General features: G+C 61.8%; 5 protein-coding genes across 6 annotated transcripts in view; 3 read left to right on the plus strand and 2 right to left on the minus strand.

The window, feature by feature from the left end:
• The window catches only part of CFAP410 (cilia and flagella associated protein 410), a 9,070-nt gene extending 7,965 nt beyond the window's left edge, over positions 1 to 1,105 (plus strand). The window contains exon 7 of one of the 2 annotated variants that reach the window (XM_032865240.1): positions 453 to 1,104. In XM_032865240.1, the coding sequence (XP_032721131.1) occupies positions 453 to 584 (132 nt within the window). In that variant the 3' untranslated portion in view covers positions 585 to 1,104. Of the gene's footprint in view, positions 1 to 452 lie in introns of both variants that reach the window. The other variant, XM_032865241.1, reaches the window with a different exon arrangement.
• A 4,696-nt stretch (positions 1,106 to 5,801) lies between these two features.
• Positions 5,802 to 28,819, minus strand: PFKL (phosphofructokinase, liver type). Its single transcript, XM_032865215.1, has 22 exons — positions 28,675 to 28,819; positions 24,959 to 25,032; positions 22,237 to 22,314; positions 19,744 to 19,933; positions 18,986 to 19,151; positions 18,444 to 18,488; positions 18,084 to 18,192; positions 16,090 to 16,185; positions 15,139 to 15,231; positions 13,778 to 13,903; positions 12,955 to 13,019; positions 12,416 to 12,479; positions 11,185 to 11,331; positions 10,789 to 10,859; positions 10,219 to 10,306; positions 9,333 to 9,485; positions 7,862 to 8,026; positions 7,540 to 7,601; positions 7,207 to 7,318; positions 6,636 to 6,735; positions 6,436 to 6,541; positions 5,802 to 6,218 (listed from the first exon to the last, which is right to left on the minus strand). The coding sequence occupies exons 1-22, from the start codon at positions 28,757 to 28,759 to the stop codon at positions 6,071 to 6,073; spliced, it is 2,343 nt and encodes a 780-aa protein (XP_032721106.1). The 5' UTR covers positions 28,760 to 28,819; the 3' UTR covers positions 5,802 to 6,070.
• A 9,557-nt stretch (positions 28,820 to 38,376) lies between these two features.
• AIRE (autoimmune regulator) lies at positions 38,377 to 67,999 on the minus strand. The gene is made up of 16 exons (XM_032865513.1): positions 67,925 to 67,999; positions 67,714 to 67,782; positions 47,791 to 48,060; positions 47,188 to 47,362; positions 46,792 to 46,947; positions 46,428 to 46,502; positions 45,755 to 45,868; positions 44,794 to 44,936; positions 44,622 to 44,702; positions 43,776 to 43,891; positions 42,616 to 42,715; positions 41,911 to 42,093; positions 41,253 to 41,371; positions 41,065 to 41,167; positions 39,330 to 39,398; positions 38,377 to 38,499 (listed from the first exon to the last, which is right to left on the minus strand). The coding sequence occupies exons 1-16, from the start codon at positions 67,997 to 67,999 to the stop codon at positions 38,419 to 38,421; spliced, it is 1,929 nt and encodes a 642-aa protein (XP_032721404.1). The 3' UTR covers positions 38,377 to 38,418.
• A 1,795-nt stretch (positions 68,000 to 69,794) lies between these two features.
• Positions 69,795 to 84,293, plus strand: DNMT3L (DNA methyltransferase 3 like). Its single transcript, XM_032865514.1, is given in 11 exon segments — positions 69,795 to 70,134; positions 70,934 to 71,013; positions 71,092 to 71,204; positions 72,125 to 72,296; positions 74,762 to 74,846; positions 75,880 to 75,968; positions 78,280 to 78,355; positions 78,985 to 79,124; positions 81,696 to 81,781; positions 83,830 to 83,966; positions 83,969 to 84,293. Coding segments are annotated over 11 exon segments (1,344 nt in total). The 3' UTR covers positions 83,995 to 84,293.
• A 4,866-nt stretch (positions 84,294 to 89,159) lies between these two features.
• ICOSLG (inducible T cell costimulator ligand) lies at positions 89,160 to 98,149 on the plus strand. Its single transcript, XM_032865234.1, has 7 exons — positions 89,160 to 89,329; positions 91,459 to 91,499; positions 92,405 to 92,764; positions 93,223 to 93,516; positions 94,756 to 94,927; positions 95,508 to 95,542; positions 96,466 to 98,149. Exons 1-7 carry the CDS (start codon positions 89,316 to 89,318, stop codon positions 96,474 to 96,476), a joined length of 927 nt encoding a protein of 308 aa, XP_032721125.1. The 5' UTR covers positions 89,160 to 89,315; the 3' UTR covers positions 96,477 to 98,149.
• Positions 98,150 to 137,504: the final 39,355 nt, after the last annotated feature.

Genomic DNA, 137,504 nt, shown 5'->3' on the forward strand with positions numbered 1-137,504 from the left:
GGGTGCGGGGGGAATAGGACCCTCGAGGGTTGCTGAGGCCAGGGGTTCGCACCGTGGGGCGGGTGGGGCTCTGGTGCTGAGCCCCACTGTGACCCTCTGAGCCGACGTCACGCTGCTGCCGTGTGCTCCGGCTCACAGCCAGCTCTCCTCGCAGGACGGGCCAGCTCGAGAAGCCCGTGTGCAAAATCCCCTCTCGCTCAGGTGCAGATAGAAACCACATGCACACGCGTAACACACACGAGCACGCGCGCGCGTGTGTGTGTGATCACACGCTCCCGAGCAGTGATCCCTGCTGTGTGGCCGAGGGCCAGTGGCTTAACCTCTCTGGGCAGTCCCTACAGGCTCCGTCCACCTGAGTCTCTGTGCGTGTCTGTCCGGGTTGCCTGGAAGGTGACTTGTCCGCGGTGTCCATGTCAGGGTGGGGCTTTCAGCCGGTGACTCTGTGTCCCCAGAACAACGTGCTGAGCGCCGTCCTGCTGCTGCTGCGGGAGCTGGACGCCGAGGGGCTGGAGGCCGTGCGGCAGACCGTGGTCGGCCGGCTCCAGGCCCTGCACAAGCTGGAGCTGCAGGAGGACATGGAGTGACGGTCAGTCGGGAGCCCGAGCTGCCAAGCCTTCCTCCCATGACCCCGTGCCCAAGCGCCTGGGAGATGTGGAGTCCCTGCCACAGCCACGGCCTCCACGGGACCCCAGCTGAGTCCCAGCATGCGGGCCATGTCTCAGGAAGCTCTGGCCCGCCTGGGGGAGCCAAGCCCTCGGTGTGGATGGCACCCCAGCGAAAGCAGGCAGGGCATTGGGCACTGTGCTGGGTGACCTCCCTGCGCCGGGCCCAGGGCACACCGGCCTGCATGGGGGGCCCCCCTGGACTTGTCTCTTCCTGAGGTGGGCAGGGCCCCCACTGTCCCTAATAAATATCTTACCAAAGTCCAATCTGGAAGCAGGCGTTTCCTAGGGGACAGACGTGACCTTGACAGTGTTTCAAAGGTGAGGGCCATCGCTCACACGCGTTTCCCCTGTTGGTTCTCTGACCCAGTTGTGGGATAGGCTCTGTCCACTGCGGCCACCGAGGCATTGCGTGTGACTGGCAGGGCTGGGGAGCGCTGAAGAACTCGCCTTCCCTTTTTCTCTGCCTTCTTAAGAGCCCGCAGGGTGCAGAGGTTTGTGCGGGATGGGCAGGATCCAGGTACAGTCGTGGGAGAGGCAGCTGGTGGGGAGGACACCGTGGGGAGAGCCGCTAAGCGGTCATGCTGCAGGCCAGGGGCGGGTCCCTTCCTAGCCCCCCCTACCCCCAGCAGCTGAGGATGCCTCCCGGGGCTGGGCACAGGCATGCTTTCCGAGCTCGTAGCCAGCCTTACAGGTGCTGCCGCGGCCGGGCCGGGAGCAGGGGTGCCCTCCACCCCCACTCGGGTTGGGGGGACCCAGATCTCTGTAATGTGTCCGTCGCCATGCGAGCAGAGGGGTGACCTGTGTGCCATGTGCAAGAATCCCGATGGGGCGACTGTGCCCGGGAGATGGCGCTCCCTTAAAGGGAAGGCTGCTCTCAGGCCAGCGGGTTTCAAACTGCCCGGGGCCCAGGGCTGCCGCTGCGCACTGGGTGCCGGGCGGGGGGTTTCTCTCCGGGGCGTCCGTGGTTCTCCAGGAGCTGAGCAGCAGAAGCAAGGTGTCACTGCAGGGGGGTCTGGGGAGGTGGCTGCAGGGACACAAGTGTGCCCTCCACTGTACGTGTGGACGGTGGTCGGACTCTCAATAGAGCGTTGTCTCAGAGCAAGTCGGGGGTGTTTGTGTTAAATTGAGGACAGCCTCCCTTCCCCACCCACCTGGCCGGGCTCACACCAACCTCCCGCCCGCGCTGTTTGGTGCACCCCAGGTGGGGACCTAGGATTGGCCGCGGGGCTGCTCCTCTGCTCCCCCAGGGCGGCCGGGGAGGTCTGATTTCGGGGGAGGACGCCCTGTGAGGTGCCCTTTGATCTTGGCTGGGGGTGCTGTGCGGGAGGACCAGGCTGGGGAAGGGGTCCCCCACATGGCGGGGCACTTGCTCACCTTGTTTCCGAGCCCAGGGCTGCCCCGTGTGGAGGGAGGACACCGATGGTGCTCCGGTGGTTGTGCTCCCGGGAGGCCTCCATCCCCCCAGCAAAGGACTGAGAAATGCTCACGGGTCCCCCGTGTTGGTTCTGGAGTCAGATCAGTTGGGGAGATTCAAGAAGAACCCGGGAATCTTTGCGGCCGGTTCTCCGCAAACAGACACATGGGCTCCAGGGCTGCCCTGGGGGCCTGGAGTTCTGGGGGGACCCGCCAGGGCCTGGGGGCCACCCGGGCTCACCTAGTGGACTGCCAGCACACATTTGGGGAGTTCTGTCCAGCCAAGGGAGCGCTGGCCCCGCTGGGAGTGGACGCCCACAGTGGGCTCGTGGAGTGCGGGCGGAGCTGGGCATCCACGTCCCGTGATGGAGCTGGTTTGCTGGCCCGCGACGCCCACACCCCTGCATTCCTACTGTGCGTTCCGCCAGGCTGTGACCAGCATGGGCACATGGGACCCCACGCTTGCTGGGTGCTGTGCCCCCACATCCCGTAGCCGGATCTTAGACGCCCCCCGGGAATTGAGCCGTTGGAGTCCCGCAGGGCTGTCTGGTCTCACGTGAGGAGGAAATGCTGCTCGTGTGTAAAGGGCCAAGCTGCCCATCACGGTGCCATGCTGGGGAGGCTGGTGGCCACGGCCCTCGCCCGGGGAGTCCCACCTGCGCCCTCCCCTCCGCAGGGGCTGGCGGGGGATGTGGGGGTGGGGCGGGGTGGGAGAAACCTGGGAATGCGTCCACCTCACCCCTGCCTTCAAGACATCAGGCAGGAAAACCAGGACACCTGCCCCTGTGCCCAGCAGCTGGGGGTCCCCTTGGTGAGCATCCCCACTGTGCTCGCGGACCAAGCGTGCCAGGCAGGGGTCCTTGTTGGGGGGCTGGGAGGCACCCCGATGCCTGCTGCTGCGCGCCCCCGCCCCACATGCAGACCCTGGGGAGATGTTTCCCTGAGGTCGCGCCGTGAGCGTGAGCGTGAGCGCACCTGTGTGCACTGCGAGCTTCTGGGTGATTTCCCAGCAACGCCTCCAGTGCTCCCCCGAGCCCTGCCCACAGCAGAATTGTCAAAAAGTGTGCAAGCCACCGGACACGAGGCCTCCTGCTTCAGCAGATGCTTCTCAGGGTCTGGGAACCCCGGTAAGATTTACTCGTGGACTTGGTTCCCTGCAAAGCTCGCAGAAACACCCGTGTCCCCAGGGCCTGAGACAGTCTGCACAGAGCGGCAGGACATGCAGGGATGAAGGGACAGGATGACACACTGTGGCCACCTGTGTCCCAGAGCCTCTGGCAGCCAGCTTGCCCTGGGGACACAGCCTCCTCCACACAAGGGACAGTGGCTTCAGGGGAGCTGCCCTCCAGGGCTGCCCTGCGCTGTGGGGACAGCCCTCTCGGCAGAGAGCAGGCCAGCCTCAGACCGCGGGGCTGAACAGGGGCTGGGGGCTGGGGGGCGGGGCTGCCTCACGAGGCAGGTGGAGTGCCAGCTCTGTGCTCTGGACTGTGTATACACCTCCCCCGTGCCCCACCCTGCAGCATACCCCCCTCCCAGCCTCTCCTAGGACCCTGCCCCAGTCCCAGGCAACGAGCGGGCGATGGCTGCTACCTAGTTCACCACATTCCTGGGGCCTCCAGCACCCCTTCCCCAGCCACGCTCCCGAGGCCTGACTCTGGCCTCACACCCGCAGCTCAGCACATGCTTTCCTGCACGTGAGGGCGGGGCTTGCTGTCTGTGGGCTTCTCAGGTGGCCCCAAGGTCCCAGACCCCGTATGACCTCCACCCCCAAGTGGGGGGTTCTGTGAACATGATGGATACTCTGCACATATGGCCAAAGTGAAGGAGCTTCATGGATGTTCACAGATGTCACTCAAAGTCTCTAACCAGCTGCCTCAGTGAATCAGAGGGGAGATTCACCTGGGTGGGCCTGGTCTAATCAGGGAGCACCCTCAGCCCGCAGCCCCCTCCTGGCCCAGCCAGCTGCCTGCCCCACCTGCCCCCCCAATCTCCACACAGCAGGGACCCGCCGTGGGCGCCCTCCCTTCCACATTGTGTGTCTGGGTTCACAGGTGGACTCGTCAAGGCCTTGGCCGTGTCTTTGGGCCACTGGCCCCAGAGCAGACTCCGCACAGTGTCCATATGGTGGGACAGAGAAGTCTCCAGCATCTGTCCAGAGCCTCCCCGGGTCGTGTTCAGAGGCCCACGTGCGCACACACTCTGGGATCATGGAAGCCACTTCCTGGGATCTACCACCCACCAGAGCAGCTCTGCCCTGGGCTGAGGCCTCCCACGTGGCAAGCCCCTGACCCTTGGGTGCGGTGCAGAGGACATACTCGTGGGTGCTCTATGGCCAGGCGACTGGTGCCACCCCACCCTTTTGGCACCTTCAGGGGCCCCATACAGTGTCCTCGAAGACCAGCTGGAGGGCAGAGCCCACTGAGTCTGGGGTCCAGCGCCAGCTCTGCAATCTGGGATGGCCCCAGGACAGCCAGGCCTTCAGGGCCTCCTCCAGGACGGGGAGCCCCCCCTTTGCTTGGGGAGCAGGCCTGGCTGCAGGGAGGGGGACTCGGGACAGTGGGGGCCCAGCCCAGATGCACAGTTCTGAGCTGCAGCCTCCCCACGCACACGCGTAGGCACGCACGTGTGCACTCACCTGTATGGACACAGTCCACGTGCACACGTGCATCCAGACACGCACACATGCAGGCACACCTGTGCACACTCACATGCCTACGTATGCACACAGGCACACACATGCACACAGACTCACGTGCACATGTGTGCAGCCACAGAGGTACACACACGCACTCACGCAGGGGCACACTCAAGTTTCTGGGACCCAGGAACTGGCCCCTGGTCTCTCGAGGGTCAGACACTTGGGACCCTTCCTTGGGGAACTGGCCCCTCCTCGGCCTGCCCCAGGAGCGCCCACGCTCATCCGAGGCAGAGCAGACCTGAAGGCTTTTAGGCTCAGGGGCCTCCACAGTGAGGAGGGCGTGGTCCCCTGGCCTGGCCCCCACCAAGCCTGCTGCTCCCGGAGAGACCAAGGCACCCTGCCCAAGTCTTGGGGACGTGCAGACAGCCGGAGGGACAGAGGGCCCCAGTCTGGTCCCTAGGCTCAACCAGGAGACCCCCCCTGCCAGGAGCCCCCGATGTGGCCTGTGACCCCCTAAGGCCAAGGGCTCCCTCACAAACCTCATGGGTACCAGCACCCCCTCCCCAAGCCTCTGCAGGTGCTGAGGGCAGGAGTGCGGACCGGGAGCAGCCCGGCACTGAGTGTCCCCCTAACCGCGGTGGAACGGAAGTGGGTCGTGCGGCAAGCTCAGGAGGGACGGGAGTGCCCCCAAGAGAGCAGTGTTGGGGTTCAGCTCATCCTCCTGGGGACCCTGGTGCCGGCACCACATTGGACAGCAAGGCTCCGTGCTGTTCCCCGAGCTCATGGTGGATGGGCCCTTGGCTCCCCGTGGCATTTCTGACAGCCTCCCTGTCCCCCAGGCCCCAGGGTCTCCCTGTGGAACTCTCAGATCAGCCGCTCGCCCCAGGATCTTGGGCTGTTTCTGAGACCCCAGTCCAGGCAGTGGGGGCGACTGTCCCAGGTCAGACTCAGGGCCCGGACCCAGGCTCAGAAACCCTTCCAGGACTGGGGGAGGCCAGGCCTGTGTGCACAGGCTGGGGACTCCCACCAGACGCCCACCCTCCTGGAAGGCTCCACAGGGCCCGCTCCCCGGAGACCGGCCGCACTCCACAGTCGGGGGGATTTTATTTCTAGAAAAAGGGGCAAGCTCCGCGCTGCGCAGTGCCCAGCGCACACAGCTGGCCCAGCAAGGCCCACGGGCAGCGGTGACCCCGCATGGGTGCCCCCACGCCCCCCAGACCAGAAGGTGGGCATCCAGGGGCCTCAGTGCTGTCAGAGAGGCTGGCGGACAGCGGGGGCACAGCCAGGGCCAAGAAGGCCGCAGCCCCCGCCCGCCCGCCCGCCCGCGGGCTCCCAGGAGGGAGGACAGGCGGCCTCAGAAGCCCTTGTCGATGCTGAGGCTGCGGCGGGTGACGTGCTCCAGCTCCCCGGACACGTAGTCGGCCATGCTGATGCGGTAGTGGGCCAGCATCTTCAGCATCAGCCGCAGGTTCAGCCACCACTGCTCCCGGGGCATGCGGTGCCTGCGGGGAGTCGCGGGGGGCGGGGGCGGGGCTCAGGGGCCGCAGCTGGGACAGCAGCCCCCGCGGGACACGGCCCCAGAGCACGGCCGCCCCCATCCCTCCCACATCTGCTCCCGGGACAGGCCGGCTAGGCGAGGGGGGCAAAGGGGTGGCCCTGGGCACGGGAACGGGGCCGCCTGTGGGGTCAGGGCCGCCTCCCCGTCTCCGAGGCGCTCACTCAAAGTCCGTGTCCTTCTTGAGCTCGGTGACGGGGCTGAAGGCCACCGCCTTCTTCCGCAGGCCGATGACACAGGCCGAGTCCGGGGCATTGGCAAACACCCGCCCTGTGGACACAGGCTCTGGTTGGCGGCCCTGAACCCCGGGTCCTGGCAGAGGGCAAGGTCGGGCCCAGGGCCGCCACCCCGTCCTGCCACGCACCATTGCGATAGACAGCCCGCAGCTTCTCCGACATCCAGAGCACGGCCTTCACCCCGAGCTTGGTCCCATAGTTCCGGTCAAAGGGGGTCGGAGCTCCGCCCTGGAAACGCAGCGGGGACGAGGCAGATGACGCCAGGGGAGCCCCACCATGCCCCCTCCCCATTTCCCATCTGCTCCCTCGTTCTCCACCCCAAATCCGGTCTGAGAACCACCTCCAGGGGCTGGCGGGCTCCTCCAGCTGGGCGGCCTTCAGGGGCCCACCCCTGGCGAGTGCGTAGTCCCCCGGAGAGGGGAGCCCCCACGTGGGCTGGGAGCCCACAGCTCGGGCTGCTGGCAGGCCCCCAGGAGGCCTAGAAGGGAGGGGACCGGGCCTGCCCCTTCTTAGCACTAAGGACTCATGGGACGGGCGTCTCGCCCTCCTCACTACACTGAGGGATGCCGGGCATGAGCGGAAAGCAGCCGGTGGCCTGTGACCAGGGCGCCGCATGAGGCCGTGAACAAGGAAGGGCCCCATCCTGCCATGCCCTCCCTGGTGGAGGCCGAGCCCAGAGCCCACGCCCCCAGCCCCTACCTGCTGCAGGTGGCCCAGGACGTTGGTCCTACAGTCAAACACACCCTTGCCCTCCGAGGAGTACAGGTTGTACAGAAACTCCGTGGTGTAGTGTTCGTGGCACTTTTCGTTTCTGGAAGGAGGGGCCCGGCCCAGGTTACAAGGGAGGCGCCTGGGGTCTGGTCCCTGACACTGACGCCCTGCCGGGCCACAGACCAGTTCTGGGAGAGGGCATGGAGCCCCTGGCGAGGCCCGTCTGGCCCAGCTCTGCCCAGCAGCCCCTCCACAGCCCCGTCGTGAGGCCCACCGTGGCTCGGGCAGACCCCCTTCTGCCCGGACCCCCAGCAGCCTCACCGCAGCACGAGGCCCCGCTGGATATCTGTCTTCATCTTCTCCGTCATGTGCTCCACGTTGGCCTGAGGGGACGGGGGACGTGAAGGGTGAGTGGGGAGTCAGCCGCCATGTGGCCGGAGTCCCCCAGCCCGGCCCGCCCTGGAGCTTGTGTGACCGAGGGGAGGCCTGCAGCTGCTGGCAGGGCCCCAGGGCCAGGGCTGGGCCAGGAGGCCAGGGCGGCCACGAGTAGACACAGGGTGCGGGGGGCTGCGTGGGTCTGGGGAACCACACCCAGACCCACTGCGGGGTCCGCTGCGGGAGACGGGCTGGGGGCTCAGCTCACTTTCAAGTCTTGGATGTTGAAAGGGTCCTCGAAGACGTAGGCAGCGTCGGCGCCCACTGCGATGCCGGTCACCGTGGCCAGGTAGCCGCAGTAGCCACCCATGGTCTCCACGATGAACACGCGGCGCTTGGTCCCCGAGGCCGACTGCTTGATGCGGTCACAGCTCTGGGGGACGGGGGCGATCAGGGCCTTCCCCGGGGACCCAGGGCACTCCCCAGAGTGCACTGTGGAGGGCCGGAGGCCAGGATGGCCCCATGCCCCGCAATGCCCAGGGTGCCCTCCCACACACTCTCCACAGGGCCGTCTGAAGCAGGGTCCTCAGCCGGGGCCACTGTGCCCCCAGGAGACAGGATTGTCAGCAGCTCCTGCTGGGTGCAGGCCAGGGGTGTGGCTAAAAGGCTCTGACGTTGGGCCTGGGAAACACCCGGCCTTCGCTTTCTTAGTGGTCAGTGGAACCATGGGGTCATGGGAGCAGGGGACCCGCACCCCAGCCACCACAGGGTCATGGGAACAGGGGACCAGGTGACACGATGCCCACATTCTGTAGATGCCAACAACGATGTGACATAGGATAATTTTTACCCAAAAGTTTCAAAGTTTGAAAGGAAATTATAACATTAAAAAACTGAGAAAAGAGAAACGAGACCAGTAGGTGACTGAACCATGAGTTTAAACCCCAAGTAAGAGACAACCAGCAAAGTGGAGGAAAATGCTCTCATGTTTGCCAAAGGATCGATAGCCTACATATGTAAAGAGCATTTACAAATAAAAAACTCACCAAGAGAAAAACGGGCAAAAAACAGGAAAGCGTAATTTTTCCATAAAATCTTCAAATGGGTAATAAACAGAGAAAAAAGTTCACCTTCACCCGAAATCAGAGCTATAAATTAAATAGAATGCCATTCTTGCCGTCATAGAGGCAAAGAAAACAGGACCATGTCTGGTGCTGGTGAGGAGCCGCGGGCGGCCCACAGCGGTGAGATGGCAGGGCTTGACATTTAAGATCGTGCGGTCCCTGGGTCAGCGGACCCTGTAGTCTCGTTTGTTCTCTTTTCTCCTTTCTGTAGTATCACACAGGAGCTGCTCGGCTCAGCCCAAGATCCCCCCACATACAGGTGCTGACCCCAGCGGGCTCATGGGAGGGTCATGGATGGGGTGAGAGTCACGGGGAGGCCCCCATGGAGCTCCAGGCGGGCACCCACCCTCCCACATCCCAACCAGGGGCCTGGGCTCTCCCACATCCACGTGTGGCTGTTCACTGGACAGGACCACGGCCCCCTCCACACGGGCATTAGCCCCGCCCAGTGGGGTCTGGCCCTGACCCCCCAGGGCCTCATGCCACAGTGACCCCAGAGCCACAGACCTGCAGGCCACCCACGAGGCCTTACTTCCTGCCGCCACTCCCTCCCAGTACCAGCCGTGTCCTCCCGTGTCCCGCCCACGCGGGGGATGGGGGAAGGCAGCGTCCTACCTCCATGGCAGCATTGACCGCGGTGTCGGAGCCCAGGCTGAAGTCGGTGCCGGGGACGTTGTTGCTGATGGTGGCGGGAACCACACACATGACAAGGCACAGCTCCTCGTAGCGTCCACGGGCCTCCACCAGCTGTAGCACGCCCTCGTAGGCCTGGGGTGCACAGGCAGGCGCCAGGGGCTCAGGGATGCCTGCGAGGCTGGGCTGTGGCCGCGAGGGGCAGGCGGGCTCCCAGGCCAGGCGTTCCCGGCCCTCCCACCCAGCTGACCCACCGTGTGCCTGGGATGGGGGCGCGGGACCCACCTGCTCCTACCCCCAGGGCCGCGACCAGGGGCACCCCACCCAGCCGGCTGTGCAGCCGTCAGCCCGGGAAGCTGGATTCCAAGGACAGGAAGGAGGCCTGCCCGCCCTGCTGTGGTCCCATCCACCTGGTGCCGGTGACAGGGGACTGGGGCCACTCCGGGAAAGGGCAAGAATGGGCAGGCGTCATTTACGGGGCTGCCTGAGCACCGGGGTCCCCCCAGCAGGCAGCTGAGATGCTCAGAACCCCGCCCAGGAGCTGCACAAGGGACCCCAGCTCACAGGCGGGGGAAGGCCAGAGCGGGTAGGGGGACGGGCGAGGGGGCCATGGGGCTCGGCACCCCGGGCTGCCCCCCAACCAGGAGCTGCTGCGCCTCCCCCTGCCGCTCCCCTCCATACCCCGCCCACCCCCCCAACCAGCACCCGGGTGCCCGCATCAATCTGCACATCGTGAAGCCGACACTGAACCCCGTGTCCGTGGCCCCGTGAGTGCGGCTGGCCGTGGACTTCTCCGCACACGGGGCTTCCGGCAGGGACGACCCTCTGGCGTCCCCACCCCGAGCTGGTGCCCCGCCATGGCCCTCACCTCGAAGCCGCCGATGACCAGCAGGGCGTGGATGTTGTGGGCGCGGATGTTCTCCACGATCTTCTCCAGGTAGCTCTTGGGCAGCGTCCTGTGGCGCACGAAAACCAGATGAACATGGCACCGCACGCGGGCTACGAGGACCCGCCAGCGCGGCAGCCGACCGCAGGCGACCATGGGCCCTGGACGTGCTGTGTCCCCACTTGGAGGTGCAAGAGGCTCGGCGCTGGGGGACACGTGGGGCCCACAGTGGGACAAAGAGGCCTGAGCACCTGCTGGGGGGGAGGGGGTGGCCCTCGTCTCCTGACACCCGGGAGCCCACTTCCTGCCCGACAGGATGTCCTCCATGGGTGCAGGGCCACCCGGGCAGCTCTCCCTGCACAGGTGACCTCGGTCAGCTCTCAGCCACGAAGGGGCAGGTAGGTCCACCAGCCAGAAGTCAGGACTCAGTTCCCGGCCACGGGGCAAGTGTCCCCTTGCAGCCACCCCACTGCAACCGAGCCTGCTGTCTGCGTTTCCCTCTCCCACTGCCCACGGTGGCCAGGGAGCCCGGGCCCTCAGCCAGCAGCTCACCTCTTGGTCCCCAGCATGGAGCCGCCCCGGCCCAGCCAGCCGGCCACGTCGTGCCAACTCACTTCTTGCACCTGCGGGGAAGCGGGGGAGGTGCAGCCTCAGGGGAGAGGTCAGGGACACCCTTCCTCCTCCTCCCACGGGCCCATGCTCAGTGCGAGCCCAACCGCGCGGGACCAGTGGGCTGTGCCAGGCACTGAGTGGGGCACAGACATGGTCTGGGGCCCCCACCGGGGGAGCTAACCCTCTCCCAAGGGCCTTCCCACCGCCTTCTTCGGGGACCCGACCCGGGCCATCGCCCTTTGTACCGTGAGCCCCCAGTCCTTATTCGCTGTGAGCAAGCTGGGGGCGGTCACACGACTCACACACGTGCCACCGTGCCCGCACGGCCACACCCACCTGACCTTTGGCCAGTCCCTCGAAGCCATCGTGCACGACGTACACCGTGTGGCCCTGGGAGATGCCGGTCCGCACGGCCGAGCGCACCGCCGCGTTCATGCCGGCCGCCGGGGCGCCCACGTTCAGGATGGCCAGGGAGAAGTTGGTCTTCGAGAATGAGAGGGGACAGGAAGGTGAGCACAGGGTGGGGAGGAACCGGCGGAGCCAGACAGAGGTCAGCGAGAGCACGGCTCCCAGCACCGGCCCGGGTCCCACAAGCCTCAGGGCCAGACCCAGCATGGTGAGGGGACCCGCTGCACCGCAGCCACAGGCCTCCGTGGGACTGGGGGCTCCCAGCCAAGCATGGTGGTGGGGGACAGCGGTGCAGGCGCCGGCCAGTATCAGAGCCTATCTAGAAGCTTCCAGCCATCACCCCACACTCTGGCCTCAGGGCAGCCGGCGCCCCATGCGCTGGGCGAGCAGCACAGACGCACAGCAAAGGGGTCCGCGGGTGTCACGGAGGTTTTCCAGGAGCCATGTTAAAAAGTGCAAAGAAGCAGGTGACACTAGTTTTAGGAGCACAGTTGGCTTAACCTGACGAACCAATGTCACATCAAGCAACTCCCAGCGGCCAGCTTCCTGACCGTGTGCCCAGAGTCTGGTGCGTGCCGGGCACCGCATCCCGAGCGCTCCATGGCCACGTGTGGCCGGCCAGCGGCTCTCCAGGCAGCGTGGCTCTCGTGGGTCCTGGGAACACAGCCCTGCCGCCCCAGACTCAGTCGCCCTGTGGCAGTTCCAGGCGGGGAGACCACTTGGCTGGAGGGCAGGTGCAGCCGATCCCTCCCTGACCAGCCCCGGGACGAACTGGGGCTGGGATCCCATGGTCTAGGAGGGTCTCCACGGGACCCCTTCCTCGTCCCCAGGGCATCAGAACAAGTTTTGGAGAAAGCCCACGTCATGACGCTATTAGCTGTTTTAGAACGTAAGTGCTAGATCCCTTCTGTCCTGACTTAAACCCCTGGACCTGACTTGACTTCCTTCAGCTATTGGCTAAGCAAGCAGCCAAGGTCACCTCCAGGCCCAGACACCGGCTCTCTGGGACCTGCTGGTCAAGCCTCTTGGCTCAGAGATCAAAACCCAGACAGGAGTGGGTACACGGGCCCCCAGGGTGGACCCCGACCCACAGGCAGAGCCGGGGCAGACCCCAGCAGCGGGCCAGGCTCGAGGAAGCGGCGGCGGTGAGTGACCTCACCTTCTCTTTGGAGAGCTTCTGGTGCGCAAGCAGCTTGTAAATGTTCCAGTTGTTCTCAAAGCTCCTGCGAAGGAAGCCAGTCTGCGCCATGCAGCCCGCAGCCCTCGGCCACACCCCTCAGCCAAGCAAGCACCGTGCATCCAGCCGGGCGGGGTGGGCGGCTCCAAGCCGGCAGGAGGCACGGCCAGGGAAGTCAGAGCTGCAGGTCCGGTCCCCGGGGCCCCTCCAGACCTCCCCCAACTGCCTCCTTCTATGGACAGCCCCCGCCAGACCCCACCCGGGCCGCCCTCTCTCCTCCACCCTGCAAGCAGCTCCTCTCCACCCCACGGCCTCCCTGCTTCCCAGTCGCAGGGACCGCTGAGCCCCCGTTCCTGCTGTTCCACTCCACACTGCTTGGCCACACGCTCAGCAGGAAGAGTCTCAGGAGAGACGTGCAGCTTCACCTCTGCAGGCACAGCCATGTGCGAGCCATGCAGGGGTGTGCGGTGGGCCCGGCGACCAGACAGCCACTCCGGCTCCAGGCCCCGCAAGGGCCTCACCTGCCGCGGAGCTGGATGGCCTCGTCGAACCTCTTCTCGTCCATGGCCTTTTGCACCTCCTTTGTCTTAACGGAGATGAGAAACACAGGCTGGAGGAGGCTGGCGCACATGCACGCGTGCACACACACACACACGTGCACACGCACACACGTGCACACGCACAGTGCCCGCCCAACTCGGTGGGCCTGTCCTGCACCTGCCGGGCAGCGGTCACTGCCAAGGCCAGCAGTCTGGAGAGCCGGCTGAGACCAGGTAGTCCCCAGGTCTTTCCCATCCTCCTCAGCTCTGTGGGGCCCCGCCAGGCCCCCGGGACTCTCCTGCCACCTGCAGACCAGGGCCAGCGTCCCCACTCCCTCTGCCCCCCAGAGCCTTGCCAAGTGTCCCCCCAACATCTGCAGAGTTTACACAGTGGCTGTGGCCACCCACTGCCCTCACTGCCAGCCTACCCCAAACGCCCTCCCCTGCCCAGCCCAGGTCAGGCCAGGGGCGAAGGCTCCAGAAAACTCATGACCCCGGCTATCCCTGCTCTCTGCAGCTCCCATTCCTCTCTTGGGGCTCGTCCCACCTTGGGGACATGCTCCCGCCCCCCTCTCCGACCCGAGGACTGCGGCCAGGACAGGAGGGGGCCACAGGTAACAGAGAAGCAGCAGGACCCCGAGGGCAATAGGGTGGGGAAGGGCCTGGGCCTGGGACCGCTGGGTGGGGGCCCCTCAGAGGCCCCGGGGAGGGCTGGGGGGGCCGTAGGCAAGGGGGCCAGCATCGCAGAGCAGGGCATCTCCCTGGGTCCCCCCGCCTGGCCCGCCCCGGGCAGACCAGTACTTACCACCTGCACACACTCCATGAGGGGCAGCCGCACGGACTGGTTCCCCGACAGGCTGACCACACAGGCCTGCGTGTCCGGCGTGGCCTCCAGCAGCGCCATGACGGCCTCCATGCCCATCTTGCTGCTCTGAGCGGGGACAGGGGCGGGCGGCTCTCAAGCAGGGGCACCACTCCCCCACAAACCATGTGCACATGACCCTTCTCGGCTCTGGGCCCACACCATGCACCCCAGGTCTCTGCGCCCTCAGCCTCAGGGCCCTGCCCCCGACACACACATACACACACACACACCGGTCAAAGCTTCTAGAACAGGTGGTACTGGAACTGACCTCACGCAACCACCACTCACAAGAGCCCCTCCCCGGGCCCGGACAGCCCTGCGAGGAAGGCTCGGCCCCACCACAGGCACAGCCTGACGGGAGCTGGGGCAGCTCACTAGGGGGTATCGGCGTCCCCAAGCTGGGGCTCCTTGCGGCCGGTGCCACCCACTGAGTGCAGGGGTGGCCCTGGGGGCACGGGGCTCAGCAGCAGCACAAAATGCTGTTGCTCCACCCGTCCCCAATCTGACCCAGGAGCTCACGTCTTCCACCGGCCGCCCAGTCCGTTCTCTTGAGGGGTGGAAGGGAGACCCGGAGCCGTCCCCACATCTCTGCTCCCCAGGCTCAGGGGAAAGACAGCCCTGCTGCCCTGACACCCTCAGGAGGCTCTCCTGACCTCACCCCTGCAGTCTCATACGGTCGGGGGACTGAAAGCGTCCAGCCAGGTGGGTCAGTGTCCCTGCTGCTCCATGTGGGACTGACTGGGGGAGGCGGGGGAGGAGACACCACACCGGGGCCTCCCGGGGAAGGCAGGTGCAGCTCGCCGTGGGCCCTAGGCCCAGGGTGACCAGCCCCCGTAGGTGGGCACTTTACCATCCGTGGGGCCTTTCTGGGCCTCTGACCCTGTCCCCATTTGGTGGCACAGGATTCCCACTTGGCAGAGGACCAGGGGACCCAGCAGGGTCAGGACAGTGACGGCATTCAGGCCACAGTCCAGCCTCTGCACCCCCAGGGCCTCCCCCAGACCCTAGGAGCTATGGTGCCAGGCTTAGACCACCCGACATCAGACCCTAGCAGGGCTGAGCCGTGCGCCTTGCCCCTGTGCACCCCCTCCCTTCCTAGAGACCAGCCAAGTGCCAGCGCGGGGGGGTCTGGCACCAAGGTTGCTGAGGTGTGGGGTGGGGATGGGACCCCAGCCCCACACTGCTCACCACACAGAGAAACAGAGGGGCCACACCTCGGTCCCTGAGACCAGCAGTGGCAAGGACGGGCCCACCACACTCGCCCACGTGCACACCCAGGGCCAGAGCCCAGCCCCACCTACCAGGATGCGGTCGAACGCCGAAGGGGTCCCTCCCCTCTGCACGTGGCCCAGCACAGTCACACGCGTGTCAAAGCCCAGCCTCTGGACCACCAGCTGCTCATTCGGAGAGAGTAGGGGGTCCTTGGGGTCTGTGCCCATCCCACAGTCCCCCAGCCCCAGTCCTTGCCGCTCCCCATCCTCAGGGATGTCGGGGTGTCCGTGCCCCCATGTTGGGGTCCCCGCAGCCTGTGCTCCCTGCAGTGCCAGCTCCGTTCCCACAGTGTGAGTGTGTGTGTGCAGCTGCCGTGTGAGCGTCGGCGTTTCCCTTGTGGGTGTGCGTGGCCGTGTCCCCGCATCCTGTGGCCATGGTCTAGCCCCTCGGGTCAGGCTCCCCCAGGCCTGTGGCTCTAGGCCCTGAGCGCAGACTCGGTAGGGACACAGAAGCTGGACGGCCCATGAAGGGGGGCACAGAGGCCCCTGGGGGCTGTGCCCGCTCAGGAGGCCGGGGCCCAGGGCCCTGGGGCAAAGTGCAACAGGTGGCTGGAGGTCATACGAAGCCCCTCCCCCCTCCAGAGTCAGTTTTTTGGCTGTTGGTCCTGCACTCGGTGGGGGTCACAGTCACCAAAGGGCCAGCAGGGGCAAGGGCCCTGTCACAGGGATGTTGCTGGGGGCCTGGACTTGGCCTCCAGGATGGGGGTGGGCCTGCCCTGCAGGGAACACGTTCTGAATGGAGACGAGAAGCCGGGGGGGTGGGTGGCTCCCAGCAGATGTGGGGCCCCTCTCGGCCTCTGGGGCCAGCCGACTCGGGGAGCCCCAGGCACGCCCGCCCCACATCTGGCTATCTTCGGGAACGAGGAAGCACCCTCTGTCCGCGGGCCCCAGCTAGAGCCCTTGGGGACTGGAGATAAAGGGGGGGTCCGCCCCCACCGAGGCCCCACCCATCCCACGTCACCCAACCCCCTCAAAACTCACGTCCTTCACGTAGCGGGAGGAGATGGGCTTCCCGTGGCGGTCGATGGCACCCTCAGCGATGATGATGATGTTGAGTCGGGAACCCCGGCTCCGCGTCTGTGGCAGAGGCCCCGGGCCCGGCCGTCAGCCCGCAGACGCCAGCCCCCAACCCGCAGCAACCCACGCCTTCCCTGGGGTCCACGGCCCGGGGCCCGCAGTCCACACCAGCAGGGGTGGGGGGGGGCCTCCTGGGGGCGGAGAAAGGCTGGGGAGCGGGGGCTTGGGGACAGCAGAGGAGGGTGGCGCCCTCAGAGCCGGGAGCCAGGCAGACGGCGCGGCGGGGACTTGGTAACCAGCTCCTGTGAAAGGAGTCTCAACAGGAAGCCATGTGGCACAACAGCCTCCCCAGGACGCGGGGCTGCCGGCGGGGATGGAGGGCATCTCCCAGCCAACCCTGCCAGCGGCTAACTGGGACCCTGAGGTCACCTCTGAGCCTCAGTTTCCTTATCCTCAGAATGGGGGGACCTCATGGTGCGGGCCAGCAGCCAGGGTTTCCTGGAGCGAGAGCCCCTCCCCTCCCCAGGCCGTGGAGGGTCAACGGTGGCACCGAAGGGACCCACAGCAGCCTGCCCCAGCCCTGCGTGGGACTAAGCATCTCCGACCCAGAGGTCTCCGGGGAAGGCCCCTTCACAATCATTTATCTCTTCAACTACATTCCAAATGTTCACTCTCGCCCACGAGCCCCTGCTCGCCCCACAGCATCCGAAGAGACTCAGAGAGGAAGAGGACCAGAGCAGCTCCTACGAGCTCCAGTGCAGTGGGAGGGAGAGGTGGGCCTGGAGGACTGCCTGGAGGAGGTGACCCGGTGCAGGTGAGCTGAGACAGGCAGAGAAAGGGCTACAGGTGGAGCAGAAGAGCCGGGGGCTGGGCAGAGTGGGGGGGCACTTGCACCTCACAGGTGGGGAATCGGAGGCTCAGGGAAGCCAGGGAGGGCCCGAGGGTCTCCTGCTCCGCGGAGAGTGGAGGCCACTGAGTGCAGGCCACTCCGGAAAGGCCCAGCCCCGCGTTCGCGGTGAGGGAGCCGAGGCCAAGGTCAGCCAGGGACCATGCTACTGAGCCCCACTCCACAGGGGCAAGGCCACGGGCCCCGCTGAAGGAAAGGACTCCACGCACGGACAGAACATGGGCCTCTGGCCAGGCCCTGCCCTTGGCCTCACTGGGTCTGGGCAGAGATGCAGCACAGCGGCCGGCAGGCAGCGTGGGCAGTGGACGGGACTGACGCCGTCCCCATCCCGTGGGGAAGGGACACTGAGCGCCACCCTGGGCCCACCCACCTGTCTCTCCGAAGGCGTCGGAACTGAAGACAGGGCCACGCCCCCGGGCAGCCTCAGTGCTCACTCTGGGGCACAGCCCCAGCCTGAGTGTGAACTTCACGGCTCTACCTCAGGGGTCCCCCCGCCTCAAGTCCAGACCACAGCCCTTGATCTGAAGGCGCCCTCCCCACCTTAGGGCCCTCCTAGGCACCGCTGAGCCCCGGGCTGGTCGAGAGGCCAACCTATGTTCAACCCCTTGGGGGTCCCCAAGGCAAGTGTGCCCGCTCTGCATCGGCACCCCGGCTCCATCCCGAGGGGCCCAGATACTCCCAAATACTCCGCTTGTTCCCCGGACAAGGCCTCAGCCCCCAGCCGCCTCTCCGTCCTCTCCTGCCCCGACAGCCTGCTTGGGGCCTCACCCGCTGGGGTCATTGCCCATGTCCCGTCCACCCATCTTCAGAAGGCCACCTCCCCTGGCCCAGGCTCAGTGGCCACGGTCCCCAGGAAGCCAGCATGACCGTGACCCACTCCCGCCCCCTCCCCATGTCAGCACTGACCCCAAGGAGCTGAGCCTGGGGCAGCTCACAAGCTTTATCCTCCTCTGCTTTCTCTGCCCGGGGACGCGCCCTGGGGGACACCTGCCCCTGTGCCGACAGAGCGGCTCGTGGCAGGAACCTCTGGGACAAGACAGTCCCCGCTCACCTCACCCAGCCGCTCACACATGAAGTTCTCCCAGCCGTCCTCGGGCGGAGCCTCGGGGATGAACAGCCAGTCGGCCCCCGAGGCCAGGGCGGACACCAGGGCCAGGTACCTGGGAGAGCGGAAGGTTGGGCGCTACCGGGGGTGGCAGGGTGTAGCCCAGCACCACGGTCCAAACCCCGGGGCCCGGGGAGGTACAGCTCTGAGCCTCATCCAGCCCCCAGACCGGGACCCATCACGCCCCAAACTCTCATCCCTCGAGCAGGAAGCCAGCACCTGCTACGTTCCTCACCTGCTACGTTCCTCACCCCGACTCCTGCTCCCCAGCAGCCCACACCCCGCTAACCGCGGCAGCCCCCTTACCCGCAGTGCCGTCCCATCACCTCCAGCACAAAGGTCCTCTGGTGGCTGTGGACACGAACAGGGTGGAAGACGTCCGTACGTGCCACAGTGAGCTGTGTGCACGGCCCAGCCCCGCAGAAACAGCCACGGGGCACAGGAGCAGGGCCACACTGCCCACTGCCACACTGCCACTGCCCCAGCCCTCCCCTAGAAATGCCCCAGCAACCCAGCAGACTCAGAAGCAGCCCAAGGACAGATGGGCCCTCCCACACCCAGGGCGGCTGGGTCTCTACCTAAAGGCCACCCATGCCTGGGTTCACCCGCCTCTGGGCCGGTTTCCACAGATCTGCCCTCATCGTGCTGGGCCACTCACCTTCCCTGGGCCTGGCCGTCCCTGGCCAGGAGTCTGCATGCCCCCTGAGGGGTGCACCCCACCCCAGGGTCACCAGGCAGTCTAACGGAGACTGCGTGCAAAGCTGGGGCCCCCACGGACCCCAGAGAGCTGCGGCCTCAGCCCCGGGAGCCGCCTGCCCCCAGGGAAGGGTGTGCGCGGCCTCGCTCACCTCTGGGCCGTGGTGGTGATGGCGTCGATGACCTCCATGATGCGGTGCAGGGCCGAGTCTGTGCCGATGGTCATGTCGGTGCCACAGAAGTCATTGTCGATGGAGCCCACCAGGCCCGCGATGCTCAGGTGCGAATACGTTTGCGCTGTGCTCTCCGAGATCTTGCCTGTGCGAGCAGCCAGCATGAGGCCCTGGCCCTGGGGCACCCACACCCAGCCCCCCAGCCACAGGGCCCCCCATCCCACGCAGGTTCCCCGCCCAGTCCCCGGGTCCTGCAGCAGGGGTGTGGCGGTGAACGGCAGAGGCTGGGCCTGAGAGGCCTCCCGGGGAGGCTAGGAGACGGCACCCCTGCTCTCCAGGTCCTGGAAGGGCTGAACATGACCCCAGGGAGTCAACATTGGACTGCCAATCTTGGGGCTCCACGTCTTCAAGCTGACAAGGTCCAGAACCCACGTCCGGGCATCAGTTACGGACAGGCCGTGTACACACAGCCCAAGATGTCACCCGGGAACGGCTGTCCACACCCAGAAGCACGGGCGCTGCCTGCGGATCCCCAGCGCCGCGTCCCCAGAGGCCTTGGGCTCACACACGGACGTCCTCACCAGTGGCCAGAAGGCCCGCAACGCCCTGACCTTGGGCTGCGCCAGGCCCACGGCTCCCCGCCAGCAGCCAGATGCCTCCCGCATCTTCATGGCCCCACGGCCTCGTCCTGCCTCTTCCCACAACCCAGGCCGCTCCGTGCCGGGCCCCAGGCCCACCTGCGGCCACCAGCTCCTCCAGCAGGCTGCCCCACTCGTTGCGGAAGATGTTGGCGCCCGTGAGGCTGCCGTCGCCGCCGATGACGCACAGGTTGGTGATGCCACGCTGCACCAGGTTGTAAGCCGCCGCCCGCCGGCCCTCCCGAGTGGTGAAGGCTTTGCAGCGCGCGCTGCCGATGACGGTGCCGCCCTGCACAGACGACACGGCCTGGGGTGCGTGGGGGCACCGGGGGGCCCAGGACAGCAGCGAGGGGCTGCTGGATCTCGCAGAACCAGGACAGACGGACGAGTCCAAGGGCTTCTCTGGAAGCCAGGGCAAGGGCCCCACCTCCCAGGGTCCTCCCCACGTTCACGACCCGGAGAAGCAAGCTACGTGCCAGGCTCCGCACGTTCGAGGTGGTGGAGAGGGAAGGCTCCAAAGCCTGACACGTGCACGTGCACACACATGCACACAGACACACATGCACACAAACACACACACACAGATGCACAGAGACACACACAGATGTGCACACACAACCACACACACACGTGCACACACAGACACGCAGAGATGCAGATGTGTGCACACAGAGATGCAGACACAGAAACACACACCCGTGTGCAGACACGCAGAGATGCAGATGTGCGCACGCAGAGACGCAGACACAGAAACACACACCCATGTGCAGACACGCAGAGATGCGGATGTGCGCACACACGTGTGCACACAGAGACACAGACAAACAGACACGCATGCACGTGCAGACACGCAGAGATGCAGGTCTGCACACAGACACACGTGTGCAGAGATGCAGACACACAGATGCACACAACCACGCACACACATGCACACAGACATGCAGGTGTGCACACAGGCACACGCAGAGACGTAGACACACAGACACACACACGTGCACACGCAGACATGCAGAGATGCAGATATGCACAGACACATGCGTGCACACAGAGATGCAGACACACAGACACACACAACCACACACACACGTGCACAGAGACACGCAGAGATGCAGGGTGTGCACACAGACATGCACACGCAGAGATGCAGACACACAGACACGCACATGCGCGTGCACACACAGCAGCCACAAACGCTAGGAGCTCCGTCAGCTGCAAAAGCATGTCTTCGTCAGCGCAACCCCGGCTGGCTTGGGTCGGGGGCACCCCCGGGACGTGGCTCAGGGCACGCACCTGCGAGCCCACTGTGTTCCGGCCGGACCCGGACAGCAGGGTGCCCCGTGTCCTACCATGCGGCTTGTGAGACCCACCAGGCCGGCCTGGGGCCCCAGACTTACAGGGGCTGGCAGAGCGGCACTGCCCTGGAGGCAAAGACCAAATCCTTCCTCTGCCCCCTCGGTGACTCCGGCGGAGACAGGGATGGCAGAGCACCTCCCAGCAGCCCCTGCAAATGCTCAGCTTTCCTCCCAGGAGCTCCTCTGGCCCCCTCTGCCCATCTGTCCCCTCCTGTCCCTCCTTCTCTGTCCTGCCCCTCTGTCCCCTCCTCCCTCGACCCCTGTCCCCCCGCCTCTGTGCTCGGGGCTCCCCCCTCCCCCTGCCTACCTTCGACGCTGCTCCACAGCCCAGCTTAGTGCTCGGCCTAAAGCCCCATCCCCAGGGCCACTCGCTCAGAACAGAGGCCATGGGCGTCCTCACACCCAGGGTTAGGGCAGAGTAAAGGTCCCGATCGGTATCTATGGCCTAAGGGACACCCTCCCTAGACCCCTGGGGTGGAGAACAAGGTCTAGGACCAAGCCACAGCCCCACCCCAGGACACGGCCAGGTTGGCGGGGGCCGGGGGTGTCTGGTGAAGCCCAAGAAGGAGGCGCATCCACGTCCCCGCGGACCGACCACAACAGGGACGGCAACGTGTCCCCCACGGGTGCCTGGGGGAGCGGGCTCAATCGGGAACGCCTGCCCTGGACGGGAGGGGTGGGCCGTGCTCGGCACCAGGGTCTGGCTCTTGGCCCCCCACCGCCCTTGCTGACCCCCTGGTGGCTCACAGTGATGACCAGCCACCCGCCACCTGAGCACTGAGGCTGGCGGGATAAACAGGTAACAAGTGCCCACACAGCCCGGCTCTGGTCCCAAGACCACCTCCGCTCAGGACCCCCGGCCCAAGCAGGGCGCTCTGTCCATGTGATTGTAGACGCCGGCTTGCCCGCTGCCTCGGTGCCCGGGAAGCCTGGCATGACGACCAAGGGGAGGAGCCAGAGCTGAAGGGTGGCAGAGGCCGCTCGGGGGCCGTGGCACACCCTTCCCAGTGGGGCCTGTCCTCCCTACCCACCCTTCGCTGAAGACCGAGAGCCATCTCGGAGCAGGGACATTCCAGAGCCATCGTGTCCCCAGCACCTCAGAGCAGCCACCGGCCAGGTCAGCCTGGAGCCTGCCCGCTGCAGGACGGTGTTCATGTGCGTTTCTGCATGTGTGCACGTGTGTGGGTGTGCACACAGCACACGCCCTTGGGCACAACGGGGCCGCCCCGCGAAGCCTTACCAGCTGGATGATGTTGGAGACGCTGAGCCAGTTGGCCTGCTTGATGTTCTCACCGCCTTCCACGAGGCCCTCATAGCCCTGGAACCGGGGGACAGGCATGAGCCCAGCGCACATGGCACCGCCGGCGGGGAGCAGGACCCCGGAACATCCTCCCCAGACCCCATCTGACTGGACGGGTCCTGGCCGCCGAGGTTCCCCAAGCCCAGGGCCCCACTGGCCCTTCCAGAAGACCTTCTGCAGGGTTGGCGAGCCTATTTCCTACAGAGCAGACACGCGGCAGAGGCTGGCAGGTGGCCGGCTTGAGGAGCTCCGGAGCCACGTGTGCAGAGTCACCGAGACCAGAAATGTAACCGGCCCGACGCCCAGCGTCCCTCTGCCCAGGAGCCTCCCACCGAGGAAGCTGCTGCCCTGACTGCTAGGGGTACCGACGGGCCGCACAAAACACAGCCCGAGGGGCTGCTCCTTCTGTCTGGCTCAGCCCGGGGTCTGAGAGACCCACAAGCCACATCCAGGGGTGTGTGGCCGCTGCTGTGCCCTGGTCAGCCCACAGCCCCATGGGCTTGTGATCTGTCCACTGCGGGGGCCATCTGGGCAGTCTCCAGCTCGAGATTTACAAATGCTGCGGCTAGGGACACACACATGTCCTGGCTGTGTCCGAGTGACACTCCGCGGTCGCTGACACCACCCTGTGTGCTCGCGGCCACCGCCCCGCCAAGCGGCAAAGTGGCCGGGGGTCGGGCACTTGCCCCCGCAACACTGGGCCATGCCAGTCTCCATTTCGATGGTGTGGCAGTGCCTGCAGGTGGCTGTAACTGGGATTCCCTGGGACGTCAGCTACCTGGAGGGCCTCTGGGAGGAGGCGGGTTCCAGCTTCTTGCCCATTTCCCCGTCACATGGCCCAGCCCTTCCTGAACTGCAGGGTTTCTTCGCAGGGTCTGGACACAGGTTATGTGCGTTTATAAACACGGCACCACCACGCTGAGAGGAGCAGGACCACCTCCCTGCAGCCTCTGGGCCCCACCAGTGACACAGGGAATGAGCCACTGTCCTGCCTGGGGCGGGAGCCCAGCTTGGCTCTGCATATCTGCTCCCCCCTCTGCCTCCTCCCCTCGGGCCAGTTCACCCTTGCTGTCCATCGCCTGGGCCTGCAAGGGCCTCCCACTCCTGGCGCTGGGGGTGGGGTCAGGAGCCCACCGCCAAGAACCAGAACTGGACAAGGGCTCTCAGGGCCGCAGGAGGACCTGAGGGACCACCAGGCTGCTTTCTTCCACTTAGGTTAGGTCAGGACCCTCCTCCTTCCCCCTCCATCCCCTCCCCACATCTCCCTCAGGAATTTTCTGCCACTAGGACAGAAGCCAGCCCCTCCCCCCAAACCCAGGTACCACAAAACCCACAGCTAGCACTGCCCAGGGCAAGCAGCTGCAAACAGGCAGCTCTCCGCCCGCGGAAGCCCAGAACTGGGCGCAGAGCCCAAGCTCGGTGCCGCCCCCTGCCCCACTGTGCACCCTGCGTCCCCGGAGACACGGCTGTGGCCGGGCAGCTCAGCTGGAGTCAGTCTAGCCTTGGAAACTTCTAGAATGTCTCTGCATACCTCTACCCACTGTGTGTCACCATGCCCCTCTGCCCCCGACCCTCCACCCTCTCCAGCCCTCACACAGGCCCAGCCCTGCGCAGCTCCCTGCGTCACCTCTGAGACCTGAGGTCCGTTGGCTCCTGGGCCAATTCCAACCTTTCGGGTCTTGGGACCGTGAAACGTGCCATCACTCACCATGTTGCAAGAGCTTATGTGCCCTAACACCCCCGCTTAGCCAAAGAAACAGAGGTCACACTCACGGAAGGGAAGGACGTACCTGTCACATGTACACAGGCTCAGGGAGCCCGGGCAGGACCCAGCCCTCCCTGTCCATGGAACCTGCCAGTCCCTGGAGACTCTTCCCCGTCCCGTAGAAGGTTCTAGACCATTACCGGTGTGCCCCCCCCCCCCCAGCTCCTGAGACTCTGCCAGCCCGGTCTGCAAAGGGAGGCCTGCCCACCTGCTCGCTGGTTCTCGTACTTAGACACCCCCAGACATCTGCACCAGCAGCCCAAAGGCAGGGGAGGGAGGCTGGGAAACTCGTTACAGTTTATGTAAAAAGTGAAAACAAAGTAACACAACAGCCAAAAAACCACAAGGCAACATATTGCAAAGGTGTGCGAGCAGCGAGCCGGTGCCACGTGTGGCTGTGGGCACCCGCAGGCTGGAGGGTGAGCCTCAAACCGAAACAGGGATGGGGTGGGGGCAAGGCAAAGGGGCAGCGCTCAGCCAGAACAGGACAGAGCGAGAGCGCCGGTGTGCTCCTCGGTCATTACAGGTACTCAGGACACCGTTTGCCCCGTGCGTGCTGAAGGGGGCAGGAGGGCCGGGATCCGAGGACGGGGCTGGAAAGATGAGTGGGGATGAGGTCCCGGGCCTCCGAGGGCCACAGCCTCCCCCCAGCCTCCCCCCATCCTGCACCTCAAGGGCCATGGCCCTCCCCACAAGCACCCAGGGTGGGCCCGCCACCTGCACCCCAGAGCCGGGGCCCAGCCCCTCTCCACCCATCATGTCGTGACCGGCCTCCATGGCCCCATCCCTGTTCTCTGAACAGTGAGCCATGGTCAGGGGTCCGTCCTCCCCCCCACACGCTGGCCCCGGCGCACAGCTGGCCTAGACCCTCGTCCGATACCCCACCCCATGCCTTACCTCGTAGATGAGGAAGACTTTGGCTCCCACGTAAATGCCCATGCGCGTCACAGCTCTGACAGCCGCGTTCATACCTGCGAGGGGTCAGGGCAACACACCTGTCAGCAGAGGCACACACAGGTCAGGACCCGGGACGCCCCTGTGTCTCGGGGGGCACCAAGCTGGGAGTTCGAGGTCCCACCCTGAGGGGGCCGGCCAGGCACAGGTGAACCACCAGCGGGCTCTGAGCTCCCGAGCATTCAGAAAGAAGGGGCCCCTGGGTTAAAGCAGGAGAACCCAAGCCAGGGACCAGGTGAGTGTGAACGTTCTGGACCCTTCATGGCCGCATCCACTCCCACACAGGCCACTCGGCAGACCGCCCCCACCGACCCCTGAGCCCCTGCCCTCTGGTCCCCCTGAGCTGGGGTAGGCAGGCAGGGCCTCTCGGCTCTGATGTCCTGCAGGAACACGTGGCTTCCAGGGTCCCTCACCACATGTGCGCTCCACCTGGGGACGCTGACATGAGGACTCTAGGCCTCTGCCCTGGTTACACAAGTCTCTCAGGTCTGCAGCCTAGAAGGCAGGGCCCAGGGGGACAGGGCAGGTCACAGGGCTGCACGGAGCACCTGAGCAGGAGCCCAGCTCACAGCCCCGCCCATGTGCAGGCTCACGGCACGGGGCTCCCAGGAGAGCAGATGGTGCGATTCCCACTATCCCCGTTCTACAGATGAGAAGCCCGAGTCCCAGAGGGAGGGTAGGGGGCCTGCTGGAGGCCCTCGGATAAGGCAGTGGCAGATGGAGACCGACCCCTCCTCATCCCCACCCAGCAGCCGAGAGTCCTACATCTGAGGTCCAAAGCCAGGGGTTCCAGGGACGGGGCACCCAAGACATCACGGGGGACAGAGCACAGAGGCCACCCGGGACCTGAGCTGGCCACACTCGCTGCTTACGCTCTTGACTTTAGCAAGAAAATCTTATTTCTACAGGAATCATCATGTCCCACGATCCCCCAAGGGGGAGAAGCAGAGAATGACATTGAGGCAGGAGCCCAGCTCCCAGCCCGAGGTGGGGGTGGCAAGGGAGAGGAGATGGCAGGAAATCTCCCCCCTGCCCCACTGCAGCCCCCAGACCCACGCCAGCCCAGGCTTTCCACTCTCTCCTAACTCAGGGCGAGGTCCTTTTGGGCCCACTGTGAGCTCAAGGTCCAAGCCCCAGCTCTGGCCCGGGAGGTGAGGACAGAGGGCACAGGTGGGGACTATGGGGTGGGAGGGCAGTGGCTAGGGACCCAGGCCCACCGTGGGACTGGAGGTCTCTCTGGTGGCCCCCAGCTGTGTGTGACACCGGGCGGGCCACCCCTGGGGTCATGATCATCTCCCGAGCCTGCGGTGGGCTTGTCTGGGGCCTTGGAGAGTGGAGGCCCTGAGCTCCTGCTACCGGTTCAGACCATGTTACGGCCGGTGTGATTTTCAGAGTAGGACTGAACAGCACTGGGTCAGCTGCCGTGGGAACGCGGCCCAAGGCCTGGTTTCCCTTGTACACTTCACTGTAAGCTGCTTCTTAAAAGAGCCTTTTGACTTCCCTTTAATCTGCTTTTCTTTCTCAAAATAAACCCTAGGAGGCAGCCTCAGGCCCCAGGCCCCAGGCGGGGTCAGGAGAACGAGCGAGAAAGCCACAGCTGCCAGACCCCAGGACTCAGGACCCTCGACCCTCGACCCTGCAATGGGCGCAGAGACAGCAACCAGACCTCTGCCTGAAGTCCACGTCCTCACGTGCTCTTTCCTCCTCCGCTCCCAGAAAACGAATGTGTGAGAAAGTGGCGGCCACACGATGACACTGGGCTCAGGGAACAACTTTAATTGTGGGCTGGGAAGACGCGCGGTGGGGGGCAGTGGGGTGGGCAAGCAAGCTAAGTCCCGCCTGTGGAGACCTGGGGGAGAAGTGGGGGGCAGGTCCCACTCTTTCTTAGTCTTCTCGTTACTTTGGCACCAAGTCCTCCCCTGCCGCCTTCCCTCCACCGGCCAAGGATGCTCTCGCCCCCTCCCCATTTCCAGAAGGGGAAACCATGGCCCCAAGGGACACGCTTGGGTCAAGTCAGCACGCAGTTCACAGCCCAATCATGACCAGGCCTGGCCCTCCCTGCACGAGGTGGGTCCTTTTCCCGCACTCCAGCAAGTGCAGAATTTAGCATCCGGGGGAAGTGTACCCCCAAGTCCCCACTCCCCGTGGTGCTGTCAGCTGGGCACCCACACGGGCACGCGTCACCAGGTCCCTGTGAGCTCGGCCTTTGGGACCCCTAAACCGAGAACCCACCATCTGGGCCAGGTCGTGGGGGCGGACCTGGCAAGAGGGTGAGCCCGCCCAGGGCCTGCACCCACGGACTGGGTTCAGGAATTACACTCCGCAAGGCTCTGTTGTCCCCCAGGACACCAGCTGGCCCCTGAGCTTCCCTCCAAGGCCACAGGCTACCCTGGCCCCGCATCAGAGCACCCGCTGCTCACACAGGCTCTGCTCTCACGTGGCCCACCTGTCGGGCTGGCCGCACCCTCGGGGGCCAGAGCCCTTCCTCCAGGACCCTTCACCCACCGGCAGCCAGGCCAGGCCCGAGGCCTGGGGGCAAACTGCAAGAGGGCCCCTGTGCGGGGCAGCACCGGACAGCCGCTAACTCCACCCCTCCGGGCTCCTGAAGGCCTCCTCCTCCCACCTCTTCCCTGCTTCCCAAGGAGGAATGGGGAGCCGGGGCCTGAGAGAGAAGCAGAGAGACGTGTCTGCGCTTCCTGATCTGGAAGGAGGCAGGCCTGGCCCATCCCCGCAGGGGTCTCCCTTCTGGCCTACCTGAGGTCACCCTGGGGTGCAGGGTGCAGGGGTCAGGGTGTGCAGTGGGGCTGTGCAGGCGGAGCAAGTCAGGTGCCGCAGTAGCCCCCAGGCCAGAGGCACTGCAGAGCAGCACTCAGGACCAGACCAGGCCCCTGCGGTGGCAACCACCCGCCAACGGAGCAGGCCACCAGGCCCGCTGGCTTCCCCTGTACAAAGGGAGTGAGCACACGTCTGAGCACGGGAAAATTCCCCAAACCTCGCCCGATCCAGCTCGCGTCCCCACCGAGGCCCCAGACAGAAGGGCTGTTGCGGGTCGGCCTGCCAGCCCCAGCCCTGCCAGCCGGGGTGGAGGAGGAGAGGGAAGGGTGCATCGTCGGAGGTTCGGGGAAGCAGGACGGCCCCGGGTAGCGTAGCGTGTGCGAACCAGGAAGAGCGGGGCTCCCGGGCCTGCGGGCGGGGGACCTGGCGGGCGGGGGACCTGCCCGGTCCCGGGCACCTCCGCGCATCGTGAGCTCCAGGAAACGGAGTCCTGGCACGTGCGGCCGGGAAAGAGGGGCGAGGGGCGGGGGGCCCGAGGGCGCCGGTTTGACGCCGCCACCCGCGAGCGTCCCGGGCCACCGCGGCCGCGCAGACACACCCCCGGCGGCCGGGGGCGGGGCGCGGAGGTCGTGGCTGGCGGCACGTCCGCCGGCGGCTCGGGCGCGTCCGGCGAGGAGCGGGGAGGGCGCCGGCGCCGACAGGGAGACCCGCACGGGGCCGGAATGAGCGGCACCGGCGGCGCAGGCTGGAGCGCAGGGCCGGCCGGCCGGCCGCGCGCCCCCCGGATTGCGGCCGAGGGGGGCGGGGGCGCCTGGAGGGGTCGAGGGACAGGCAGACCCCCCGCAGTGTCCCCCGCCCGGCCAGGCGCCCGCGCCCCCGCTCACCTTGCGCATCCCCGCCGCTGGTCAGCACGCCGATGGCCTTGCCGGCCCCGGACATTCGCAGCTTCTCCAAGTCCACGGTGGCCATGGCGGCGCCGAGACGGGCCGCGCTCGCTCCTGCCGGGGCCGCGCGCTGTCGCCGGGCCCGCCCCGCGCCGCTGTCCCCGCCCCGCGCCACGTGTGAGGTCACCCGCCGGGGGCGCGGGCAGGGGTGGAGAGGGCGGCCGCGAGGCGGTTCCGGGCCCCGCTTGGACGACACGGGGCGGCACAGCCACCGCGAGGGGTTCTGCGACCTCGGACCAACCCGGCCGTGTTGTTTCAATTTAGCAAACGCGGCGCGTGGACGCACAGTCGCCGCCGAGAGTCCAGGGGCTAAACCCCACCTGCGGCGAAGCTTTCCGAGCGCGTTACAGACCATCCGTCCCCTGCCAAGTCCTGCGAAGTATTTGCAGGTCTAGGCCCGGTCTGTGTTAACTTGGCTTTTCAAGAAGTTGGTGGCAGGAGCCCAAGTTCCCCTCCCTCCTGTTCAGGCAGCCAGGAAGGGCCTTCAGGCTTCAACAGGGGCCACGGAGAGCGCGGTGCTCAGTTAGGGTGCCGGGAGGAAGCGCAAAACCAGGCTTCACGCGTTCATTCCTGCTTCGGTAAACATCCGTTGAGCCCTTGGAAAACTTGCACACCGTCCTGTGGGGTCGGGACAATGGTCTCTACCTTACGTGGTCCCTGGGTCGGTCAGGTGCCGTGGTGGAGCCTCTCTGGTGAGTAGGGACCCCCAAAGGGGGGACCCACCCTGCAGGAGCCCTGACTCAGGACTGGAGATTGGGAAGGCCCGGACAGCCACGAGGCATCTTGGGACACAGGGAACATTGCATTTCCTGAGCGGAGTGGTGACAAGGGGTGTCTGCTCTGTGCGTGTTCCTTATCTGTGTTTCGTTCTGATAAAAGGTTGGCCTGTAAAGATTACGTCGTTGCGGTAGGAGAAACCAGGAGGTATTGGTCAAAGGGCGGGCAGGGGTCCCATCCACAGGTTGAGTCCTGGAGCGCCGCGGTCGTATGGGCGCCTGCTCACAATTCTGCACCGCGCACTTGAAGCTCACACCTGGGTGCCTCGTGCACAGGGGGCCAGCGTCCAAGTCTTGGTTTTAGCTCAGGCAGGGATCTCAGCGGGGCAGGGCTGAGCCACAGCTGGCTCCCAGCTCAGCCTGGAGTCCGCTTGGGAGTCTTTCCCTCTACCTCCCCCTCTGCGTCTCTCCCCACCCCTGTGCCTGCTTCCTCCCAATAAACAAATAAATTCTTAAAAAAAAAAACTAATGCTAAAGCTTTTTATCACAAATGATAATGATAATAACGAATAAAGAAGGTAACTAACAACATTTAAAATGTTTTTTTACCCCAAAAACAAAACAAAACAAAAATCATTCCATTGTGTGGAATATTGAGAAAGAGCAGAGGTCTGGGGACTGGCAAGGGGCAGGGGGCCAGAGGAGTGGAGACCGTGGACAGACTGCACATCTCGTTTAACTGCAGAAAGTTCGAATGCAGCAGGCACGGTGTCCAGGGTAGAGAGTGTGAGCTGGACACCGATGTGCCCTCCAGGATAACAAATATGATGATGTTTTCTTTCACCATTTTCTTGCTTTTCTTCTAGTTTTATATATGTGTCTGTGGGCTTGTGTGTGCACTTGAAAATGCATGGTTTCGCGGTGCAAAGCTAAAAGTGGCAAACACAAAGGTCACTGGGCAAGGAAAGGCCACTGGAGCCACTATTGGATTGAGGCTCTTGCAGAGTTGGAATGGTCCCTGGGCCACAGTCTGCCTGTCCCCCTGACAGCTGCCAGCTCTCAGGGAGACCTTTGTAACCAAGTATCCTGAAACTTGGAGGACTGTAAAGCGATACCCCTTTGCGATCTCATGGTTTCCGAGACTCAGGGCTTGGCAAGCAGCTCCACGGGGTGGTTCTGGTTTAGGATCTCCCGTGAGGGTGGCTGCATCATCTGTGGGCCCGAACGGGGCGGGAGGGGCTGCTCCTGCGATGGCATGTGGCTGTGGCCACTTCCGTGTCCTCAAACATGGTGCTGGCTTCTCCCTGAGAATGCCATCCAAGGGGAAAGCCACAGTGCTTTTGATGTCCTAACCTCAGGAGTCACCCATGGCTCTTCTAGCACATTCTACCCACTAGAAACAAGAAGCTCGGTTCAGCCTGCACTCAAGGGGAGAGGAATGAAGCTCCCCTTCTTGAACAAATGGGTATCAAAGAATGTGCTGACATGTTTTAAAGCCACCACGGGTCCCTTCCCAGAAGGCAAGCCAGCCAGGCTATGGTGTGGGCGGGTCCTAAACATTAGGCACGCGTGTAATTGGGGCCTGGGCTGGTTTGTCCTGCTTCCAAGCAAACTGAGGGCCCCTCTGGCTCTCAGATGATCAAACTCACATCCCGACTACAGAGAAAACGTTGAATGTTTTCTGACATCAAGTGCCCGGATGTGTTTCCCACACCAACTGATTCTCCAACACCAACTGGGTGTGCAATGATTTAATTCAATTCTGACTCTAATTACCCAGTCAGGGTCAGACTCCACAGGTTAAGGGCTCGGCCCCACAGGACCGCCTCAACCTCAGCTGCCAGTCACAGTAGTGGGGCCGAAGGTCCCCCACACTTTTGTCCGACTTGGCCACATTTGGGGGCGTTCCCACCACTCCCCTTGCTCGGGACTGATAATGTGCTAGGACAGCTCACAGAACTCGGGGAAACACTTTCCTTACTGATTTTTATAAAGGGTATGATAAAGGCTGCGGATGGACAGCCAGGTGAAGAGGTGCAGAGGGCAAGGTCCGGAAGGGTCCCAAGTGCAGAAGCTTTCTGTCCTCATGGTGGCTGGCGGGTGTGTTCACCAACCCGGGAGCCCACCAAACCCCTGTTCTTAGGATTTTTATGGGGTTCTGTCCTGTTAGAACAATGGATTAAGTTGCCAGCCATTTGTAACTAGCTCAGCCTCAGTCCCTTGACTCTCTCTGAGGTTGGGGTGGCTCAGAGCTCCCACTCTCTGATCGCTGGTTGGTTCTGGTGACCAGTCCCCCGTCCTCCAAGAGTCATCTCGCTGACATACCCTCAGGTGTGGCTGAAAGGGCCTTGCTTTGAATAACACAAGGTGCTCCTCTCAGCCCTATACAGCAAGAAATCCCCAGAGTTTTAGAAGCTCTTAGGAGTCTGGGAGACACAGGATAAATATATACGTCCTGTTATCACAGAGGAGAAAAGGAGGCTCATTGGTCACAGTGAAGCCAATTCGGGCCAGATAACAATCGGGGCCAGTCACCTGGCTGTCTGCCCTCAGACTATGAAGACGGAATGATGGCAGGGACAACATCTTTCTGGGGACAGCCCTCAAACTGTGTCCTGAGCCCTGCTGCCCCAGTGTGGATACTGCCATCACCATCAGGTGTGCACCTGTCATCTTAGGACCTCTGTCCCCACCAGCGTCCTTTGAGCATCTCACGTCCACCAGTTCCCAAATCTGGGTGGGGCACGTGATCTAGAATGTTCCTGATGAAGCGCTCATGGAGCCATTTTGGGAGGCTCTGCATGTGTTTGAATTGGCATTGCTCTATCCTGATGCCCGCATGGACATCTGCTGCATATAGAATTTTAGTTAGAAAGCATCTTGCTCTAGAATCGCAGAGGTAGGTTCATTCCATTGTTCTATGGCTTCCAATGTTGCTATTGAAAAGTCAAAGTCACTCCCAATTCTTCACCATTTGCACACCACCCAATATCCTCTCTCCAGAAGCTTGTAGAATCTTCCTTTCCCAGCTGTTGCAGAATTCCACCAGGAGGTGCATCAGCTGGGCACACGTTGCACCCTCCCAGTGCTGTTGTGTGTGTTTTCCACCTGGGGCAAGTTTCCCCAAGGACTTCTTCCTCTCTGCTCTCCCCTTCCCTCTTCTGGGAGTGCCTGTCCATTACAGCTTGGATCCTGGGCTGACCACCTCTGTGTATTGTCTGTACTTTCCTATTTTCTAGCTCATTTCCGCTCTACTTTCAGAGAGATTTCCTTCCCCTGATACCCCAGCCTTGTGTGAAGTTCTCTCTGCGGACAAGGTTTTGATTCTCTGGATGTTTCTTTTGACAGAGTCCTATTCTTGTTTCCTGAATAGAGGACCTGTCTCCCTAAGGATCTCAATAGTTTCATTTAAGTCTCTTGACATGAAAGTCTCTTCTTTCATCCACTCATCTTTACTTCTTTCTGTTTGTCTGGCTCTTGATCATGTTGGAGGGATGTCTGGGGAATGTTGACTGTTGTGGTTAAGCAGTGAAACCTCTGTGACAGGTGACAGGTTATTAAGCCTTGCAGAGTGACCTTGCCGGGCCACTTGCTGGGGGAGTCCCCAGGACCATTGTCCTTTTAGGCTGGTCAGACTCAAGGGAAGAGTCTTCCCATCTTTTGTCTGGAGCTGAACAAAGAGGGGGTGCCTGTGGTGACCTGGACATGTGCATTCAGGGAGAAGCCCCTGTCTCAACTGTTGGTGGTGTTCTCAGGTCCAGACACACTGCTTGCCCCCTCCAGAGAACAGACCTCCTGACCTTTGCTGGGGTGGGGAAGGGACTGTGGGTCTCCACTGGCTTCTCAGCTGGCTTGTCCCCTCCCCTCCACCAAGGTCAGTTCCCCACCAGGTACATCTACCAAGGCCTCAGAACCACCCAACACTTGCCTGGGGGTCTTCTGGAAGGTTGTGGCATGGAGGTTCGCTTGCAGACATCTTGGGAGACCCCTGCCTGCTTTCCCTGGCCCAGAACTTGCCCAATCTGGTTGTCTGCACCAGCTGCAGAAACATCCCAAACGCCTGCACATCAACCCCAAGGAAGACCCCTTCCAGGCTCCCACCACAAGCCTCGTCTGCCTGTCCCCTGCTCATGGTCTGTGGGCCAGAGGGAGACACAGGTGCTACAAATGCAGTCCAGGGTCAGACAGAGGAGCAGGGCGGGGACCTGCCTGGGGAGGTGGCCCATGTCAACAGGGAGTGCTGGGATGTCCCCTCTGGGAAGGTGTGTGGCTGGCTTGGCAGCTGGCTGACTTAGGGACCGTAATCACCTTCTGGCAGCTTGGAAACGACCCAAGCATCTGTTGTGGGGGTTTTGTCTTTGCTCATGGGCCTGCTTTCCCATTTTGCTGCATTGGGTTTCAAGCACACAATCAAGCAGAGAGAGCAGTACAATGGTCCCGTATGCCACTGACCCCATCCCCTCCTCTGAAGGGTCTTCAGGAAGGCCTCTCTGGGTGGTGGACAGAGGGGACAGATGGTTCCGGGGCAGAGGCAGTGGGGGGCGGGTGGCTATCTCTGGGGTCCAAGCAGTGCCAGCTGGCTCTACAGTGGGACGACAGAGAAGGGGACAGATCTATGGGGTGTTTAAGACACCCAACCAGAAAGCCTGGGGACACAGGGTGGGACAGCATTTGTGCCAACCAGGGCTAGACACTGCTTTCATGGGGTCCACTTGGGAGGCCCCCATGCGGCCCTTTGGCTATGGCAGGGCAGCTGCTCAGACTTGGCCTGGGGCTGCCCCTCATCTCTGTGTAAGGGCAGCTCCTGGGGTCATCACAAGGGATGTTCAGAGAACAGGCAGCGAGAGCCCCACCTCCACGATAGGAAGCACCGTGCTGAAATGGAGGGCAAGGCAGTGCTCATTCATTCTCACTCACACTGGCACACAGGCTCTATCAAGATTGGCAGGTGCAGGCTCGGGGCAGCAGTGGGCAACCACCCACACACAGGGGCTCCCAGCTCTGGGCACGCATGTCCAGCATGAAGTACATGTGCCCTTCAGAAATCATACTCGTACAGTTATTTAAAAACAATCTGAATGACAACTTGCAAAGGAAAATCATGCATAATCCCTGCTGTAACAACCTGTACTCATTGTTCTGTATTTCCTCTTGGAACGTCCCTCTGCCCGTGCGTGAACACACACTATTACATACACATACACACACATGTATTCACATATGTATACTCTCTTTTTACATGTATCCTGTACATGTACACTCTATATACCTTCTTTCTTTATACATACGCATACTCTACATCCATGTGTACACATTGATATATGTAAATAGAAATACATAAATAGGTAAGTAAATACACATAATTTAAATTAATACTCATCTGTTTCCCCACCAGGCTTGTACTCAGCATTTCTATTGTCTGGATAATACCCCACTCTGGGCCTCTAACCCTGTTTATCAAGATATGCTCTGAACACAGAATGTTTGATGCATTTTCAAAGTCGTAGTCACTAGTTCTGCCAGTATTTGCCAACCAGCTCTGTGCTGGCCCCTTGTCAGCCTGGTCTCTTCGTGGTCTGTCATGCAGACTGCCCCCAGTGCACACCATCAGGAGGGGACAGGCAGCAAGTAACTAGACAAGAGACGGTCACAAAGGGAGTGGGGGTGGAGGGACAGAGACATGACACCAGGCTCTTTGCCTACTAGTGAGTGATGTCCCTGACCCTGCACCAGCCCAGCCCACTCAGTCCGCCAAACAGGACCGGGCACCTCAGGACAGGACTGGCCGCAGGGCCTGGCCTCAGATGAAATTCGGACCCCTTGCTCATAAACAGTGACAACAGAGCTTCCAAGCAAGTGCTGGCCTGTCCACAGGCCTTGGCTGCCTCTTTGGACTAGAAGAGCTGATACTAGGATTCTGGCCCAGTCACGGCCCCTCTAAAGAAAAAGATCTTCAGGGCGCTTACTGACAACGGCAAGGGACTTAGCAAGGGGACCACTGCCGCGGGGCAGAGAGCTCGGGCTCACGTCTGAACACAGCCCCCAGACGTAGGATCCACGGCCAAGGAGCTGGTGCGGCACCTGAGCAAGGACGGAGGACTGAGAAGAAACACCGAGGTGGGGACACCGGGGCTGAGCCCCCGCTGGGACTCTTACAGAGGGCAACCTGGGTGACCGGCCAGCACTGGCGGCCCTCAGCATCTCAGAATGTGACGGTGTTTGGACACGGGCTCTTCCTGAGGTGCTTCCGGTAAAAGGAGGTCACGAGCACAGGTCCTCACCCCGTCTGACCAGGGTCCCTCTGAGACGAGGCGACGAGGACACACGCCTCCGAGGGAGCGGCAGCTGAGGACGCGGAGTGCCAGGGAGGGGCCGGTCCTGCCCGCGCCCGCAGCCCCAGGACTGAGCGTCTGCGGCCCGAGCCGCTCTGCGGGAAGCCGGGTGTGAGGACCGGCTCGGCCCAGCGCGCACCCGCCACTCGGGCCGTTACGAAGGCAGACACTGTTCTCGTGCCAGACGAGCCAGACAAACTTCCACCCCACGGAAAGACAGACGAGAGCAAGCGGACGTGTGACAGCTGGCGGGGTGTCTGCTCTCGGTGCGCGGAGCTCGGTTGGGCCAGCTGTAGGGCCGCAGGGCCCTCCGGGAAGGCAGCCGCTCTGCTCATTTCTGTTGTCCGTCTGAGCTGCTGAGGCACCCGACGGCCACGGGAAGGCAGGCTCATGGCCAGCAGAGAGCGACTGAAAATGTGGGCACACAGGTCACCGCTGTCCCTGGCCTGGGGCTGGAGGCCGGGCCTGGGGGTCCTTCTACGCCTCCCGCCACGCACACCAGACAGTTCTCGCGGTTTCTCAAGGATGGAAGTGCCGCCTGATAGAGACGCCCACAAAGCCGTGTGGCCCATGGTGTGGCCGGATGAGGGGAGCTCAGGGCCTCAGACCCCCCCGGAGGAGAAGCCTGAGCTTAAGGAGATGAGCCAGCTGGGTCACCAGCGGGACCCCTGAGCCCCCGGGGAGCCTCCGTGGGCCGGTCTGTAGAGGGATTCAGATGGAGCTGGGGTACACAGGCCCTGGAACCCCCAGGGGGAGACCCAGTGGTGCCAGGGCTGCCCAGGGGGCAGGCCAGCCCACATCTGTGCACAGTGGCCGAGGGATTCCTGGTCAGGGTGCATTCCAGAAGGGGGGATGTGGGCGCCGATGGGCAGGAGGGTCCAGCATGTGGGTTCTCCCTGTCAGCTCCCCAACACAGCCCCTCCCTCACCACGGCCCCCCCCCAGCAGCTGCTCAAGGTCCAGCCCCACTCCACCCCATCAGTGAGGGGGTTGGGACAGGCTGGGCTCAGGGCCCGGCGGCACTCCTCCATCAGGGAAGTGGGGCGCTGTGAGCTGGGATGACCCACCCCCCGTGCCCCTACCCTGCTCTGGGCCACCGAGCCTGGGCCTACTTGTGGGCACTCCCTCCCCATGCCCATCTCTGTCTATCCCAGTCCAGATATGGGATCACCCGCCTACACATTGGGGACGCCCCTCCTAGCCTTGCTGTCCCACTGTCTGTCTGTCCCACCACTGCCCACATGGCCTGGCTGGGCCAGCTGCCTGTTTGCTCTCAGAACACCAATGTCCACCCAGGGGACGTCCTCGTTTGAACAAGCAGCTCAACTAAGGGTCACGGGGCGCTTACCCCGGCCGCTGGGGGTTGGTCTGGCCTCCCAGCCCTGACCCAACCCTAAAGCACAGCCCCTCCCGCCTGTTCCCAAGGTGCTGCCCAAGAAGGCCGTGTGTGGATCAGGGGGCCCTGGAGGTGCCCAGAGAAGTGGGGTGAGCCAGCCAAACCCCCGAGGCGCCAAGGGCCACGAGTCCTATCCCTGATGTCACTCCCTGGCTGGGCTGCCCTGGGAGGGACGCAAGCTGCTGTCCGAAGTCAGCACATGGGTCTCAGCTCAGCTGCCCACACAGGGCAAGGCCTGTGGCCACTCCCTCCCTCCCTGTCGGGGCGACCCACCACGGGGTCCCTGCGGGTGGGGAGCTCTAATGGCCCCGATGTCTTCTTCCACCACAACCGACCCAAGAGCTGTGTCCTACGCAGGGTCCTGGCCCGGACACTGGCCATGGGCCAGCATCTGACCACAGCATGCACCACAAGGAAAGTAAGGGGAGGTGCTGGCCCTGTGGCCCCCTTCACCCCGACCCGCTGGCCCGGTGTTTGTCCCCCCACCTGCCCCCTCAGCCTCCATCCCCAGCATCCTCCTGGCCCGGCCTGGGCCTGCTTCATGCTTCACGGAGGTCACCTGCCTCCTACACGCGATCTGTCCCTCCAGCCGGAATAGTCGCCTCAGACCAGCCTGCCTGGGCAGATACAGACCATCTGCCACCCAGGTCTCCCAGGTAAACGTTTGACGGAACAAGGAGGCGGACGGGGAGCCCCGAGCGAAGGAGGCTGTCAGTCCCCGAGGCTCTGAGGGGCGCAGGAGCTGGGGGCCCGTGGGGGCAGCAGACGATGGGGGGGCTGGACCTCACTGCAGGTGGACGGCGGGGACAGGAGCCAGCAGAAAGAGGAGCACATTGTCCGCTTCTCGGGCCTATCCCTTCCCACCAGCGCGGCCTACGCCTGGGGCACAGGAAAGGCAGGGGCCCACCCCCCATGGGAGAGCACGTCAAACCCCCGCGGAGTGGTTTTTATCTGAGTCTGTGCGACGCTGGTGTGTGCGCAAAGACAAGTCGTGGCTGCAAGCCGAGTGTAGACGACACCTGGACCTTTCCTTTTCTCTTGGTCCTAACCCGGCTCCCAGGGCTGGGGAGTGTGTCCTGCTGCCCGCTCAGGGGAGGCCGCCGTAAGCACGAGCGGGGACTCACAAGCATGTTGACTCGGAGTGGGGAGTGGGGAGCAGGGCTCCGTTCTCAGCTGAGGCTGCGTCGTCGGCGGGGGCCTCCCCTCCCCCAGGGCCGCCCCACAGACCCCGGCTTCCTGGATCAGGAGGGGAAGGTGGGCGCCTCGGCCAGCGGGCGGGCCATGCTCTGGATGGCCCACTGCAGGATTCCGTCGAAGGAGTGCTGCAAGACAGCAGAGTGGGGACTTGGGGACCGAGCACAGCCCGCAGACAGCTGTGCACAGCCTGGCCGCCAGGGTCACCAGGCATTCTGAGCACCCTGACCCTCCCATTCAGAGGTAGGGAAACTGAGGCCCAAGGCACCACAAGACGTGCCAGGCGGGGATGGACTCCTCATCCAGTGCTCCGTCATAGCATCCTGTAAGCACGGGGCGAGGCCACTGCGGCTGTTCTGCCCCTTCTTCTGGGGCTCTCTCCCTCCCTGCCCTCAGGGGCCTGGTCTCCGGCAGCTGCCCCTGCCAGAGCTACAGGGCCTGGGGTCCCCCCCAAAGACACCTGAACTGTGTGGGACCCCCCTGCGCCCAGCCCACCGCACAGGGCGGGGCCCCACGGCCCGAGGAGGACACATGTTGGCCCCCTGGCTCTGGGGATGGCTGGAGGAGTCTGACCCCTGTCAAAAGAAGGCGGAACCCCTAGAAGCCCCGTTTTCTTCCCAGTGACTGAAGCTTCTCGTCCTTGGGGGCAGAGGCCTGGGTTGATGGGGCCGTGAGAGGTCCACTGAGAGGCTCCAGCGCGCCCGACCCACCCCCGGAGTACGCCAGGATTCAGCAGTGCTGGTGTGAGGTTCTGCAGTCCCCGGACCCCAGGGTCTAGGACCCCCCGACAGGGCTGGAGGCGGGAAGGGCTCAGGGCCCCCTGTGGGCTCCTGCATGTGCGGGGAGGGGCCTTCATGGGCCTGTTGTGATGCTTGGGAGCCCCAGAGAAGGGGGCTGTCCCAGCCGCTGGGCAGGCTTGGGTGCCGGCTGCTTTAGGGACCAGTGGGTGACATGTTACCTCGCTTAGGAGGGATTCCAGGTCGTCCCTGTGCAGAACCGGCTCGTGACCAGCAGAACTGTCCCCTGCCTGCAGCCCAGGAAAGGAAGGTCAGCCCAGCTTCCGCACCCCTGCTAGGGACCGCCAAAAAGAAGCAGGACTCCCTGCTGAGGCCATGGGGCTGGGGGGGGCCCTAGGGGCAGAGGCTCATGCCAGAGCCGTGGGGCCGCTGCCCCAGGCAGGGCCCTGGGATCTGAATTCCAGCACTGGCTCCTCCCAGGCTGCTGGGCACGGGCAGGGTGGGCATGAGCGAGCTCCTGACTGCGAGCCAGCCCCGCTCCCCTGGAAGCTGGTTCCCCGAGGCTCCCGGGGCCTGCCTGCCTCCACCTGCGACGCGCAGCCTTCTGGGGAAAGCCAGGCAACTTAGAGAACCAGCTAGCAGGGAACCTGCCACGCATGGGGAAACTGAGGCCCAGAGAGGAAAGCGCCTGGTCCTATGCCAGCCATTCAACCATCCAACAAACACTGCCAGGGCCCATGGTGCCCCTGGCTATGGGGCCGGGCCAGGGAACGAACCACACAGGAGGCGGCCAGCTTCTGGCTCAAAATAGCCAAGTCCAAGCTCATCAACACGGGTCCTGGGAGGCAGCACCAGCCCGAGGGCGGGAAGGGGGAGCACAGCCTCCAGGGCTTGTCTGGGGGGGGCGGGGCTGGGGTAAAAAAAGGTCCGGGCCACACCCACATTCTTGGGACTGCGCCTGGGGAAGGTGGGGCCGGGGGAGGGGCTAAAGGGGCGGGGACGGCTACTCTCCAAGGTCATCGCAAGGACGAGCTCTTTTAAAAGCAAAGATCCCAGGTGTCCAAGAGGAAGCATCTTCTTTCGGGAAGGACCCCCTGGGGTGGGGCGGGCACGGTGCCCCCCCCACCCCCCTCCGCGTGCTTGAGGTGCGCGGTGCAGACGGGTGGGGACGAGCCTTCCAGGCCGACCCGCAAAGTGCGCGCGGGCAGGTGCGGGCCAGGCTGTGGGGCTGTGCGGGAGTCCCCTCGTGGGCACGGCCTTGGCCCCCCAGTTCCTGGGCTGGCCTGTTACCCACACTGCGTGTCGGGGAGTAGGTGGTACTGTTGGGAAGGAGGCTGGGCCACGGATGGGGGTGGGACATCTCGCCCCCCCCAGGGCCCTCAGAGGTTGTCCTGGGGTCAGGGACACGTCCGGAAGCCCTGCACACAGGACTCCCAGCCCTCCGGGCTCCCGGGACCAGTGCGGCTCAGCTGGAAGGCAGACTGACGACCACGGAGAACTCTCCCGGCTGGCGGCAGGAGGGGGCTGCAGGGGGGCCTGGGGCGGGGGCGCCCAGAGGGGCCAGAGGACTAGGAGCCCCGAGCAGCCCAGCCACACTGGGCAGCCCAGCGGGCTTGCTCTTCCCAGGTGTGGGGCCTCCATGCTGCTCCCGCCTCACCCCCACCCACCGGGGCTACGTGCGCCCCAGGGACTGGGAGAGGGGAACTTGGGGCTGGGCTCGGTCACCGTGAAACGGGAATCCAACCGCCAACTCATACCACTGTTGCTGAGTGGGTGTCCCTTTCAAACCGATGCTAAGTTACCCAAAAGGGGCCCGTTTGAACAACTGTACCGTGCGAAAACAACCAACGAGGGGTTCACTGGTGCACACCCGGGAAGCGGGCACCTGGGCAGTCCCTGGAGGTGTCCCGGCCACCCCAATCCCGCGGGGTCAGGGCCTCCCTGGGTAGCACTGACCTTGGCAGGCCCTAGCGCAGCGCGGGCGGGGTTCGGGGCGGTCGCCCCCTCCTCGGGGGCCGGGGCTGCGTCTCCGGAGCAGGATCGGCAGCGCGGGACGGTCCTGCGCACAGCGGACAGGGTGTCGGGGGCGGCGTGGCCAGCGGTGTCCCTCCCTGGCCCGGCGCCCCAGCCGTCGTCGCACTCACCCTGGCCGTGCGACAGCCCCAGGGAAGTGGCAGCGCCAGTGGAAGGCGGCGGCGCAGTGTGCGCACCGCAGCGCGTCCGTGCCGTCCCCGCACACGCTGCACCGCGCTCCCGCGGGACCCTGGAGGGGAGCAGCGCGGTGTCGGGAGGACAGGGGGACACGCACGGCCACGCCCTCTGCCCCGCCCCTGGGAGCTCAGGGACACCGGTACCCTCGGACTGCAGCCGGGAGAGACCTCCTCTGCCTTGGTGGGGCCAGAACCCCTTTTTAGGGCTAGTCAAGGGGACCCCAGGACTGCACCCCCAGAGGAGGGGGAGGGTGTGGGGGACTGGGACTCCCCAACAATGAGGGGCCACCCCCCTTATCGTGGTAGCTGGGGGTAGGGGTCTCAGGATCAGGGACAGAATCTCACTCCCGCTGGGGTCCCTCTGGAAGCTTCCTTCCCGGCCCAGCTCTGGGGGCGCTCCTCCATCACCCAGCCCCCGGGCCGCCCTCTCCATGGCCAGTCTGGTGGCTCTTGGCAAAGGCCTCCCTCAGCCCTGACCCTGACCCCCCATCTGACGACAACCCCCTCCCCCTCAGCGTGTCAGAGCTCCATGTGGGGGCCTGCAGGCCCTGAGCCCTCGGCAGACAGCCACCCGACCCCAGCACCCCCTCACCTGCTGCCCCTCGGGGCCCACACACAGTAGGGGACGCAGGGCTGAGGGGTCCAGCACCGGCAAGGGGGCTGCCGAAGGTGGGGCGGGCAGTTGCTTGTAGGGGGCAGCGGTGTCGATCCCGACCAGGGTCTCCCTGGACAGTCCCTTTGCCTCTTCTCCTGTCAGCCTCAGTCCCAGAAGGACCTGGAACCAGAGGGTCAGTGCTTGGAGAGGCCACAGGGGGACTGGCACAGGGCCACCCAGGGAGTCAGTGATCCCCGGACCCTGGGAGCCCAGGGGAGCTGGTGTCGGGGAACCCCACACTGGGTTGAAAAGGTTTGGGTCCAGTTGCTCAGCAAGGTCCTTGCGCCCCCATCTGAGGCGGGCTGTCTGTGGCCCTCGCGGGGTGTCTGTGGCCCTCACGGGCTGTCAGTGAGCTCAGTCTATACCGCGGTCTGTATTCTATCACCTGCGACTCGGCTCCAGCCGGATGCTCAAAACGTTCTGAGAGATGTTCTCAGTAGCCGAAGGGCATCCCTGTGCTGGACGGACAGAGCTGAGGCCAGAGAAATGGGGCCACTGGAAGGGCCACTTCCCAGTGCGGAAAGCTGAGCCAGTGAGGCCAGGCCAGGGCGGGGAGCGCACAGCTGCATGGCTGGGGCCGGCCTGACCAGCAGGAGCGGCCAGAAGGCTGGACAGAGGGTCCTGGAAGGGGCCTGCGTGTACCGGGGACTCCGCGGGCGGCTCCGGGGGCGGGGGCTCCTCGGCCCGGGGCAGGTCTGGCGGGGCTCTTGCTTGCAGGCATCTGGAACACCTCCACGTCCCGCTGCTCCCGTGGCCACCAGCCGGGGGCGTGCAAGGCGAGCAGAAGGGACAGTAGACTCCCAATGCGCAGGGCAGGGGAGGCCTGAAGTTCCCTCCAAGTCACCCCTTTCCCTTTTCAGGTGGGGAAATGGAGGCTCAGGCAGGCCAGTGGGCAAAGCCACGAGGGAGGCACTGGCCCGGCCAGTCTGCAGGAGAGCCCAGGACACTGGGGAGGTTACCCCTGGTGGGGTGGCCCTCGCTAGCCTTGTCGGTGTCCTGTCTGAGAGCGTCTCTGCCGAGCCCCGAGAATCCGGGACTCCTGCTAACCTAGAGAGCCTGGGCGTGGCTCTCATGGGCGCTGCGTCAGTGGGACCTCTCTGAACCGAGGTGTTTATACCCCCCGGACCCACGTTTCCACAAGCGGGTGGTGCCCAGCAGAAGGGGACATGGTCAAGGGCAGGAAGGAAGACGGCAGCCCCGCCCCAACCCTCTCATTCCAGTGACAAGCATCTGGGGCTCAGAAACAAGCCACCTGGTCAAGGTCACTCAGGGGGCTGGGCCAAGATAGAAGGGGGGTCACTTGTCCCACCCAGGCTCTTCCCCTCCTGCTGTGGGAGCTGGTGGGAGAGGCTAGGGCTGGGAGTATCGGGGGCAGGGAGAGCCAGGAGGCAGACTCCGGACAGGTACCCTGCCTGGGATGGGCACACTCGGCCTGACTTTGAAGACGACCTTGCTTGGAGGGGGGGGACCGGCGGCTTGGGGGAGTTTGGGCTGGTGGGTGTGCGGTGAGATGGGACAGGATAGCTGTTTGTCACCAGGAGCTTTCTTTCTTCTCTGCCCTCTGGGGCCCCCTCCTGGCCAGGCTTGGGGAATGATGGGGGAGCAGTGTGGGCACACGGGGAGGTGGGGAGGGAGGACCTAGGCCCCAGCCTCACGTCCAGTGATGTGAATGAAGTCCTCCCTCCCAGCCGCGGGACAGAGAAACTTCTGGGCAGCCTCCTGCCCGGGGTCAGGGTCCGCTGGGTAGAAGAGGCCATGGAGGCAGGCGGGGGCAGCCTGGGTGGCCAGCGTGCCGGGCTCACCTGGGAATATCCCGGAGCGGCGGGGACAGGCAGGCCAGGTGGAAGGCCCGGGGGCAGCCGTCGCAGCAGATGAGCTCCCCCCCATCCCGGCACACGGCACACTCGTCCTCGTTCTTCTGACGCGGGCAAGACACACGAAGCCTCTGGAAGATCCCGGGGTGGGGGACGCCCTCCCGAGGAGCCCCTCAGAGCAGCTCCACTGCCGCATCCCCTGCCTGCTCCCTGCTGGCCCCGTGCCCCGGATTCTGCCCCTGCTCCCTGCCCTCCCCCAATGTCCCCACCTCTGAGATGTCCCCACCTCGCGGCCCTGCCCAAATGGTGCCACAGTCCCCTCCGTGGAGTCACCTCCTCCAGAAGCCCACCAGACCAGGCAGCCTTGCACAGCGATGAGCACACTCGTTGTCATAACCAGCCCCCCTAACCCCGGCCACTGCCTTCCGGGGAGCCCTTGGAGGCAGGCAGGGATCCTGCCCTTCCTGAGTGCCTGGGGTCCAGCACCCCGCCCAGTATGGGAGGGGGGCTGTCAGAGCCGTGACCTTGCACTGGGAGCCCAAGGACAGGAACTGATGCTCCGCTTCATGACTCCCAGCAGGGGCCACCCCCCACCCACTGGCCCACTGGGAGACAAGGGACAGCGGGTGCCTAGAGCAGACAGTGGTGGTCAAAGTCTGGTAGGACTTGCTTTCCCTGACTTACTTGGAATTTTACGGTTGTGTGTTACCAGAAAGAGTAGCGCTAAAGGAAAGCCAGGCCTCTGTCCTCACCCCCACGGGAGCGCCCCGGGCTCGGGGCAGAAGGTGATGGAGGCGTGTCCCACCCCCTCCCCCCCCGTGGGCAGCGCATTACCTGGTGGGGCTGGGGCTCGTTGGGGAGGGCGGGAGCCGCCTGTGCTCTGCCCTGCTGGCCGGCTCTCAGCTCACCTCCGCCCTGCTGGGGGCAAGGGAGGGTCACCACCAGAGGATCCCAGTCCGGCAGGCCCCGCCCCAGCTGAGCTCCCGGTTCAGAGGGTGGTGCTTACGGGGGCAGAAGCCTGGGGCCCCTTGGCCCGGACCAGTGTCTTCAGGCCGCTGCCCCGCGTCTTGCTCTTCCCCCCGCTGGGGTCTTCGAACTTGCTGGGAGTGTAGAACTCCCCCCCGACCTGGATGCACTTCTTGGCTCCACCTGGGAGGAGAGGCCGGCTGGGCCCCGCTCAGCGGCCCCGGGACCGGGCGCCCTGGGCAGGCTTTCGGCCGCTGGCTCCTGCCACGCCCCCGCCCCGCTCAGCCCAGCTCTGCTTGGGACCAGGCTCCCGAGGGACGCTGGAGACACTGGGTCCGATGACGGGTGCCCCCAAGAAGAGCGGAGAGGACACAGACACGGGGAGGAGACCCTGTGGCTTGGTGGCAGACAGCAGGGTGGAGGCCTGTGGGCATCCCGGGGGAGGGAGCTGCAAGGCAGGAAAGTTTCCTCCAGAGCCTTCCTTCGGAGGTAGCAAGGCCCTGAGACACCTTGATCTGGGGAGTCCTGTTGTTCGAAGCTGCCCCTTTGTGGCCGTTGGTCATAACTGCCATGGGGAGCTCTTGCAAGGTCCTCGGGGCCCTCCCTGGGACCCTCCCTGGCTCCCAGGGGCCAGCTGGCCCTCACTGTCCTCAGCATCCCCAAGGACAGCTGCCCAGCTCAGAGGGAGGGAAGGGAGGTGGGGCGGGCGCGCAGGTGTTCAGGCTGTCCTGTGGGAGAACCTCCTGTTGGGGGGGTGAGTCCAAGACCCTGAGGGGCCCGTCTGAATGCGCAGAGTTGACCCAGGCTGTGGCCCTGGACCGCCGGCCCCCCAGAAGTCCAGGGCCCCATACCCCCGAGGGGAGCCCTCGGTGCCCATCCCCCCTCCAGAGGTAGCAGAGTCATGGTCCCACCAGCGCTGGGGCCGCCAGGTGCTCAGGGTGGTCGGGGGTCCGGGGGCCTACATCCCTCTGGCAGCTCCCCCCCACCCCAGAGCCGTCTACCTGACTCGAACACCTGCTGGATGAGGATCCCCTCCACCGCCCCACAGGCTCCTGGGACATCCCCCGACGACACCGTCACGGCCCTCTGGACCGAAGTGGACATGGTCTGAATTCCTGAGAAGAGGAGAGGCAGATGGGGGTCACCCATCGCAAGGAGAGCCCCTGGACACCGCCTTGCTGCAGGCGGCGGGGGGACGAGAGGTGCCTGGGCTGTGGAACCCTTCTTTCCTTCTGCCCAGGGCGGGCATTGGAGGGGGCCCAGCCCCTGGACGCAGACAGACAGACAGCCCATGAGTAACTGTAGAGAGAACCCGTGGGTGTGTGTGCGTGTGTGTGTGCGTGCTGGGTGTGTGTGGGAGCTCACTCCGCACAGAGGGCAGGGATGAACATGGACCCCAGCACCTGGCCCTGGGCTGCTGGGAGGGAGGCCAAGTTCGGGGGTGGCCTGCAGGCCAGGTGACCACAGGAGGTCTCTGAGGTCCCCCAGGCTGGGGCAAGGAGGGGACAGAGAGGGGCCAGGCTTCATCCAGCAGACAGACAAGCAGGACACTCTGGAGGAAGCGTGGTTTGCACTGACCCTGAAGGACGGGGACACGGGGCCAGCCACATGTGGGGTGATCTGAGACACCAGGACAGGCCCTCCGAGGGCAGCACCCCACCTCGCCTGGCTCACCGGTTCCCGGCGGGAGGCGCTGTGGCTCCACGCTGCTCTCGGGCTTCTTGGACGGCTTGGCCTTCGCCTGGGAGCCTGCAGGGGGAGCGCACCAGCCCTGCCCTCATCTCCCTGCTGGGGCCAAGGTGGGGCCTCCCCAACTCGCTTGGGTCCCCTTGCTTTACTGAGCTCTGGTGTCCACATCCTGCCCACTTCCCAGGGTCCCAGGACAAGGGACGGCTAGGCTCACCCTCTAGGTATCCAGAGGGGACCTCTGCAGCCCCTACTGGGCAGGCTCCTGGCCAGGCGGTGGGGAAGGGGGTGTGGTCGGGGGTGAGGCGCTCCCCAGGGCAGTCTGTGGCCGACTAGCTCCTCAACTAGGCACCTGGGCTGGAGGTCCCCCGTGGAGACGATGCCACAGGCAGAGCGACCCTTGGCTCCTCCGGGGCCTTCCTCTTGGTGGGGGGTCTGGGAAGCAGCACTGGGGCCTTGGGGCCCGTCGGGGGCTTCCTCCCCTTCCGGGGCTGGCTGAGGTCCACATCTGCAGGGTGCGAGGGGGGCCGAGCCTCAAGACCGGAGCCTCCACCTGGCAAGGAGGGCAAGACCCCGGCCCTTCGGCAACGCAGAGGCCAGGACGGTCCTGGGTGATGTCCAGGGGCTCCCTAACCACGCCCTGACCCTCCCTCCTCAGTCCAGCTGGAGTGACTCCAGCCGCCGCAGGCCCCCAGCGAGGGGAGCCGAGCCCCGTGGGACCCCCGCATCCCCACGGTGCCCTCCCCACCTTTGGGGAAGCCGTCTAAAATGGGCTGTAGCCGGGCGTATCTCTCCATGTTGTAGTCCTTAAAGAGAACCCTCCAGAAGTCCAGGATGGCAGCTGCGTCCTGGGTCAGGAGCCACGAGAGGAGCGCGTGGAAGGCCTGTGGGCAGCCTTCCTTCTCCTTCAGACGCAGAGTCTCCTGAAGCAAGGGTGGGGAGTGGGAGGCCCTGCCGCCTGCCTCCCCAGTACCCCCACTTCTTGCCACCCTCCCAGAGGGTGCTGCAGGAGACGTGGGCACTGTGTCCATGCCCCTGCGTTGAGGTGGGCGTAGGCATGCCCGAGGGTGCTGGGGGCGAGGGAGACCGGCCTGGGACTCGGGGACCACACCCCTGGCTTGGAGGGCAGCTTCAGGAGGGCTGGGAGGGGGCATCAGGAGGACAGGAACTTGTCCTGGAGGCCAGGCCCCTGACCTGTGATCACACCAGCAGCCCCCATCCCAATCTTCGGACACCCACTCGTGGGGGGCCAGTAAGGCCCATCTGAAGCTCGCCCTCCCAGACGTCGGCTCTGGCTGGACGGCAGGGCTTGGGGAGACTGGGGGGTGCCAGGAGTCCGGGTTGGGCCCACCTGGAACTTGTCCTCGGGGACCACGTCGTGGTCGGCCAGTGCGTGCAGTAGCGGGAAGGCGCTGTCCACGGCCACGGCGATTTCTGTGCGGTGCAGCCTCAGGAGACGGCGCAGCACAGCGTCCCCACCTGCCCGGGCCTCACCCACCGTCGTGGGTTCTGGGGGCATGGGACTCGGGGCCCCCTCTCCCCGCCTGGGGTCACGCGGCCTTGGGACGCCGCTGGACTTGGGGAGTGTCTGGGCCATCTCTGCCTCCTGGCCCGCGCGGCCCTGTCCGGGGGCACAGCGGGGCGGGCACCTGTGGAGGGCTGAGCGCAGCCAGCACCCCGTCCCTGTTATAGCAGACTCTCCCCGAAAAGAGCAAAGGCTGTTCCCCAGAACCAATCAGGGCCAGAGGGAGGGGCCAGCATGGAAAATTCCGTGTAATCCAGTGAGGACAAGGCCCCAGGCCCCCCCAGTTCCGCACCTGCCAGAAGGCTGTTGGCATCCCTCCCCTTTGTAAAGGAGGCTTCTGGACTGGGGCCGACCCCTTGGTGAGAGGGCTGGGAGGCAGCCAGCCCAGGCACCTTCCACCTCACCCAAGGCGCACGGGACACTCAGCCAGGGACCACGGGGCTGACTGGGGCAGGGTCCCCAGTGGGGAGTGGGCATTACCACCTCCATTGCTCAGGGCCCTGGGCCTGGGCTGTAGGAGGGTCAGATGGAGGAGTGCCTGTCTGATGGAGGACTGAGTGCATGCCAGTGGGCACAGCACTGGGCATTGCCTACAGGCTGTGTGATGCTGGCCCAGTCGCTTTACCTCTCTGAGACCAATCTTCAACAGGAGCACACGCCCCAGGGGACCAGCTGCAATCTACCTGCCCCTTCCTGCAGGTGTGTTCCGAAAAAGCTTGGAGAAAGCAGCTGGCTCGGTGGACGGATGCCCCTGAGCGTGGGCCCCTGTCCTTGTCCTGCTCATGGCCCAGTGGAGGGACGCCCCAGGAGCCTTTCCAGGGCTGACGACAGAGGCTGGAGGATGGTGCAGGGAATCGGGGAGGCCATCCTTGGGGGGCTGTAGCAGACAGGGGACCCGCATCCCAGGCTATGATGGGTGAGTGTGGGGGACCGGGTGCTGCCAGATCACAGGACCCAGCCTGGCCTAGGTCAGAGGCACAAGGGCCACAGACGAAAGGCACGTCCAGGAGGCCAGGCTTCAGAGCCACGGGAGGTCTTTGGAAGAATCTGGACAGTCTTGGATGGGCTAGTGGTGAGTGTGGGGTGGGAGGACCCAGGAAGCCCAGGGTCAGGGCAGTGCTGGGCTGGGAGGAGGGGTCACCAGGGCAAGGGGAGGGGCCCAGACAGATTCCGTGGGGGTGGGGGTGTCGCCAAGATCCCTCACGAGTTTAGGTTGCTATGTTCTCTACTGCGGTGGGAGTTATGGGGGCGCTGCTGAGGGCCCCCTCCTTCTGCCAAGGAAGGCCTGTGTGGGTTTGTCCCCCTCCCTAGGCCTGGGTCCCTCGGATTGCTGCCCAATGGGTGTTCTGGGGTGTTCAGGAACAAGCCTGGGCTCGGGCTGTGGGGGTCGTCACCCAGAGAGCTGGGACCTGTGTGTGGACCTCGAGAGCAATGAGGGTCAGAGCAGACGGGGCTGGCTGTGGAACGTTCTGGGGCCTCCGGCCTGGGAGCAGGGCCCTCCCGCGCTGCCATCCTCCAGGGCTCTGAGCCCAGAGGCTGCAGTGCTGTGGGTAGTAGCCGCAGAGGGGTGGGGCTTGGGGCGGTCCCAGCCTGTCCTGCCTTGTGCCATCACAGTTGCCCAGAGGGAACACCCCCGGGCTCCCACTGACGCAGGGCCAGCCGCCCTGTCAGAGAAGCACGTGCTCGCCCCACCCCTGGCCAGGCCGCTCTGCAAGCGGGATGCACTGTGGCCTCTGAAAGAAAGCAGAAGTCGCAGTCCCTGCTGACGGTAGCATCTGCTGGAGCAGCTGCATCCCTGCTCATGGGGGTCTGGTCTCAGGGAGCCGAGCACTTCGTGTCCCATCTGAGGGCACCTGCTGGGCCAGCAAGCTGCAGGGGTCCCACAGAGAGGCTCTAGGGGTGCTGAGGAGCCGTGCTGGTGGCTTTAGGGTGACCGCAGCCACCCCTCTGGCAGCTCGGTGTCCCCCTCCTTCGGGCCAAGCTGCCCTGCAGTGTCACTCCACAGCTGGCCGAGCTTTCCCCCAGCAGCCGACTCATCAAGGGACACTTTAACCACAAGACAACAGTCCAGGGGATAAAAATAGCCAAAAGGATTGAGTCTTCACTTTTCTCGAGCTGTGAAAGCCTTGTGGGTACACCTGGGTCAGCAGCCAGCCCGGCTTACAGGCGCCGCCCAGCTTCTCGCCAACAGATCTGCAAGGCTCCTTGGAGAATTTTGGACTTTCCACCCCGTGGGGATTTCCCTGGCAGCCCCCTCCTGCAGGGGCTGCTGGGGGCGGCCTATGAGACCCAGAGAGGAGCCAGGGCAAGGGGCCCACCCTGCCTTCAGCTGTCCCCGGCCGTCGGAGAGCTGGGCCTTACTCTGGTCCCCCTCGAGGCGCAGGGCACAGAGACCCGCCTGCCGCTCGGCTGGCCGTCTCCAAGCCTCTGTCCCCACCTGTGCGGGATCTCTTCCTCCAGCGTGGTCATTTTACGCACCAGACACGTCTCGCCCACCGCGCCCCAGGCCCTGTTCTGAGTACTTTGCAATTACACTCCATCTCGCAGCTGCCCAGCTAGGCCGGCGTTGATGATCCCATTCTACAGATGAGGAGACTGAGGCCCAAGGAGGCTGTGAGTAAATGGCCTTGGATGGACGGTGTCCGGGTCCATGCTCTCAGCACACAGGATATTGCTCACAGGCCCAGGCTGTGTCAGGTCAAAGAGGGGGAAATGCTTCCTATGTGATGTGCCCAGAGATCAGGGCAGGGTAGGGCAGAGACTGGAGGGGGCTCCTCCTCGGCTGCTCGGCTTGGCTCCCTCAAAGAAGCCTGGACTCGGTGACCTTCTGTGTTGCCGCAGATGGAGGCTTGAACGTGTGGCTCCCGGGAGGGGCTGGGCTCCCAGTGGTAAGGAGGTAGGGACCGCTTCAGGGCACTTGGGCCTCAGCTCGGGGAACAGGGCAGGAAGGGACTTCCCACCTGGGAAGGGCATCCAGGGAGGCTCTGTCTCCTGGTGACACTTTGCCAGGACCTTAATACCCTGTCAGCCACCAGTGAGCTGCATGACCCTGTCTGAGCCTCCGTTGGCCCATGAAAGATGCTCAACACTACTAACTCTTAGAGAAATGCAAAGGAAAACCAAATGAGAGGCCACCTCGCACCCACCAGGATGGTTATTATCCAAAACTAGAAAGTAGTATGTTGGCAGAAATATGGAGAAATTGGAACACTCATAAATTGTTGGGGGTATGCAAATGGTGCACCCAACTGAGAAAAATGGCGGCTCCCCAGTAATTTCCTTCGTAAGTTAAGGTCTTCTTTTTTTTAAGATTTTATTTTTCAGTCATCTCCACACCCAACGTGGGGCTCAAACCCACAAACCCAGGATCAAGAGTCACAAGCTCCCCCGACCGAGTCAGCCAGGTACCTCAATATGCTGAATTCTTTGATAAGAATTACCGTAGTAGCCATTCTACTCCCAGCTGCATCCCCAAAGGAACTGAAAGGAGGTGTGCAAACAAAAGCCTGTGCAAAAATGTCCACGGCAGCACTATTCAACAGTGGTTACGGGGCGGGAACGACCCAGGTGTTCATCTACGGAAGAATGGATACATCAAACGTAACCTAGCCACACGACGGAATTGTTCAGCCGTGAAAAAGATGGGATACAGAGCCTGCTGCAGTGCGGATACACCTCGAAAACGTGATGCTCACTGAAGTAAGCCAGACGTAAAAGGCCGCCCATTACACGGCTCCATTTATATGAAATTCCCAGAAGAGGCAAATCTGTAGAGACAGAAAACAGATCAGTGGCTTGCAGAGCTGGGAGAAGGGGAGTGGGGGTGACAGCAAATGGGTATGGAATGTCCATGTGGGGTGACCAAAAAGTTCTGGAAATAGACAGTGATGGTTGCACGCCATTACAGTGGACTAATTACTCCAGCATTTTGAACTTTCAAATGCTAAAACTTTTAAATCTTACGGTATGTTTATCTTACTATAAATAAAAACTCATTCTAAAAGTCAGGCAGATGTATTGGTGGGGATCTATCTGTGGGTTCTCTGTTCTGCTCCACTGATCTGTGTATCTGTCCATCCACCAGTACCACACAGTCTCAAAGACCACAGCCATATAATGAATTTTGAACTCCAGTAGGCCTTCTCTGTCTGCTCCCATTTTACTTTTCTTTTTCAAAATTGTCTCTGTTACTCTAGTTCCTTTGATTTTCCATATAAATTTTAAAATATTCTATTTATACAAAATCTTGCTAGGATTTTGATAGGAATTACAGTGAACCTTTGTATCAATCTGAGGGAAATTAACATCTTTATTATGTTGAGTGTTGCAATCCATGAACATGGTCTGTCTCTCCATTTATCTAGACCTTCACCGATTTCTTCCATCAGTGTTTTGTGGTTTTCAGTATTCGAGTCCTACACATGTTTTGTTAGACTTACACCTAAGCAGTTAATCTTTTGAGCAAGGGTAAATAGTTCTGCGATTCTACTTTTGATGTCCATGTATTTGTGCATTGTTAGTGCATAGAAATACAAATGATTTTTTTTTTTTTGCATGTTCATCTTACATCCCACAGCATTGCTGAACTCCCTGTATTGGTTCTAGAAGTGCTATAGAATCTTTGGGATTTTCTACAAACACTGTCATGTCATTTGTAAACAGAAACAGTTTCATCTGTTCCTTCCCAGTCTATATGCCTGTTAATTTCCTTGCCTTGCCTTATTGCACTGCCTAGGACTTCCAGCACTATGTTGAATAGAAGTGATGGGACTGGACATCCTTGCCTTGTTCCTGATCTCAGGGTGAAAACATCCTCTTGCATATTAAGTATAATGTTAGCTGCAGGTTTCTGGTAAGTTTTCTTTATCAATTTTCAGAGGCCTTTCCATTCTTATATTTATGAGAGGTTTTATTATGAACAGGTGTTGAATTTTGTCCAATGCTCTTTCTACACTGATTAATATGATCAAGTGATTTTTCTTCTTTAGTCTGTTGATGCGGTAGATTACATAGATTGATTTTTGAATATTGAACCACTCTTGCATCCCTTGAATAAACTCCACTTGGTCATTGTGTATAATTATTTTCATAAATTGTTGAATTTGATTTGCTAATATTTTCTTAATGATTTTCATGAGATACGTTGGCCTGTAGTTTTTTGTTGGTTTGTTTTTGTTGTTTTTACAATCTTTGTACGGTTTTGGTATCAGAATTATATTAGCTTTATAAAATGAAGGCAAATTCCCTCCTCTTTCATTTCCTGGAAGAGATTGTGTAGAAATGATGTTAATTATTTTTTAAATATTTGATAGAATTCCCCAGTGAAATCATCTGAGCCTGGAGAAATCTTTTTGGGGAGTTTTAAAATTAAGAATTCAATTTCCCTGGGGCCCCTGGGTGGCACAGTCTGTTAAGCATCCAACTCTTGGTTTCAACTGAGGTCCTAATGTCAGGATCTTGAGATCAAGTCCCGCATCTGGCTCTGAGCTCAGCAAGGAGTCTGCTAAAATTTCTTCTCCCTCTCCCTCCACACTCTCCCCACCTCTCTCTCTCTCTCTTTCTCTCAAATAAATAAATAAATCCTTTAATAAAATAAAATTAAGAATTCAATTCCCTAAATAGTCATAGGGTATTCAAATTACCTATTTTATAGGTTAATTGTGCCACTTTGTGGTTTTCAAGGAATTGATCCATTTCAACTAAATTGTCAAATTTATGAGTGTAGAGTTGTTCATAGTTTTCTTTTATTTTCCTTTAGATGTCCTCAAGGTCTGTAGTGATATCCCCTGTATCAGTTTCAATATTGGTAATTTTTGTTTTCTTTTTGTCAGTCTTGCTAGATACGTATCGATTTTTCTTTTCTTTTCTTTTCTTTTTTTTTTTTTTTGAAGATTTATTTATTTAAATTGAGAGAGAGAGAGAGAGAGAGACATGGGACAGCGGCAGAGGGAGAGGGGAGAGAACCTCAAGCAGACCGCCTGCTGAACACAGAGCCTGGAGCCCACCTCGGGACTCAAACCCGGGACCCGGACCATGACTTGAGCTGAAACCAAGAGTTGGATATCCAACCAGCTGTGCTACACTGGTGCCCCGATATGTGTTGATTTTTCAAAAAATTTCTCAAAGAACCAGCTTGTACTGATATTCTCTATTATTTTTGTTTTCACTTGTGTTGATTTTTGCTCTTATTTTTATTATTCCTTTCCCCATACTTTGAGGAAAATACTTTTCTTTTTCCCAAAGCCCATTTTGGGCTTATTTTGCTCTTTTTCTTCTAGGTTCTTTTTCTAAATTAAATTTTATTTTATTTAAATGCAGTTACTTAGGGGGCGCCTGAGCGGTTCAGTTGGTTAAGTGACTGCCTTCGGCTCAGGTCATGACGCTGGAGTCCCGGGATTGAGTCCTGCATCAGGCTCCGTGCTTGGCAGGGAGTCTGCTTCTCCCTCTGACCCTCCCCCTTCTCATGCTCTCTCTCCCTCTCTCTCATTCTCTCTTTCTCTCAAATAAAACCTTTTAAAAAATAAATTCAGTTAATGATCATACAGTACGTTACTAGTCTCAAGGGTAGAGGTCAGTGATTCATCAGTAACATACAACAGCCAATGCTAATTCCATCACGTGTCCTCCTTAATGCCCATCCTCCAGTTACCCCATCCCCCCACCCCCTCCTCCAGCAACCCTCAGTTCATTTCTTATGATTAAGAGTCTCTTATGGTTTGTCTCTCTTTCTGCTTTCATCTTGTTTTATTTTTCCCTCCCTCCCTCTATGATCCTCTGTTTTGTTTCTTAAATTCCGCATATGAGTGAAATCATATGGTATTTGTCTTTCTCTGATTGACTTACTTCACTCAGCATAATACCCTCTAGTTCCATCCACATCATTGCAAATGGGAAGATTTCATCCTTTCTGATACCTGAGTAATATTCCGTTGTGTAGATGAACCACAACTTCTTTATCCATTCATCAGTGGATGGACATCTGGGCTCTTTCCAGAGTTTGGCTATTGTGGACATCGCTGCTATAAATATTGGGGTGCAGGTGCTCTTTTGGATCACTACATTTGTATCTTTGGAGTAAATATCTAGTAGTGTGATTGCTGGGTCATAGGGTAGCTCTATTTTCAACTTTTTGAGGAACCTCCATGCTGTTTTCCAGAGTGGCTGCACCAGCTTGCATTCCCACCAACAGTGCAGGAGGCTCCCTTTCTCTGCATCCTCGCCAGCATCTTTCGTTTCCTGACTGGTTCATTTTAGCTATTCTGACTGGTGTGAGGTGGGATCTTATTTTGGTTTTCATTTGTATTTCCCTGATGCCGAGTGATGTGGAGCACTTTTTCATGGGTCTGTTGGCTCTTTGTATGTCTTCTCTGGAGAAATGTCTGTTCATGTCTTCTGCCCATTTCTTGACTGGATTATTTGTTCTTTAGGTGTTGAGTCTGATACAAATTTTAGTATTATTTGTCCCATCTCTGTGAAAAATTGTGATTTTTTTAAATGAATTTATTTATTTATTTAGAGAGAGATCACAAGTAGGCAGAGAGGCAGGCAGAGAGAGAGAGAGAGGAGGAAGCAGGCTCCCTGCTGAGCAGAGAGCCTGATGCGGGACTTGATCCCAGGACCCTGAGATCATGACCTGAGCCGAAGGCAGAGGCTTAACCCACTGAGCCACCCAGGCACCCCTGTGATGGTATTTTGATAGAGGTTGCATTGAATGTATAGATTGCTCTAGGTAGCATAGACATTTTAACAATATTTGGTCTTCCAATCCAAGAGCAAGGAACTTTTTCCGTTTTTTGTGTCTGCCTCAATGTTTCATGCATGTTCTATAGTTTTCTGAGTACAGATCATTTGCCTCTTTGGTTAGGTTTATTCCTAAATATCTTAGAGGTTTTGGTGCAATTGTAAATGGGATCAATTTGTTAATTTCTCTTTTTTCTGTTCATTGATAGTATATAGAATTGCAACTGATTTCTGGGCATTGATTTTAAATTCTGCTGCTTTGCTGAATTCCTGTATGGGTTCTAGCAATTTTGGGATGGAGTCTTTTGGGTTTTCCAGAAAGAGTATCATGTCATCTGTGAAGAGCGAGAGTTTGACTTCTTCTTTGCTATTTGGATGACTTTTATTTCTTTTTGTTTTCTGATTGCTGAGGTTAGGACTTCCAGCACTGTGTTGAACAACAGTGGTGACAGCGGACATCCCTGCTGTGTTCCTGACCTTAGGGGGGAATCTCTCAGTTTTTCCCCATTGAGAATGATATTTGCTGTGGGCTTCTCATTTGTGACTTTTATGATATTGAGATATGTTCCTTCTATCCCTACACTGTGAAGAGTTTTAAACAAGATAGGATGCTGTACTTTATCAAATGTTTTTTTTTTTTTTCTGAATCTATTGAGAGTATCATATGGTTCTTGTCCTTTCTTTCTTTACTTTAGTGTATCACATTGATTTGCAGATTTTGAACCACCCTTGCAGCCCAGGAATAAATCCCACTTGGTTGTAGTGAATAATCCTTTTAATGTACTGTTGGATCCTGTTGGCTAGTATCTTGGTAAGGATTTTTGCATCCATGTTCATCAGGGTTATTGGTCTGTAATTCTCCTTTTTGGTGGGGTCTTTGCCTGGTTTTGAGATCAAAGTAATGTAGGCCCCATAGAAAGAGTTTGGAAGTTTTCCTTCATTTTCTATTTTTTGAAACAGCTTCAGAAAAATGGGTATTAATTCTTCTTTAAATGTTTGCTAGAATTCCCCCCTGGGAAGGCTGCGGTCCTCAACTCTTGTTTGTTGGAAGATTTTTGATGACTGTTTCAATTTCCTTTTAGGTTATGGGTTTGTTCAGGTTTTCTATTTCTTCCTGTTTCAGTTTTGGTAGTTTATATAGTTCTAGGGATCCATCCATTTCTTACAAATTGCCTAATTTGTTGGGATATAATGGCTCATCACATTTTCTTATAATTGCATTTCTTCAGTGTTGGTTGTGATCTCTCCTCTTTCATTCATGATTTTATTAATTTGGGTCCTGTCTCTCTTTCTCCCTCTCTTTTTAATAAGTCTGGCTAGGGGTTTGTCAATCTTATTAATTCTTTCCAAGAACCAGCTCCTAGTTTTGTTGATCTGTTACACTGTTCTTTTGGTTTCTATTTCATTCATTTCTGCTCTAATCTTTATTACTCCTCTACTCACGTGGGTTTAGGCTTTGTTGTTTGCTGTTCTTTCTCCAGCTCCTTTAGGTGTACAGTTAGATTGTGTATTTGAGACTTCTCTTGTTTCTTGAGAAAGGCTTGTATCGTTATGTACTTCCCTCTTATGACTGACTTTGCTACACCTCAAAAGTTTTGAACAGCTGTGCTTTCTTTTTCATTTGTTTTCATGACTTTTTCTAATTCTTCTTTAATTTTCTGGTTGACCCAGTCATTCTCTAATAGGATGCTCTTTAACCTCTTTCTATTTGTCTTCCTTCCAAATTTCCTCTTGTGATTAAGTACAAGTTTTAAAGCATTATGGTCTGAAAATATGCAAGAAATAATTCCAAGCTCTTGGTACCAGTTGAGACCTGATTTGTGACCCTCTCCTAGATTCTTGAGGGTGCATAGATTGTTGCTTAGATGTTTCCTCTTTTCTGATGTCTGCATTAGCACTAGAGCATCCTCTTGGCTCTGCTGTAGCTACCACCCACAATGCTGGGTATGTTGTTTATTCATTGTCATTTAATTCAATGTGTTTTTTGATATTTCTCTTTAACCCATGGATTATTTAGAAATGTGATGTTTAGTTTTCATGCAGTTGGAGACTTTTCTGTTATCTTTCTGCTCTTAATTTCTAGTTGGACTCCAGTGTGATCAGAAGACATGTTATATGACTTCACTTCTCTTAAGTTTGTTGGGGTTTGTTTATTGCCCGGGATGCGGTCTATCTTGTATACAACTATCCACACTTGAAACAAATGTGCATGTGTTGCTGTTGGGTGGGACACTCTGTAAATGTTGATGAGATGTTGGCTGTTGGCTGATGGTGATGTAGGGTCTCCCTATGTGTTTGCTGATTGTTTTGGCTATTGCTGAGTGGGGGGTGCTGATGTCTCTGGTTGCCTTGTGGATTCGTCTGCTCCTCCTTTCATTTCTGTTAGGTTTGCTGCACATTGTTTTCAGTTTCATTGTTCATTGCATACTTGTCTAGGTTTTCATGTCTTCTTGGTGGATTAGCCATTTCATCACTATGTAATGATAAAAGAGTCAGTTTTCATTGTTCTAGTCATTTGGTCATTTGCTTTGCTTTGAACTGTACTTTATTTGGTATTAAGATAGCCATGTTCTCTTTCTTTCCTTTTTTTAAAGTCTTTATTTATTTATTTATTTGGCAGAGACAGAGACAGTGAGAGAGGGAACACAAATAGGGGAGTAGGAGAGGGAGAAGCAGGCTTCCCGCTGAGCAGGGAGCCCGATTCAGGGCTCAATCCCAGGACCCTGGGATCATGACCTGAGCCGAAGGCAGAGGCTTAATGACTGAGCCACCCAGACACCCCACCATGCTTTCTTTTGGTCCATGTTAGCGTTCCACATCTTTTCCCATCCACCCTATTACTTCCCATCTACCTATATTGTTATAGTTGAAGTGAATTTCTTGTACACAGCCTACAGGCAGTCGTTTTTAAAATCTACTCTGTGCAACTAGGCTTTTAACTGGTCTAGTCTACTTAGAAAAAAATCTACACTTAATGTGATTATTGATGTGTTATGGCTTAAATCCACCATTTAATTTTGTTCTTTTTGTTCGTTCTCTGTTTCTTTTTTCCTGCCTTCCTGTGGGTTACCTGAAAATCTTACAGGATCCCATTGTGATTTGTCTACAGTATCTTTTTGTATAGATTTGTGGTGGCTGCTCTGGTATGCTGTTATCTATCTAGAATCTGATATGCATATTATCTATGCTATTATGCATGTTATCTACATAACTCATCACCATCTGCTGGCGTCAACATTTTCCCAGTTTGTGTGAAAGTATAGTCACCTCGCCTCACGTTACATCCTTTTAGCTTCCTCATTTATAATATGATTTCCTGAAATATTTATTCTAAGTACATTTAGAACTACATCAGACAGCGTTATAATTTTTGCTTCCACTGTCAAACATAAATCTGTAAAACTCAAGAGAAGAAAGGAAATGTATTCACCCACGTTTTAACTCTTTTCATTGTTCTTTCCTTCTTGCTGATGTTTTAGGACTCCTTCTTTTTTTTTTAAGATTTTATTTATTTATTTGACAGACAGAGATCACAAGTAGGCAGAGAGAGAGGGAGAAGCAGGCTCCCCGCTGAGCAGAGAGCCTGGTGCGGGTCTCGATCCCAGGACCCTGAGATCATGACCTGAGCTGAAGGCAGAGGCTTAACCCACTGAGCCACCCAGGTGCCCCATTAGAACTCCTTCTTTAATCATTTCCTTTTGTCCTGATATTCTTTTAGGGTAGGACTGCTCATGACAAATTCCTTTAGTTTTCTTCTATTGGAGAATTCTTGGCTCTTCCTTCATTCCTAAAGGACATGGTCACTGGACACAGAATTCTGGGTTGGTAGTTCTCCTTTTTCAACACCTGAAAAATGTTTCTCTCCTCCATGATCTCTGAAACTTGGTGTCATTTGAACTGTTCCTCCTATTATAGGTATAATGTCAGATCTCTTTCATTGATTTCCTTGTCCTTGTCCTTGGTTTTCAGAAGTTTTACTATGATGTGTCTCAGACTGAATTTCTTTGGTTTTATCCTATTTGGGATTTGTTCACATTGTTGAATCTATAGGGCTTTATGACCTCTGCCAAAATTTGAGACTTTTACAGTCATCATTTCATGTACTTTTTAGCTTCATGCAGTTTCTCTTCTCTGTCTGGGACTCCAAGGGACATATCCTGTGTCTGTAGCCACCCAGGTCCCTTGGGTTCCATTCAATTTTATCAGTATATTATGTCTGTGTGGTTCAGACTGGGTACCTGTGGGTTTTGTTTTTTTTTTTTGACAGGGCTTTAATTCATCTCTGAGATCAAAACCTGAGCTGAGATCAGGAGTAGGATGCTTAATCGACTGAGCCACCCAAATGCCCCTGGTACCGCTGTTCTATCTTCGAGTTCACTGAGTCTTTCCTCTGATCCCTCCATGAAGTTCTGGTTTTTTTGTTTGTTTGTTTGTTTGTTTGTTTGTTTAATTATTTATTTAGTTGTTATTTATTTGGCTATTGTATTTTCACTGGGTTCTTCCTTTCATCTTCTCTTTCTTCACTGAGACTTTTTCTTGTCTGGGACTTGCTATTTTTCCACTTGTTTCTAATGTGTTCATAACTTCTCATGGAAGCATTCTTATAAGAGCTGCCATAGAAGATCTCCAGAGAAACATAACCAACAGAATGCATATATATTATTTAAAAATTGGCTCACAGGATTATGGAGGCTGAGAAGTTCCAAGACCCAAGGCAGCAAGCTGGAGACCCGGCAGAGTGGATGGTGTAGGCTCCGGTCTGAAAGCGGCAGGTCTGAGACCCAAGAGAAGCCCATGTTTCAGTCCAGCCTGGAGGCCAGAAAAGACCAATGCCCCAGTTCAGGGTGATCAGGGAGGAAGAGCGCCTTCTTGCTCACGGGAGGCCGGCCTTTTTATGCTCTTCAGACCTTCCACTGATTGGGTAGCTTTTTTGGTCTGTGCCTGTTGGTGTTTCTGGATTGCTGGCTTCTTTGGTAGCAGGCCTGGGATATGAGGCAAAAATTAAAAAAAAAAAAATCAAACCAGGGAAACAATCACCATGTTAATCCTTGGGTTCCGAGGTCCCTTGGGAGGTTGGTCTTCCTTCTCTCCACTGTTCAGAGTCTTCTTATATTCATTTTGTGTGTAACACCCAGGGGTTTTATGGGACTTAGCAGTAGGAATAGGGTAAAGTGTGCCTATCCCTCTTCCCACACGGAAGTTGCGGTTTTTTTCAGGGTTCAAATTCTATATTTGCCACTTGCTCGCCGTTTATAAACTTGTGCAAGTTAAATTCTTTGTAGAGGGTGAGACTCTATTTTTTTTATGAACATGAAATGTATTATTGTTTCAGGGTGCAGGTCTGTGAGTCGTCAGTCTTACACACTTCACAGCCCTCACCATAGCACACGCCCTCCCCAGTGTCCATCATCCCGCCACCCTGTCCCTCCACCCCCCTCCCCTCCAGCAACCCTCAGTTTGTTTCCTGAGATTAAGAGTCTCTTATGGTTTGTCTCCCTCTCTGGTTTCATCTTGTTTCATTTTTCCCTCCCTTCCCATGTGATCCTCTGTCTTGTTTCTCAAATTCCTCATATCAGGGAGATCATGTGATAATTGTCTTTCCTGATTGGCTTATTTTGCTCAGCATAATACCCTCTTGTTCCATCCACGTCATTGCAAATGGCAAGATTTGGGCGTTTTTTGATGGCTGCATGGTATCCCATTGTATATATATACACACCACATCTTCTCTATCCGTTCATCTGTTGATGGACATCTGGGCTCTTTCCATAGTTTGGCTGCTGTGAACATTCAGGTGCATGTGCCCCTTTGGATCACTACGTTTGCATCTTTAAGGTGACACTGTTATTTTAAAAGCATATATTAAATGCACACTTTCCAGCTGGTGCATGGCTGCCCAAGTGGTCTTTGCCTTGACAGAAGGTTCTGGGGTTTCTGCAGTTCCGTTTTTGAGCACAAGGTTTCAGTGGGAGGACACCAAGCCTGCTCCCTCCTCCAAGATCCCAGGTGTGTCAGGTGTGCACGCAGCGTGGAGCGCAGAAGCATTTATTTAACAGCTATTCTGAGCCGGACGTTGTTCTGGGAGAACAAAACTGACCAAAGTCGCTGCCCAAGAAGTTCCTACTCTAGCAGGAGACTCACAATAAACAGATGGATAAGTGACCCGGGCTGAACCTAGAGGCGGCAAATGCAGAAGAGGAAACCGAAGCAGAAAGGACAAGAGAAGTGGGCAAGGAGCAGGAAGGGGCAGGGTTTGCAGATATGAGAGGGAGACCACTGAGAAGACAGTTCTGAGTAAAGACCCGAGCGGCAGAGTCCGGGGAGCAGCATTCTAGACAGAGGAGCCACAGGAGCAGCGGTCCTGGGGAGGCACCTCTCCAGCAGGGGGGCCAGTGTTCTCTGCTCCCAAAACACACGGTGGGGCTGGCTCGTCCCTACTTGCCCCTGTCCTGCTGAGTCTGCAGAGAACCAAGGACAGATGTGACCTGCTTCGTGGTTGCAGGGGTGGGGAGGCCCCTGCCAGTGATGCATGAGGATTGAGGAATGGAAACCACCCAAGTGTCCCTCAAGGGAAGCGGTCAGAAGCCAGACAGAGCATCCCATGGGCCAGGGAAAGGCCAGCCGGGGAGCCGGGCTGTGAGCGGGGATCTGCCCCACGAGTACGAAGGGCTCTAGGTGACCACGCAGCGTGTGTAGGGTGACGCCGTCATCGCGGAGAAGAGCAAGGGTAGAAGCAAGCCCGGGCACCTGGAAGGGCCCACACGCCCCGTGAGGCCGGGGAGGGCGGCGCTCCCTGCGCAGTCACCACACTTCCGTGTGGCCGCGGCTCTGTGAGATGCAGCTGCATTCATTTTTCTAGTAAAAATAGAAAATAGTGAAAGACTTTTTTTTAAAGGATTTTTTTAAAAAATAGAAAATAAAAGGTAGTGGAAAATATTCACGATACCAAGGAAACATCAAATAATTAGAAATAAAGATAAGAAATTTGCAGCACCCGCAGAAGAAAGAAACGGGGCACCTGGGGGGCTCCGTGGGGTAAGCCTCTGCCTTCGGCTCAGGTCATGGTCTCAGAGTCCTGGGATCAAGCCCCGCATCGGGCTCTCTGCTCAGTGGGGTGTCTGCTTCTCCCTCTCCCTCTGCTGCTCCCCCTGCTTGCGAACGCTTTGTCTCTCTCTAATAAATGAATGAAATCTTTAGAAAGAAAAAAAAAAGAACGAAACAGAAAAATATACCATGTTTCTGGACTTCATTTCTTAATTGTTTTTTTTTTAAAGTCTGTTCTTCCTTAATCTATGAGGCTCACAGAGTCCAATCCCATCAGTATAGGGGCTTTAGAACTTGACCCCAGTGTTCTTTGGGAAGGTGACGGCACAGGCACAAAACCCTCTTGAAGACTGTGGTGCTACCAGGACACGTGTGTGGTCATTAGGAGGGTGGGGGGCTGGAGCCGCCACCATGTCTGGGATCCCAGCCCCCACACAGCAGGACCCGGACACACCCGAGGACTGATGACGTCACACACGTGTCACTTCTAACACGCTCGTGTGACTGAGTGGATGGGGTCCTCGTACCCAGTCTTGAGACGAAGGGCAAATCTTTTGCAAAAATCGTGCCAAACACCAACAAATATTCTGAATAAAGACGAAAGTAGCAAAAATGAAACACAATACAGAGATCGAGATGAATGTCTTTTTCCTCTTGGGATGGAGAGGAACTTTTAAAGTAGGAAAACTGGAGATCACGAAGGAAAAATCCACTGGATGTGACTTCACGATGCAGGACAGTCACGTATACAAATAGCGCTGAACACGAAGACGTCCGTGACAAGCCCAGGAGAAGGCTGGCAGCCAACACCTGCGGATGACATGAGATTCAGTGTCTTTAATGTTCAAGCAGTGCTCAGATCAGTAAGGGAAGGACAGACAGTCGGCAGTGAGACCCAGCACAGTGGAGCCGGCTTCCCCCCTGGCCCCCTCCACCCCGCCCCATTTCCCCCACCCCCGCCCAGCACAGTGGGGTGTTGTGGGGAAGGGGCGCCGCTCTGGGGCTCTGGGGCCTGTGCCCCTAAGAGGCCATCCAGAGGCAGGGAGGAGGCGGCAGTCTCCCGTCTTAGCCAGGAGAGGGGCTTGTCTGGTCATTTTTGTGGGGGGCACCCGCTTGCACAGCTGGAAGCGCAGCTGGCCTTTTCCACTCGGGTCACAGAGTGGCCTCGTCTGGGGTCTTCGGTGTCCGCAGGAGCACCGGGGACCCAGCTGGGAGGCTTGGCCGCCTCGTCTCTCCCCTCTGCCTCTGTGGCGGAAGCTCTGAGCCTGGCGTCGTTTGTCCCCGCAGCCCATGAGCCCAGGCGGGGGACTGGCAGCTCCGCCCCATCTTCCGAAGCCCGGTCACAGGGAGCCTCGGGAGGGTCTGGCGGCCAGACGGGGTTCATTTAGTCTCTGGGAAGTCCTACAGGAAATGTGCTTAATGCGCTCCCTTAACGTGCTTAGCAAAGAATGTTCCCCTCCCAGCGCATTTACAGACACGGCACGTGAAAGTGAGGTCGCGGAACACCAGTTTGGGAAACCAGCTCCAGACCGAGCAGAGAGAGGCAGCCCCTCTCCCCAGGAGCCTGCCGTCCTGGGAGGAGAGTGACGGCTGTGAGCCCCCGCTGCCCGGGCACTGTCTCTCCGCCTCCTCGGCCTGACCGATCTACAGGCAGCCAGGACCCTCACCTGGCATCTGGAGTAAAAGGAAAGGGTCTCGAACCCCAGCCCCCAGAAGGACACTTTGCCCGATCTCTTCCCAAACGTGCCGGCGTCTGCCCTTAGCTCTCCAGGGGACAGCCAACTTGGCCGCGGCTGCCAGGCCCCCTCTCTTGCTTCGTTTGCCCGAGAACCTTCTCCGGTTGCCTGGAGTGGGACCCCCGAGTCCCTCCTGCTATGTCTGGGGCCGCTGCAGAAACAGAAGGACAGCACGCGGGCTGACTCGGGGGCTGTCTCTCCCCAGTCCCAGGACACGAGCAGCCCGCTTGCTGGGCACCTGGGCCGGGCTGGGAGTCCCTCTGGCTACACGTGACCACCCTGCGGCGGCCCGGGGCCCCCTGGAGTCTGGACGACGCCCGAAAGCACCTCAACTTCCCTGTCCTCCCTCAACTGCCGCCAGGATCAAGCTGTGGGTGACACGTCCGGCCGGAAGAGGGTGTTGGCAGCCCCCTGAGAGTGACCCCCGGGCACGTGGGCCCTCCTCCCATGCCCTCCGTGGTCTGGGGCTGTGGGGGCTCCTGCAAAGGCTGTCGGTGTGTCTGACCCACGCCCACGCCGCGCCCCCCGCGGATGCCCCAGCTGTGGGAACCCAGGCCTGGCCAGGGTTCACCTGGACAGCTTCGAAACAGGCCCCGTGGGGCCTGGAGGAGGCCGGGTACACCGGCAGGGCTCATCCAGTAATTCCCATGGAGGTGGACAGAGCCTATTTTAGGTCCTGCCCTTTGCTCCCACAAGGGACTCTCCACGTGTGTGATGTTAGGCTTCCTGGGGTTTCCACGGGCGAGAACAGGTGTCCAGAGATCCCCAGAGGCCTGGCACCCGCAGCCAGCAGGAGAAGCCCGAGTATCTCATGGTCTGGTCCTGGGGATGGCATTAGGACCTGAGCTGGTCACCAAGAGGCTAGCTCCTCTGGGGTCTGTCTCCAGACCACCAGGGCACCTGCTCTCTGTGGCCTCCTACAGACCGCTGCAATAGGGTACCCAGGGACTCCCAGACAGACAGCAAGGCCACTGCGTGGGAGCATCCTGGGGCCACACCAGCACTTGTCCCCCACCCCGTGCAGAACGTTCTGTGAGCCTCCGCCCCACACGGGGAGGACCGGCGGATCCTGCCACCCCCCAGATGCTCTTCCTGCCGCGTGAGCCCCACAGCAAGAACACGGTCCCTTCCATGAAGCCAGAACGGCCCCTGCAGCCCCGCAAGGAGCCCGGCATCCTCCAGACTCTAGAACAAGGTGAATAGGCCCGGAGGCTCAGCAGCGACGCTGGGGCCCAGCGTCCCTGTGATGATCTCGTCCCCGGTGTCCTTGCTAAATGACACCCAAACCAAGCTAAGGAGAGGAGGGGAGAGCAACAGAGACGGTTCCACTGCAAAAAATTAAATTTAAAATTAAAAAAACCGGGGGCACTTGGGTGGCACCGTCGGTTAGGGGTCCAACTTCCAGTTTCAGCTCAGGTCATGATCCCAGGGTCGTGGGATGGAGCCTGAGTCGGGCTCCGTGTCGGGCTCCGCGTTGGGCTTCGCCTGGGGCTCCACGCTCAGTGGGGAGTCTGCTCGGCTTCTCTCTCTCCCTCTCCCTCTGCAGCCCCCGCCCGTGCTCTCGCGCTCTCTAAAATAAATAAATAAATCTTTAAAAAAATGTTAAAAGTCAAAAATAAACAATTTTAGAAGAAATACTTTTAACTATTTATAAGGGTATCTTAAATATCCTGTGTTCGCGTAACTAATATTATTATAATGTCCACGTTACCCAAAGCAGTCTACCCACCCTGTGCCACCCCTGGCAGAACTCCGATAGCCATTTTTCACAGAAATAGAACAAACTATCCCAAAATGTGTATGGAAACAGAACGGACCCCACATGGCTAGAGCAATCTGGAGGAAGAACAAAGCTGCAAACGTTGTGTTTCCTGATTTCAAACTGTATCGTGGAGCTGTGATATTTAAAACGGTGCGAGGCCACATAAAACAGATACGCAGATCGGCAGACACACGTAGGACAGACAGCCCAGAAGTAAACCCGTGGGTGTGTGGCCAATTAATTTATACCAAGGAGCCAAGAATTTACAACGGGAAAAGGACAGTCTCTCTTATCAATGATGTTGGGGACACTGGTCAGCCTCATGCAAAAGAATTAAACAGGGCCACTTTCTTCCACCACACAGAACAATAAACTCAAACACGGGTTAAAGACTTGAACGTTAAGAACCGAAACCTTAAAACTCCAAATTTGTAAGTTTCCTATCTGATAAGGCGTCAATGTTCAAAACAGACGAGGGACACAACAGTACACTACCCGTAAAACAAGCAATCCTACTGAAAAACGGGCGGCAGATCTGCATAGCGCCTCTTTTACCCAAACAAGACCGACAGATGTCCCGCAGGCACATGAAAAGGTGCTCACTATCACGAATCAGGGAAATGCAAATCAAAACCACAGTGAGACCTCCTCGCACCTGTTAGCGTGGCTAGGATCAAAAAGACAAGGATGCGGAGAAAGGGGAGCCCTCCTCTTGCTGGCGGGAACGCAAGCTGGGGCAGCCGCTCTAGAAAACAGTGTGGAGGGTCCTCAAAAAGTTGAGAACAGAGCTGCCCTACGACCCAGCAATCGCACTTCAGCAATCGAAAGAAAACAAAAACACTGACTCAAAAAGCGACGTGCACCCCCGTGCTCACTGCGGCACGGTGCGCAACAGCCCAGACCTGGAAACCACCTAAGTGTTGGTGGGAGGATGGAGAGAAAACACACGGCGTGCGGACAGGGCTACCGTGTGCCCTAAAAAGAAGGAAATCTTGCCATTTGCAACGTGGAAGGACCTTGAGGACATTATGCCGAGTGAGTTAAGTCAGACAGAAAGACAAACCCCATATGACCTCTTTTTCGTATTATCTAAATTTATTTAAATTCAATTAGCACAGAGTGTATTAACTAGTTTCGGAGGTAGAGTTCGGTGACTCGTCAGCGGCGTACAACACCCAGCTCCCGTCCCATCCAGCCCTCCTTCCTGCCCGTCCCCCAGTCACCCCCCCCCGCCCCCTCCCCTCTGGCGACGTTGATTATTTCCAGAGTTTAGCATCTCTTACGAGTTGCCTCTCTCTCTGTTTTGGTCTTAAGTTTATTTCCCCTTCCCTTCTCTTCCCCTGCGTTCCTCTGTTTTGTTTCTTAAATTCTACATAGGAATGAAACCCTGTAATTGCCTTCCCCATACGAGCTCTCTTAGGTGTGGAATCGAAACGCACACAGCCACACGCACACGCACACACACACCCTGCGCTCAGGGCCGCAGAGAACGGGCTGGTGGTCGCTGGAGGGGGAGGACGAGGGGTCAGTGACGAGCTGGGTGGAGGTGGCCAAAAGACACACTGTCCGGGGTACAAAATAAGCAAGTCCTGAGAACATAACGCACCGCGGGGACGACAGCTGACGACACTGCGTCGTAAAACAACAGTAATAATTCCAGCAAGTTCTGTACTTTTACGTTTACAGTCAGGTTGCCGAGCTCGAAGTCCCAGCTTCCCACAGACTGCACAGCTGCCCCGTTATCCTCTGTCATCGGGCGACAGCCTGGCAGGTGGAGGTCTGTCCCCACCGACGAGCGCCGCTGACACACCGTCACCCACGCTAACTGGCCGCGGTGCACTCCTGTTTCCTCCCATTTCCCTCCCGTCCTTTTCCCTCCCAAGACCCCGCGGGACATTTCAGTCGCAGGTCTCCCTGGGCTCCTCTTGGCTGTGACCGTGTTGTGGACGACCTTAGCCTCTGCTCAGGACCTTGGCGGTTTGGAGAACGCCTGGGCGGGACCTTGCAGGAAGTCCCTCTACTGGAATCTTCCGCGGATGTTCTCATGGGTCGAGAGATTAGAGCTCGTGGGCTGTTGGGAGGAAGACCCCAGAGCAGGAGTGCCCTCCTTGTCACTGAGGAAGTCAAGCCGGGTCACCCAGCAGAGGCGGGGGTCCGTGCAGAATTACCCCCCCCACCATTCTGCACTTTTCACCGGAAAGTCACTGGGCCCACATCCAAGCTGGGGGAAAGGGAGTTACTACCCCTCCCCTGGTATCACCCCAACATCTGCCCAGCCCTGTAACCGTCCTGAGGCTGGGCCCCTGCGGAGTCCCCAGGAGGGCTCAAAGGTGTCCCCTTCCCAACCACAGCCCCCCACCCACTGTCCCTGGGCCCATCCCACCCGCAGTAAATGCCCCTGGCTCCTTTTTCCTCAGCCCCGCTCTGGAAGCCACCCCCCAGCTACCCAAGCCAGCAGAGAACTCCCTCACCCTGACACTTGCCCCTCCTGCCCTACCCTGCGAGAGCCCCGCCTCCACCCCGCTCGGAGCACTGAGCCCCTAAGCCCCGCCCCCAGCACCCCTCCCCCACCCAGCTCACTAGCTGCCCCCCAACTCCGCCCCCCTCCTCCCACACCCTAAACCTCCTCACAGAAGTGGGCTCTTAACCCCACCCATCCTGAGGGCGGTCCTCCCCCCTCCCCCACGCACCCCCAAACCTCCACCCAGTATGAGTGCCCCGCATGAGCCCTTCACCCTTCCACCCAGTACCCCCTGGCAGTGAGGGTTTCCACACCCCTCCGCAGCGCCATCCCCGCCCCCCCCCCCCCCCCCCCCCCCCCCCCCCCCCCCCCCCCCCCCCCCGCACGTCAGGCGTCACGTGGGAGCCCTGCGCAACCCCCACCCCAGTACTCTCCTGCCGGTCCACACCCCTGGCCCCCAGTTGTTCGACTGCAGGCGTTTTCTGGGAAGCCCCCGTCACGGTGTCATGGCTCTCTCGCCTGAGGGGACCCCAAGTGTGGAGGCCCTGGGCCGCTCCGACCCGGAGCTGTCCCCCGAGGAGGAGCCGTGGCAGGCTACCTGCGAAATCCGTGAGCCCTTCCTACTGCTCCCGGCCTCCTGCGCTGGGGGTGTCATCGGGGGAGACCACAGGAAGGGGTCTGGGGGACCCTATGGGAGGAGAGAGCACGGGGGTGTCTGAGGGACCCACACCTGGGGTTGACCTGGGGCCCTCCAGCCCACCTCAGGCCCCCTGCCTTCCCCTTTGTGGAGAGAAGCCCACCGGGCCCTCCAAGGTGGTGGGGGGCCCTGGGCGGGAGGGACAGCCCACAGGGGACACACTGGGCCTCGGGGCATGATTGGCGCTCCCCACAGGTCTTCCTGGCTGGAGGTGCTGGGTCAGGAGGGGTAGGCAGCACCGTAGGGGGGGCCCAAGCTGGGTGATCAGGTGCGCCCCCGTGCTGGGAGCCAGGGTTCTCAGGCAGAGGCCCACCCGCCGTTTTCTCCCTCTGTCCGTGTCCTGTCTCCCGGCGGGGTCTCCATGTGGTTGTCCCAGTCCTGGAGTCGGACATGGAGCAGAGCATGGATGTCATCCTGGTGGGCTCCAGCGAGCTGTCCCCGCCGGCTTCCCCTGTGCCCTGCAGAGGTGAGGGCTCATTCGAGGACGGGTCCCTCCCCGAGGGTGCCAGCCCCAGGCCTGGGCCATGTCTACGGTGCCAGGCTTCTGGAATATTCACATACATGGCACCCCCTCCCCCGCCGCCCCTCAGTTCCCGTGAGATCAGGTCACCCTGTGACACGTGGCCACGTTTACATGAGAAGAAGGCAGGAGAGGGAACGGTCCCCTTCTTGTTTCATTTTTCAGAGCTTCTTGCGTATGAAGTCAGGGTGAACCAGAGAGACATAGAAGGTGAGCCCTGGCGGGGGTAGAGGGCAAGGTCAGCCAGCTGCGGCCAGCCTTGCTCAGCGTCATGGAGAAGGCCGTGGCCGTTGTAGGGGTCCTGCTCCTCTCCCCGCACCCACCCCAGGGCCCCAAATCTCCATTCCAGTGTCTCCCAGTACAGTCCCGGAGTTACGCAACCTTCCCCACAGTGGAGATGTTCACTTCACTTTTCATTCCCCCAAAAAGAAACCCAGGACCCCACCTGGGGTACTGCCTCCCCTTTCCAGCGTTAGGCAACGGTGAATCTTCTTTGTTTTTCTGTGTTTCTCTGTGGATTTGCCCGTTTTTCATCCCTTGGGTTTCCATATGCATTTTCTAAAGATTTGTTCGTTGGAGAGAGCGAGCACACGTGTGGGGGGTGGGGGGTAGGGAGGAGGGGCAGATGGAAGGAGAGAGAATCTGAAGCCCACCGGTGCCCAGCACACAGCCCGAGGCAGGTCACTTTGAGGTCGTGACCCAACCCAAGCCAAAATCAGGAGTCAGTCGCTGACCCAAGGAGCCACCCACACCCTCCATATGCATTTTAGGGTCCGTTTATCAATCTTTGCAAACAAAAGAACCCAAACCAGAAAAGCCAGCTGGGACTCTCAGAGGGGTGTGTGCACCGGCAGGGGCGACCCGGCCCAGTGACCAGGCCGAGTCCCCCCGATCCGGGAGCAGGGGCTCCTGTCCGTGCGCAGGCCTTGCCCTCCTTGTGTTCCGCCGTTGCTAAGTGTGTCGCTCGTTTGCCGGTGCCACGACCCCCGCTGCAACCCCGTGCGCTCAGACGTGTGCATCTGCTGCGGGAGCTTCCGGGTGCACACGCAGCACCCGCTGTTTGAGGGCGGCATGTGCGCCCCCTGCAAGGTAAGCGGGGAGCCGAGGGGGGCCTTGCTGGGGGCCTTGGGGCCGGGGAGGTGCCAGCCCAGCTCTGCCCTCTCCAAGGACAAGTTTCTGGACTGTCTCTTCCTGTACGACGATGACGGGTACCAGTCCTACTGCTCCATCTGCTGCGCTGGGGAGACCTTGCTCATCTGTGAGAACCCCGACTGCACCCGGTGTGGCTGGTTGCGGGGCTCAGCGGGGCAGGGGGCGGAGGAGGTGGGGGGGGCTTTGTGTGTATGTGGGGGCTCAGCCCTGGGGTTCGGGGGGGCGGGACTCAGCGAGGGGGTGTGGCTCTGGGGGGGGCTCAGAGGGGTGCTCAGCCCGGAGAGGGGGGCCTCTGTGCAGCAGGTGGCTCGGAGCGGGGGTGGGGCTCAGCCCCGGTGGGGGGTTGCTGGGAGGGCAGTAGGACCTCAGTGCCGTAGGGGGCCTCGGCATGGGGGGCGCCCAGAGCCGTTGGGAAGGCGGGACGGTGAGCCCCTGCCCACCATCTAGGGCTCGCCCAGCCTCTGGGTGCCTCAGCCAGAGAGTGGGGGACGTGCCCCCAAGACGATTTCCATCTCCAGCCCAGTGTCTTGTATGGTGTGGAGCCTTGACGTGGGGGCGGTGGGGTGTTAGGAGATTTGCGTCCCCGAGTTTTCTCCTCACTGTTGTCAGAGCCAAGGCATGCGGCAACCTCAGTCATGCGCGGGGAAGTGACGCACACCCGCTCCCTGGGGACAGGCGGTCAGGCTCGGGGCCAGGCAGGGCCGCACGCGCCCCAGCTGCGGTCCTCCCCTGGGCCACTGTACTTCCGTCTCCCTCCCACTTCCGGCTGGTGTCCTCGCCCTCGGCTTGACTGCGAGACCCTGACTTCCCGCGACCAGAGCGGATTCTGCGGAATCTGCCGGAAAATCGCAGATCACCCCCACACCGCTGTCTTCACTCTGGGTTCCTGGGAGGGACTGGGCCCCGTTCCGGGGGTCGGCTTATTCTCACCCCTGCCCCCCCAGGAGCATGAGGGTGGCTTCTCCCTCGCTCCGAAGCCAGAGCCGGCTCCCAGCTGCCCGGTGGCCGAGGGAAGGCCGCGTCCATGACCGTGACCGTTTGACTCTAGATGCTACTGCTTCGAGTGTGTGGACACGCTGGTGGGCCCCGGGACGTCGGGGAGGGCGCAGGCCATGAGCAACTGGGTGTGCTTCCTGTGCCTGCCCTTCCCCCGCAGCGGGCTCCTGCAGAGGCGGCAGAAGTGGCGGGGTGGGCTGAAGGCCTTCTGTGACCGGGAGTCGGTGAGGGGCAGCGAGGGGGCGGGGGCGGGGGTGGGGGGAGGGGGGCCGGGGGAGGCTGGGGACTGGGCTTCCAGGACTGATGGCGAAGCGCAGGGCCCTGACTGTCACGTTTCTCTGCTGCTAGTGGCTCTGAGAGCCGATGATGAAACAGGCTCGAAGCAAATGCTGTTGCCTCATTTTCCTCCCTGAGGGCGTGCCCCACGAGGCGGGGGAGCCCCGGGGTTTGGAGGTCGCGCTTCTGCCAAGCAGGGAGTGAGCATTCGCGGCAGGTGGGGCTGGGGCTCAGCAGAGTCTGGCAAATGGGAGCAAACCCCGAGGCAGCAGGCATAGGCAGGGACAGAGCGCAGTGGGGCACAGACGGGTCACGGACACAGGGCATGGACGCGGGACCTCTCGAGGGTGGAGGCCAGGAGCTGTGAGCTAGGCAGGAGCTGTGGGTTCATCCGAGTGAGTTGAGCTACATCTTCCAAGTCCTAGCCCGAGGTTCCTGGGACGGGGGCCGATGTTGGAACTGGGGTCTCTGTGGGTGCAACTTAGCTCCGGGTCTCCGGGCAAGATCATCCTGCTTAGGGAGCCCCAGCAAGGCAGTGACAGGTGTCATAGGAGACAGGGATGGAGACACCCAGAGGGAAGCCAGCCACGTGACCACAGGTGAGCGGTGGGAGGGACCGTCTGCCAGCCGGAGCTCTTGCCGGCACAGGGATGTTGGGCAGGAGGACCTCCCTCAGAGTCCCCGGAAGGAGCCAGACCAGCTGCACCCGGACTTGGGGTTTCTGGGTCTCCAGAGCAAACACACAGGAGTGGTTTTAGGCCATAGCTTGTATTTCGTGTTACGGCAGCCCCAGGAAGCTAGGACGGAAGCGTGGTCGCTCTGGGGGAGCAGGCAGGGACAGCAAGCGACCCACACCCAGATCTGCCAAAACCGGGTACCCCCTCCAGCTCCCCCAGCCTCGGGCTCTCCCCCAGCCTCGGGCTACCCCCCACCCTGGGGCCCCCCCCCGCCCCGGGCTCCCCGCAGCCTCGGGCTCCCCACCACCCTCCGGCTTCCCCCAGCCTCGGGCTCCCCCCAGCCTCGGGCTCCCCCCCAGCCTCCGGCTTCCCCCAGCCTCGGGCTCCCCCCCAGCCTCGGGCCCCTCCAGCCTCCGGCTCCTTCTGGAGGTTGGGCAAAGACTTCTCACCCAGCAGGACTCACCCCGTGGACGTGGGAAGAGGGCAGACCCCCAGCTCCGTGGAGTGGGCTTTCTGGGTGGTGGGAAGCAGGTGGGGTGACGGGGCTGCCCACCGCCCCCCAGGATGTGCCAGAGCCACTGTCTCACGGGCAGGGCTGGGGGTGCCAGCAGGCTGGGAGAGAGCGTGTGCCGACCCTGGGGTGCTTCCCTCCCTCCGCGGGCTCCCCTCTATCCTGCGACCTGGTGCTGGCCCCGGGGCACCCTTACCCAGTTGCTTGGCCACAACAGTTCTGGGAACACCCGCACCTCCTTGCTGGTCACCTGGGCACAGGGTGGGCCTGTCAGGCACCTGGCACTGCCCGGGAGAATGGACAGCTTGTGCTCCATGCCTGACGGGCCTTATGGTGCTTCTTGGAAACAGAAGTGCACGCGATCCTAGTAGAACTTTCTTCCCACCCATCAGTGCAGTCCGTCCCCGTGCAGGCAGACACCACGCTTGTCAGCTGCGGGAAGTTCCCCTCGGAAAGGAAATGAAGTTGGTGTCAGAAGTGGTGTCAGGCTGGGTGGGGGCAGGAGGAAGGAGCTCCCCACCGCCACAGCTGCAGAAGGGGACCAGGACGCCCCCAGGGTCCATCAGAGCCACTGCCCTCCTCACACACACCTCCGAACTCGCCAGCCCCCACCCATCGGCTCCAGCCCCAGGCAGACCCTTCCCTGTATGGCTCGGGGTCACCTCCTCAGGCCTGGGCTCTGCCAGATGGCAGCTTGATGCCTTGTTCGTGGGACACCAGGAACCCCCAAGTGCATCCTCCTGGAGGCAGGGGCTCTGGGATGTTTGATGCACAAGTGGGCGTCCTGGAAGGGGCAGGTGGGTGTCCTCCTCAAGCTCTCCTGTCCTTTGTCCTCAGCTGGGAGCTCACAGAGCTGCCCCGTGGCTTGGGGACCACATGGAGAGCCCACATGGGGAAGGACGGGGAATCCCACTGTCGTACCAACTCAGGATCCCCCAAGAAGCCCAGAGGAAGTGCTTCCTCTCAGGATCCACTTTCCTTCCTCCACCATCAGGAAAAGTCCCTCGCTCCTGCCTTCTCCACGCTGGAGATGACCCGGCGGCGGTCAGGGCTAGAGACCTCAGCCTGGGAGGCCACCTGGGGGTGGGGGCAGGGCCAGTCTGGCCTGGAGGTGCGTTCAGGGGTGTCTCCCTCGGTCGGGAAATGCCTCTGCAGGACCAGAAAGACTTTTCCTGGTGCCTCAGGGGCTCTGCAGCCGTCACCTCGAGAATTGTGTTTTTAATAGAATTCGCTGGAGACGTATAAAACGGTGCCCGTGTGGAAGAGAGAGCCAGTCCGGGTGCTGTCCCTCTTTGGGGACATCAGGAGAGGTGAGTGTAGTGAGGCCTGTGGGTCCTGCCCTGGGGACGGACCCAAGAATGTTCCCTGAGGGTTGGGCGGCAGGCGGGCGGGCAGGGTGGGAGAGGAGCCCGGGGCTCCCTCCTGGGAGCCAACACGCAGGAAGCAAGCGTGGGTGCGAAATGTCTCGAAGTGGGGCCGTGGGCCCAGGCGGTCCTCCTAGAGGGCCCCACCAGCCGCGGCCCGCCCACGGCCACCGAACACGAAGTCCATTCCAGACTTCGCCACGTGCCTGACTGCCCCACAGGGCTGCCCACCTCTCCCTCTCTACACAGACCCCCAGCTTGCCAGCCACGTGATGCCTTCCAGCCTTGCTGGGGGTCCTGCCCCTGCCCCCTGGGCCCCTCACTGACCCCCACCTGCTGGTGCCTTTGGAAATCCTCTGGATTCTTCTGGGCGCAGTAGACATGAGAGGAACCCACAAAACCACTTCTTAGTCTCTGGCCAAATGGATTTGGGGGATTCATTCATTCCATTCCGGGCTCTGGGCTCTGGGCCTTGCGCACCGCGGCCAAGGCGGCCTGTGGGCATGCTGTGGACCAGGGGCCTGCGGCCAGAGCGGGCAGCGGCCGGCAGAAGGAGCCAGGAGTCACCGCCCCGGCCTCCCCACCCCGAGGCTGCTTCCCTTGGTCTAGTCAGTGAGGTCCTCTCTGGATGACTCTTCCCAGCCGCAGGCCGAGGGCTCCCGCCACCACGCCCACGCGTCCCACAGCCTGGCCGGGTGACATCCGCCGGAACACCACGGCCTGGCGGGTTTCCTAACCCAGAGCCTGACACCACAGCCCCAGAAGGCCTGGTTTTGCAACAATCCCTTGAGTTTCTTAAATCAGCACCCGGGGGCTTTGCTGGCTTGGCGTGTGACGTCGCACACAGCGTCGTCCTCAGCCCCGTCAGCTCGTGAACCAGCGAGCGTTTGCTCGTGGTTTCGGATCAGCCGTTGGCCGTTTTGTACTGCGGGGGCCACGCACCGGCCTTTCCGAGCCCTCCTCATGTCTCCCCACGCAGAGCTCGTGAGTCTGGGCTTCCTGGAGAGCGGCTCTACCCCGGGGGGACTGAGGCACCTGGACGATGTCACAGATGTCGTGAGGAAGGACGTAAGTGCTGCTGCGTGCCCCCGGGTGCCAGGACGAGCGCAGGTGTGTGGGAGATCCGGGGGTGGGGGGCGGGGGGTGGCAGGGATGGCACCCGGAGGCAGGGGAGAGAGGAGAGGACCGTGTTTGTGGGCCCCACGCTGCCCACAGCCCAGAGCAGAGCCGTGGGCCTGACGTCCCCACCAAGGTGTGGAGATCCCAGGGGCCACTCCTGGCACCGGGGACAGCGCGGCCCAGACAGCAGGCTCCAGCCCCGCCCGGGGTCTCAAAGAAAGTCTGGAACCCAGCAGCTCATCGCTGGGGGCACTCTCCAAACACAACAACGGAATGTTCTGGCTCCCTCGAAGGCTGTCTCTTGCTGGCTGGGACAGCGGCCTGGGAGGAAGTGCCTTGAGATGACTCAGGAGGCCCCGGCTAGGCCAGCAGCCCTTTGCGGCTGAGGGGCGGGGGCTGGGCAGCCTCCCCTGGTGGCCCCGGGGCAGGAGGACCTGGTCTGTCGGTCTCTGGCGCAGGAGAGGGGGCTGAGAGCCACCAGCCGTGGTCAGGGCGTCTGGGCCGGGAGTGCCGGCTGCTGAAGGGGGCGGCCAGCCACGAGGAGGGGCCTGCGTGGGGTTGTGCTGTCCCTGCCCCATGGCTCTGCCCCCTGTCAGGCCCGGAGCCGGTGGTCCGAGGGGCTGGCCCTCCTCTCTGGCTGCGCCTGGGAAAGCCGGGCAGCCTTGTCACACCCCGGGCCCTCCTGCCCCAAAGCTGGTGCCGTGTCTTTGTGGGGCACACCTGAGCCCCACACCCTTAAACGCCATGCCCATGGGCCTCCTCCAAGACCCCCCGTCTGCCCTCACCTCATCCCTTTTAGACGACCCCTCGTGGGGCCTTTCTGGAGCCCATCCCTGCATAATGCTTCTCCCAGACCCCAGGGCAAGGTCATCCCTCAAGGGTAAGACAGGGTGTGGGACAGGCGGGTGACACGAGGCCTCCCTTGCCCAGGGCATCTCCCTGCCCCTCAGCTAAGCTCGCGGACACCCGCCTTCCCCGCGGTTGGGAACAAGGCGGGACACCCATCTTCTGTGGCAAGCCTCATCGGTAGTCCCGTGACACCTGCGATCAGTGACGTGTGGCAGCGTTCCTGATGCAGTACTGGAAACCTGTGTTCTCTCCGTAGCCCTGGGGACACCTGTTCCAGCAAGCCCAGCTCAGGGGTGCGTGGCGTCCCTCAGCGCCCACACCGCCCCTCCGGGCTCACTTCCTTTCGCGAGGCCCGTGACGCAGGCCACGCTGTTGGCAGCCCCTCCTAGAGGTGGGGAGCAGCGGTCCGCCCCTGCACCTGCTGCGGCTGTCCCGGACGGCTCTGGTCCAGGCTGGAGGGGGGCCGGCAGCTGTGGGGGACCTGGAGGTCCTCGCTTAGACTCGGTTTTTCTCTGTGCAAAACTTTGCTGCCCCAGGTTCCGGGGACGAGCAGCTGACTGTTGGGACCGTCAGCCACGCTCGGCTTCTCCCCCTGACGCCCTCTCTTCTGTGCAGATGACCCTGCCGACCCTGAGCCCAGCGGCCAGACGCCCCCAGGGGCACACTGCATGTTATTAGCCCTGGGGGGGACACGGGGACCGGCTGGAGGGGATGCAAGGATTAGGGGCATATCATGGGATGTGGGCTCTTGGTTAGCAGCTTGGGGTTGTCAGAAAACCAGTCGTCAGGTATCTGGGTCTCTTATTAATTTCTTTATTTAATAGAATGACAGGGCCTAGAACTGTCATTAGCGGGAATCCCTCGGGCCCCCGGAGAGGGGTGCTTGGGTCCCTGTGGTTGAAGAGCGTCCTCTGTTGTCTGCCCGGGTATGAGTTGGGATGGATTTTGTCTTTTTCCTGGGCCTGCATGGCCGGCTGACGGCTCCTGATGGCTGGCGGGGCAGGTGGTGGCCAGCGGTCAGCTCCCGGCCACCGGCTATCGCGTCAGGGGCGCACACAGAATCCGTGTGAATCCCAGCCAGTCACTGTGCTGACCTTCCTGGGGCGGTTCTGTAAGACGCAGAGGGGTCACCTCAGACCCCACATGCCCTGCAGGGTGCTGGCCACTCCTCAGAGGACAGAGGCTGGGCTCCGTGTGTCCCTGAGGCCGGGACCACCAAAAGCCACTGTGGCAGGTCTGACCTGGTGGGCCTCACTGTCCCACCGGGGCCCTGTGGGGTCTCAACCCCATCACAAGCCACCCACCGGGACACACGGGGGGCCCGCTGCTGTGGGGGCACTTGGGCTGCACGAGCATGTGGCAGGACAGGGCTGTCCCGCGTGGCCATCGGCAGTGTGCCCGTCTCTGGCAGGTGGAAGCGTGGGGCCCGTTCGACCTCGTATATGGTGCCACACCCCCCGTTGGCCAGGCCTGCGACCACCCGCCAGGTAAGACACGACGGCCTGCCCACGTCACGGCCCTCTTGTCCCCACCGTCCTGCACCTGAGCGACAGCAGCGTTCGCCAGCAGCCTGCGTTCCTACAAACAGCCATCCCCGGGCCTCCCCTGCATGAGCAGCCTGCCCCCTTGGCGGGTATGGTCTGGTGGGTTTGAGCCACGGGAAGCCACACTGCACCGGACAGTGGGGGTGGGGAATCTGTCACCCCAGAAGCTGCCCGGCCCCCACCTGCCGTGTGCCATGTCTCTGTCGCACGCGCTCTCCCGGACACAGACAAGCACTTTGCTCGCGGGCACCTCTCGCCCTGCGCTATTTTAAGTGTCTCGGTCCCTTCCTGATGCGGGCGCGCTGGGGGAGGCTGGGGGAGGCACCCGGGGCCACACGGACCCCAGGGCCCTTGAGGCCCAGTCACTCTGGAGGGGACAGGCCTGCCCTGGGGAGCATGTGAGGGCCCAGGCCAGGCCAGCCACACCGGAATGGCTGTCCCACAGTCACCCCTGCCTCCCCAGCCCCTCAGCACCCCTCCCCACACCTGCCCCCCCTCCCCCAGCTCCTTAGCCTCCCCCCACACCGCACCCCCTCACTGGGCACCCTCCCCCCACCCCTGCACCCCCCCAGTGTGGTACCTGTTCCAGTTCCACCGCGTCCTGCAGTACGCCAGGCCCAGCCCAGGCAGCAGGCAGCCCTTCTTCTGGATGTTCGTGGACAATCTGGTGCTGAGCCAAGATGACCGGCGCGTAGCCACTCGCTTCCTGGAGGTACGAGCCACAGTCCGGGAGGGCGTCAGGGCGGGTCAGGGTGGCCTCCCCGGGGACAGCAGGGCTCACGGCCCCACCCGGAGCCTCCCCTTCTCGGGACTCAGGAAGGCCCGCTGCTCTCCCGAGGCACAGACCCTGCGGTGGCCTTGGAGGGCGTCCCGCAGCTCGTGATTCCTGCACTTCCTTCCGCACATGCCAGCGTGGGGCTCCCGTCCGTGCCCAGAAACACCTCCGTACGCCATGCACGCGGGCACACGCCACACACGCGCACAGACCCACAGGGCCTTCGGCCTCTGGGCACCAACAGCCTTGGGTGTTCTCTCTGCCCCCCTGAATTCTGACCCTGAGAGCAGCCGCCCTGGGCTCCCCTGGCCAGGGCCCTCCAGCACTGACCCCCTGGGACAGGACACCCTTGGGGCCTGGCGTCCCCTCTCAGGACGACCGCCCCACACTCACAGAGGAAAGCTCCTGGCCACCGGGCCCTGTCCCCTCGCCTGGCTACCTCGGGGCTGCTTTACGCAGATGCCTCAGATCTGCGGAGTCTTTCGCCTGAACCAGCCCCCCGGGCCCCTCTGCTGCAGACCGGCCGCCCTCGTTTACCGCTTCAATGGCGTGTTTTGTGCTTTACTTTGCTCAGTTGCAAAAAAGGACTGATGCAGGGCGTGTGTGGGCGTCTGTGGGACGGCCCCGGGAGGCGTGCGTGCACCAAGGGCTGTCATCCTCGCGGCTTCAACCATTTGCCGTGGAGCAGTCCCGGCCCCAGCCCCCCGCTGGAGACACAGGCCCACGGGGGTGCACATTCTTCCTTGCAGTCCTGCTGCGTGGGGGCCTGGGTCCCCCTGAGAGTTTTCGGACCTCCCGCCTTGCCATCTGGCGGGTTCGGATGTGTGCGCAACTCAAGGCGCTGTCCGTCGGGCTCCTTTGGCTCCATGGCCTTACCGCGTCACCTTGAGGATCACAGCGGTTTCTGCCCACTCGGTTAGACTTTCTGGGTATCTGGGCTGGTCCTCTGCAGAGAGCAGTCGTCTTCCCGTCCGACGTCACACCTGCGGTGCCCTGCCCTTGTCTCGTGGTGCAGGCGCCTGTGGGACGCTGTCGGAGCGCGGCGTTGGCGGGACACCCCGTCCGGGTCTGCCTGTCCCAGAAATGGGTCCCGCGCTCCCTGCGCCCCGCATTGTCTCTAACAGCCCCCGTCTTGCCGTGCACGTGCGTTCCTGCCGGGGTGGGGAGACCTAGACGTGCCGCACATGGTGCCATGTGTTTTCGCCCTGGTGGGTGACCGGTGTTCTGCACAAACATTCGCAACAGCCGCGTGTCGGCTTCCAAAGGAGAGAGAGCTTCGTCTCAGAACCCCGCAGAAACAGGGGAGGCACGGAACATGCACGTTGATGACGGTAGTCGGGGCGACAAACGAGAACGAGGCGATCGGGTGCTGACGACACCCAGCCTTCTCAGCGGGGGGAGCCCCGTGGAGACACCCAGGGTGGGTGACAGGCCCGGGCGCGGCGTCCTCCCCGCAGCAAAGACTTCCGCTGACTGTCCCCGGATGGGCCACGTTTCTAGGGCCTGTGACGGGGTCTGAGGTTAAACGTCTGTTCACCTCCGCGCAGTTTGGAGCGCGGCATTTCCACGTTCTCGTGTCTCTACGTCCTCCAGGAGGGCGGCCTGTGAGTCTGCCTCCTCTCGGGGATTCCATCCTGGGGGGCCAGCCCCGCCTGGAGCGGGAGGGGATGTGAGACAAGATTCGTAGCCCTCGGTGTCCAGAACGGAAGGGCCGGCTCTGACCTGGAGGCCCGAGCACGTGTTGTAGAGAACCGGGCTCCGGGGCCGCTCACCAGCCTCATTCCCTGGCCGCCCGGGCAGGTCCCGGTGGTGGGTTCTGGGGGACAAATCAAGAAACATCTGTCCATGTGGAACAGGCAGCCGCTGCGTGTCTCTCCCGCCGGGCCTGTGTGTGCAGGAGGCCCGTGTGTCCACAGCGATGGGCTTGGGAACAGTGCGCGCAGGCAGACTCAGCCTGTGTCCAGCTGGGTGTCGGGGACCAGGGGGCTTCCTGCCTCAGTTTCTCCTTGATGCCCCCTCCCTCCTGTGGCTCCCTCTCCCATTGGTGGAGGGTCCATCTCCCTCCCACCCTCACCCCATGCTTCAGGGGCTCCAGGATCCAGGCAGCCCCCGGCTCCCGAGGCCAGCCTTTCAGAAAACTCTTTTCTCCCAACAAAGCCTTTTATCTTCCCGAAGCAAAAGAGCCTTAGCAGCAAGACCGCGGACGGACGGACGGACGTCACTGTCCTGCAGCGGGGGTCTTCCTCTGTGCTGGAGCGGAGGGGAACCCGCGCCTGCGACCCAGGGGAATGAGGAAATGGGAAGTCCACGCGAGAGAAGTTTTACGACACAATCTCAGCCTCTTTCCCTCATAAGGTCATAAAGGGAAACAGATGTGACACACAAGCACAGTAGCCAGAGACACAGTCAGGAGGGCCCGACGTGGTGCCCAGGGTGGCTGAGGCCTGCTGGCACCGTGGGGGACAGAGGTCGTCCCCCTGATTCCCCAGCCGACATTCCCACCTGCAGGCCGACCCCGTGACCATCCAGGACGTCTGTGGACAAGCCGTCCAGGACGCCGTGCACGTGTGGAGCAACATCCCGGCTGTGAGAAGGTTCCCTGTGCGTTCCACGGCCCGCGGGAGCTTGGGGGGCGCTGGCGGGGGCTTAGGGGGCACTGGTGTGGCGTTGGTTTCACCAAAGGAACACAGAGCCCTGCCCAGGCGGCCTCCGTGCCCAGGTCAGGGGCTGGGTCTGGCGGGCCTTAGGTCCACCCCCCAAATTCAGGGCATGATCAAGGTCAGGAATGCCCGCTCCCACACTGGGGACCTCTCCCCAGCTGCTTGCACTGGGCCTGTCCGGGCTTCTCCCCTCAGGGCTTTGCGGTGCTTCCCCAAGTCCCGGGAGGAGAGTCCCCGCTCCCAGACACACGTCACCTGGCCATGGGCGCCTCCCCCCGCAGCCCCTTGAAGCTGTGCCCTGCCCTACACACCCCACCTGCACACACTCACACCTGCCTGCTCACACCCATCCCCACACCCACACCTGCTCACACAGCGACGCCCATCTGCTCACACCCGCACCTGCGCACGCTCACCCACACCCCTGCGCACGCCCACACCGGCCTGCTCACACTCAGTCTCACTTTCTCACTCTCACAGGCTCACCCGCGATGCATTTCTGGGCTGTACTGAACAACAGTCCCTCAAACACGCAGCGCTCTGGGCCCCCCCGTGCCCCTCCCCCACTGCCAGATCATTCTTGGGACTGTTCTTTCCCACAAACATCCCGTCTGCCTCGCAGCCCCCCGCATCCCCACACCCCTGCTTCCCCCAGCCCCACTGCTCTGGACAGCTTTCTGCTCCCAGGATGCCTGCCCTCACGCTCCTGACTTCAGCTGCACACGGTGCCCCAGAGCCCCTAAGGACACAGCCGCCCCCTCCCCCAACCCCATGCCTTGTGGCTCCTGCCCTTGTGTTGAACCGACATTGACAGGATCCAAGCGAGGTCGTGTCTTTTCCTGACAGCTTCTGGACGCTTCTGTCCCCCCACCTCCCAATGCCAGCACGCCCCGGTGATCACGGCAGAGCCCGCCCGGCCCGGCACTCGCCAGGCCCACACCAGGTTCTGAGTTTAGGCGGAGCCCAGGGGAAGCAGCGTCCACACATTTTCCGAAGCCTTGACCGCCTTGACCGTTAGGCCACCCCTTCTGCCCCGCCCGCGCTCTCAGCGTCCTTCCCCCTCCTCCCCTCTTGGGGGCGGGCAGGGGGGGCCAGGGAGATGCAGGTGCCCAGGGAAGCAGTGGGGCTCCTGGTTCCCAGAGACAACGCTGGAAGCAGCGTCTTCACACGGACGCTTTCCCTCAGGCTCACGTTGTCTCCAGCCTCACGTTCCCTGCAAGTGGGAGCATTTTGCCGACAGCCAGTGTCATCCCTTGGACGAGGGGCTGCCCCGGGGAAGCATCTGGGAGGGGACTGGGATGGGCACTTGTGTTTCTGGCTCCTCATTTGTGGCCTTAATCCCCGAAGTAAACCCAGAGGAGTTCCCCAACTGCGGTGGGGTGCCTGGGAGCCCGAGATGGGGGTGCAGGGTGGGGGGCCAGCTGCCGCGTCTGGAAGCCGTGAGCCCCGCCATCTGCTCAAACTGCAAGGCGGGCGGTGTGTGTCTCCCCCGCGGCTGGCCCCACGCGCGGGGCCTCCAGCGCCGGCAGCCGCAGGACCCTGGAGGACCTGCTCCATATGGCTCAGCTCTCGGGGACAGGGGTTCCCCGGGAATGCCGCGCAGCACAGTTTGCCCAACCTTGCCCACTGGGTCCTGCCCTTTCTTCTGTGTGGTTTCCTCCGCGATGGCCTCTTCCCACGGGAGGTGGACCTGCCGAGCTGGGGCCAGGGTACCAGCTCCTCCCTGGGTCGGGGGAGGGGGTTCCATCTCGTCCCCTACCGCCAGGACGGCTCATCTTCTACCGCTGGCTGGGAGAGTCCCAGGAGAAGGGCCAGGTCTTCTAAGGACACTTCTCTTAGAGACCTCTGGGTTGTCTAGCGGGATGGGCACCAGCAACTTCCCCATGTGCCGCCACCTCCGCCCCCCCCCCCCCCCCCCCGCTCTGGTCCTCAGGGCCGTGGGCAGCTCGGGGTGGTAATGAGCCTCCCTCTCCCCCTGGCAGCAGGCACTCGGCCCTGACTCCCCACGACGAATTGTCCCTGCTGGCTCCAGACAGGCAGAGGGCAAAGCCTCCAGGCCAGGGACCTGCCAAGCTGGTGAAGAATTGTTTTCTCCCCCTGAGAGAATATTTCAAGTATTTTCAACAGAACTCACTTCCTCTTTATAAATGATTTATTTTACTATGAAGAAAAAAGACTTTTGTTAGAACCAGGCAACTTTCCTTACACTGTTTCTTTTTTCCTTTCAAATGATTATTTTATTTGCTTGATTTTGGATTTTCCAAGGTTGCCACAGACGTGTCTTCCCTTTGGGTGTGGTGATGAGGGCCCAGCCCTGCGGTGCCCTTCTCCGAGGTGTGGGGGGCGTGACGTTCCCAGCCCCCGACCGTTACGAAGCATGTTTGCTGCTGAAAATGTTTCTGTGTGCCGGTTGAGAAGTTAAAAAATATATTTATCGTGCTGGTTATGCATCACATTCTTGTGTTTCTGTGTGTAAGGTCGGCCTCTACTGTATCCTGTGGGACGGGGCGGGTCGGGGGTGGGCGGAGATGAGCAGGACCCGTTGTCCTGAGCGGCCTGGCCTGCGCTCCCTGGGCGCCCTTGGCCATGCTGGCATGTGACCGCTGTTGGCCGTGGTCATGAAAACCACCCAGCCTGACGATAGCCGCAGGACATCACAGAATATCACACTTGGCAAGCAAAGGGAGCACAGACAGAAGGACAGAGCAGGCCACTCAGGCCAGATCCGAGCCTGAGGCACAAGCCCGCTGGGGCCCCTCGCATGAGAGGGACTTGCTCACAGAAGGTGGGACCCCTGCACACCCCAGCCGGTCGCAGAGCTGGCTTCAAGTCACACGTAATGAATCCCAAAGGGATCTTTCCCGATGAGCCCGGGAATCCCCCAGGGATGCAGATTAGACGGTAACAGACAGCTTGTCCTGGGCGTCCGGGCAGGGGCGACGAGCCCCTGGGGCCCATGCCGGCGCTGGGAGCCGTGTGCACACCTTGCAGAGGAAAAGTGGGGCTAAAATTGGACCTCCTGAAGATCTTTTTTAAAAAATACCTTGAAGTAGAATATTCGTGGTAAGGATTAATTTTATGTTCTGACTTCGCTGGGCCACGGGGCCCAGATATTTGCTCCAATGTTATTCTGGATGTTTCCGTGAAGGTGTTTTTGGATGAGTTTGATGTTTAAATTGGTGGGCCCGGAATGGAGCAGATGACCTTCCACGACGGGAGGGCAGGCGGTCTGCAGGTCTGTGTCACCTCCCCCCAAGTCGTACGCTGAAGTCCGAACCCCCAGGACGGTGGTGTCAGGACATGTTTGGGGAGGTGACTCAGGAATGGGACGAGTGCCCTCACTGAAGAGGCCCAGAGTGGTTCCTTGCCCCTCGTGCCGTATGGGGATGCCAGATGGGGATGCCACATGAGGGTGCGCAACAGGTGTGTGGCCAGGAGGAGGACTGTCACCCGCGCAGCCGGCCCCAGGCCTGGGACTTGCAGCCTCTGGAGCTGTGGGCCGCACATCTCCACCGTTCAGAAACCATCAGTGTGTGCTGTCTTGTTACAGCGGCCCGGGGGCCGGAGACAGCGGGCCTCTGCCCACCCGAGAAGCCTGAGGGAACAGGCTGACCTCTGAGCAGGGCCCTCTCCGGCAGATGGCCTGTGGACTCTGGTGACCCCTCCTCCCCGGGTCTCTGGCCACCCAGTGCGCCCCCCACATTTCGGATTTATTGAGCCTCGGTAGTTCTGCGAGCCCATCCTTGCCATCGGTTGTAGAGAAGCCTGACTAATTCAGAAATCCTCCCTGAGTCCACATAAACCCTCTCTCATGGGTGGACAGAATAGTCCCTGGGCTTTGGGGTCCCAGGTCTAGGGGCCAGGGGTGAATTTAGCAAGATGAGTAATGAAATCGAGGTCAGAGGTGCCCGAGTGGCTCAGTCCGTGATCCGAGGTTCCTAGGATCGACGCCAAGCTCTGGGACAGACCGTGACCGCACCCCAGGAGGGGCCCAGAGCTGCCCCTATTCTCAAATGCCTTGAGAGGCTCCAAGTATTTAATCCCACCCACAGACCCCAAAAGGTGTCCCTGTCCTGATCCCTGGAGCTTGTGAATGTCACCTTCTGTGGCCAGAAAGGATGCTGCCGATACGGTGACATCAGATGGGAAGATTGTCCAGGATTACCCTGGGGAGGCCCTAAATGTGATCACGAAGGTCCTTGTCAGGGGAGGCAGAGGGAGACCTGACCTGGTACAGGGAAGATCATGACCCTGGAGACAGAGAAGCCAAGAGATCCTGGGGCCACCAGGAGCAGAAGACAGCAGAAGCCCCGCCCAGAGACCCCGGAGGAGCTGTGAATCCAGGCAGCAGCCTCCCGAACTCACAGACCATGCATTTCTGTTGCTTTGAGGTGTCAAGCCTGTGGCGCTGACGTCCGGCTTCCCCAGGAAACAGGCACACCCGCTGGAGAAAAGATGGGCTCCCTGGACCAGGGACCCCGCTGAGGGCTGCCCCCATGTCCAGGCTGTGCCGACCCCCAGGGAGCTGCTCAGGAAGCCTGGGTCTCGGCATCCAAGTGCACACCGCCCCCTCCCACGGCGGAGACCTTGATCCCCAGCTTGAACACCACCCCGCTTGGTGCCCAGGGCCGCCTAGATGCTCCTCCAGCAGATTCTCCCTCCGCAGCCTCTGACCGCCTGGGAAACATGGTCGCCCTGAAGGGGAAGAAACGGAAACCTGCCAACTTCAGGGAGCCCCGAGGGCTGGTCTGCTTTTCCATAAAATAACTGTTTGTGACCCACGCGCCAGTGTCAGTGCGAACGTTCCGTGTGTCAGCTCACGAGCCCCTCACGGGAACCCGCTGCTCTTTGACTGTTCCCACTTGGCCAACGGGAACGCGCAGGCACAGCGGAGTTAAGTGACTCCCCGAGGTCACACAGCTCCTGGGAAGCCGCGGGGACTGGAACCAGCATGCATGTACCAAGCCGAGGCGTCCCTTCCCCCACGGCCCCGACCGGCTAGAAATCCCCTCAACAAACAGCCCCTGCGCTGCGTCCCAGCCCTCATTCCTGACGGGACCGGTGGCACCGCAGCGCCCCTCAGCCCCCAGGTTACCCCTCCGAGCCCCGAGCCCCTCCCTCCCCGCTGCCCTGGAGCAGGCCCGGGCTGCGTCGCGCTTCCGGACCCACCGACTGCGCACCCTTCCCAGCGCCTAAAAGCCCCTCGCACTTGGGGTCCGCCCCTCCCCTGGCCCCTCCCCTGGCCCCTCCCCTGGCCCCTCCCCTGGCCCCTCCCACGGGCCACGTGGGCTCCCCGCGGGGGCCTCCGGAGGCGGAGCGCTGCCCAGGCGTCGGCCAATCAGTGCAGCGTAGCCCCCCCCCCCCAGTCAGAGGGAGCCCCGGGATTTGCTCGCGGGGCGGGACCCCGGAGGGCTGGGAGGTGGAGGTGTCCCGCGGCCACTGATGCGCCTCTCCTGCGGATTTGGCCTGGGCGGGGCCCCCCGGACGGGCTCTCCGCTGCCAACGCCGCCAGCCCCGGGGGCAGCCAGGCCACCGACATCGCGTCTCCGTCCAGGCCCACCGGGCCTGACCCGGCGCCCCTCCCCCAAGCGCCCCCCGCTACATTTGTTCAAACTGCGGCCTAGGACGGCAACGTTTTCCGTTTTCCGTTCCGGCCCGGGAGTAGGCAGCGTCCCGAGCCCCTGCGGGAGCCGGTTCACGGCCACACGGTGCTCTCCTAGCCGGATTTTAACCTTTCCTCTGGGTCCCCGCCTCCCGCCCCCTTCACGGCGCCCCAAGTTCAGACGGCCGGTGCCCCCACTGGACACGTGAACGGAGTCCCCTCCTGGCCCCCTGGCCGCCCCCTCCCCGACTAAAGGGGAGGGAGTCCCGCTTGTCCCGTTGAAATCCTACACCCTAAGGGTCTAGCCTGCCGGGAAGGGGGGAAGCCCCGGAGCTCTCCGCCCGCGCTCCCCGCCCCGGTTTCACCTGCAGGTCCCGCCCCTCCCTGCGCGCCCTGCTCGGCGGCCCCTCGTCCTGCCACCCCCTCCCCCGCTTCCGCTCCCGTTTGCACCGGAATAATCACTTCCACGGAGCACAGATTGTGTTTTCGGAGCGGACCCCTCGCGCCCACAGAGTCCCTGGCCTGCAGTAGGTGCGCGCTAGTCTTTGCTGGAGGGGCAGGCAGCCTGCTAGAGGGGGCGCGGTCGGGGGAGCCCTCCTTGCTTGGCCCTCGCTTACACCCTGCCTTCTCCTGCGCCGGCCTCTGCCTCCCCATCAGCCTGGGAAGCGGACTTGGAGAGGGTCCGGGGACTGGGTGAGGACGCACTGCGCCTGCCAGCTCCCCGGACACCAGAGGTGGGGCGCCTGGGATCCCAGGCCTCTCCAGGGGCCGCCTCTGCAGGAAGGACACCCCATTCCCTTGCGGCCCCGCCTACCTCCCTGGCTCGTACCTGGCCTGCGCGGGACGTGGTGGAACAGTGACTCACCCGGCCTGGCCGCGCAGTGCAGGCCAAGGGCGCTGGGCAGGGTGGGGAAGGGAGCTGAGGGCCCTTTCCAGACCAGAAGAGGAGAGCCACGGCCTTGGAGGAGGAGACGGAACTGGTTTCCACACAGCGGGCCCCTCAGAGCCTTTACCAGCCACACATGCTGTGGCGTGTGGCGCAGGACCCCCCAAAGGACGGGGGGCGAAGCTGGGGGCCGATCTCCTGGACCTAGCGCTGGACTGGAGAGGAGAGCCCGCCTGCCCTCCCGCCTCCCGTCCGTTCATTCACTCGTTCTTAAACGGCCGCAGGGCTCTCACTTCCCCTAAGACTTGGAGGTCCCGACTCCCGTGGCTGAGAGGGAGGGCAGGGGGGAGGACGGCGGGCACTCGGCCCTGCCCAGCCTCGGGCCGGGAAGCGCCGGCTCCTGGGGCGGGGGGCGCGGTAGGCACCGCGGCGGCCTGGGCGCTTGGGGGGCGCGGACGGTCTGTGCGACACGGGGGACAGCACGTGGCCTCCCACGGCCCCTCCAGCCTGGCAAGCCTCCCGCAGAGCCCTCGGCCGTGCTCCCGCCCGGGAACGCGCACCAGCACCCCGCCGCACCCAACTCCCCGGGTCACCTTCGGCGCCCTGGTGCCCGCGCGGCGTCCCTGCGGGGAGGCTACCTCGCGGGGCCTGTCCCGAGCTTCCGTCCCGCTAGCCCCGCCCTCCCCCCTCGTGAGCCAGACGGGGCAGGGGTGGGATCAGAGGCAAGGCCGGGCGGGGCCAGGGCAGGCACTCGGAGCCGCGGCTGGCAAAGCGCTCAGAGCCTCGGAGGCGCGGGACGCGGAGGCTCAACTGGGCTCCGGCGCCCCAAAAGCTCCCGAGGTCTGAGGATTCTCGCGCTCGGAGGTCTCCCGAGCTCCGAGGGCTCCCGCGGCCTGAGGTCTCCCGCGCTCCGGGGTCTCCCGCCGCCCGAGGTCTCTCCGGCTCCGAGGGCTCCCGCGACCCGAGGTCCCGCCCCCACCATGCGGCTGAGAAGGTGAGTGTGCGGGTGCCGGGGAAGGAGCGGGTGGCGCCGCGGGGGCGGGGAGCAGGCTCCCGAGGTCGTCCGATAGGACACCGCTCACCTGGTGGCCCGGGCGGAATCCGTGGGAGGGTCGGCCCCTGGGCGCCAGGCGGCATCCGGAGCCCCTACCTGCAGGCGGGTGGCGTCCTCCCAGGGGTGGGGCAGGTGGCGGAGGACGGAGGGCAGCGCGTGGGTGTACTTGGAGGCGGGTCCCGCGAAGGAAGGGTGAGAGCGAAAGCTGGAAGGAGAATAGCCCGCAGCGGACTAGGGGACTAGCGGACAAGTGTCCCCGCGGCCCCGCGACCCCGCGGCCCTGCGCCCAGGCCCTGGCTTGGCCACCCACAGCAGATTGCCCAGAGGCACGCCATGACCTCGAAGCGCCAGAATCACTCTGGTGCCCACTGGCTGGTACCATGTCCTCCCCCACACACCTAGGATCCTGCCCCCATCAGCCAATGGGGAGGAGGATGGGCTCAGGCCTGCCCATCATTCCTGGTCCCTGCTAGTGGGAAGACGCGGATGCCAGCTTTGCTCCCAGATTTTTGCCAGGACACCCACTTTGGGTGGAGTCGTGGGGTTGGCAGGCTGTGCACCTCTTGATAAGCTGATGTGGCAGTGACACCTGGGTCCTGACACCCAGCCTTCCCTGTTATAAATGTAGGTCCTTGAATGTCACAGTCACCCATACCCCAGAGCCTGGGGGCTTGGCCTGGGGCCCAGGTGGAACAGCAGAGGCCTAGGAGGGCCCAAGAAGTGGGCCCAGGGAGCACCAGGGAGAAGGCAAACCTCTCTGGCCAGAACCCAGAGCATGTGCTCATGTGCACGCCCCCAGAGAGCCCCCAGATAACCCAATGACACCCTAGCAGGCGTATGTCCCCTGGACCCTCAGCACAGAAGGGGGGTCTGATGGGCACTGTGGGAGACTGTGGGTCTCCCGTGGGGAGTCACCAAGGGGTTTTCACAGCCTTGTGGCTTACAAGGCAGCTCTGGCTCCAGGGAAGGGGGCTGGACAGGGAGGTCTGGAAGTTGTCCTTACAAGCTGGAATGGTGATCCCAACAGGCTGCGACTTCTGTAGGGTGTGGGGGAGCCCATGGTGGCCCAGGGTCGGGCTTGGCAGGACAGCAGTGCATGCCGGAACGTCCCCGCAAGGCACGGGCCGCCATGCCCACTCAGATGACAGCTGTTGGGGGCGGGGCGGGGGTGCCTTCAGGTCCAGAACTCACGCAGCGGACGCAGGATCCTGGGAGGCTGCAGGACGGGGTGGTGGGGCGGAGGCATGCAGGGTGTGGAGTCTCCCAAGTCCAAGGTCTGCTTCAAGGAGTCTGGGAAGTCCCCAGAGGGGTTTGCTGGCCCTTGGCCGGCGAGCTGCCTGTCCGCTCTGAGGAGCCTTCAGATCTGGTTTCTGGTTTCAGAATGACCGCGTCCCTTTCCTCCCATGGGCTCCCCGGAGGCTCAGCGCCCGCTGCTCTTGGCCACGTTAGATCCTCTCTGTGTCCCAAACTTCTTTTTTTAAGATTTATTTATTTATTTCAGAGAGAGAGAGAGAGAGAGAGAGAACGAGTGGGAGGGGCGGAGAGAGAGGGAGAGTCCGGGAGCAGACTGTCCGTGGCGCGGGGAGCCGGACCCGGAACTTGACCCTGAGGTCATGACTTGAGCCGAAACCAAGAGTTGGCGCTTCACCCACTGAGCCACCCAGGCACCCCTCTGTGCCCCCAAACTTAAACGTAGCTCTGCTACAAATCCCTTCAAAGTGTACTTTCCTGATTTCATGTAGTTTCTTGGAATCCGTCCACAGCAAAGGCCAGGCCCGCAGCGGGCGGAGGGCGGAGGGCTGTGACCTTGGGGAGGCTCCCACCATCCCTGTGATCACACTGTTGGCATCGGGGAGCTGGCGGGTGGCTCAGGACTGGCGGCACTGCCGGGGGTGGCCCTGACCGCCCCACCAGCAGAGTCGTCCCACCATCCAGGAGCCACCGGCTGGACTGAGGCCATGCGTGTGGTCACATCTCTCCCTGGGCACAACCACTCTCGCCGCGAGGAGCAGTGTGCCCTGTTTGGAAGGAGCAGTAGCTCACCCGCCTTTCTGGTTGTTTCTTTCCAGTCCTGGACTGCTCCTGCTGCTGCTCGGTGCCCTGCAAGCCGGTAGGTCCGGGGGGGGCTCTGCCCTCCTGCGGAGCAGGAGGCTGTGGGTGCAGGTGTCCTGTGGGTGCGGGTGTCCACAGGGTCCTACCACGGCCCTCTTGCCCCTCTGGGGGCCCCCGCGAGGAAGTTGAGTCCGGGGTTTGGGTAATGAGCAGACCAAAGGCCACGACTGGGGCCGCTTGTGCAGGCCCCAGAGTCCTTGTTTGAGTTCGTGTTTCACGGAGGTAGAAGGCAGCTCGTTCTCCATGTTTCAGTCCCTCTGCTCCCTGATGAGCTGGGCCCCCTCTTTCTCCTGACCCCTTCGCCCCAGTTGGCCCCTAGGAATTTGCAAAGCCGCCACCATGCAGAAAAGCAAGGAACAGGGTTCGGCACCACGTGGAAGGCCGAGGGCTCGCCAAGCCTTCCAGCCCTGAGAGCGGCGGGCCGGGGACACAATGGCTCTCCCCGCAGGTGTTTCTGTGGTCCTGACGGTTGCACCACCCTGGGAACAGCCTGTCAGCCTTCCTGATGTAGTGCGAGCGTCAAGCGAAACTGTTTCCTTATAAATGTCTGGGGGGAAAAAAAAGAAAAGGAACATTTTATTTTGAATTAATTGGAAATACCCTGGAAGTAGGCGAAATAGTGCAGTGCAGTTCTGGGTGTCCCCCGTCCCCCCACTTCTCCCGACGTTAGCCTCTCCTGTAAGGATAGAAATCCACGTGCCTGCCAAAAATGCCTGAATTTTAAGTGTGCTTTCCCGTTCCTATGGCCATCTGATCAACACATCGTGTTTCTGCTGATATGAGTCGGAAGTGGTGGTTGCGTCTTGCGACCAAAAATCCTCCTCCTGTCCCCCCAGTAGAGTAAGTTTTCGGGCAAGAAATCAGTTTCGGGCAGAAAATCAGTTTCATCCTCTTCCATCCCAGCGGATACTCGAGAGCAGGAAGTCCGAGCGCTGGTGGGCAGCGACGTCGAGCTCAGCTGCGTCTTCCCCGAAAGCCCCACTTTTGATCTCGACGACCTGTACGTGTACTGGCAAATCAGTGCCGTGGGCCACCCGACGACTGTGACCTACTACCTGTCGGGGAACAGCTCGGCGGGCCTCGAGGACAACCGCTACAGGGACAGGGCCTGGCTCTCGCCGGACAGCATGAAGCACGGCGACTTCTCTCTGCGTCTCTACAACGTCACCCCCCTCGACGAACAGAAGTTCAACTGCCTGGTGTTTAGGAAATCGTTGCAGTTACAAAAGATCTTGGACGTGGTGGTGACGCTGCACGTGGCAGGTAAGACCGTGGAGGCCGGCGGGACCCACCCCACCCCAGCCTTACGCCCTGAGCCCGTGTGGACAAGGCGCGGTACTGGGCTCATTTCCGTCCGTAAAGAGCCTCCTAACGTCTCCAGGCGGGTCTGCGTCTAAGCGGGTGTGGGGCCGAGCTGGTTGAAAACGCATCTGCCCCGTAGGAAGTCCCCTGTAGCCTGAGTTGACCTGGTCTCACGCGTGAACCCCGAATCTTCCATCTTTGCCTGGAATTCTGCAAATCAGCTCCAGCTGGAGGTTCTGAACGAGATTAGGAGCGAGTGCTGTAAAGCGCTAAGTGAGCAAGAACGTAGGAAGGCAGTTCAGGCGACCTAGGACCTCGGCGCAGCAGACAGACAGGCTGTGTCATCGGGAGTCGGGCCGTGTGCCCCTCCGCTTCTGACCTTCAGCCCCTGCCGCCCTCCCCTCCCCGCCCCCCTGCAGCGAACTACAGCGTGCCGGTGGTCCTCGCGCCACACGGCCCCTCCGAGGACGAGGAGCTCACGTTCACGTGCACGTCCGTGAACGGCTATCCAAAACCAAACGTGTACTGGATCAACAAGACGGACAACAGCGTGCTGCCCGAGGGTCTGCAGAACAGCACCGTCGTCCTGAACGCACGCGGCTTGTACGACGTGGTCAGCGTCCTGCGGGTCAGCCGGACCCCCAGCGTGAACATCGGCTGCTGCATCGAGAACGTCCTTCTGCACCAAAACCTCACGGGCCTGTGCCAGACAGGTGAGGTCCCCCGGGGTCTGCGTGCTGAGGCCAGCCCGAGCCTGGGGGCCTGTGGTGACTTGGGGACCGGCCCCTGCAAGGGGTCTTGGCTGTGGCTTCCGAAAGCTGATTGGAAGTGGGAAGAGGTGACGGGCAGATTGAAGGGCAGGAGCGGGGCTGGGCGCGTAGGGCACGTGGCCTGACTCAGTGGTCACTCTCAGGCTCAGCTTTGCTGACCTACTTTACGGACGAGGGACTGAGGCCAAGAGGCTGTGTAGGACCGGGCAGTGACGGCATCAGGACCGAAGCTCACGCCTGCTCCGTCTATGAGCTTGTGCCCTGTCAGAAGGCCGGAGCCACCACGCTGGGGCTCCGGCTGCGGGAACCGGGCCTGGCTGCTGGCTTGGGGTGTGGGGGGCTGGGGTGCGGGGTACAGGCAGGTACTAGAGGCCCCAGGCTCTCCATCTGCATGTCCCTGTCATGATGTTGAGATGACAGGTTCCCAGCAGCTGGCAGTGGGGTCCGCGGGCCCTGCCTGCTACAGGAAAGTGATGCTGCCCCAGGACCGCACCCCGCCCCCAGTAACCTGCAGGTCCTGGTGCAAAGTGGAGGGAAAGGCTGGGCTCCTTGTGCAGGAATGGGGAGAATCCGAGATGGCACCAGCAGAGGGTGACAGCACGCACAAGCCTCCCGAGTGTTGGGCCTGGGCCTGCGTGGGGCGCACGCCGTGACCCCCGGGGACAGTGGCAGGGCCACTGTTTTCCTTCCAGAAATCAGGGCACAGCCTTTTGATTCTGTGGTCACGGTCTCTGAGCCCAAACAGACCAGGACAAGGGTAGCACCAGACAGCCCGCCTCTGACCACGGCCTCTGAGCCGCGTTCTCCCTGCAGAGCAGCGTGGGTGGCGGGTGGAAGGGAAACCAGAAGGTTCGCCAGGCAGTGGTGTCAGTTCTGGCGCTGTGGGACCACTGGAAGCCCGTACAAGCTCCCCACGCCCCCACCCAGTGGATCAGCACTTCCTGCCCAGGTGTGGGCGCTTCAGGGGCTCCTGCGGCCCAGGTGGGGGTGTGGAGGGCCGCCTGTGCCCCCAGGAAGAGGGGGGTGCTCCCCTGAGGGACAGGACCCCTTCCTTCACCGGCCTCAGGGCTTCAGCATCCCCAAAACAGCACCTCCCTCAGGCCCCTCTTGCTGTGTGGGAAGGTCGGAAGGCCCTGCCTTTCCGCCGTACCCATTAACTCTTGGGTTCCTTTTCTCTTCCAGCAGAAACGTTCACGACCCCCGAACCCGGCAACACAGGGAGCCACACGGACGTCCGCAGGAGGGATCACGGGATGGTGCTGAGCACCCTGGCCGTGCTGGGCGTGGTCGTGGCCGTGGCCGTGGCCACCGGCTGGGTGTGTAGGAGCCGATGTCCCCGCGGGTTTCCAACCAGGTAGGGAACCGGGCACCGGGGCTCGGGGCTGAGCGTTTCTCGGGTTGGCATGAGCCAGCTGCCTTGTTCAAGGTGTGGGTGCAGCAGGAGGCCGTGTCCTCCTATGGGGCGGGAGCGGCTGCTTCTGAGCGTAGAGGTCAGGACGGGGTCCATTTCCGTGGAAGCTGAGCTGCCTTCGGTCCTGAACTCTGGCCAAAGTTAAGACAGGTGGAGAAAGTCTGGGTGTTGATCCTCTAAAATCAAGCAGCAAAACTCGCAGAAAAGCCCAGGACGCAAACGGAGTCACACCCCAAGGGTCAACCAGGAAGGACCCTGGGGGGGGGGGGCAAGGGACGTCTTCCCTGGGGGTGAGGCTGGTGGGCATCCCCTAAGATACTGACAAAGGTGGGGACCTTCCAGATCTTTCATGGGGTGAGGGCCTGGGTCGCTGCTGGACAAGTTGGTTCCAAGCTGGAGCCTTTCCCTGGGGCCTCCCGTGCACACGTGGCCAATTCCGTCATCGCAGAAAGATTTCCCACGGCCGCGGCCCCTCCCCTGCCCTCTGCTGCCCACCCTGAGTGCTTCTGGTTCCTTCCCACAGGTGCCCGGCTGCAAAGCCAGAGCGGACATTCCCTGGTGAGTGGGCGGCGAGGGCAGGGGCCCGCGGAGGGCGCGTGCGGGTTACGGGAGCGGGCGGCTGGGGGCTGCCTTTGGCATGAGTTGTATTTGATGGCCAGGGGATAGATGTTTCTGTTTTCAGAGACACAGTGAACCCCTGGGGAACCCCTCGGGAAGCTGCTTCCCACTTGCCCCCTCTGGCGTGTAATCGTCCTTGCTGACCTTGGGTGACGGAATTTTCCAGACACACACGCCAGCAGAGAGCCTGGGATGGTGACCGCCGGGCACAGCCCCCGAGCTTCACCCTCCCCACCGGCGCCCCGCCCTCCCCACCCCACCCCCATGGGGCCCACAAGAGGCCAGACACCGAGCCCATTGTCAGAGAATAGCTTCATGTGTGAGGCGAGCTCCCCAGTCCCGGGAGCCAAGTTCGAGGTGACCCCCCCAGAGTGGGGAACACACCCACCCACAGAGCCTCTGTCTCCCGCTCGCAGGTGCCTCGGGCTGCGAGGGCCAAGGGGCCGGTGTGCACTTGACAGCCCCGGCAAGTGAGCCCCCGCTCTGAGTCTCGTGAGCCCGTCTGGCCCTGTGGCCGCCCGGGGGCGGTCGGGCCCTTGCTGGGCATGAAATGTAGCAACCCCAGGGGGGCCCCGTTGGTCCCGGGAACCTGCTCCCAGCGGCTGACAGGTGGGCAGCCGGGGATGTGCTCCTGGGGCCACATGACCCCGTGTCTGACAGCCTGAGACCAGCAACTCACCAAACCCTTAGTGCCTGCCTGTTCTTAGGGTGGACGGAAGCCCCCCGTCCGTGGGTTTTCGAAGTTTTCGGCCCTTTGTTTCCACCCTTCTAAGCCCCCAGAAAAGTCAGCCGTCTGCCTCCCCTCCCCCCGAAGATAGCAGGTGCCGGTCCCGTGACTCCGCTTCCCTTCTTTTCTTTCTAAGACTGTGTCTGATGCGAACTCCCCGGCCAGGAGGTGGACAGGGCTGCTGTGAGATGCCACCAGGAGGGACGGCGGACGGCGGCTTGAGAAGTGGCAGGCCCGGTGGCCAAGGGGGACCATCTGCCCCCACCGGCGCCATTAACAAGGGAGTTTCATGGACTCGGGGCCTCTCCAGCCTGGAAGGGACACGCAGGCCCCTGCCTGACCCCAGGGAGAGCTGTCCAGGGGCTGCCCCGATCCCGGAACAAGGACAAGGACCTCTCGAGTCAGCAGGACACACGTGCCCCCACGTGGGCGGGCTCCCCAGCTCTGTTGCTTCGCGATGGCTCCCTCCCCCACCCACCCCTGCAGCCCGTGGGGCTCCTCTATATCCAAAACCCACGGGGCTTGGGGGCAGTGTGGCTTTTCTGAGACCGGCGGAGGGCGTCTCACTTAGGAGGAAGAGCGAGGGCGCGGGCTCTCCCGCGACTGCCCTGCTGGGTGAAGGTGACTCAGGGGTGTCTGTGGGACACGGAGGCGCCAGTGTATCCCTCCCGCCCCCCGAGACGCAGGGCCGTGTGTCTGCACGTGTGTGTCTGTCCAGGATGCCGGTCACAGTCACGGTCAACGCTGCAAAACCCCTGACAGACTCCTGGGACTTTGTGTTCTTCTGAGATCCTCACTGGGAAGAAACCCCGATCTTGTTTGTTTTGGCCCAAAGCTGGATTTCCCTCCGAAAAAGTCAGTGGAATTTTTCGAGAAGATAGTCTGCTCTCGGGCAGCCCTGGCAGGAACCACGGCCTCCGAGGGTGCAAAGGGAACAACCCAGAAACTCGCTCAGGCCGGAAAGGGAGCGCGCGTCTCCGGGGGACACGGCTTCGCCAGGGTCCGTCCAGGGCCCTCAGTGGCAGCGTGACACGCATGGAGGGGGCGTCCTCCTAGCGTCAGAATGTGGCGTGAGTTCCATGCCGCCCTCTGCACCTGTCACCCCCGGCCTGCCCAGAAGGGACAAACACCAGGCTCCTCGGAGCCCCCCGGGCCCTGGCGGGGCACGCAGAGGTGTGCGGCCCACGGCTCTGGCCGTTCACATGTTGTGGCCCTGAATGAGTCTAGCTGCTCGTGCTTCCAGAAGCTTCTGTGAAGGAGGCTGCCAGGTGATGCAGGTGTGCACAGCCCCTGGGACACGCAGCCTGTCGTCCCGCCTGCAGTCACTCAGCACTGACGGCGTCAGGAGCCCCCAGACCCGGACCCGGACTGGGACAAACACAAGGGCCAGGCTCGGGGCGAAGCTGAGCCCAGCACTTTCTAGGAGAAACTGTCCGTGTCTGTTTCTGTACCCAGAACTCCCCTCACGGCTCTGACGCGAGCGCGGCGAGACCCGTGAGCATCCGACTGCGTGAAGCATGAGAAGGGACAAGTCCCTGCAGGGGGACGGGGTCCGGGGCATCCAGAGCGGAAGCACGAGGACGGCCAGGGTGCGGGGAGGGGGCGCGGGGCCCGCCACCAGCCCTGGGCGCCCTCCCTGCAGCCTGTAGCAGACCCCACCCGCAGGGCGCCCCCCGGGCAGGACCCAGTGTGGTCTGGGAGGAGGTACAGCGACCCCTCGCCCTTCAGCCTGGACATCACCGTCTGTGGGCGGGTCGGAGACCACTGTTCTCACGTCTGCTTCTGGAAACCTGGTTTATGAGAATACAAGATGAAAGCGGTGTCTGTGTCCAGCGGCTTCCTCTGCCGGCCTGCCTTGTCCTTCCCGCTGACCTAGGGAGTCGTGCCCCCCAGGGACGTTGGGCGAGGTCTGGCGGCATGTCCGGGTGTCACGCGAGGGGTTGCCACTGGCCTTTAACGGGGAGAGGGATACAGAACGGCCGCCACAGAGAAGCTCCCCGCCCTGAAGGTCAGTGTCCGGGAGCGAGAATCCCTGCCCTCCGCTGGCCCCTGGCCCTGGGAGGCAGGCTGAATGGGGCCCCTGTCCCCTGCCACATGGGGGCTCCTGGCCCATGGCTGTCTGTGGCGTAGGACAGGGGATTCCTGGGGCCAGGCTGGGGAACGTCTCCCATCAGGCTCCTTCCCCTTCAGCCCGGCTCCTTCCAGAGCCTGGAACCGTCTCAGTGCACTCAGCGCCTGCAGAGGCGCTGCCCCGACACCTGTGCCCTTGGCAGTCCTGGCCTCGGGGGCCCTCCCACCACGGCCGCTCACCTGCACGTAGCAGGGGTGGGAAGACCTCTGGGGAGGAGGAGCCTGGATGAGCACACAGGACGGCTCGTCACGAGGGCAGGGGACAGAAGGGTCAGCAGCCTGTGTGGCCTGAGGCAGACACTTGTCCCTGCTGTGGGGCGAGGAGGCAGAACGAGCTGCTGCCCACTGGCCCAGCTGCTCAGGTGCTTTCTAGAAGCCTGGCCAGTGTGTCAGCCCCCACCCTGGGGAGGGCAGCTGTGGTTTTCTGATGGCCATTTGGGCCAGGGCTGGAGCCGGCAGGTGGGCTCTGGGCAGAGTGGAAGGTCCCCCAGCCCCACACCTGGTCCCTACCCCCCCATTCCCAGCTTTCCGGAAACAGAAGGCAGTCACTCCGATGGGACCTGAGATCATTTTGTCCTTGGAGACGGACTGCACCCCGACACCCCAGCAGGGTTAGAACTCCTGTTCCCGCTGCTCCTGGGGCTTCTCCAGCCCTGACAGGGCGCCCCAGCCCTGTCCTTCACCCCAGCCCCCGGCCCCCTCATTCCTACCCTCCCAGGGCCCGTGGGGCATCGGTGTCAAGAATCCAGGGGCCTCCTGTTGCCATCAGCCCCCTTCAGGGGCCAGGAGCTGAGCCCTGGGGAGGGGGCACCTCCTGCCAAAGGCTCCAGCTGGGAGGCCCTGGGAAGGACCCTGGGGCCCCTCACAAGACGGACAGAGGAAAGCTGTGATACCCCGGGCTGTGTGGGGCCGTGGCCCACCAGCTCCCAGCGCTACAGGGCTGGCCTCCGGGAGCAGAGGCCCCTCCGGACCTGGATCTGGGCCTTGGGGGAGCGATGGGGGCTGTCCCAGCCAAGAACTGTCCAGGATCCTCCCTCCTTCCCGCACCGTCCTCTCACCACTGTCCTCCCCGCCCTGTCCTTCCCTCCCTCACCATCCTGCCTCCCCTAGACCCCTGTCCCCGGGTCTGGGCTGAGCGCAGGCGCCACTGTACCCCTGGGAGAGCGTGACTCATCTCCCTGAGTCCCCCATGTGACCCCAGGTCTGCCTGGGGAAGGTGCCAGGGTTGCTGTGAGCCGGCACGGGGAAGGGGGAGGGCACCTGTCCCAGCCTGTGGGGGCAGCGGTCACCGGGCCGCCCCGGGAATCTGTGCTCTGAGGGCCCAGAAGGTGCCGTGTCTCTGGGAGTGCTGAAGTCACGTGTTCAAAATGTCACCGTGAACTGACCATAGTGGGCACAAGGGGACAGTGACGCCGCCTGCTTCAGGTCTGGGCTGAGTCCCCGCGTCACGTTCTCACCCGTGTGCTCACCCGGGCCCCTCCTCCCCGGTGGTCTTCCCATCCCTGATACTCGCAAGGCCTCAGCAGAACACAGCCGGAGAGGGGAGCTGGGCCCAGGCCCCAGGGGTCCTGGGTGGTGAGGGCAGGGGGAGCCCGTGAGCTCCGTGAGGGTCCTGGCGGCTTGGAGGTCTCTTCTCTCCCGGTCTGGAGGCCGGAGTCCAAGGTCAAGGTGTCGGCAGGCCAGGTCCTGTGGGGGCCCACGGGGAGGATCCTTCCGGGCCTCCTCCGGCAGCCAGGGGCTCGCGGCCATCCCGGTAAGCTGCACCCCTTCTCTGCTTCTCCCTGTGTCCGTCTCCCCTGTGTCCAGAGCATACCGGCCTCCACCCTGACCCAGGCTGACCTCATCTTAACTAAAATTTAGGGGGTGGGGGACACTGTTCGACCCACTCCAGCACCCAAGAGGAGAGGAAGAGGGAGAATGCTGGGAGGGGCTAGGGAGAGGGCTCCGGGCGGGGGGCCGCAGCCTGGCTGGGGGCCAGACGCCCACGTGGGCACACCGGCGGCACAGCGCTCCCCCCCGGGCCCGGGCCCCTGGGATGGCCTGCACGAACACGGCCGCATTCAGTCCATCCGAGGACGTCCTCCCACGGGCCAGGCCCAGCAGGGGAGTCCCAGCCCTGACCCTGCGCCGGCCAAGGTCCTGCCCTGCCGGCCCATGACTCCCCCTGCACCGTCTGATGCTGCACCGCACCACCCTTCCCCGGGCCCGCTCTCCGCCGGTATCTAACGGTTGTAACGTGGGCCTGGCTGTAGTCCGCACCAGAGCCTGCCAGGCAGGCGGACTGGGGAAGGGGCAGCCCAGGCAGGCAGCCTAGACCCTTGCCTTCCTCTGGGCCTGCCTGAGGGCGTGTCCCCCTCCGTGCATGCGCAGCACCCGTAAGCACGAGCTCTCAGACCTCGGCCTCCCTGCATTGAAACGGAGTCTCCGTCCCCCAGCAGGCTGGATGCTGGCTGGGCTGAGGCCGGAGGAGGAGGAGGTCATGGGAGGAGGACGAGTCTGGCCGGGGAGTCCTTAGAAAGAGAAGGGCCGACCCCCGAGGTGGGACGGGGACGACAGGGCCCGTGGCTGAGGCTGCCAGGGAGGGGCCGGGGGAGCGATGGGTTTCAGGCTCAGGAATCGCCAGCCCCGGCGGACAGAGATCTGGCAAATCCCTTTTCACCGAGAAGGTCGGACCCTGTCCTCAGCGGCCCCAACCCCGCAAGGCCCGGGACTCAGCGGTTCACGGAGCCCAGCCTCCACCTGGCCCAAAGGAGGTTGGCAGCCACCTTCGGCCCAGGAAGAGAAGTCGCTGATTTCGCTGCAGACTGCAAAACTGAGAGGACTTAGAGCCACGCCATAGTGTCTCGGGGGCAGAAAAGCTACTTAAAAGAAATCACTTCCTAAAAATCAAGGTGGGGGATAACCTGTAGAGCCTTGAGCAGAACGGATGTCCCTGCCATAGTGGCCAGCAAGGCCTGGCGGTCGGCACAGAGCCATGGCCCCGTCTCCTGTCGCCGAGAACCGGCCTGACCACGAGGACTGCATTGACGGCCTGGTGTGTCCAGACTGGGAAGCTCCCGCTGCTTGTCCCCTAAAAGTGATGCCATCCGTGGACCCCACGGACGCATCCTTCCTCGGGGCAGGCCGGGCGCGAGGGCTGCTGTGCGCTCCAGGCCAAGGCGCAGGTCATCCCGATCCGCTCAGCGGCTGCTGGGGAGCCTGGCCCCCGAGTTCGCTGCGGACTTGGGGCGCTGCCCTCAGCCACACACAGCCTAGGGCTCGTTGCACAGAGTAGATCAGCGTCTCAGGGTTTCGGCCCAGTTTCCCGTTTACCCCTGTGGGTGCGATCAAGATCCGGGCCTGTCCTTGTGTTTTAACTGATGGGCTTCTCTGTTCATCTTTCCACAAAACCTCCAAATCTGAAAAAGAAAATCCCTTCCTGGAAGTCTTAGCGGCCCGTTTGGGAAAGAAGAGAGCTCATGTCACCATCCAGATTTGGTTTGTCCCCTCCTGGCCTGGGAATGAGATGGTGGCGGGGCGGGCTCCCAGGGCTCCGTGCACCAGTCCAGGGACCAACGGGGGGAGACCTGCACTGTGGGCTTCGAAGGACAGGAGCCCCACCCACTCAGGACCGCTGTTTATCCAACATTGAACGGAGGAACAGACTCGGGGATCATTTTCCTTCTACGATAAAGCATCAAGCAAAGGCCAGTAGGAACGTACAGTAACGGGCATCTTGAGGCCCAGGTCTGGGAGAGGCTACCGGCCGCAGACAGGGGACCCACAGTCAGACAGGGACCCATGGTCGGGGAACCCATGTCAGAGGGTACCCACAGTCAGAAGGGACACACATTCTGGGGTGACCCATGGTCCGAGGGGGAACCCATGCTCGGGGGGCGGACCGCAGTCATGAGGCAAAAGGTCAGAGGAGGACCTACGGGCAGAGACCTCACAGTCAGGGGGACCCAAAGTCAGGGGTCCCACGGTCAGGGGGTGACCCACAATCAGGAGGAGACCTGTGAATAGGGGGCCCGCCCTGCCCCGAGGAAGGGACTGTCCTGGATTGTTTTCATTGTGAAGAATCGTGACCCGACATCAGAATTAGGGAGTCGGTCCTCAACGGAGCCGGCTGGCTTGGAGCCCTTCTTGGGGGCAGGGGCAGTGCACACGGGAGTGAGTGCTGTGTGAGCCCCGGCTTCCAGGCTGGGGTGCAGGGCTCCGGGGAGTGGCTGCCGCGGGGCGTGAGCAGTGGGCACCTTCCATGCCAGCCAGAAGTGTCCTCAACGAAGGTTGGCGAGGAGCCCCACGAAGAATCGCATTTATAAAAACCGGACCCGAGCAGAGGAAAGAGCGACACACTTTCGGTTAAAATTACCTCCCTGGACTTCCTGTCTGCCTTCTGGGCCTGAGAGAGGAAGTTACACTCCACGGCCTAAGAAGGCAGCTCGGAAAGGGCCCCCTTGAACACGCAGAATCCCCCAAAGCCTGCCCTTGCATTCCTGCCAGAACAGGGTCCCCATGGAAGCAGAAGGGATGGGGGGAGGCAAAGCTGGGGTCCAGGGCTGGAGACGGGGTGCCGGCCAGTGCCGTCTGCGCTGCCGAAGGCGCCCCCCTGGGCACCCCAGCCCCTCCGTGCAGAGCGTGGGTGTCCACGGGCCTCCGCGGCGGCCGCCTCTAGACTGAGTGCCCGCAGCTTCCCAGAGAGGCTGCAGGGGTCCCACAGGGCAGTGAGGCCAGTAAGGTCCGGGGAGGGGCCCCCCTCCCTCCTGGACCCCTGGCAGGAGTGAGCTTGGGGCCACCCAGGGTGCCGGACCCAAGGCGGGGGGTCACGATGCACAGCCACACCCCAGGGCCGGTCCCCACCTGAGCCCCAAGGCCGCCGGTGGGTGAGCCCCGCAGCAGGTAGACCAGGGAGGCTGGGGCAGAAGTGGAGCTGCCAGGCAGGGCAGAGTTTAGACAGGAAACCACAGGGGGCCAAAGGACACGATTAGCTAAATATACAAACCAATTTTTAAATTGTTTCCATCAAATTCCACAACCCCTGCAATTTTTTTCTGAAAAAAAAAAAAAAAAAAAAACACCCAAAAAACGAAAAATTCCAGAACAGCTGGATTCACTCCTCTAGACGGTCACGCCCACCTCCTGGTCTTACCCCGTAAAAGAGAGCTGGGGCTTGTTGGTTCAGACAAGAGCCTGTGAGAGACCGTGCCCCAACCCAGGGGTCTCGGGACCACTCCCGTTGGGGGCTGCTGGGGGAGGGGCCGGTGGGGGGACAGAGAGAGCAGGCATCGCCCCCCAGCTCTGTCCAGAGAGGCCAGGCTGTGCCCCACTCTAGACCCAGCTCCGGGCGGGACCTCTCTGCAGGTGCTGACCCCCCGGGCTGAGCGGTCACGCTCCGTGGCTTGGGGCCCTGTGTCGTCGGCGGGCGCTGGCGCCCCTGGACTTGAAAACAAGCCTCTTGCCCATGTGTCTTCCTCTACAATCGCACCGTGAATAGTGAGCATTTGCATGGCGCATTGTTAGGAGTCACGGCTCAGCGGACCCCCATGACAACACAGGCGGCCAGGACGAGCCAGATGTCCCTTCCCAGGGCCAGGACGCTGAGCAAACTCACCGCCCGGCGCTACTAACGGCAGAATCTTCCATTTCCATGTTGTGGCCTCCCCACTGTGCCGGAGTCGCCGCTGTACCGGCTGAGCTCCCAGTGCCCCCCCACACCCCCCGAGGGGTTCAGTTGTCGGTACACACCCTGGGGTCACATTAGGACTTCCTGGGAGCTTTTAATCGAGTCCTATCCCAGGCCAATCGTGTCACAGGGTCTGGAGGGAGCCCCAGGCACCGGGTTTTAAAGCTCCCCAAGGTGAATTGTTCCAGGAGCCCACCCGGCCCGCCCCTGGGGACTGGGGCGCTCCTAACGGCTCCAGCTGGAGGAAGTCCCACCTCCTGATGTTACTGAACCAGGCTCCAAGGGTCTGTGCCCCGAGGCAGTCCCCGAGTGGGGCCCCACTCCAGCAAGGCATCCCGGGCGAAAGCCTAAGGCAGCGTTCACCAGCGTTCACCCACAGGGCCTGCATGCGCTTGAACCCGCCAGCACGCCCCCCTGCCAAGCGGCACCCTTTCGGGCCCTGCAGCCCCCGGGCCTGGGAAACAGCCGTCCGGTGTTCAGAAACCTTGCAGTGAGGCGTAAAGGGGCCGGCAGCGTGCGGGCGGCCGCAGGGTGTGGCGGCTCACGCTGCAGAAACCGGCCTGTGCGCGGGGGCTGGGACCCATCTGGGAAAGCCACTTTGCCGCCACACACCGCTCCCTGGTCTCTGAGCCCAGAACCCTCCCCAAATTATTCATCCAGATCTTCATGTTTCCCGCCCAAATGCCCTAGCTGCTGAGATGCTGTTTAGCTAGAGAACCCTTGGCACGAATCAGCCAAGAGCATTTTCTCTAAATTACGATGCTCTCCACGGGCCCCACCGTTTATTTGCAAAACCCGGGAACGAATTTTTTTTTTTTTTTTTAATGTTGAATGGCTGCTTTCCCCAGGACCACCCCCAACCGGAGGGGCCACTGGGACCGCAGCAGGGGCCTCTGCAGCCTCCCCCCAGGGAAGCCCCCGGAGAGCGTGTTGTTTGCTCAAGAAATAGCCCTCAGCTCCAGGACACATCGCTTCTGTGGCTCGATTTACAGTAGCTCCTTTTGATAAGGGGAATTTCCATCAGTTGGTTAAAAATGTTTTTAACAGCCTCTATTTTTAACACTTTCAGCTGAGGCCCCCTTTGCCTTCTTTAAGTCCAAGATCCAAGGCTTTCTCTTCTCAGGAAATGGTCTTGTTACAGCGGTCGTGGTACAAAACACCTGCTGGCTTTCTGGTCATGCATCCAACCACCCTCCACCCACCCAGCATCCACCCACCCAGCATTTACTCACTCGACACCCACCCCGCCCCTCACCCTCAAGGTTCTTATGTTCTCCAAGCACCAAGTCAGGGCAGGATCTCTTCTGGGCACTGGGGATGTGGCCGTGCTACAGAGAGGTCGTGTGAACAAGAGAATGTCAGGGTGATCGGGCTCTGGAAGAGAACAGAGAGGATGACAGGGCAGAAGGGGCCTTCTCTGTGTTCTTTAGAGGGTTCTGAGGACGTGCTGTGTGTGCAGACCTACTCCCTGTATCCCCGCACTCCTGCTGGGCAATGAGGAGCCGTGACCCGCTGGAGTGACACGGGCTCAGCCATCAACCCTCTCTCAGGGGTGGACCCAAGCCAGCACCTGCTGACAAAGACACAAGGAAGAAACCAGGAACGTTCCTCCCACAGTGGGGCCAGAGGGCAGCACGTCCCCTCAGTGGCTGGGCTTGCCAGTGGTGAGCAGGGGCTCAGGGCCCCACAGACCCGCTCCTCAAGATGGACGATGGCTCAGCTTACCTTGAAGTTGGCGGGTTTATCTTGAGGAGTTAGAACACATGGTAAGTGGGTAAAGGCGACCCTCACTGAGAACACGAACGCACCCGTTCCAGAGACGCCGTAAATCTCTCCCGGTTCCAGTGGCCCGAAGCCTCAGGCCGCTGCCCTGGGAGGGCTCTTCCTGCCCCCGGGCCCGGGTCACCCAGCCACTGGGCTGGGCATGTCGCAAGTGCCTGAGAGCTGTGTGGGGTTCCCACAGCACGACCTGTCTGCACGGGCTCCGGATCCCTGGGGTGTTCTGACACCGGTAGGGGTGGGACAAGCGCTGGCATGCCCGTCCGGAAGGGCGCTGCCTGTGTGGGCAGGCTGGGAACGGCCCGCCCTCTCCTGACACCACCACTGTCCGCAGCGGGCAAGGCCCCAGACCTCCGGTTCCCAGGAGTGCAAGGGCCTGCCCGCTGCGAGCTGGGGTTCACAGCTGTTGGCAGAGAAGGGGAGGGGACACAGCCCCAACACAGACTCTGGGCCCCTGTCCATTTTCCCTCAGTGGGTGGAGGAAGGAGGGAGCCCTGAGCCTCTCACGTTGGACAGGAACTAGGTGAGCCTTTTTCCAGAATCAGTTCCCAGACAACTCCTAACGTTACCTGACATGGCTAACGCCATGTGCTTCAGCCACAGAAAGACCCAGAACTGACCCATCAGTGCCCTTGGCTTTCAGAGGACCCAGGGGCCTGTTAGGTAACTACATGCAAGTGCTGGGACCCGGCTCTGTGGTCCTGACCCCCCACCCCCCACAGGGCCCACCTCTGTGGTTCTGACCCACCACGGGGCCCATCTCTGTGGTCTTGACCTCCCAGGGGGGCCATCTCTGTGGTCCCGACCCCCCCCCCACCGAGGCCCATCTCTGTGGTTCCGGCCCCCACGGGGCCACGCTCTGCGGTAACAGAACGAGCGATACGTTTATATTCTGACCTGAAAACATGCAAACAATCAGGATTCAGAATGACGTGCCCAGGATAACCCCCTACGAGCCACTCAGACTGTGGACCCGGGCTTTGCCCCTCTGTGAGCAGGTGGAGGGTAAGGGTGGGACAGGCAGGGAGACACCTATGAGGTGTCATTCTCCTACGAGGGGGACATTCTCCAGGTCAGCGTCCTGAGGTTGAACCTCCAACCCAGCCCCCCCGAACCTCCCCCGCGGCTGTGTTAGGAGCCCCCTCCCAGCTCACAGGGCTCCCATGACCGGGCAGACAAGACTGCCTCGGGTCTGTGCCGCAGGTCCGGGCCCCCTGCCCCTCTCACCTCCCCCATGGGCTCTGGCTGTCCCCGGCCTTCCAAGGGGCCTTGTTCTCACCACAGTGTCCCCTCACCTGTCCTGCCTCCCCTCCCCTCCTGCACCCACCTCGCTCACACGTGCCTCAGGCCCCCCTTCAAATCCCCATCTCCCGTACAAAGCCATCCTCGTGGTCCCAGTGGTGATGATGTGACAGGATCCCCTCACCTCCGCACGAAGCAGGGAGCGACAGCAAGGGCCGCACTGGGTTACCTGGGCCTGGTGCTCCTTGCGGGGTCTGGGGTGCTGTGAGGAGCTGGGTTTCGGCACCACAACCCTGTGTGGCTCACTCTGGGCCCATAGGTCCAGGGTGGAGGAAGGACGCAGAGGGACAGGTGGGTGCAGATGCGGATGGCGGGCCCATGCACCGGGGGCTGAAGAGAGCACAGTGGGTTCAGGGGCTGGGGGAGGTGCCGGACAGGATCGGTCCCAGAAAAGGCAGGGGGCATCCACTACGTCAATGAGCCAAACGCAGCCCGAGGAACGAGGTGCAGGCTCTGTCCATAGCAGGGTGCTGCCCAGGGGCCACAGACTTTGGGGCCCTGTCCCTCTGTCCTGGGCACCATGGGGAACAGAGCATCCAGCCCCCACGCACTACGTCCCAGGGCCACCCCCCCAGCAGGGACCACCCAGCAAGTCTCCAGACTTGGCTGAGCTCTGAGAACTCACGCGTGGACCCAGCAATGCCCCTGGATGAGAACTGTCCCGGCCACGTGCCCCAAGGGTCTGAGGTACGCAGCCGGGCCGGGCTGGCAGTGGCGACGGTCACGCTATGCCCCTGACAGCGCCGGGACACCGCTGAGCATGCCGGCCAGAGAGAGCTCGAAGGCCCGGGCCGCACAGGCCAGGCCGGGAGCAGACCCCGCTACCACCAGAAAACTCCTCCAGGAAAGTCTAGTGAACACCAGTGTGTGGTCCGTCGCAGGAGGAAATGTAGCACAACAGCGGCGCATCCACGCTCGGGCAGCCGTCCGCAAAGGGCCGTGGCCCGGAACTCCCACTGCACAGCCTCGGGGCGGGGGCATCGGCCTGTCCCTCTACGGCCGGTGCTCGGCTTGGGCGGGCAGCGTGAGTGCCTTTGCCCCCGCACTCCGCCTCGGGTGGTCCTCGCGGTCGCGGTGTGGCTGGCCGGCAGCCCCCCAGCATCACTGCCATCACTAGGACTGCCTTTGCGTTGGCCACAGCTGTGAGGACGGCCAGGAGCCGGGTACGCGGTGGGCTGCAGGCGGCGGAGGGGCTGGGCTCAGGGGTTCCCCGGCTGCGACTTCCCTACGTGGCCACCCGGAGGAGGCCCCAGGGGTGCAGGGTCCCCCCCTTGCCCTGGTGTGGAGGCCCCGTCCCCTGCCCTCACGGGTGGGCTGCTGCCTTAAGGGAGCCAGCCCTGGGGCCCCCAGAGGGCACCCTGAGGCGCCAGAGCGTGTCTCCTCAGGGGTGGGGGGCGCAGATCTGGGGGCCTCACCAGACCCGAAAGGGCCAGCTCTCGGGGCTCCTTTCCTCCTGGCTTCAGAGCTGGTTGTGCCTCAGGGATCAGAGCCATTTCCCCACGAGCACTGGGACTTACTTTCTGAAGTCATGAGTAAGCAGTTGGAGCAGGTGCTTGGGCTGGCAGCCGAGAGGCTGATTTTACACCCAGAAGTTTCTATTTCACAATCCAGACATCACACACCTTACAAGACAGTCTCCCCCGCAAGGTGAAGTCCTGTCTCCTGCTGAGAGAAAACGAATGCACGTTGGAGATCTCACGTGACTCATTTTAGGCTCCAGCGGAGTGAGAAAGGAATCTGGTGGAGCGGAGGAAGGGAGACGGGCGCTCACCTGCAGGCCGGCTCGGGTTTGGGGGCGCACGGCGGGATGCTTCCCAACCGCAGGTCTGGGCTCTCACTCTCACGGTGGGGAGGGGGGCCCACAGCTCCTCCCCAGCGGCTTGGCCGGCCCCCGCCCACTCCGGTCTCTGTGCCCCTGCCCATTTCCTCAGGTTCCTGCCCGCACCTGCTTTTTCTCCCATAAATACACCTATTGTTGGATTTTATCGACATCCCTAATTCAGGCTGGTCTTATCCCAAGGTCCTTAGGTCATTTACATTGGCAAACGCTATCTCCATTCATCAGGCCTGGGGCTGGAGGGGGGCGCATCTCTTTGGGGCCACTGCTCAGCCCCCCAATCTATGAACAAAAGTTCCCCATTTTGCTCTCAATTATGTGTAATCTGCCGTGAATGCAAGCGCCCACCGGCAAGGAAAGGCTAGAATCAGAAACCCTGCCCTGCTCCTACAGGACATCGTCTCTGAATCTCCGTTGCTCATTCCCAATTCCCTTATACTTGGTTCCTGGAGGATGATTCCAGGCCCCTGGGATGACAGATGTCATTGTTACGGCTGCAGACACAGGACCTGGGGACTGGGTAAGCTCTGTTTTGCACCCAGAGCCTGCGGGGTCCCAGGTATGTGTCCAAAGAACCCACAGGCCTGGGGCTGAGTCAGAGCCTGGGATTTGGGAGCCTGTGTTCAGAGGAGTGGTGTGTGGCATGGATGAAACCTTTGGAAAGACCCACCCCAAGCATTGCTTTCCCTCCCAGCCTTCACTTCCTCTTCCCTGCATCTCTCCCCTCGACACGCAAGCTGGCAGGCATCATTCCCACCCCATAAGCCCAAACCACCACCATGAAACTCCAATCTTCTGCCCCCCTCTCCTCCCCTCCCCTCCCACAATGCCTTCATCTTGCGGGGCGTCAGCCGGCCTCAGGGCCTTTGCATCTGCTGTTTCCTCTCCTAATGTGCTCCCCACAGGCGTCTGTAGGCACATTCTCCACGCTCCACTTGGTCTCTGCTCAGAGAGTCCCACCACCTCCACTCTCGTCCCTTCCCCACAGAGTCCCAGTCATGCTGTGCTGCATTTGCATGGGACTCTGTCTTTTCCGTCCCAGGTCCCCAGTGCCCAGAACAGTATCTGTCCTGTTGCTGTCACTGCCAGCAACCCAGGTGCTCAGCAAGCAATGCCTGTTGATGGATGAGGGACGAGCCCTTGCTCCTCTGGCCTGGGAGAAGTGGTTCCCCCTTCCACCTACCCAGGTCCAGGTCAAGTGCAGCACGCCCCGCCCCCCCCACACACCCTCCTGGGCCTGCCTGCCTTGGATTGAGTGGTGTCTGGGTCCCCTCTGCCTCATCACTGGGGATAAAGAGCTGGCAGGGTCTGGGGAGGCAGGGGTGTCTGCAGGGAACGAAGTTGGGTGGGGAGTGCTGGGTAGAGTGCAGCAGGCACCTGGGGAGGCAGCAGGGTGGGAGGTGCTCAGCCTGGTTCTGCTGCACCATCCACTCCGTGGGACGCAGGAGCAGAGCCCACCATCTACAGGCTGCTCTGGGTCGTGGCCTTATCCCTGGAGACCCAGTCAACAGGAGGAAGGTAGTTGTACCACGGAGCATCTATTTGCACAAATTGATAGTCAGGGGCCGAAAGGCACTGGGAAGAGGTGCTGTTATGAGCTCCCAGGAAGAGAGTGGAAAGGTTGGGAGGAGGAAGGGAGTGTAAGAAAAAAGAAAAGAAAATAAAAGCACGTAAAAAGACCAGGAAAAACATAAGGCAGTATCGGAAAAGAAATGCAGTCGCAGTGTACTACCAGCCAAGAGACTCTTCTGGGGTGAGCGTGGGTCGGGGGGCTCCGACAGAAACCTGGCCAGCGTCCTCCATGCTGGATAGTATCCCTAGTGACTGTAGACAGAGGTAGACTGGAACCTCTGAGGAAATTCTAGGGATTTTTAGGAGACCAATGCACGTTTCTCTTCCCCAAACACTCAGAGGGAACTCAGAAAGCCCCAAAGATTGGGGCCACTGGGATTTATTTTCCAGAGAAGCACATTCCAAGTTTGCACTCTGACCTCCATTAATGGGATCAAGGCCCTCCGTGTCCACGGCTCCCAGGAAAGCAAACAGAAGCAAAGCCCCACACACAGGGTCTCCAGCCAGCCCTAACCCAACGCCCCTTGAGGCAATACTCGCCTTGTTGAGCAATTAATTGCTTTAGCCATCCCTCCGCAAGCCCGTACCGAGTGCCCACTTCATGCTCGGCGCCAGGAAACCAAGCGGCAGCCGGGACAAGACAGACAGACAGTCTCTGTCCTAGGTGACTTCCATCTGGCCCCCTCTCTCCGTCAAGAAAGCCCTTCACTTTGCAGGGTTCTGTGCAAGGAAGCAGGGCGCTCATAATAAGCAGGAAGGAGCCCCCTGCTTCAGCAGGGTCAACCCCGCTAGGCCTCCGCAGGAGGAAGGTTGCATCAGGGAGCATAGCATCTGTTTGCACGGACTGATAGTCAGGGCCTGAAGGGCAGCTGGGAGGAGGTGTTGTTACGAGCTCCCAGAGAGAGTGGAGAGGCGGGGAGGGAGAGGGGAGCGTACGACGGAAAAGAAAAGCAGGTAGAAAGACCAGGGAAAACATAAGGCAGCATCAGGAAAGAAATGTAATCATAACGTACTCTTGGCCTTTGCTACAAGCAATATTTATTTCTTCAATCAAAATAACAAAGTCATGGGGATGCCTGGGTGGCTCAGTGGGTTAAGCCTCTGCCTTCGGCTTAGGTCATGATCTCAGGGTCCTGGGATTGAGTCCTGCATCGGGCTTTCTGCTTGGCGGGGAGCCTGCTTCCTCCTCTCTCTCTCTGCCCGCCTCTCTGCCTGCTTGTGATCTCTCTCTCTCTCTGTCAAGTAAAAAAAAAAAATCTTTAAAAAAAATAACAAAGTCATGATACTGAGAGAATGAGGAGGAGAAATTAGGGCGTGAAAGAGCTAAAATCGATTATTCATAGCAGAAGACCAATAAACAAGGTGTAAGAATGGCATCGCCCACGTGGCAGGCTCTCTGCAGCGTGGCTGTGGGTCATGTCCTGGCGCAGGGGTGACGTGCAGACAGCGCACCCCTTCTCCAGTCCCCTGGTAGCCCCGCAACCCCTCGGAGGGGCACCTTGACGGACCACTGGCAGAGCTCCCGACTGTCCACCCTTTTTCCAACAGAAAACACGTTGTGGGGTGGTGAGCCGCATCCCCGGCCTCGACCCGCCAGGTGCCAATAGCAGATTCGCCTTCCAGAACCACCACGTGTTCCCTGCCCGTTGCCCTTGGTGGAAAGCTACCGTTACAGGATTGATAGTCACACACTTGTATGATCAAATGCAAGAAGCTTACGTGTGTGTAAACAACGGGCTTGAAATTCTGAATCAATGACGGACGCCGGCAACGTCAGAAGTTGTAATTCCACATCTGGACCTGATGCAGGGGAAAGCCCGCCTCGCAGGCGCTCAGATCCCACAGACAGCCTAAGACGTTTTCTACCGATCACACTTTGCACAAGCAGCGCGCAGCCTCTGCGTGGGATTCGGGTACCTGGCACCTCTCTACCTCTCTAGACCAGATCCCTTCTTCTGAGCGGAGATGCCGGTTCCAGAATTTCAACCCGGAAGTTGGATCTTTCTTGTGCCTATTTTTAGAGATTTTGCTCTTTTGATTCTTTACGGGAAATTCTGTGTTGTCCAAATTTTTTATAAAATGACATGGGGAGTTGGAAGCTGATTACCAGGGGCTGGGGCGGGGTGGTTGTTGCGGGAGGGAGGCGGGGACGGGCAGATGTTGCGAAAGGGTAGAGACTCGCAGTTATCGAATGAGTAAGTTCTGGGGATCTGACAGGCGCACGGGAGGGTGATTAGTAACAATGTGTTACACTCGCAAAAGTTGCGAAGAGACTCACTCTTAAATGTTCTCACCGCGGAAAGAAGCGGTGATCACGTGAGCTGCTCGGGGTGGCGGCTAAGGTGGGGGCACGCGTCCCTTCACAATCAGGGTGCCACATCTACACGCCGTGCCCCCAAGCGTACGAGACGTTCTGCGTCGGGTCCCCCTCAATAAACTGGGGGGAGAATAAAAGTTACGAAGTCACGCCACGACAAAGAGGACACTGAGCGTCTGAGACCGAAATACGATGTTCCACGTGGCATCTCCAGCGAACGGGTCGGGGGCCCAGAGCACCCAGCGAAGCTTTATTTCTGCGTGGCCGTAAGAGCATCAGTTCCACAGGACGCTGGGCCGTGAAGTCTTCTCGGCAGAGACGTTTCACGGACAGAATAAAAGACAGCTGGATGATCGCCATTTGACTGAATTTAAAATAAATGATCGGAAGCCCCCCCCCGGCCCCCAACGAGACTGAGGGTCTCCAGGTCCCCAGACAGCCCTCGTCCAAACTGCTCCGAAGCCTGTCCCGTCCCACCAGAGGGCCCGGCTCTGTGCTGAGGGGCTCTCACGGGCTGAGAACACTTCCTTTCTCAAGAGTCAACGCGAGGTTTTCATACTTGTTTTCTGGGTCATCGCAGATTAATGTTGTTTTCCTGTGAGAGGAGCAGGAATGGTAACAATTACGCCCCGTCTCACCACAAGGACTGGCATTCCAAGGGAGTTTCGCATTCTGGAATCGAAGAAGTGGGGCTCTGGTTTGCTCCGTGCTGTCCCATAACCGGCTTCTTGGTGCTGCTTAATGGGTCCCAGCTGGGAGCGGGCGCTGGGCTCGCGGGTGCACCCTTGACGTTGAGAGTGGGATGCAGCCGCTCTGAGGGCTCCTTGGAGGCTGTCCAAGGCCCCCTGCAGCTTTTCCTGGTCTGGACGGGGCTGCAAAGCACCCTGCATCCTGGTGGTTTCATTTCCCGGGGCCTCCCTGAACCCCAGCGGCGTGGGGGCAGCTGGGAGGGTAAGTGTCTCATCTCGTCCTGGAGTGACCACCCCCCACCCCACAGCTGGCCAGCGGAGCCCACCGTTCTTGGCCACTTGGCGCCGGCCGCCAGGGCTCTCTCTCTGCTGGCGAGAATACAGAGTGGAAACGCCCCCAGTAATGCAACCAACGGGAAGGTCATGCTACTCTTGAAGCGGCAAAATAAGCATCAGTGTCAAGGTCTTGGCTCGGGGCCGCTCCGTTGGTGAAGACGTGTGCGCAGCTGTTCGTGAGGAAACTGCTTAACGACTTCTTGTTCTCCTGCAGCTTGTCTCCAGTGTGGTCTTCCTATGGGAGGGGTTTTCTTTTTTAAGATTTATTTATTACAGAGACACACACACAGCATGGGGCAGGGGGCGGGGCAGAGGGAGACACTCTCCAGCAGACGCCCCGTTGGGCCCGGAACCCCACGCAGGGCTCGATCCCACGGCCCCAGATCACGACCTGAGCTGGAAGCATGAGTGGGACGGGACGCCCAGCTGAGGGAGCCCCCGACGCCCCTTCTGTGAGGGTTGGTACCCACTCCCAGATGTCTCCGCTCTTGTGCCGGCCAGCGAGTGGGATGGAAGTTCCCATCACACCAGGCTTCCTAGAGCTGCCGCAGGACCACCAAGACTTAGAGGCTGACCACAACGCACAGCCCTGCCATCCTGCAGCCAGAAGTCCCCAGTCAGCCTCGGGGGGCCAGCACGCAGATGTCGGCAGGGTATGCCCCTGCGCAGGGGTGGGGACAGGAGAGGGTCCGTTCCTAGAGGCTGTGGCCCCTCCTGCCCCCTCTCCCTTCCCAGGAGCCTCCTGCCTCCTTAGAAGACATGGTGACCACCCTGGTTCCCAGGTAACCCGGGGTCACCTCCCTTCTCGAGTGCCGGCGTGGGGTCCCAACGGCAAAGTGCCGCGCCCTGTCTGCTAATAGCCCCGGCTCCCGGGATGGGCCGCGGGCATCTCTGGGGGGCCGGCATCCCACCCGCTACACTGAGACCTGAGTGGTCAGCACAGCTTTCTAGCTAAATGGGACACTATCTGAAGATTTAAAAAAAAAAAAGACAAGGAGTAGCAGAGGTGACCTTCAGAAACAGCAGCAAAAAGCAAAAAGGGTTACAAGCGGTCATCTCGGGGGGCGCCTGGGGGGCTCAGCCGGTGAAGCGTTTGCTTTCGGCTCAGGTCATGACCTCGGGGTCCTGGGATCGAGCCCCGCATTGGGCTCCCTGCTCAGCAGAGCGTCTGCCTCTCCCTCTGCCTCTGCCGGCCTCTCTGCTTGTGCTCTCTGTCTCTGTCAAGTGAATAAGTAAAATCTTAAAAAAAAAAAATCTTAAAAAAAAAGTGGTCATCTCGGGCCAGCACAGCGGTGGCGGCATGGGAACACAGAGCACTGTCTTTACAGACTTCTCAGATTTCTTTGAGGTTTTGTTTTGTTTGGTTTGGTTTATCAGATTTTTTTTTTTTTTTTTTTTTTTTTTACTGAGAACAATTGTTACATAATAACATTTTTTCAATCACTGAATAAGAGAAGGAGAAGGGGAGGAGGAGGAGGAAGAGGAAGGCAGACAAGGACGGCCACATGGCTGTCCCCCGTCCCCAGCGTGCTGGCCGCCGGTGGAGGGTGTCACGTACAGGTGACCGTGTGGTACAGGACATTGTTCCAAGGCCAGGCGAGCCAGGGGACAAAGGGCCAGAACACAGGGGGCCCTCTAGGCTGGTAGCCCTCGAACTGGGGGCACAGAAGTACCAGACGCTTTCCCAGGGGCAGAGGTAGGGGACCAGGCCCCGCAGCTTTAAGGCCTGAAGATTCCTTTCCGGACACGGCGTGCAGAGTGGCCGCCGACCCCACTGTCGCCGTCCCCGCCGAGGGCGAGCCCAGCTATGTGTGCGGCTCTTGGGCCCACACCGTGTGCTGTGAGTTCTCCGAGGGGTGGGGTAAGGTGGCAGGAGAGACACGGACATTCTGGGTCACGCCGACGGTGACCAGGAAGCCAGGGCGGGGGCGGGGGGAGACCCCGAATCGCGGCACAAAGGCTACGTCCACATGTTGAGCGGCTCGGCGGCCCCCAAGGCGGACACGGCTGGGAAGGGACACAGCCTCAACTCGACATTGGTCCAGCCGTGGCCCCAAGGCCTGGGAGCACGGGCACCGAGGTCTCCTGCACCGCCCACCTTTGAGCCTCGGGGACGAAAGCCACGTTTCCCAGAGCCTGCCCTCAAGGACAAACCTGCCCTCCCAGCCTGGGTCCCACTCCACAACCCCCACCCCCCGGCAGGTCTGAGCCACCCACTACGCAGGAAAACTTGACCTTCAACCACGCGGCCACGACGGGCACATGACTCTTACATAGTAACCAAGACGCATAAGAGCCGGGTTCACGCATGACGCATGAGCCCCATCCCCCCCAGCCACGACACGGCCTGCCACGCCCACAAAGCCGCCATCCACGACGGACCCCCAAGCCTGGGGTCCCTCCCCCTGTTACGGAAGGCACCCGCTTTTCCCTTCGTCACCGCATCACTGGGGACGGCGACTAGCCACAGAGCATGTTGTCTCGGGTCCACGCACTTGTATGCGGTTCCGCGGCTCCCCTGGAGCTCACACCGCCGCGTCCACCACCTGCAGACCCATCCCCAGGGGACCAATGTTGGGGGAGGGGTGGCTGCCACTTGGGGTTCTCTGACAAAAACACACCTGAAACACATCAACACAGAGATCTAATTGATTTTCTACGTATATAAATATCTAGAAATGCTGAACAGAGAAACATGTCACGAGACGAGCTTTTAAACCATTTCCCCGCCTTTCGTGATGAGGGCACAGTGCTGGCCTCCACCTGGGAGAGGAACACGGGAGACCACCAGCCACCTCGGGACCGGGCCAGCCCCCAAATCAGGGAGACATGAGGGAACGGGCTGCTGAACGCACCTTCCGGGAACCAGGAGTCCCAGGGTCCCCCACAAAGCACCCCCAAGTCCTGTGACTTGGGGCGCCGCCTAGGGAAGACAACACTTGGCTTTTTGACTCTTAGCTGCAGCAGAAGCCCTTCCCGCCCCACGTCTAACACGAAGGATGGGGCAGAGCAGCGCTGGGCTCCAGAAGGCTCTGGAACATGAGCCCCCRCGGGGCCTGCTTCCCACAGACACGCTCTCCCAGCAAATCTGCCCCGGGTGTGGAAGTCCCACGCCGTGACGACACGCGGCTCTTTCTGTCCGACACGAGCCAAGTCTCCAAATCCGCACAGCCCAGAAGCCAAGCGGAAGGTCTGAAAGCTCACGGTCCGGGACGCGGCACCCACGCCGCCCCTCCACGGACCGACCGCTTCGCTGTGGAAAAGCAAGAACGCCATCGCCATCAAGAAAAGAACGTCTTCAAACAAAAATGGGAAAAAGTCCTTGGGGAGCAGGTGAAGGGAAAGGATACCTTGTGGGGAGAAGAGGGGGCGTGGGAAATTTCTCCAAGCTGCTGACGGCGTTCCCCCTGCACAGCTCCGAGAGCTTTCCTGAGACGCGGTGGCCGCGAGAGCAGCCAGAGCCCGCCCGGGGACCCGGAGAGCTCTGCCCACACCCCCACGGCAGCAGCCCGCCCCCTGACCCCCGAGCCACGGCAGGAAGACGCCCGCTGCCTCTAAGGACCACATAGGAAGCCAGACGGCACCCCCGACCAGCTGGAGCCCATGGGTGCTCGCCCCCCACTGCCCCGGCCCCCAGCCCCCGCCTCTCTGCATTCCCGGGAGTCCTGGCCACAGTGAACTGGAGAATGGCCTTGATTCGGGGGGTCCTGGTTTACTTGTGCAGCCGTTAACTTTAGAACGTGCGGTGCGGGGGCTCGGGGTTTCTCAACACGGTTCAGGACTGTGAACCACAGGGTTTCGAAAGCAAGCTGCTGGTCCTGGTCCGAGGAGGGCTGGGGACCTGGGGGCGCAGGGGACAGCAGCCCCAGGGACACCCACCCTCCATCCCGTGGGCAGTCGGGGGCCACCGCAGGGCTAGCAGGGGGTGGGGGAGGAGAGATGCCGTCCCGGGACACCCGGAGGGAGGCGAGGCAGGTGTGTCCCGGGGAAGCCTGAGGTCATACCCAGGCAGCTTCCAGGTTTCGCTCTGAGCTGTCAGAGTCTACACCAGGCTGCGTGCGGGATCCAAACGGGGCTTAGACTAGGGAGGGCTTTAGGGCCAGGCCTGGAGGGGGCGGGTACCACTTCTGCCCCTGTGCCCGCTGTCTGCACGCAGACACGTGACTGCCCCCAAGTGTGGGGGGTGCTGGGAGGCGGGGATCCGCTGTGCTCCCGAAGGAAAAGGACAACAGGGTGATCCCGAGACAGGCAGCTGCTGTCCCAGGAGGGACTGAGAATGTGTGTCCACACCCCGCCTGCCCCTCGGTGCCCCCCAGCCAAGCCGAGGCCCCGTGCCGTCACTCTGCCCCACCAGGCACCTGAGAATTCCCGGCTCCCTCCTGCTCCCCGACCCTGGGCTGTGTCCCCAAGCCTTTTGCCTGACCGTCACCCCCACCTCGTTCAAGTCACCGCCTGTCATGGGCCACAGTGCAATCTGTCCTCAGAACGAGTTCAATTTCCTTTGGGTTCTCGCATCGGTCAGCACTGGCTGCAGGGACAAGCGGCCCCAACATCTCAGGCTCACGGCATCCTGGGCGTGACAGGCGAGGAGTGTGGGCCCGTCACAGCTCTGCCGGCGCGGCTGGCCTCAGAGGGCCCCTCCAGGGTCGCCCGGCACCTGCTCTCCGGGAGGACGGCCACAGAAAGACGTGAAGGGTCAAACAGGTCTGGCTGGGGTGCGGCCGCCTCCCATTGGCTGAAGCCAGTCACACGGTCAAGGCGCTGTGCGGTGGGATCAGGGAGGCCCGCGGGATGGGGCAAGCGACACCCTCTACCCCGGTGGGCACCAGCTCTCCTGCTACCGGGGCTGTCCTCCTTCAGGCCACGCCCGTGTCCCCAGCAGCGAAGAGGGGACTGTGGGGCAGCTCACGCCTTCCTGCCCACCCACCAGCAGAGCCCCGATGGAACGCGTGCCAGCAGGCCAAGGAGCAGGGACAGCGGAGGCTCCGGGGGTGGGGGGTGTCTGGCCAGGGACCCTCTTATCACCACGGACACTGCTGCTCTCCCCTGGAGCGACCCGAGAAGCACTGTTCCCACTGGCTGAGCTGGCAGGGGCTGAGCCCCAGGTCTGGGCTTGCCTTTGTGAACCATGGTCCTGCCAGCCTGTGGGGTGGCCCAGGGGCCAGGGGAGGCCCCCGAGGCCCCAGGGGTAGGAGGCAGACCAGAAGTCAAAAGGGAGCCACTCACAACCATCCTGGGACGGCTCCCTGCTTCTTGGGGTTTTCCCGGGACTCTCTGGGGCAGAAGAGAAAGTCTGCCGCAACACTAGCCGCTCCCAGTGTCCTCTGTGGACAGTGAGCTCATGGCCACCACGCCCCGAACGGTGATGGCGCGGTCTGTGCATCTGGGAGGCCCTGTGGGGAGCCACGGCTGTGGGTACGGCTGCTAGAAGTTTCTGAGCAAGCGGCCAGCGGGTGAGCGGTGGAGGGCGGCGAGGGGGTGGGCAAGACAAGCCCCGCTCAGGCTGCTGGGGCACAACCTGCCGCTGTGGGCATTGGGCCTGTCACCTTCCCAGGTGAGCCCTACATCGAGGACCACCATGTGCTACGGGCGGCGGGGGGGGAGGAAGCCCACCGGGCAGGGCCTGACCGCGAACATGCAGCTGGGCAGTGGGAGAGCTGGTCGGGCCCTGCCGTCCCCCTGGGCGACGTGACCGGAAAGTGGTGGGCTGGGGATGGCCGCGGGCAGGAACATCCCACCTGCGTAGCCGTACTGCCAAGCCCTGGGACATAAATGTCCACGACGCGGGGAGGACGTGTTGTCACATGCCAAGGGACGGAGCACAGCCACGCCACACGGGGCCGGGGTGCCCGGATGTGGGGTACCCTCACTGCCGCCCACGGGTTGCTGCATCTCTGCCCAGACTCACCCACCCCAGCCCACCCGGGGCCGGGGGCCCGCTCTGCCTTCATGCACAGATACTGTTCACTGGGAAACCGTCATGCACCCCGGCGTCCCAGCCCATGTCAGCAGATCCCTTTCAGCGCTGTGTCCGGGGGGAGGGGTTTCTCCTATTCCCCAGGCTGAGGCTTCCCCCAGCCCCTCAGGCCGCAGAAGCTGTCCGCTCCCCGGAGACGCCACAGGGCCCTCGAGCTCAGAGATGTATGCTGTGCCCTGGGCAGCCATTCTGGGTCAACCAGGGGACCGAGACGGCTCCCCCTGTCATGGGAAGGAGGCCAGGCAGTCCAGTGGGGGACCCTGGCCCAGACATGTGGCCCAGCAACAGGGGCCGGCGGGCCCCGGGGAACAGCTTGGTGCTAGTCTCCGGGCTAAGGGACATTCCCCGTCCCCAGCGGAGGAACGCTACTGAGCTTTCTGACTTACTGCCCTACCCGGGCAGGGAGCTGCACGTGGCCGTCAGCCTTTCCAGACAGGGCCACCCACCCAAGTCCCGGCTTCCAGAGGCTTCTTTGCGTGATCAAGCATCCGGGTCGGCGGGTCCCACAGACTTGGCCATCAGTGTGCAAGTGCCATGCGTGGGCCGGCTGGGCTCTGCCCGGGTGCACGTGGTCCACACCGGTCCCACCCTCGTCCCAGGCCCCCCGTGTGTGCCGTGCACCGGGAACGTGCTCCGTGTGGCACGAGCTGCGGGCGGGGACAAGGAGGATGGCAGGCGCAGCCCTAACCCTCAAGGAGCATCGGGTCCGGCTGGGCAAACAAGGCCCACACGTGACTCAGCCGAGGGGCCACCTGACAGGAGGGAGGGAAGCCAGGGGGACGCCGGAAGCCATGCTTGCCACGTCCACACACGGGCACACGCGAGCACGGACTCCCTCACAACCGGTGGCGGGGAAATGTGTGGCCGGGGTCATGGATGAGGGAGGTCCACGGTCTGCCCAGCAAGCCCTGGCCAGGACGGTGACTCGCGAGAGGCAGGAGGACAGCACCGCGGACTCCACGCAGGGATGGGCAGGAGAGGCGGCGAGCAGCCAGCCTTGGGACGGGCTAATCCTGGTGCAATCACAGTGACAACGGGGCCGGGACCGAGACCCTCATCCACCTCACATCACCACGGGGCCCGCCAGCGCGCTACGCCCCGCCAGCCAGGGCGACTCTCACACCATCAGACTTCCATCCGCGTGCGAATTTTTATTGTTTTTAGTTGCGGTTTATCAAGAAGTTGTGCACGGCTGTCCCCCGGCGTGCTGGCTTGCAGTTCAAGCCAAGCTGAACAGGTGGCCTTGATCAAGCATTCTCTCCGCCCCCAGCTCCACGATCTGCCAAAAGGACAGCCAGAGACAGAGCAAAACGAGAACATGGGAATCTCAGGCATGGATAATTCTTCCCGGAAAAGCCCACCAGCCCGTTCCGGTGCAAGAGAACGAAGCTGAGCCTCAGCTCACACCAGATACTGGCTCACACTGGGCCCAGACGTAAATGCAGGAGCTCGAACTACAGACCCTTAGGGAAAAGCGTGGGCCAGCTTTGTGCCGGTGGACGGGGCAGCAATTTCTCGGGTGGAACACCAAAAGCACAAGCATCAAAGGAAAAAATAAATGAGTCGGACCTGCGTCAGAGTTAAAACCTGCTGAGCATCAGGGGAAGTGATCAACACGGTGAAGGCAGCCCCAGAAGGAGAGAGAGTGTTTGCAAAGCATGGATCCGATAAGGGGCTGACGTTCGGAACATACAAAGAACTAATAACGTTCAACCAAACCCAACACAGGCCTGATCGTAAAAGTGCGCAAAGGACTCGAATACACGTTTTTCCAAGGAAGATACAAAAACTGGCAACAAGCAGAAGATATTGCGTATCACTAATCGCTAGGGAAACTCACATCCCAAGCGGATGAGGTCACTCCACACCCGTTAGGATTGCTCTGAAAACAGCAAGAAACAACACAAAACAAGAAAACCAAAGGACCCCAGAAGGGATAGGTGGGAACTCTCTGTTCTTTCTGCTCGGTGTCTCTTAAATCCGAGACAGTCCTAAAAAAATAAAGTCTATTAATTTTTTAAGTGTATACACAAAAATAAAATTAAGAGCTTTAAATAAAGAAAAAGAAAAAGGAAAAACACAAGCGTTGGTGAGGACGAGGGATAGTTGGGACGCGCGCACCCTGTCGGAGGGCGTGTATGATGGCGGAAAACAGGATGGGGGCCCCTCAAAAAATTAAAGACCTACTACGTCATCCAGCCATCCTGCTTCTGGGCATATACCCCGAAAAAGCAAAAGCTACAAGTCGAATGGGTATTTGCACACCCACGCCCACACAGCGCTCTTCACAATGGCCAGAAAGTGGAAGGAAACAACCCACTGTCTGTGAGCAGAGGGACGGGTCAACGGCGCAGACAAGGGAACAACAGTCAGTCCTTCAACAGGAAGGACGTTCTGACATTTGCCACAATGTAACGGACTTGAGGACCCGAGGCTGCGTGCCACGGGCCGGTCACCAGATGACAAATCCTGTGTGATCCACGTACCTGAGGGACGCGGAGGAGTCAACGCAGAGACAGAAAGTAAGACAGTGGCTGTCGGGCTGGGGAGGGCTGGGGAGGGCTGGGGAGGGCTGGGGAGTCGGCGTTTCACGGGGACGGGGTTCCACTCTGGGAAGATGAAGCGTCCGGGAGGTGGGCGGCGGGGACGGCTGAGCCACCCTGCAAACGTGCTCCGGTTGCTGGGCTGTGCGCTGAGAAATGGCGAGAACGGGGAATTTCACGTCCCGTACGGGCTGCCGCCACCCGGAGAATGAAGAGCTTGCAAAGCGACGGCGACGTATTTCCGTAACAGACACGTTCGGCTCAATGGTCCACGAAATTCTTCACAGACACACCGCGCCGCGCCGCGACCACGGAGACCTCCCGGTAACGACGCACCAGATCAGCGGTTCTCGTGTTGGTATCTCGAGGCTGGTTAAACCCGAGGGCAGGAATAGCCCGTTACTCTGGGAGAGTCGTGAGCTGAAGCTAAGACTTGTTAAATAGTTTGAGTCCGTAAAGCAGTAGAACACGTAAGTGAACTTGATTTGCTGAAGGCTCGTTTATAAGATAAAAAAGTTCCACGTAAGTGTCTGGATGATTGGTTTGTTTGCTGCCGTGTTTCTTGTAGGCTCTGAGATGCCTAAGAGGAGAAACGAATGCATCCGATTACCGGGGAACTTAGAGCAGTAACGGACGTTCACTTGAATAAAGAGCCAATCCCCGGCCACTGGGGTAAGGAAAGGCCGGCGGCGCCTGCGGGTCCTGAGCTCCAGCAGGAAGAGCCCCTGGGGGTGGCCAGGATCGGCACCTGCGCGGGAACACGGCCGTATCAGAAGTAAATCGTGCGGCACCGCACGGGCCCGAAGATTCCGCCTCACCCTCCCCAAAACGTCTGTGAGCATCGCACCTGGGTCCCCGGGGCCGCGGAGCCCAGGCTGGCCGCAGAGCTGCTCCAGGACGTGGGGCTGAAATGAGGGAGCCAAGCCCACCCTCATGAAAATCGGGAGCGAAAGGCTGCTTTCCTGGCAAAATAGGAATTGCCAGACTCAGCCGTCGAAGTACACCGAAGTTCGGCTTCCTCGGGAGAAGCTAGGAGCGGGGGTGAGGACCAGCCCGCCTGGACCGCGGGTAACTCTTGAAGAGCTGTTTCCACCCTGCGTAAACGCGGCCACAGAAAGAGCCGGGAAGCCTCCTCTAATTTAGGAAAACGTGACCCCATGAAGACAGCCCGGGGGACTGATGTGTACCTGCGGACACGAGCTTTCCCGACTCAGCAGTCCCCGTGCCGTGTCCGGTCTCCGCACACTGCCACCAAACCACGTCCACGCCAGCAGTGCGAGCGCGGCTTGGGAGCAGGATGCCACCAACGCCAAGAAGGAGCACAGGCGGGAGGAAGGGTGCAGAGACCCCGAGATGTGGGCCCCGAGACGGGAGGCCTGAGCCCGGGGTCAGCAGAGGTGGGCATGGCGGCGGGAGCGTGGGGACCAGCGCCAAGGGGATCCGAAGGGCGTGGTGAGGCAGAAAGGCCGATCCCAGGGACGCCACCCTGGACCCCACTGGCATCCCTCCTCTGCTCCAGGCCACATGCCCGAGGAAGGGAGCCGGCGGGCCTTCCTGGGCTCGGAGCCCACCCTGGGCAGAGACAGGGCCAGCTGCCCCATGGCCGGGGCCAGGAGTTCAGGCAGGGGACGGGAAGTTCAGAGATGACCCCTCTGTCCCATCCTCTCCTGCCCCTCCAAGCCGGTGGGCAAACAGCCAGGCAGGCTTAGCTGAGATCACACCGGCCAGGCTTATGCTGGGGTCCCATGCGGGCCGCGGTGTGAGTCCTCGGTGGCCCACGATGAATGGCGGAGAAGCAGAACGGCTGAAGAACTGGACGCTGCTCGTGCCTCCGTCCCTCGCCAAGATGCTGTGTGTACATTTGCCAAAACTACAAACGTCTCGCTCGAGGCCCAAGAACACCGTCGCACTCAACTAAACCAAGATGAGTCCTTCTGTGACGTCTGATCTCTGGTTCGTGTTCATCTCCCGCACGGCCCAGACCATTATCTTCAGCCCATCCCTGCGAGGGGGGACTCGACCCAGCCCACACGCACGGTCGCCGTTGACCCCGGAGGCGTAGTGTCTGGGCCGCGCCGGGGACGGGCCAGCTGTGCCCACGGCCAGGTTTGCCGCTGCTGGCGTCCCGTCGCAGACCCCACGCGAACCGTGCTGGCGAGAGCGCCCAGCAGCTGGCGTCAGCGTGAGGAGCCCTGTCCCCTGTCCCCTGTCCCTGAGGGGAGACGAGATGTGGTCTTCGCCCGCCCGGGCTCAAGCCCAGGATCAGGACCAACCGGGGATTTCCGGTTAGGCCCTGAAACTGACCCGGTGACTCGGGTGGAAACGAATACATCACTTCCTTCCCGAAGGAGAAGCGTTATGCCACCAGAACCCAGCCCTGCGACTGAAGTGATGGGTGTCGGAAGCCCCATAACTCCCTCCTTCTCAGCGTCTCTGGAAGAAAGCTGATCCGGCTTCCACACCAGAGACACTCGGCCGGAAACCAGTCACGGCTCTGGGTCAGTGCTGGGCGCCCGAGCACCTTCCCCTCGGCCACCCGGCCCTCACTGCCCTTCCCCTCTTCTGGCAACACCCGTCTGGGGCCCCAGCCCTACTGCTGGGGTCTCCTGGCCGCAGCCCCAGTCCCAGGCGGTGTGTCACAGGATCCCCAGGCCCACACACGGTGCCCGTCCCATCAGGGGCTCCAGTTCGGAAACCCTGACACAGAGCGGGCACACGGCCCCCCAGGGCGGGCCCCGCAGAAGCACCCCCTGCTCACCCGGCTTCCAGAGAGAGAGCCCCCGCCTGTCGGGAGATGAGCCCAGGGCAGGGAGGTGCGGGACCGTGCACGGCATAACTGGGGTGTGGGCCCTGTGGGACCCGTGTCTCCAGGAAGCCTCCGGCCCTGCCTTCCCTGTGGGGAAAGGGGGGCAGGTCTCCAGGGGCATTTTGGGGTCCAGGCAGGCTCCACCTCCCCGGGTACCCCTGCCCAGGCTCTCAGCTCTCCCCTGCTCAGCAGGGTCGCAGGCTCAGGAGCCCCTTGAGCTCCTAGGCTGCCTGGGGGGGGGAGGAGCATGTGTGCGTGCGAGGCCAGGCGGGCTGCCCCCCACACACACGGACGCACACACACACACACGCAGATGCACACGCGTGCGACGTCCGGAGCCTGGCAGCTGGGCGCGAGAAAGCGCAGTTCTGGCGAGGCTGGCGCTAAGCACAACGGACTGGGGCAGGGACAGCGGCTCCTGGGGGCCCCGGGCCAGGGCTGGAGGGGAGGGCGGCGTGGAGTGTGTGAGCCTGGTGTGCTCCTCGCGGTGTGGCCCACGGACAATGGCCCGGGACCCAGGGAGCCAGCACCCACGTCCAACAGCTCCACAGGTGACCGGTGCCCGTCGCTTCCGGGACGCGCTGCAGAGGGCAGGGTTCTGGCGGCCGGGCAGCAAGCCGACAAGCCCCCAGGCTTCAAAGGGCCTGGGCAGGCGGACTTCCAGGCTGGCACGCGTGATCTCCAGCCACGTCACTCCCACGACCACGCGGCCTGCGGCCAAAGGGTCCTAAACACACGAGTAGGTGACGCACGAGCCACCCTTCCCGGGGGGAGGCTCTCCGGCGGGCCTGGCCTCCTCACCGAAGCCCACAAGAGCACCGCCGTCTCCGGGAGGCACAGAAGGGCCAGGCAGGCTTCTGCGCGCCCCGTGCTGGCTGGAGGCAAGGCCCGCAGGGCAGCCCTGGGACAGGGGACGGAAACAGGGCCCACAACCCTCCCGCCCCAGTGCCTGGATCCCGCCGCACCCGCCTCGGCCTGGCGAATGGAGCACGGGCCCCCGCGCTGGACCTCTGGCCGCAGGCGGAGTGAAAAAGCCCGTGTGCGTTCTTCCCATCTACTTGTTTATTTGTGCCGCGCTAAAACACAAATAAGGAAATTCACCATTTTAGGGACTTTAAATGCACGACTCAGCGGCCTCAAGTACATTCGCGGTACTGGGAGCACCGCTTCTGTCCGGTGTCAGACCTCTGGAAACTCGCCTGGAGAAAGTCGTGCGCCTTGGCCAGAGGCCACGGGGAGCGGCGGGAAGTCCCTGCTGCCCGTTCACCAGCCAGGCCAACGTGCAGCCCGTTTCCTCCCGGCAAGCCCCACCTGTGTTTACTTTCTCCAGGCTGCCTGGGGAAACTCCACACCCAGCCCCCCAGGGTCAGCTCGTGGGAGAACATTCCAGTGCTGCAAACCTCGGGCTCCCCGAGGACGTGAGCCTGGGGACACTCTAGGGTGTGCTAGCTGGTGGGGGACGGGAAGGCATCTGCTCTGCTCTCGACCTGGGGCACCGGGGGCCAGCAGGTCACCTTCCCCAGCATTTCCTGGGCATCCTGGCTGCCACCTGAGGCCCAGGAGTTTTCCAGGAGAGGAGCTGGACTCCAGGTAGGTGGGGAGGGTGGGGTGCTGGTGTACCCGTGGCTCTTTGTGGCAGGGGTGCACTGACCGGGGCTGCGGGCACTGCCTCCAGACCAGACACCCACCAGGCTGCAGAAACCAGACTTTCTCCAGCACCTGCCACCTGGCCGCAGGCCAGGGTCCAGATACACAAGCTTCCTTCCCAGAGAGGAGTTTCTGTTTCTGCAAAACGGAGCCGCTCTCTCCAATCCCGCTGCGAATCCATCCACCCACACAAACGTGAATGGACGTTCATAATTCTGCAGAGGCAGGTGCCCCCAACGAGCCTCGGTGGCCTCGGGTCAGGAGCACTACCATCCAGCACATGGCACTGGCCACCTGTCTTCCCCTTCCTGGAGACAGACGGACATTGGGGGTGGCCGTGGGGTGGGTGAGGGCCGGGGGCCTTCTGGTTCCTCTTTGTCCACACCAAGGCTCATGCTAGAATCTTCTTTCTGGCCATCAAATAACGGGAGGAATTAGCAACAGCCACACCCGCCCCTTTAAGTCGGCACGTGCCAGCTTTCTTATTTGAGACATTCTCACCTCTCCAAGAACCCAAATGAAGGTCTGGCCCCTCCCTCTGCACTCAGGACACGGCCCGGCCACCCTCACCCCAGGGAAGGGCCCGTGCATCCCCGGCTGGCGGGATGGCTTCGGGGATGTAGGCAGCATCCAGGTGCATGGGGCGAACCAGGTTGCCGCTGTGAGGTCCGACCACCCATGCGGACGTGCACGGTTCCCACCCACCTCTCCACGGCTCTGAAGCTCGATGCCGACGTGAAGCTGTCACTTAGTGCCGCTGTGGGTTTGATCTGGGGAAGCTGTCCTAAAGCGTGGGCAACACCGGGCTTCCTGTCACAGCCCCACACGGGAGCACGCACTGTGCTCAGAGGGACACACCTTACACTTGGGGCCTGGCTGTCGGCAGCCCGGCCCGCTGCTCCCGGCTCCCGTCCCAAGGGAGCCCCGTGGAGAGCCGCGTGGGAAAAACCGCGCTGTCTCTCCAGAAGACTGTGCACCTGCAGGACACACGGGGCACGCGGGGCCGGAGCACAAACAGCCCCGGGCACGGGCACGGGCGGCACAGGGCAGGTGGGAACCCGGCCTGGAGCAGGCGCGGGGTCTCCCACAGGCAGGCGTAAAGGTGCGTCCTCCGAGTTCCTCCCGAGCTGGTCATCTCACGGGAATCCAACGGTGTCCCTCTAATGATGACACACCACGGTCCTGGCCCTGTGGGGAGGCTGCCTCGGGAGGAAGCGACGTGCTCTACCGCTGAATGGGAGTCGGGGACCTTCCTCGCCTGAGTGAGGTCCCCATGGCACTGGTCGTCCCATTGTCTTCTGCCAGGCTTGACACCCACTTTCCACGGAGCCAGAGCACCTGCCCAGCCCACTAATGTACCTTCCACCCGGTCCCAGGTGCTGGGACGCTAGGTGCACCCTGGGACCCCACTGCTGGGGTGGGATGGGTGAGGCAGTGGGAGGCCCAGGCCACAGCGGGAGGGGACGGAGTACGGGGCGCCCACTGTCCACCCAAACCCATCCCAGCACCCAGAGGCTGTGGGGGTCTGTGGAGAAAGCAGCCTGTTCCTGTCCCGGGAGTGGGGAAGCACCAGCTGCTGGCGGGGTTCGGAGCCCCCACCCCTCGGACGGCCCCATCTTCCAGCCTCGCTGACCCCCAGCCCAGGGCACAGGGCACGCTGGCCAGCAAGGTGGCAGGGGTGCCCGCCCCTGGTGTACGGCCCGTGTCTGGCTGCATTGTTTCCCTGGGCCGGACGCTGCCCTCTGCACCCCCCTCGGTGCCGCCCACAGCTCACTTCCTCCCAGCCAGGCCTGTCTCAGGGTCAGGCTCCCACGCAGAGAAATGGAAAGCCAGGGCAAGTCCCCTGCTGCTTCCCAAGAAAGTCCCCACGGAGCCCCGCTCCCGCCCGACATTTCCACGAGGCTCAGTTTAGCCCGAGCAGGAAAGGGGATTTCTCTCTCCTGAGAACCTGAGAGTCTGACAGGCAGCCCCTAGTGTGGCTCCGGGGAGAGGGGCCCTTGGTGGCTGGGCTGCCCAAGAAGAGGCAAGGGGGTACCCTGCATGCCCCACCACGGGGTGCTAGGTGGGGACCTGCCTCACGCCTTCTAGAACGTTCCTGGGGCAACAGGGTCTGCAGGTACCTTCCAGGAACCAGAGGCCCCTGTGGAAAGGGGCCTGGAAGCAGGGATATTTGGGGTCAGGGCAAGGCGATGGAACAGAATGGGATGGCATCCTGGGCTCCAGCCACTGTGACAGCCCCTAGGGACCCGCTCCCGGGACAGCCCCTGGAGAGCTGGACACACATGCAGGAGACGCGCTCGGCACCCCCTACTCTCAGCCCTGGCCTCACAGCATCCTTGGGCCTCGGCTTCCCCTGGAGCCTCGTAAGGCTCCTAAGTCAGCCCTCCCAGGCCCTCCACCACCAGAGTCTCTCTCCCATCCCCCAATGGCCTTTCCTTTGATTTTCGCTCCTTCAAGTTCAAGGAGTCTGTGAGGCTTTAAACCGACTTTCATCCAATGAGCCCGTGATGGGCATCCACGCTGCGCTAGGCCCCTCCCTGCACAGGCCCTCAGGGAGGAGGTGTGGGGACAGCCTGCGCCAAGGCCCTGGAGCAGAGAGGTGCTTGGAGATCAGAGCTCCGAGCTCAAAGAGGTCGAGGTCCCCGTCCAGGCAGGGTGGGGCGTGGCCTCGAGGGGTGGCCCTTCAGAGCGTGATACACTCCACCCCGGGTGTGAAGAGACACCTGCCTGCACCTCCCAGGAGGCCAGGTGTCCCCTCCTGGCCCTGCTGGAGCCAGCACTCTCCCCACTGACCTGGTGACTACACTTTCACATGGGGTTTCCCCAGGGACTGTGTCTGTGGCAAGGACTCTGACCAGGAAATTCCCAGAGAACAGTCCGTGAGGGAGACTTGGCCTCCGGCCAGGCCAGGCAAGGTCAGGCCTGAGGAGCCTGGCATGGGCTCCTGCTGCGCCCAGGGCAGGAGAGCGCGGTGTCCCTGCATCAGCACGGGCCTCCCCTACAGGGACGCCACTTGTCTGCCTGTGCGCGGCCAGCCCGTGGTCAGACAGCGACCTTCCGGGCCGCGGACTGGCCTGTGGGACCAGGGGACAGCAGACTCGCTGTGGCCAGCAAGGGGCAGGGGGCGAAGCAAGGGTGACCAGGCCCCGGACGGCAGGTCACTGTCTGGGAAGCGACCCCAACTCTGAAGGCTGGAGGACCAGCCAGGGACGGAGGGCAGTCGCAGAGCAGGGCACAGCACCCGCAGGGCTCTGGCGCTCCAGGTCACTAGCTGCCCCGCCCGCGGGCGCAGGAGGGAGGCCCCAAGCGTGTGGGGGTCAGGCAGGTGGCCGTGCAAGGAGGGGCTCTGAGCTGGAGAGGGGCGCAGGAACCTGGGTGGGGGGCACAGAGAAGTCTAGCGGGCAGGGAGCTGCAGGGCAGGGAACCCCAAGAGGGGAAGAGAGGCCCAGGGGTGCCCCAAGGGGAGGGGCCACACCCTGGCCTTATTTAGAATCGACAGCGCCTGGAGTGAAGGGAAGCCTGCGGGTTCTAACCGTTCCATCCCCACGGCCGCCCTGCACCAGAGGTCCTACCCCTGCCCGCTGTGCCCCACGCTGGTCCACACCGGTGAGGATAGGGTGGGCCGTGAGGCCTCACTCCAGATCTCCAGTATGGCAGCCCGGTCAAGTTCACACACCAGTGCCAGCAGCCACCCATTCCCACATCCTGGCTCAGTCCTGGGGGCTCCGGAGACAGCGTGGCATGAGGGGCCACGGCGGGAGCGCGGGGGCACTTGTGTACCGGGGCCTCCCGTCCACACCTGCTAGTGCGCTCTCCTGAGACCCGCATGCCTGGGGTCATCATCTGAAGGGAGCTCGGGGTCTGAGGAGGGGGGCAGAGAAGGGCACAGGGGTGCTGGACCCCTGGGCGGAGCCCCCCACCTGCGGGGGCGCTGAGCTCAGGGGAGAGGAAGCCGGGGCCTCCCGGCCACGCGGGCACCTAGTTCCCGCCCCGGGCTGCCCTCGGATGCTGCCTGACCTCCCATGTGCCTCCTTCTTCCAGGCGGGGCCTCCTGAAGCCGCTTCACCAGCCCCACAGCAGACAGACAGCCTTCTAGTCCCTGCCCTTGAGGTCGGGGACCCCCAGACAAGCGGGGCCCACAGGGAACACACGTGTGTTCTCCCAAAGTGATTGCACCGACCAGAGTCCCCATTGCAGCGTCCTCTCCCATTGGGTCCAGGACATGGGGTCCTCTCTGACCTCTGGCCCCACCTTGCTGGGGCCACCCACTCCCATATTCCCCCCTGCTGCTTCTCTTCCAGGAAAGACTCCAAAGTCAGCCTCCCAGGCCCCAATGTCATCTCAGATGTGTCCTGGCAAGCACCAAACCCCGGTCACCCCCAGAACGAGCACCCCAGCGTCCCTCATTTCTGCTGGCTGGCATTCTCGGCCCCACTGGCTACAGCGGTCCCACTCCTCCCGGCCCACAGCTTGGCATCCCTCCACAGCCACTAAGGGACGCTCCAGATGCCACTCCACCGTGGCCTCCACGCTCTGGCCCCCGGGCAGCGCCCCAGGGCCTCCGACAGAGCTCAGCCCCCAGCCCCACGACTGCCCTGTGTCTCGGCCTCCTGGCAGCTCTCCTCCCCGTTGCCCCACCTGCCTGCCCCCTCCCACCTGTGCCCAGGGTGGCGTCTGCTCATGGGCAGGGATGGGGGACCTGGCCCTGTTCTCTGGAGCCTGCTTGCTGATGACCCGGCCACGTCGTCACGTCCCGACACCATCCTCACCCTGCACCTGCCGCCCTGGACTAACCTGCCCTGACCTCCCGGCACATCCAGAAATAGCTTCTTCACTCTCCCCACTTCACAGGCGAGGAAGCGGAGGCCCAGACCGCTGGGCAGCCCACCCGGGGCCACACAGCACGGAGAACGGAGCTCACGCGGAGTTAAGTGGCCCCTCGCCGTGCCAGGCTGACTCAGGAAATGCCCCCAAAGGACAGCAGCTTGGGGGAGGAAAGCCCAGGCCACCCACGTGCTCCTGTGACACAGACTGAGGAGGCCAGACGGGCGGATGGGGCTGGGTGGGCCGCCGGGCAGTCGTGGACATGCGCTACCATGACCGCCAGCCCCCGCGAGGGCAGCTAAGAGCCCAGGACCCCGGGAGGGCCTGCTGCCTCCGTGCACGGACCCGAGGGAGCCCCCGAGCACGCGTGTGGCAGCCACCGGCCTGGGGAGCTGGTGGCGCGGCTGCCGCCCGTCGCGTGGGAGCTTCGTGGGACAGGGAGGAGGTGACAGGCCGGCGGACGCGCGGGGGGGCCCTGCACCCGCAGGGGCTGAGCGGCTGGACCTGACGCTCACGTTGTCAAAATAGTTTCGGGATTAGAAAAAGAAAGTCCACGTGCAAGGTACTGCTCTTGGTACTTCGAGGAAACAGCTAAATATCCGTAATCCCCGGCCACTAACACGCCTGCTGAGACGCGTGTCCACACACCACGCGTGTGCCCGGGGCTCGCGGCCTGGCGGTGGCGGCAGGGGAGGAGCCGGCCCGGGAGCTCGAGGAAACCCGCCAGGCTCGGGGCTGCGGCCGCAGAACCAAGTCTCCCAGAGACCCAGCGACTGAGTAATACGGCGACTTTCTTAGAAACCGAGAGTTTCAGATCACGACGGAGACGCCCAGATGCACCGCGGGGGGGTCCGCAGCCCTCCTGGCGCAAGGCTCAACACGGAAACCGTTGGGTGCTCGTGAGGTTCCAGAAGCCTCCGCTGCACGTCCCGCGCCTAACGGCCGCGGGGCCCTTAGAGAACCCGGAGGGCGCGCCGCCTGGCCCGTGGGGGCTACCCAGGACCGGTGTGCAGCGTCCGCAGAAGGACCCAGAGAAGTGGCGAATCCAGGCCCTGCGACGGGCCCGGTGAGGCAGGAGCGAGGGCGCCAGGCACCTGGCATGGGCCGGACGGCCACCCCGGGGTGGAGCTGAGGGCACACTGAGCTCTGCCTGGAATCAGGGCTGGGGTTCGCCACTAACACCTCGAAGGGATAAAAACACAAAGAGACGCTTTATTAAATCTAAATTGGGAACCAGCCCAGAAAAGCAGAGGCTGGAAAGAAGGAACCTGAAGGGAGGACTCTTCCTCGTGGAGGAAGGCCAGCCAGTCACCAGGGTGCCCGCGAGCCCAGAACCCGGTCTCCCACGGCCCCCGCTGTGATCCCTGCCTCGTCCTGGGACTGGGGGGGAGCGGAGGCCACTGGGAGGGGCCGCTGGGGGCTGTGGCAGGGAAGGGTCACAGCACGTGGCCTGGACGCCAGAGTCGGGGTCCCACGCCCGGCACGTGCCCGCTGGGAGCAAACACCTGCAGCCCCGGTTAAGGATGGGGCCGGCCACTGTAGACCCACCTCCCAGGTTACAGGAAGCCGGGGAGGGGCCGGCCGGCCGGCCGGGGACCCCGAAGGGCAGCGGGGCCCAGAGTGCGGGTCACCGTCTGCAGCAAAGGGAACGTCCTCAGGAGCAGAGTCCAGGCCCAGAGACGCTGGGAGCCATCGCGGACCAGGAGGCATCCAGGGAGCGGCAGAGCCACGGCCACGGGCGGGCCTACGGAATGTCCTAGGGCAGGGAGCCCGTGAGGACGTCTCCTCAGCCCAGGACAAGTGTGTGAATGTCCACAGCTTCCCAAACAGCACGTCCAAACTGACGGACGCTCCGGGAGGGCAAGAGGCAAAGCGGAGGCCCTCATGGCTCTCTCAGGGAGAAGGTGCGGGGGCTCGCCCCCGCCCCAGGCCTTGAACTTTCCGGCACACACCGCACAACGGCCACTGCACACACCCGTGCGAACGGCCGCTGTGGAGAACGCGGAGCCGCGCACGGCGGGCCGGAGCGTGGAGGGGCCCAGCCGCCGTGGACGCACCATCACGGTTCCTCAAACACCCAACGTGGAGCCGGCCTGCGGCCCAGAAACCCCATGCTCCTCCACCAGAAGCGAAAGCAGGATCTCAGAGACGCGTCCGCACGGCCCAGCTCTCAGCGGCGTCCCTCGCGGCGGCAGCCGGGATGCTGGGACGGCCCACGGGGTGCCCAGGAAGGAGGGAGAGGCCCGCTGTGCCGCGACGGAACGTCAGCCTCCACGAGGGACGAGGCCCGGCCCCTGCTGCCACTCAGAGGCGCCTCGAAGGCTGCCTGGAGGGAGACGCGCCGGCCGTCGAGGCCACGTGCGCTGTGGTCCACTCCCCGGAGGCCGCCGGGGGCGCGAGGGCTGGACAGAGGGCACGGGGTGGGTGGGGGGTGGCACCTCCTGGGCCAGGGCTCCGGGGGAGCTGGAGGGGCCTGGACGCGGGCGGTGGGGACGCTGCCTGACCGCATGAAGGGGAGGAGCCCCATGGCAATGGGCACTTACAACGGCCAAACTGGTACAACGTGGATTGTGCCGCAAGCGGAACTGGTTCAGGAAATAGTCTCGACAATGAAGCGTGGGGACAGTCTCCCGTGTTCAGACCCAGACACCCCAGGCAAGTCACCCCTGCGTGTGGGGAGGGGCTGGAAGGGGAACGGGGCCCCTCGCCGCTCCTGTCACCGGGCGGCCGCGGGGCTGGGGGTGGGGGGACTTCCCCTCCGTCCCAGGCCGACAGTTGCCAGCTCAGTCATCCTGAAATTCAGGCCTCCCAGAACTTCCTAAATATTTCCTGAGACCGTGGCCTCAGACTTTCAGGTCCGAGAGGGGCCAACACGGGCCCAGGACAGGCGACGTCAGCCACCCCACTTCCAGGTGTTCTCGGGGTTTCTTCCCACTTCTCTGTAGGGTGGCTTGGGCTCTGTCCCTTGGCTCACCCCAACCCTGGAGGAGGGGGTCACGGCCCCAGGACCACGTGCAGGGTGCCTGGTGGGGGGCGTGGGGTCACCAGGCAAATGCTGCCCACCAGGCGGGGCGCCCTCGTGGCTGCGGTCTCAGAGCTGTCCCGGTGCAGGCCGCCCCGTCCCTCCACCCACAGGGTCCCTCCAGCAGTGCCTGCAGGCAGGCATCTCTCCCCGGGGTCCCTCCCGAGCCCCGGAGGACGGGGTTCTGTGCTCTGCTGAGGGGCCCCCGCTGCCCCACCCGCTCACCCCGGGGCTGTCCCAGGCAGCACGGGCCTCCCTGCTCCTCTGGACACACCCTGTCCTTCAGCGGCAGAGGGACAGGACAAACGCACAGTGTGAGGGGTCTGCGTGGCACCTAGCACTGACGGGGGTGACCCAATGCTGCGGGGTGCAGGGCAAGGGGTCGCTGGAAGAGGCAGACCCTGGGAACTGTAGGGGCTGTGTCCCTTTGCCCCCCACAAGCTCGGGGGACCCACTGAGTCAGGTGGCCCCAGCCCAGGATGGGTGGAGGGGACAGGTCTCCCAGGAGGGACAGCCCCAAGGTGACTCCCAGTGGGTCATGGAATGGCTTTGAGGACAGGCAGCCCTGGTGTGGTCCTGGGTCTGAGCCCCTAAGGATGGGAGGTGTCTCCCCCACACCCGGCACTCCCAGAGGCATCCCTCTGGGTCTCCTGATGTCGTTGGGGGACGTGAAGAAACGGGGGCCCCAAGTCGGACCACTGGCTCCAGCACCGGGAAGGGACACGCAGGGCTCTGGACAGCAGGTGTCCCCTCTGCGGTGATGACTTCAGGCTAGAGTTCCAAATCGCAGAGTCCCACACTTGGGGATGCACCACGGGTCGGGGTCGAGGAGGACCCAGGCATGGCTCCTGAGAGCCCCATGCATAGGCCGGGCTCCTGCGGGTTGGGCTCGGTGGCTCTCTGGGCACACGATCAGGCAGCAGAGAGGGTCTGTGCCCCACAGACAGGGACAGCGCGCGGTCCGAGGGCCACACTCTGGGGCCGGACAGGAGGCCTGGCATGGACGTCGTCCGTGAGGAACCACCGGGACCCTGGCGTGGGCCAGGACACGTGCACTCAGCCGTCACCCCCGGCAAACTCCTGCTGCGAGCAAATGGGGTGCAGGTTCCCCGCCAGTCCCGGGCCCGGAAGGGGGAGGCACGTGGGACTCCTGGCAGCGGAGATGGGCGTGGAGGTGCTGGGTGTTGGGGCGAGGGGGCGCGGCTGGACCGGGGTGGGAGTGAGGGACTCCACAGGGACTGACCCCGAAGCCCCAGGCTGAGCCCAGCGTGCGGAGATGCGAGGTTAGAGGTGAGAGGGCCTCTGGCCAGCACAAGCCAGGCCGCGGCACAAGGAGGAACACGTCGAGTCCCTCCGTGCCACAAAGGCACACACGCGGCGAACACGGGGCCAGGGCTGAGGCTGGGGTTTGGAGGTGGCGGGAGCATGCGGGGCAGGGGCGTACGGGAGAGTGGGGACGCAGGTCAGGAGGGGTCGGAGGAGCTGTCTTCCTGCTGTCAGTAGGCACCTCGGTCTGCAGAAGCTTCCAGAATGAGTCTCAGGGAGAAGGAACGTGGAGGACCAGGGCCTGGCATGGCCGCCTGCACCTCCAGAGAGGCCCCAGGAGCCCCACAGTGCCGAGCGCCTCCCACAACCCGGGTCTGAGTGCTCCCCCCTGCCCTGAGTCAGCAGGAAGGTGGGCCGCGACACACACAGTGACGGCCCCCCTGCTGAAGCCACGCTCTGCTCAGCCTGGGTCCTGACCCAGCCATCACCCTGGGCTCTGAGAGCTAAGCCCACCTTCCCCTACCGGCCGGCCACCCACCCGTCCAGGGGAGGTCCCATAAGCGTGCTGAGAACCTGGCAGGACCCTCTACCCAAGACACAGCCGAGCCCAGGGAGTGCAGAGGGAACATGCTGTGGGGACTCCCACCATCAGCCACCGGCCACGGCCACCGCCACGACCACGGCCGCGGCAGCCGCAAGTGGGGCTTCCCAGGAGAAGGGCATCTTGCCACAGAAGCCCCCAGGGAAGGCCCTGGGGACCCTCCTGCCTGAGGCCGCACAGTGGGAGGGCCCCAAAAGCATCCACGAGACCCCAGCTCACACACCGAGACTCTGTAATGGCAACATGGGGGTCGACGTCCCTGGCCTTGATTCTGTGACCCCAGTTTTGAGAAAATTCCCGGAAGGAACAGTCTCGGAGACCAAAACGTTGTTTGTAACCTCATTTATTTTTCATCTTTTTAACGACCGACTGACGGCGGGAGGGGAGCCGAGGGAGAGAGAAACCCAGGCGGATTTCACACTGGGGACAAGCCCGACACGGGGCTGGATCCCACCACCCTGAGCCGAAACCAACAGAGGCTCCACCAACTTTGCCCCCCAGGCGCCACCCCCACTTTACTTTAACCAGGAGAAGCTGCAAACCACCCCACCGTCAGTTCAAACGAGGGGTGGGGGGCGCTCCACGGAGGTGTCCGGAGAAGGCGCCAGGTCGCCGCTCACTAGTCGGGAAGGAACGGCGACAGCGCACTGGGCTTGGACACGAGCTGCCCTGCACACCAGAATGACCAGGTCCGTGAGCGTCTGCGTGTGCCCCGGGCAGGGCCGCTCCGCTCACAGGCCACCCTGGACGTGCCTTCCCTCCTCTCCTTCCCCACGCGCTGGCCTTGGTGGGCTCGTCCCCGTCGGGACCAGAGGAACCATCTGGGTTAACTAAGGGCTTTTCTATGGGGACAGTAAGTGGC

This window comes from Lontra canadensis, unplaced genomic scaffold, assembly GCF_010015895.1.
Source record: "Lontra canadensis isolate GAN:19392208 unplaced genomic scaffold, GSC_riverotter_1.0 scaffold29, whole genome shotgun sequence".
In the NCBI taxonomy this organism is placed as follows: domain Eukaryota; kingdom Metazoa; phylum Chordata; class Mammalia; order Carnivora; family Mustelidae; genus Lontra; species Lontra canadensis.

Excerpts from the sequence above, each read along its gene's own strand:
- ICOSLG (XM_032865234.1), top strand. Across the intron at positions 91,500-92,404 it reads GCTCGGTGCCCTGCAAGCCG|CGGATACTCGAGAGCAGGAA; the intron begins GTAGGTCCGGGG and ends CTTCCATCCCAG. Across the intron at positions 92,765-93,222 it reads GGTGACGCTGCACGTGGCAG|CGAACTACAGCGTGCCGGTG; the intron begins GTAAGACCGTGG and ends GCCCCCCTGCAG.
- AIRE (XM_032865513.1), bottom strand. The coding sequence starts at position 67,999 with ATGACAGAGGATAACGGGGCAGCTGTGCAGTCTGTGGGAAGCTGGGAC. Across the intron at positions 45,869-46,427 it reads GCGCCTCCCGCCGGGAACCG|GAATTCAGACCATGTCCACT; the intron begins GTGAGCCAGGCG and ends TCCTCTTCTCAG. Across the intron at positions 38,500-39,329 it reads TGGAATCCCTCCTAAGCGAG|CACTCCTTCGACGGAATCCT; the intron begins GTAACATGTCAC and ends GCTGTCTTGCAG.
- PFKL (XM_032865215.1), bottom strand. The coding sequence starts at position 28,759 with ATGGCCACCGTGGACTTGGAGAAGCTGCGAATGTCCGGGGCCGGCAAG. Across the intron at positions 19,934-22,236 it reads TCTCCAACATCATCCAGCTG|GGCGGCACCGTCATCGGCAG; the intron begins GTAAGGCTTCGC and ends TCGTCTGTGCAG. Across the intron at positions 13,904-15,138 it reads CGGCGTTCGACCGCATCCTG|AGCAGCAAGATGGGCATGGA; the intron begins GTAGGTGGGGCT and ends GTCCCCGCTCAG.